Source organism: Salmo salar, chromosome ssa11 (genome assembly GCF_905237065.1).
Source record: "Salmo salar chromosome ssa11, Ssal_v3.1, whole genome shotgun sequence".
Taxonomy (NCBI): domain Eukaryota; kingdom Metazoa; phylum Chordata; class Actinopteri; order Salmoniformes; family Salmonidae; genus Salmo; species Salmo salar.
In genome coordinates this window covers 8,237,018-8,381,196 of record NC_059452.1, presented here as the reverse complement: position 1 = coordinate 8,381,196, position 144,179 = coordinate 8,237,018, and the positions used below count along the sequence as shown (strand labels likewise).

At 43.1% G+C, this 144,179-nt stretch overlaps 2 protein-coding genes and 1 long non-coding RNA gene across 6 annotated transcripts in view; 1 reads left to right on the top strand and 2 right to left on the bottom strand.

Moving 5' to 3' along the window:
* The window catches only part of LOC106561926 (DNA damage-binding protein 1), a 31,794-nt gene extending 22,194 nt beyond the window's left edge, over positions 1-9,600 (top strand). For both annotated transcript variants that reach the window (XM_014126329.2, XM_014126330.2), the window contains exons 15-26: positions 132-339; positions 639-734; positions 2,498-2,609; positions 3,164-3,287; positions 3,478-3,642; positions 4,133-4,227; positions 4,695-4,865; positions 5,195-5,304; positions 5,917-6,086; positions 6,887-6,989; positions 8,790-8,913; positions 9,129-9,600. In XM_014126329.2, coding sequence (XP_013981804.1) covers positions 132-339; positions 639-734; positions 2,498-2,609; positions 3,164-3,287; positions 3,478-3,642; positions 4,133-4,227; positions 4,695-4,865; positions 5,195-5,304; positions 5,917-6,086; positions 6,887-6,989; positions 8,790-8,913; positions 9,129-9,212 — 1,562 coding nt within the window. In that variant the 3' untranslated portion in view covers positions 9,213-9,600. The remainder of the gene's footprint in view (positions 1-131; positions 340-638; positions 735-2,497; positions 2,610-3,163; positions 3,288-3,477; positions 3,643-4,132; positions 4,228-4,694; positions 4,866-5,194; positions 5,305-5,916; positions 6,087-6,886; positions 6,990-8,789; positions 8,914-9,128) is intronic.
* An 18,015-nt stretch (positions 9,601-27,615) lies between these two features.
* LOC106561924 (tetraspanin-4) lies at positions 27,616-140,308 on the bottom strand. 3 transcript variants are annotated; one of them, XM_014126328.2, is made up of 8 exons: positions 139,972-140,305; positions 112,740-112,819; positions 67,323-67,514; positions 58,541-58,615; positions 40,205-40,306; positions 34,422-34,553; positions 31,771-31,854; positions 27,616-28,119 (listed from the first exon to the last, which is right to left on the bottom strand). In XM_014126328.2, the coding sequence occupies exons 2-8, from the start codon at positions 112,800-112,802 to the stop codon at positions 28,051-28,053; spliced, it is 717 nt and encodes a 238-aa protein (XP_013981803.1). In that variant the 5' UTR covers positions 112,803-112,819; positions 139,972-140,305; the 3' UTR covers positions 27,616-28,050. The 3 variants fall into 3 exon arrangements, with proteins under 3 accessions (XP_013981803.1, XP_045544929.1, XP_045544928.1); XM_045688973.1 differs by lacking the exon at positions 58,541-58,615 and having other exon boundaries at positions 139,972-140,308; XM_045688972.1 differs by lacking the exon at positions 112,740-112,819 and having other exon boundaries at positions 139,972-140,306.
* On the bottom strand, positions 100,910-105,014 carry LOC106561925 (uncharacterized). The gene is made up of 2 exons (XR_001318935.2): positions 104,555-105,014; positions 100,910-101,710 (listed from the first exon to the last, which is right to left on the bottom strand). It is a non-coding gene; the product is annotated as an uncharacterized lncRNA (long non-coding RNA).
* Positions 140,309-144,179: the final 3,871 nt, after the last annotated feature.

Here is a 144,179-nt window from a genome sequence, read left to right as displayed (position 1 = left end):
AATGGAAAGGGTTTTGGATTGGAATTCCCGCTTATCTCCTGAATAGACTGAATTGAAAGTGCACTTAACCCTGGCAGGTTTGCAAACATATTGTTAAACTGTTGGCATTGACCCTGTTGTGTTGCCAACAGGCGTGCTGAGCGAGCGTAAGAAGGTGACTTTGGGCACCCAGCCCACGGTGCTGAGGACCTTCCGCTCCCTGTCCACCTCCAACGTGTTTGCCTGCTCCGACCGGCCCACCGTCATCTACTCCTCCAACCACAAGCTGGTCTTCTCCAATGTCAACCTCAAGGAGGTCAACTACATGTGTCCGCTCAACTCCGAGGGCTACCCCGACAGGTTAGTCAGTCACGCGCGTCTCAGTAGTCCAAAGCGGCATCCTTAGCACTTGTTCTCCATTTGGACTGATGTGGGACGAATTCAACAGGTTTAAACGGAAACCTTTTTTTCCCCTGTCATCGGTCCTGTGTTTTCAGACCAGTGCACGTGGTGGAGAGGAGACGGAGTTCTGCGTTGATTATTTTTCTCATTCAACGACTCTAAAGAAAGAACAGGAATGATTGCAAAGCTAGAAATAAATATGTAACTTATCTGTTGTTGGTGTGTGGTTGTAACCTGCGTTTCTGTGTCTTTGGCAGTCTGGCTCTGGCCAACAACAGCACTCTCACCATCGGGACCATCGACGAGATCCAGAAGCTCCACATTCGCACGGTTCCCCTCTACGAGTCTCCCAGGTAAGAGGGAGCAACACCAGTAGAAATAGTTACAGAGTAGAAGTACAGTGGGGAAAAAGTATTTGATCCCCTGCTGATTTTGTACGTTTGCCCACTTACAAAGAAATGATCAGTCTATAATTTTAATGGTAGGTTTATTTGAACAGTGAGAGACAGAATAACAACAAAAATCCAGAAAAATGCATGTAAAAAATGTTATAAAATGGTTTGCATTTTAATGAGGGAAATAAGTATTTGACCCCCTCTGCAAAACATGACTTAGTACTTGGTGGCAAAACCCATGTTGGCAATCAGAGGTCAGATGTTTCTTGTAGTTGGCCACCAGGTTTACACACATCTCAGGAGGGATTTTGTCCCACTCCTCTTTGCAGATCTTCTCCAAGTCATTAAGGTTTCGAGGCTGACGTTTGGCAACTCGAACCTTCAGCTCCCTCCACAGATTTTCTATGGGATTAAGGTCTGAAGACTGGCTAGGCCACTCCAGGACCTTAATGTGCTTCTTCTTAAGCCACTCCTTTGTTGCCTTGGCCGTGTGTTTTGGGTCATTGTTATGCTGGAATACCCATCCATGACCCATTTTCAATGCCCTGGCTGAGGGAAGGAGGTTCTCACCCAAGATTTGACGCTACATGGCCCCGTCCATTGTCCCTTTGATGCGGTGAAGTTGTCCTGTCCCCTTAGCAGAAAAACACCCCCAAAGCATAATGTTTCCACCTCCATGTTTGACGGTGGAGATGGTGTTCTTGGGGTCATAGGCAGCATTCCTCCTCCTCCAAACACGGCGAGTTTAGTTGATGCCAAAGAACTCCATTTTGGTCTTATCTGACCACAACACTTTCACCAGTTGTCCTCTGAGTCATTCAGATGTTCATTGGCTAACTTCAGACGGGCATGTATATGTATTCTTGAGCAGGGGGACCTTGCGGGCGCTGCAGGATTTCAGTCCTTCACGGCGTAGTGTGTTAACAATTGTTTTCTTGGTGACTATGGTCCCAGCTGCCTTGAGATCATTGACAAGATCCTCCCGTGTAGTTCTGGGCGGATTTCTCACTGTTCTCATGATCATTGCAACTCCACGAGGTGAGATCTTGCATGGAGCCCCAGGCTGAGGGATATTGACAGTTCTTTTGTGTTTCTTCCATTTGCGAATAATCGCACCAACTATTGTCACCTTCTCACCAAGCAGCTTGGCGATGGTCTTGTAGCCCATTCCAGCCTTGTGTAGGTCTACAATCTTGTCCCTGACATCCTTGGAGAGCTCTTTGGTCTTGGCCATGGTGGAGAGTTTGGAATCTGATTGATTGATTGCTTCTGTGGACAGGTGTCTTTTTTACAGGTAACAAGCTGCGGTTAGGAGCACTCCCAATCTCAGCTCGTTACCTGTATAAAAGACACCTGGGAGTCAGAAATCTTTCTGATTGAGAGGGGGTGAAATACTTATTTCCCTCATTAAAATGCTAATCAATTTATAAAATGTTTGACATGCGTTTTTCTGGATTTTTTGGTTGTTATTCTGTCTCTCACTGTTCAAATAAACCTACCATTAAAATTATAGACTGATCCTTTCTTTGTCGGTGGGCAAACGTACAAAAGCAGCAGGGGATCAAATACCTTTTTCCCCCACTGTATATCCGATGGATTTACCCTCAGGTATATCGAGAGTGAAATATTTACTTCAGTTTCTTTTTACTCTTTCCTTTCGCTCTGTCACTCACTCCCCCCTTCTATCTCTCCACTTTATTCTCGCTCCCTCCCTCTCTCAGGAGGATCTGTTACCAGGAAGTATCTCAGTGTTTTGGGGTGCTATCCAGCCGCGTGGAGATGCAGGACGCCAGCGGGACCACGGCAGCAGTGCGCCCCAGCGCTAGCACTCAGGTAGCTGCACACCATCTGGTATTTCAGTGTACCACTGCCAAGATCTCCTGTTCTGGGCCTGTAGTCATAAATAATCTCAGAGTTGGAGTGCTGATCAAGGATTAAGACCTTTTGAATATGGGACATGAGCCTTGTTTCCCGTATTCAACAGTGTTTTCATGATGCATCGTGACTTAAGTGCAATTGCGTGTTTTGTAGAAGAACAGTCCGGAAATATCTGTTAACTTCGCTCTATATGAACTGAAGCATCAGAGTTACTGTATTTTATTTAGACGTTTTAGTGCAATTATGTTTTTGGGGGGGGGGAATGCCTTGAATGGTAGTGGTGCACATCGCTTGGCTGACAATGTGTCCAGATGATTTAGTTTAGTCTAGGTTTATTGCACAAAAAATAAGAAAAGAGAAGAAAAAAAAACATTATTTACAAGAACTTGTAGGTGAGGAAGAACCTACTCCCTTTTTCCCATTGCCTTGTGGGTGTGCATAGTCTGGGTTTTCATATTTTCCCACTTTCTCTACCTTTCATATCTCCTCTCTTCTCTACCTATCCCCAGGCTCTGTCTAGCAGTGTGAGCTCCAGTAAGCTGTTCCCCAGCAGCACCTCCCCACATGAGACCTCCTTCGGGGAGGAGGTGGAGGTGCACAGCCTCCTGGTGGTCGACCAACACACCTTCGAAGGTAAGTTCCCCCCTTAAAAACGTCTTGATTAAAGAGAACATTTGAAGTGAGTTAATGTGATCTGTTACTGGTAGTTATGCTGGTGATGGATAAGCTGGTGATTGTACTCTTGAGGAGCACACAAAATTCTCGCCTTTTTGTGGCGATTTGTCCTCAATAGCGTGATTTTCACGTGTGTTCGTCCTCCCAGTGCTCCACGCCCACCAGTTCCTCCAGAGTGAGTACGCCCTTAGCATGGTGTCCTGCCGTCTGGGCAGGGACCTCTCGGTCTACTTTATCGTTGGCACGGCAATGGTCTACCCAGAGGAGGCGGAGCCCAAGCAAGGCCGCATCATCGTCTTCCACTACACTGATGGTGAGGGCTAACCTTTTTCTTTCTTCCATTCTCATTGTTCTCGCTCTCTCGTTCCCATCATTCTTCTGTTATTCTCTCACCCCCTCATGTTTTTTTTGCTCGCGCTCTCACACGTTCTTCTACAGTCTTTCTTCCCCTCGTCTTTTCTTCACTCGTTCTCTCACCTTTTCCTCACTCGTTCCATGCCTCTTCCTCCCCTTGACAGTGCCTGATAGCACCTTCCTATCGCTAATCATCTCAGTCATGAAGACGAATCACTCCGAGTGAACAGATGCTGTGAAATACTGTGTCAGAGAGCCTGAAAACCAAACTGATGTGCTGCTTTTCACCATTTGTTTAAAAGAATTGCCTGGAATCCAAACCATTTATGCTCAGTTTCACCGTTCTTTCACAGTGAAACAAATGGTTGAACAAAACATATCAGTTTGGATTTCAGGCTACTGTGACACCAGCCCTGACCCGGACTGTTATTTCTCCTTCTTCTGTGCAGGTAAGCTGCAGACGGTTGCAGAGAAGGAGGTGAAGGGAGCCGTCTACTCCATGATGGAGTTCAATGGCAAACTGCTGGCCAGCATCAACAGCACAGTGAGCATTTCACTTTTGATGGTTTGAAAGTAGATGTTTTTAAGGCCAGCTCCTATTTTACAGGCTGCGGTTGTAGATACTCACATGGAGGTGAAATGTTTACGTCCACTTAAATTAAAACTTTCACGGTGTCTCTCATTGCCATTGATGCATCACTAAGTGAATATTTGATTTAAGTGAAAGTTAGGATTCGCCCCATGGTACTTGGCATAAAAAAAAACTCCGAAAAGGGTGTTAGGGATAATATAAGTCCATCCAGTAGTATTCATTCCAATGGAACGTTGGAATCTAAAGGAATGTTGAAGGGGGTATTTCTTGTAATTGTATGATATACATGTCTCCTACAAAAACAACCGTGGTGCTTTCGAGTCCTCGTTACTCCGAAACTGCACTGCAGCGTCCACACTCTACTCCTCGACAATTGTGCATGTCAATATCAACGCATCATCAATGTGCGCCCGCCCCAGGTGCGTCTGTACGAGTGGACCGCTGAGAAGGAGCTGAGGACAGAGTGTAACCACTACAACAACATCATGGCTCTCTACCTAAAGACCAAAGGAGACTTCATCCTGGTGGGAGACCTGATGAGGTCTGTGCTGCTGCTGGCCTATAAACCCATGGAGGGCAACTTTGAGGAGGTAAGGAATGATCCTAAGAGAGAATTGGAACAGGCTTTATAAGGTCTAAATGACGATTTGTTTTGATTTTGCTCATATACAGGTTTTTTCCCCTTGGAATACAGCATTCTCCAAAATATAGATTTGAATGCTTTTATTTTGTCGCCCTCATTTCTCATGGGCTTTATTAGGATTCAACACCAAACACTTGCGATGAATAAGAACTTGAGTGATGAGTTGGAACCGTTGTTTATCAATAATTGCACCTCTTGGATGAATAAAGTTTATTGAATGGAATTGAATTGAGGCACTGGTGATACGCCTGCTTTTTCACCTGTCACTCTTCTCAGATCGCCCGTGACTTCAATCCCAACTGGATGAGTGCTGTGGAGATCCTGGACGATGACAACTTCCTGGGGGCGGAGAATGCCTTCAACCTCTTTGTGTGTCAAAAAGACAGGTGAGGTGGAGTCTTGACCTCTTTCTGGAATCCTCTCGCCTCAGAAGGAAGAGACCTCTAATACGGTTTAGGAGGGAAATAAGTAGCATGTGTAGTATCGCAAAAAGACTAATTGAGATGGAGCCCGGCCTAGACATGTCCTCACACTCTCACCGCCCATCATCCATAAGCCGTCATGTTAATCATCCATGATCACTGAATTCCATTGACCTTTATCTTTGTCGTCAAATTTGCATTCTGTTTGTCACCATCTTATTTCTTACTACCTCTTCCCTCACGCGCTCGTTATTTTTCTTACTCATTGCCGCTCATCTACATCTGTTGCCATTGCTTTTCCCCATTTCAATTTTTCTGCCTGCCTCTGTATCGTTCGCTTTCTCTCTTTCTCTCATCACTTTCTCTCAATTATAATAATTCACTGCTACTTTATTGGTATGAAAGAAATGGGTACACATTGCCAAAGCAGAAATGTATAAATAAATGGGTCTCACACACACACACACACACACACACACACAGCTTCGTTTTAGAATGAAATGAATGGGTACACATTGCCAACGCATGAAATAATTAGGACCAAAATAGAAGTTGCGCTCTCTCTCCCTTTGGCAGCGCGGCCACGACAGACGAGGAGCGACAACATCTGCAGGAGGTGGGAGTGTTCCACCTGGGGGAGTTTGTCAATGTCTTCTCCCATGGGTCACTGGTGCTGCAGAACCTGGGCGAGAGCTCCACCCCCACGCAGGGCTCCGTGCTCTTCGGCACCGTCAACGGCATGATCGGTAATGCCCCCCGGATGAAACCGGGAGGGCCTAACCTGAATTTGTACAATAAGAAACACTTGGTTTTTTTTTCCATTGCAAAACATTTAGCTGTGGTTTGTTAGTTTGCCGTAATGAATACACCCCAGGGTCGTAGAGCATGCATTAGCACGAAACATTTTGAGACCGCAAGAGAGACATCTGTGTTCTTATTGGACATGTTTCTGTAGCAGCGCTTGGGTTTCAAAATGTTGTTTTCCTGGTGCCTACTGAACCAGTACTGATGCCCATTTCAAGGTCCCCAATTCCCTCTGGTCTTTTTTTTTTTTTAGGCTATGTACTGTTATAGTGAAGTGGTCCGCTCTACAGATTTTCCTCAACTACGTCAGCACCCATCTTAAGGATGAGAGGTGGGAAGCAGTGTAGAGGGGACGCATCTGCTAGTCATTTCCAAGTGACTTCCAAAATCAAAGTCAAATCTACTTTCTCAATTTCTTTCATAGCTGTGATATTAAAGAAAGAGGAATGATGAGTGGAGTGTTCACTGAAGTTCTGCAATGACTATTCCCCCGCAAAAAGCTGCACAACACGTTTGTGTTTGTGGACGACAACATGTTCAGTAGGCACAAATTGGAGAGAGAAAAAATGTCACTTTCCCTCAGTCAGACAACCCAGACTCAAATTCCCTCTCATCTTCCATCTTTTCTCCTTCACTAGGTATGAGTGGCGAGCACCACGAGCGTACGGATCTGCACACATCTATTTCGGTTCTCCTTTTATTTTGTCCCATAAATGACAAGCCACCTGTCTTATCTCTCTAGGTCTTGTGACCTCTCTGTCCGAGGGCTGGTACAGCCTGCTGCTGGACCTGCAGAACCGACTCAACAAGGTCATCAAGAGCGTGGGCAAGATCGAGCACAGCTTATATCCTTTCCTTCTGGTGTGTGTGTGGACCCTGCCCCTGTGTATCACATTGAAAGTGCCTTTTCAGAACCGGTGAGCAGTACTGTCATGGTTGGCAGAACTTGGTACCACCAACCTTGACGTGCGCTGTCATTATGGTAATGGTTGTCATAACATGCCTAGCCCGTGAATGAATGAATGAATGAATGAATGAATGAATGAATGAATGAATGAATGAATGAATGAATGACAAGGCCCCGTGTTTACTGTGTCATGCGTGAATGAAGCGGCGGCCTGAAGTTGACAAGTAGCCGTGTGTATGTGATACGGGGAAGTAACAATAGGGTTGACGGCCTTGGAATTTTGGATAACGGTAATTGGCCAGCCAATCACTGTAATAACCAAATCGAATAGCCACTCCTTCGCTCCTGACTGCATGTGCTGCCATAAAAATAGAACGGGCGTCCAAATTCAAGTCAATGATAGTATAATGGGTGGACTGGTGGCCATTGTGAGGCGCAAAGCAGGAAGTGTAGCCATCAATATGTGCTGTGATTTGTTGATTTTAAACTCAGCTGACATTACAAAAATGACATTTTATTCCATGAGCCACATCAGTTAACATCATTTGAATCAACATTCTACATTACCATGGAAATGATTGCATCACAATACCAGTGAGTGGCGCAGCGGTCAAAAGCACTGCATCGCAGTGCTGAGGTGCCAATACAGCCGGGGGTTCGATCCCGTGACCGGGAGCCCCATAGGACAGTGCGCAATTGACTCAGCTGTCCAGGGTAGGGGAAGGTTTTGCCGGAGGGCCTTCCTTGGCTCATCGCGCTCTAGTGACTCCTTGTGGCAGGGCCGGGCACCTGCAAGCCGACTTCAGTCGTCAGTCAAACGGTGTTCCTCCGAAACATCGGTGCAGCTGACCTCAGGTCAGTGTGATAAGTAGTGGTGCGGCCAGGCAGGTCATGTTTTGGAAGATGCATGACTCAACCTTCGCCTCTCCCGAGCTCATTTGGGAGTTGCAGCGATGAGCCAAAGGCTGTAATTCGGAGTGAAAATGGAGTAAAAAAAAAAATGCTTTGGCCATACCACCCTGAACACACCTGATCTCAGTAGCTAAGCAGGGTCAGGCCTGGTTTGAACTTGGATGGGAGACCAACTGGGAATACCAGGTGCTCTAAGCTCAAAAAGAAAATGAAAAAAATACCAGGCAGCCATTGCATGTACCCATCATTTTACCAGTCAAATTGCAAGGGTTAGAGCTTCCAAGCCTGTTATTTTGACTTCTGTTCACTATTTCTGTGCTGCTGCTGTTGCAGGGAGGGGCTGTTGCCTAGGCAACCAAAGACTTGTTTACTACAACACTTGCTTGTTTCAGCAAGGAGCAACAAAGTTCCATCATGTTTGGTGTCCATGTTACCACAGAAACGGACTCAACCGCACAAATTCCCGGCTGTCCCGTCTTCAGTCAGCTGTTCGTTCTTATGACTGTTGTTTTATTTTCAAGACAGTCTTCATCCATAACCGTCAGTTTCACGGTAATTTCACACGTTTGAGAGAATCTTATAGTGGTCTAAAATCACTTACACTGTACTTTCCTTTGAAAAAGGTGCCAGTTCACATTTTAGGGGCTGCTACTCATTTAAATTATTCCGTACAGGTGCTCATATTTTAGAGTGAACATTCTATGAGTACTCAAACCCCCAAAAATGCAGGTTATGGTACTCAAAAGGACAGAGTTCCTAGTAAGAGGAGTGGCTTTGCTGTAGGGGTGTGTGTGTGTGTGTTATTTGTCTTCCTTGACTCTGGCACCTGGAGGTCCTTCCATACGGAGCGTAAGACTGAGCAGGCCACGGGCTTCATCGACGGGGACCTCATCGAGAGCTTCCTGGACCTGGGCCGCGCCAAGATGCAGGAGGTGGTCAGCACGCTACAGGTTCGGACACGCATACACACTTTCCCACAGACACACACACACACTCGTTCACACTCTCTCTCTCACACACACAAACGAGCTCGCTCGCTCACACTTCTTGGACTGCAGTGACGCTTGATAAAGGTATCACTTAGATGCATGTGTCCCATAGCCGTGCGGGTTAATGCAAACTACTGGGACAGTGAGCTGACATAACACCCTCTTCTGCATTTCAGATTGATGACGGCAGCGGCATGAAGCGCGAGGCCACCGTGGACGAGGTCATAAAGATTGTGGAGGAGCTGACAAGGATCCACTAGCCCCTCCCACTCAGACTCCGGCCATTACGGAGGGGAGTGGGGTGGAGGGAACCGGGAGGAGGGGGGGCTAGGGCTCTGTAAATACTTATAAATAAATAAAAAGGTGTTTGCATGACCGTCCTCCGGACTTCAAATTAATTGACAATGTTTTTTTTAAATCCGATCCCACATCAATACTTCACAAATGCCTGGATAAACAAAATGGCCTGTCGACCATAACGATGACAAGCAAAGGGACTGGTTAAATCACTGCAGTGCGAGGACGAGGAAAGATGGCTCATGGATTTGACAGGGATCCACAAAAGTAGGATAACGATACCTTCTTCGCTATTTTGTCATTGGCGTTTCTCCATGTTTCTTTTAATAAAGGTTGCTTTAGTACTGTGTACCTCTTGAGTTCAGGTCTCCGATCTTTCCACAGAATGACGATATTCATTTCATTTTCACTTCTGAGCATTAACTTAAGTCGGTTTCAAATCGTGTCCAAAGTCCTACACCACAGTATAATTTCAAAAGCAATTCATAGAAGCGCACATGCCAACCAACAATGACATATCCTATTATCGAATATGCATGCACTCACTATTGTAAATAGCTCTGCGTCACTGCGTGACTTAAACGATGTCACTGAGTGCAGTAATGGTCATTTGTGCTAAATTACCACTACAATGCACTATATGAACTTGTTGTTGTTGCATTGTCTCCTATAGTTGAATTCTTCTCTTAACTCTGTTTTGACTAAGTATGTCACAAGGCATAAGAAAAGGGTGAAAGATTTATTAGCAAAGTCAGAGTAGAAGTAGTTAGTCATGGTGCATATTGTGACAGTGTGCAAGAGACCTCAGGGTTCCAACGGAACCAGAATGAGCTGTGCTCAGTCAATGAGATAAGTACTTAGCTATAATTATTACATGACAGTTATCTACAGAGTTTCTGGGCTACCAGGTGGTAACTCTGGTCAATCCAATGATTAATTAACTGCCAGGGAGAAGGCTGGAATTGAATAGCACTAGCACTGGGCCCGTATTCATATAGCATTTTGGCTAATCAATTTTTGATGTGGTCTAAAAGGAAAAACTGATCCTAAATCAGCACTCCGACGCTTGATTACATACGGTCCCTGATGTAGGCTAGACCCTTGCCGGAATTACATCTAGAAAGATGGTGGTGCCAGACTGCCAGCAACCAACTGATGCCATAGAGCAGAGACGCACTACTGCCAACACGACAGGAAACTGGACCACATGTCCGCTGTGGCTGCACAGAGGTACTTAAGTGTATATGTAGTTATAGGAAACCCCGGAGAGGCATTATCTGCCGATGTCAGCTGTACACCAGAACATCCGTAACATCCTCCGCCAGGACCAAACCAATTTTGTTAAATCAAACAGCATCCCTAATTTATGTTCTCTCTAGGCAGGTTCTCCCTTGTCTGTCGGTGCTTCGTTTTGATGACGAGCATGCTTTACATGTTACATGCGGAGTGGGTGATCCTAGCCTTGTTGCGTCTATCATCCGATGAAAGCAATCGGAACTGATCCATTTTGATGGAGGTTTTGCAGCCCTTTGGCTTTGAAATAATAGCGACTATGAGGTTAAAGTGCATACTGTCATCTTTAATTTGAGGGTATTTTCATCCATATCGGGTGGCAATGGTTAAGAGCGTTGGGTCAGTAACTGAAATGTTCGAATCACCCGAAACGACGTCTGTTGACGTGCCCTTGAGCAAAGTACTTAACCTGAATTGCTCCTATAAATCGCTCTGGAATAACGCATCTGCTAAATGACTAAAACGTAGAAATTACAGAACTTTTTGTACATTTGATGCGGGGTCTTGCTTCCATTCAGCCTCGAGCATTAGTGACGTCGGGCACTGATGTTGGACGATTAGGCCTGGCTCGGAGTCGGCGTTCCAATTCATCTCGAAGGTGTTCGATGCGGTTGAGGTCAGGGCTCTGCAGGCCAGTGAAATTCTTCCACACCGATCTCACAAACCATTCATATAGCGACCTCGCTTCGTGCATAGGGGCATTGTCATGCTGAAACAGGAAAGGGCTTTCCCAAACGTTGAAAGCACAGAATAGTCTAGAATGTCATTGTATGCTATAGTATTAAGATTTCCCTTCCCAGGAACTAAGGGGCCTAGCCCAAACCATTATTCCTCCTCCACCAAACTTTACAGTTGGCACAATCCGGCAGGTAGTGATTTTCTGGCATCCGCCAAAACCAGATTCGTCACTCCAGAGAATGCGTTTCCACTGCTCCAGAGTCCAATGGCGGCGAGCTTTACAAGACTCCAGCCGACGCTTAGCATTGCGCATGGTGATCTTAGGCTTGTGTGCGGCTGCTTGGCCATGGAAACCCATTTCATGAAGCTACCGACGAACAGTTCTTGTGCTGACGTTGCTTCCAGAGGTGTGTGTTGCAGTGTTGCAACTGAGGACAGACAATTTTTACGCACTTCAGCACTCGGTGGTCACACAAGCTCACATAACGGGGCCTACCACCTTGCGGCTGAGCCGTTGTTGCTCCTAGACATTTCCACTTCACAATAACAGCACTTATAGTTGACCGGAGAAGCTCTAGAAGGGCAGACATTTTATGAACTGACTTCATAAAAGGTGGCATCCTATGACGGTGCCACGTTGAAAGTCACTGATCTCTTCAGTAAGGCCATTCTGCTGCTAATGTTTGTCTATGGAGATTGCATGGCTGTGTCAATTTGATACACCTGTCAGCAATGGGTGTGGCTGAAATAGCTGAATCCACTGATTTGAAAGGGGTGTCCACATACTTTTGTATATATAGTGTATATTTTCTGGGTGATTTTAAATATTGACTGGCTTTCATCAAGCTCACTCAATAAAAACCTTCAAACTGGTTCAGGTTATCAGTCAATATAACCAGGAAAGTTACAAACAGCACAGGAATGCAATTCACATGTATTTAGCACATCTTTACTAATGCTGCAGGAATTTGCTTTAAAGCAGTATCCAAATCCATCAGATGTATTGACCACAATCTAGCAACCACAAAGTTCTGTGGTGTGAAATGAGGAGCAACCAGATGCTGCTCTTGACACATTCATGAAATTGCTTATTCCAGTTACTAATAAGCATGCACCCATAAAGAAAATGACTGTAAAAACTGTTAAACCCCCGTGGATTGATGAGGAAAAATTGTATGGTTCAGAGGGATGAGGTAGAAGAAATGGCAAATAAGTTTGGCTGCACAACCGATTGGCAAATGTACTGCAAATTGAGTATCATGTGACTAAACTGAATAAAAAGAAGAAATTATATTATGAAACAAAAATAAATAAAAAAAGACAAAACTCAGCTCCATCATTCATTGAATCAGATGGCTCATCACAAAACCTATATAAAATGATATTGCCAATTACTTTAATGATTTTTGCATTGGCGAGATTAGAAAACAAACGCTAACACTACACATCCAAGTATAACTGATCAAATTATGAAAGACAAGCACTGTCATTTTGAATTACGTAAAGCGAGTGGAAAATGTGAAAATATTGTCTATTAACAATAACAAGCCACTGGGGTCTGACAACTTGGATGGAAAATGACTGAGGATAATAGTGGACGATGTTGCCATTACTATTTGCCAAATCTTCAATCTAAGCCTGCTAGGAAGTGTGTGCCCTCAGGCCTGGAAGGAAGCAAAAGTAATTCCGTCATCCAAGAATAGTAAAGCCCCCTTTACTGGCTCAAATAGCTGACCAATCAGCCTGTTACCAACCCTTAGTAAACTTTTGGAAAAAATGGTGTTTGAACAGATACAGTGCTATTTTACTGTAAAGAAATTGACAACAGACTTTCAGCACGCTTATAGGGAAGGACATTCAACAAGAACGGCACTTCCACAAATGACTGATGATTGGCTGAGAGAAATTGATAATAAAATGATTGTGGGGGCTGTCTTGTTAGACTTCAGTGCAGCTTTTGACATTATTGATCATAGTCTGCTGCTGGAAAAACGTGTGTGTTATGGCTTTACACCACCTGCAATTATTTTGTACATTTTTTTTGGGGGGGGTTGTTGAAATTTGACCACCTTTTTCTCCACAATTTCATGATATCCAATTGCGATCCAATCTTGTCTCATCGCTGCAACTCCCCAACGGGCCCGGGAGAGGCGAAGGTTGCGTCCTCCGAAACATGACCCGCCAAGCTGCGCTGCTTCTTAACACCTGCTCGCTTAACCTGGAAGCCAGCTGCACCAATGTGTCGAAGAAAACACTGTTCAACTGACGACTGAGGTCAGCTTGCAGGTGCCCGGCCTGCCACAAAGAGTCGCTAGAATGCGATGAGCCAAGGAAAGCCACCGGCCAGACCCTCCTCTAACCCAGACGACACTGGGCCAAATGTGCGCCACCCTATGGTACTCCCGGTCATGGCTGGCTGTGACACAGCCTGGGATCAGGCTGTAGTGACGCCTCAACACTGTAATGCAGTGCCTTGTGCCACTCGGGAGGCCTACCCCTGCTATATTATGGATAAAGAGTTACCTGTCTAACAGAACACAGAGGGTGTTCTTTAATGAAAGCCTCCCCAACATAATCCGGGTACAATCAGGAATTCCCCAGAGCAGCTGTCTAGGCCCCTTACTTGTTTCAATCTTTACTAATGACTCAACACTATACAAGTCAGCTACTACAGTGAGTGAAGAGCTGCAGTTAGTTTCAGAATCGGTGGCAAGGAACAAGTTAGTCCTAAATATTTCAAACTAAAGTATTGTTTTTGGGCCAAATTATTCCCTAAACCTCAACTAAATCTTGTAATAAATAATATGGAAATTGAGCAAGTTGAGGTGACTAAACTGCTTGGAGTAACGCTGGATTGTAAACTGTCATGGTCAAAACATGTTGATACAACATGAGCTAAGATGGGGAGAAGTCTGTCCATAATAAAATGTTGCTCTGCATTCTTAACAACATTAACAACAAAGCAGGTTCTACAGGCCCTAGTTTTGTCGCACCTGGACTACTGTTCAGTCATGTGGTCAGGTGCCACAAATTACAATTGGCTCAGAACAGGGCAGCATGGCTGGCCCTGAAATGTACACAGAGCTGACATTAATAATATGCATGTCAATCTCTCATGGCTCAAAGTGGAGGAGAGATTGACTTCATCACTACTTGTTTTTGTAAGAAGTGTTGACATGCTGAATGCACCGAGGTGTCTGTTTAAACTACTAGCACACCGCTCGGACACTCATGCATACCACAATCCCGAAGTCAAGAACATACTACATAGAGCCATGGCTATATGGAACTCTGTTCCACATCAGATAACTGATGCAAGAAGTAGAATCAGATTTTTTTTGGTGAAGAGATGCACACACACAAGAACAGACACACGCATACAATACGCACACACAAGCTAGCACACCCACTCTACACACACGTACATTGTAATATTGTTGTATGGTGGTATTATACATTTTGTATTGTAGATATTTAGTGGCGTAATAATGTTATGTGATGTACTGTTTTTATCTTTTGTTTTATGTGTGATGTAAGTGCCTTAATGTGTTTGGACCCCAGAAAGAGTAGCAGATAATGGGGATCGCTAATAAATACAAATATTCACAGTTCTTGTTTATCCGTAATCATGGTAGCAGAAAATAATCTGAAACACAACCAAAACAAACTGCAAAAGCATCAAACAAGTTTGTAGAGTCACAAGCATGATGTATGTAGTCATTGCGTGCGAGGACTATGAGACAAAATACTAAACGTTTGACTACTTTAATACACATAAGTGAATTTCTCCAAATACTTTGGGTTGCCTAAAATGGGGGAACGACGACTATGTACAAAAAGTGCTGTAATTTCTAAACGGTTCACCCGATATCGATGAAAATTCTATCATTTCAAATGCTTTTGGACCTCACTGTATAATAGGCATATTTTCAGAATTTACCACGCTTGTATCAAGTTTCTTTTTAAACATCCTCAATGACACCCATAATTTTAGAGTTTGATTATGATCTATCGAATCTATTTGATGTAGGGTTTTTTCAGCTTTGTGCACAAGATTTCTGACCCCCCCCCAACATCAAACTATCCATAATGATATAGAGATTTGAGAGATATTATTATGGGAATTCTGGTGCAATCCCAGAAAGGTTGGGGGAAGGCTACTAAAACATTTCTGCAGCATTGAAGGTCCCCAAGAACACAGTGGCCTCCATCATTCTTAAATGGAAGAAGTTTGGAACCAAACTGAGCAATCGGGGGAGAAGAGCCTTGGTCAGGGATGTGAACAAGAACCCGATGGTCACTCTGAAAGAGCTCCAGAGTTCCTCTGTAGAGATGGGAGAACCTTCCAGAAGGACAACCATCTCTGCAGCACTCCACCAAAACAGGCCTTTATGGTAGAGTGGCCAGACAGAAGCCACTCCTCAGTAAAAAGGCACATGTCAGCCCGCTTGGAGTTTGCCAAAAGGCACCTAAAGGCTCTCAGACCTAGAGAAACAAGATTCTCTGGTCTGGTGAAATCAAGATCAAGATGCTGTGGGGATGTTTTTCAGCGGCAAGGACTGGGAGGCTAGTGTCGTGTCTTTGGCTATGCCGGATTAAGTGATATGACATGCTATTCTATAAAATCCTTTCTCTGTAATTAATATTACCTGATTGAGCTAATCATGTAAATGTAATTAACTAGAAAGTCAGGGCACCACGAAAGAGTGTTTATAGAGCTGTTATCTTCCGAATAAACTCTGAAAGACCTAGTAATATTTTACATCAATAGCAGTCAATATTAATCGTCACCTTATTTCAGTCTCATCTGAAAGTTGTAAATTCTTGGTTATCTTCACGAACTCTGGCTAACAAGTTGAATCAGCAATACAAAATTGGGTTTAATTATTTATTTCCTAAATACCTAACTAATCACACAGAATTACATATACACAGAATGCAAATTATGTCATACTGAAAACGTCCCTGGTAGACGGAACCTGTATGATGGCTTGTTACACAAAGAGAGGGGGTTGGGCTTGAATGAAAGAGCGGGAAGACTGAGGAACAAAGGGAGAAGCTAATCTTTTGTAAATACAGAATCTTATGCATTCTAAATTACCGCCCATTTGGAAAAGGAAAATGCAATAAATATTTACTCTGAGCTGCGCTTCGGTTGGTTGGTCGTAGATGCTGGTCGTGTTGCCCAACAGAGATCTTGCTGTCCTCGGAAGAATGTCTCTGGTAGTAAATTGGATACGTTGTAGTATCTTCGTTATGTGTTAGATTGGTTACGTCGTCCGTCCTTTCCTAGCCCACGTTTACAGCTGCTGTTGCTAACTCAACGGCTAGGATGTCTCACTTCTTTAGTGAATAAGAGTTCAAAGCTCATACCATTCACAACCAAAGCTCACGTTGAGGTTGGCTTGGTTCTGTAGTTGACATGTTAGTCCTTTTTAACGTATGGACCGTCGTCCTATCGTCCTCGGAACAGGAGGTTACATTTTCGTCAAGGGCTTATATAGTGGAGGGAGAGAAGGGTGTGTTTCATAGTTTATAACCAATGTCTCTTCACAGGGGCGGGCCACTGATTGAGCAGGGCTCTAACCTTATGAAAACCCAATTCTCTCATTTGGAAGCTAAGATTACATTTAATCTTATCACAAATAGTTTCATATTCAAACATTTAATTTGCACAACAATTCCATGTGAATCTGATAACTAGAATGTGTAGACTTTCCCAGATACAGTTTATGTCGTCCTGTCATCAGTCATAATGTCTCAGATGACAACCGAACAGACATCCTATTCACTAAGTACCAACGCATATTTTCAACTGGTTCTATTACCGAAATATGGTTCCTTTCCCCCCACTTGTTTGATGTTCCCAGACTCTCTATGTTTAACAAAGGCTATTCAAGAGTCCTTCAGTAGAGTCAGAGAGAGAGGGAAGGGAGAAAGGTATTTATGGGGGGGATCATAAACCTTACCCACAGGCCAACGTCATGACACTAGTCAGGATCGAGGGAAAGATGAACAGAGCAAAGTACAGAGAGATCCTTGATGAAAACCTGCTCCAGAGCGCTCAGGACCTCAGACTGGGGCGAAGGTTCACCTTCCAACAGGACAACGACCCTAAGCTCACAGCCAAGACAACGCAGGAGTGGCTACGGGACAAGTCTCTGAATGTCCTTGAGTGGCCCAGCCAGAGCCCGGATTTGAACCCGATCTAACCTCTCTGGAGAGAACTGAAAATAGCTGTGCAGCGACGCTCCCACTCAGACCTGACAGAGCTTGAGAGGATCTGCAGAGAAGAATGGTAGAAACTCCCCAAATACAGGTGTGCCAAGCTTGTAGCATCATAGCCAAGAAGACTCGAGGCTGTAATTGCTGCCTAAGGTGCTTCAACAAAGTACTGAGTAAAGGGTCTGAATACTTATGTAATTTTTTTTCTTTGTCATTATGGGGTATTGTGTGTAGATTGATAATACATTTTACAATATGTTACGTTACAATAAGGCTGTAACGTAACAAAATGTGGAAAAATCAAGGGGTCTGAATACTTTCACAATATACTGTAAATATTACCTTATATTCAACAATGTGAGCTGAGGTGAGGCACATCTCTTTAGTTGAGATCTTTAGTTCTAAGAAATTAACTCTATGTTAATCAGGACTGTGTTGTGTAGTTCAGCTTCCAGTAGATGACTAAGGGTTAATGTTTTGGGGCAGCAGGTAGCCTAGTAACCGTTGGGCCAGTAACCGAAAGGTTGCTAGATCGAATCCCCAAGCTGACATGGTAAAAATCTGTCGTTCTGCCCATGTTAACCCACTGTTCCTAGGCTGTCATTGTGAATAAAAATTTGTTCTTAACTGACTTGCCTAGTTAAATAAAAATGTTTGTGAATATTACATGTACTGTTCTGAGAGTTGAGGTCCATATAGCAAATATCAAATTTGACTACAAGTCATTGTCATAATTGGCATGGATGTTTTGTGAATACCCACATTAAATATTCAGTGACGGCCTGCTTTGTCAATTGCTGTAAATATGAAATTTGGCGGCACGAGGGAGGACTACTGATGGAATAAGCTTGTCCTAATAGTCAGGCTGAGTTTTATGGTCTGATAGTTATTCCACATAACCATAAAACAAAAAGTGGATGGAATATCCATTTATATGTAAATGATACAGTCTTATGCTCAGCTGGCCCCTCCCCGGATTTTGTGTTAAACGCTCTACACAAAGCTTTCTTAATGTCCAACAAGCTTTCTCTGCCCCGAACACCTCCAAAACAAAGGTAATGTGGTTTGGTAAGAAGAATGCCCCTCTCCACCTTAGGTGTGATTACTACCTCTGAGGGTTTAGAGCTTGAGGTAGTCACCTCATACAAGTACTTGGGAGTATGGCTAGACGGTACACTGTCCTTCTCTCAGTGCATATCAAACCTGCAGGCTAAAGTTAAATCTAGACTTGGTTTCCTCTATCGTAATCGCTCCTCTTTCACCCAAGCTGTCAAACTAACCCTGATTCGGATGACCATCCTACCCATGGTAGATTACGGAGAAGTAATTTATAGATCGGTAGGTAAGGGTGCTCTCGAACGGCAAGATGTTAGTTACCTTTCGGCCATCAGATTTGCCACAAATGCTCCTTATAGGACACATCACTGCACTCTATACTCCTCTGTAAACTGGTCATCTCTGTATACCCATTGCAAGACCCACTGGTTGATGCTTATTTATAAAACCTTCTAAGGCCTCACTCCCCCTATCGGAGATATCGACTGCAGCCCTCATCCTCCACATACAACACCCGTTCTGCCAGTCACATTCTGTTAAAAGGTCCCCAAAGCACACACATCCCTGGGTTGCTAGTCTTTTCAGTTCGCTGCAGCTAGCGACTGGAACGAGCTGCAACAAACACCCAAACTGGACAGTTTTATCTCAATCTCTTCATTCAAAGACTCAGTCATGGACACTTACTGGCAGTTGTGGCTGCTTTGCGTGATGTATTATTGTGCCTACCTTCTTGCCCGTTGTGCTGTTGTCTGTGCCCAATGATGTTTGTACCACGTTTTGTGCTGCTACCATGTTGTGCTGCTGTCATGTTGTGTTGTCATGTGTTGCTGCCTTGCTATGTTGTTGGCTTAGGTCTCTCTTTATGTAGCGTTGTGTTGTCTCTCATGTCGTGAAGTGTGTTTTGTCCTAGATATATATATTTTTTTATCCCAGCCCCCGTCCCGGCTGGAGGCCTTTGGCCTTTCGGTAGGCCGTCATTGTAAATAAGAATTTGTTCTTAACTGGCTTGCCTAGTTAAATAAATAAATAAAATAAATATGTAACCTTGATAACTTTGAAGCATAATTAATGCACTCACTAACTACTGTTCTAAGCAATACACTGAGATAGAAACACTCACCAGCCCAAATGGCAGATGTGACCACAGATGGGTTTCAGCAGCTACAGTTGAAGTCTGAAGTTTACATACACTTAGGTTGGAGTCATTAAAAATTGTTTTTCAACCACTCCACAAATTTCTTGTTAACAAACTATAGTTTTGGCAAGTCGGTTAGGACATCTACTTTGTGCATGACACAAGTCATTTTTCCAACAATTGTTTACAGACAGATTATTTCACTTATAATTCACTGTATCACAATTTCAGTGGGTCAGAAGTTTACATACACTAAATTGACTGTGCCGTTAAACAGCTTGGAAAATTCCAGAAAATGATGTCATGGCTTTAGAAGCTTCTGATAGGCTAATTGACATCATTTGTGTCAATTGGAGGTGTACCTGTGGATGTATTTCAAGGCCTACCTTCAAACTCAGTGCCTCTTTGCTTGACTTCATGTGAAACTCAAAAGAAATCCGCCAAGACCTCAGAAAACAAATTGTAGACCTCCACAAGTCTGGTTCATCCTTGGGTGCAATTTCCAAATGCCTGAAGATACCACGTTCATCTGTACAAACAATAGTACGCAAGTATAAACACCATGGGACCACGCAGCCGTCAAGCCGTCATACCGCTCAGGAAGGAAACGTGTTCTGTCTCCTAGAGATGAACGTACTTTGGTGTGAAAAGTGCAAATCAATCCCAGAACAACAGCAAAGGACCTTGTGAAGATGCTGGAGGAAACTGGTAAAAAAGTATCTATATCCACAGTAAAACGAGTCCTATATCGACATAACCTGAAAGGCCGCTCAGCAAGGAAGAAGCCACTACTCCAAAACTGCCATAAAAAAGCCAGACTACAGTTTGCAACTGCACATGGGGACAAAGATCATACTTTTTGGAGAAATGTCCTCTGGTCTGATGAAACAAAAATACAACTGTATGGCCATAATGACCATCGTTATGTTTGGAGGAAAAAGGGGGAGGCTTGCAAGCCGAAGAACACCATCCCAACTGTGAACCAGGGGGGTGGCAGCATCATGTTGTGGGGTGCTTTGCTGCAGGAGGGACTGGTGCACTTCACAAAATAGATGGCCACACGAGGTAGGAAAATTCTGTGGATATATTGAAGTAACATTTCAAGACATCAGTCAGGAAGTTAAAGCTTGGTCGCAAATGGGTCTTCCAAATGGACAATGACCCCAAGCATACTTCCAAAGTTGTGGCAAAATGGCGTAAGGACAACAAAGTCAAGGTATTGGAGTGGCCATCACAAAGCCCTGACCTGAATCCTATAGAACATTTGTGGGCAGAACTGAAAAAGCGTGTGCGAGAAAGGAGGCCTGCAAACCTGACTCAGTTACACCAGCTCTGTCAGGAGGAAGGCTACTCGAAACGTTTGACCCAAGTTAAACAATTTAAAGGCAATGCTACCAAATACACTCAGTAAGTATGTAAACTTCTGACACACTAGGAATGTGATGAGAGAAATAAAAGCTGAAATAAATCATTCTCTCTACTATTATTCTGACATTTCACATTCTTAAAATAAAGTGGTGATCCTAACTGACCTAAGACGGAATTTTTACAAGGATTGAATGTCAGGAATTGTGAAAAACTGAGTTTAAATGTATTTGGCTAAGGTGTATGTAAACTTCCGACTTCAACTGTATGTGTTACAATAGCAGCTTTCTGTGGGCTATTTTAATCCTCACAAGCTGGCATATCAACTGTAAGTAGATTTTTATTAAACTTAAAGTCCCTATATTCTCCTAGGTGAAAAACACATTTTTGTTGTTAACAGCTTTTGATTATTATAATTTTAACACCCCTTCCCTGTGGGCCTGAAAGCAAAGAAAGTAAAACAGTATATACAGTGTCTTCAGAATGTGTTCATATCCCTTGACTTATTAGTAAAAGGGGTGTAAATACTTTCTTCAGTCACTATATACAGTAACCGTCAAAAGTTTGGACACACCTAGTCATTCAAGGTTTTATTTTTACTATTTTCTACATTGTAGAATAATAGTGAAGACATCAACACTATGAAATAACACATATGGAATCATGTAGTAACCAAAAAAGTTTTAAACAAATCAAAATACATTTTATATTTGAGATTCTTCAAAGTAGCCACCCTTTGCCTTGATGACAGCTTTGCACACTCTTGGCATTCTCTCAACCAGCTTCATGAGGTAGTCACCTGGAATGCATTTCAATTAACAGGTGTGCCTTGTTAAAAGTTAAATAGTGGAATTTATTTCCTTAATGCGTTTGAGCCAATCAGTTGTGTTGTGACAAGGTAGGGGGGTATACAGAAGATGCTAAGATAAATGAAAGAATACAAATATTCCAAAACATGCAACAAGGCACTAAAGTACAAAAAAATTGGGGCAAAGCCAACACAACACATCACTGAGCACCACTCTTCATATTTTAAAGCATGGTGGTGGCGCCATCATGTTATGGGTATGTTTTTTTGTTTGTTGATAAAAAGAAATAAAATAGAGCTAAGCACAGGCAAAATCCTAGAGGAAAATCTGGTTCAGTCTGCTTTCCAACAGACACTAGGAGACAAATTCATCTTTCAGCAGGACAATAACAAGGCCATATATACACTGGAGTTGGTTACCAAGACAACCTTGAATGTTCCTTAGTGGCCTAGATACAGTTTAAATCGGCTTGAAAATCTATGGAAAGACTTAAAAATGTCTGTCTAGCAATGACGATTACCAACTTGACAGAGCTTAAAGAATTTAAAAAATAATGTGTCAATTTTGTACAATACAGGTGTGCAAATCTCTTAGAGACATATCCAGAAAGACGTCTGTAATCGCTGCTAAAGGTGATTCTAACATGTATTGACCCAGTGGTGTGAATACTTATGTAAATTAGATATTTCTGCATTTCATTTTCAATAAATTTACAAAAATGTCAAAACACGTTTTCGCTTTGTCATTATGTGTTATTGTGTGTAGATGGGAGAGAAATCTATTTTGATTTACATTTACATTACATTTTAGTCATTTAGCAGACGCTCTTATCCAGAGCGACTTACAGTAGTGAATGCATTCAGTTCATACAACTCAGTCCGGCTTTTAACTTACTCTTGAAAGTTGTAATAGTAGAATGCACAAATTGGGAAGTGCATCATCAGTTTTTTTCTCGTCATGTCAGTCATTGCATACCTTTCCCCAATCCTGGAAGGGGGGCCTGAGTGAAAAAGTTTGGGAACACTTGACCCATTGTACAACATCAGGTCTTACCAACACAAGCCCCAGGATCTCTTTACACCATGATCACTCACTTTTCAAAACAAATGCCAGATGCACACGTCTCAACTTTTCATTGAGAGGATTTTAGCATCTCAATTTTGTCTTTTCTTTAATGAAATTCCTGTACGGTTAAAATGTGTTTTGTACAGGAATCCTTATAGAATCCATTATGTTATTTTCTTCTCATGTTTTCTTAATATAGTGTTATCCTGTTAGGTTGGCTCTGCATTCATAAACAAAATGTCATTGTTTGCTGTATATGTCATTGTTGAGTATTCAATCTTGTTCAAAGTAAATAGCCTACTTCCTGACCTTAAATAGAAACATTTTATAGAGAAGCCTAGACTTAACTATATCCTTTTAATACCAACAACCATGACATGACTGTGCTAAGCACAGAAAGAAAAGTTAGACGCATAGAATGTGGGATTAGGGACATGATTGCAGTGGCGACCCGTCATTCAGGGCAGCTGAGGCTAAACCCCACCTGTTCCGAGACACCTGTTTAGCAAAAAATATATATACAGTACCAGTCAAAAGTTTGGACACATCTTATCATTCAAGGGTTTTTCTTTATTTTTTACTATTTTCTACAATGTAGAATAATAGTGAAGACATCTAAACTATGAAATAACACATATGGAATCATGTTGTAACCCAAAAGTGTTAAACAAATCAAAATATATATATATTTTAGATTCTTCAAAGGAGCCACCCTTTGCCTTGATGACAGCTTTGCACACTCTTGGCATTCTCTCAACCAGCTTCATGAGGAATGCTTTTCCAACGCATATGCTGAGCACTTGTTGTCTACTTTTCCTTCACTCCGCGGTCCAACTCATCCAAAACCATCTCAATTGGGTTGAGTTCGGGTGATTGGGGAGGCCAGGTCATCTGATGCAGCACTCCATCACTCTCCTTAAGGGTTAAATAACCCTTAAACAGCCTGGAAGTGTGTTTTGGGTCATTGTACTGTTGAAAAACAAGTGATAGTCCCACTAAGCACAAACCAGATTGGATGGCGTATCGCTGAAGAATGCTGTGGTAGCCATGCTGTTGTCCTTAAGCCATTTTACCACAACTTTGGAAGTATGCTTGGGGTCATTGTCCATTTGGAAGACCCATTTGCGACCAAGCTTTAACTTCCTGACTGATGTCTTGAGATGTTGCTTCAATATATCCACATAATTTTCCTGCCTCATGATGCCATCTATTTTGTGATGTGCACCAGTCCCTTCTGCAGCAAAGCACCCACACAACATGATGCTGCCACCCCCGTGCTTCACGGTTGGGATTGTGTTCTTCGGCTTGCAAGCAGTTTTATTTTTGTTTCATCAGACCAGAGGACATTTCTCCAAAAAATACGATATTTGTCCCCATGTGCAGTTGCAAACCGTAGTCTGGCTTTTTTATGGCGGTTTCGGAGCAGTGGCTTCTTCCTTGCTGAGTGGCCTTTCAGGTTATGTCGATATAGGACTCATTTTACTGTGAATATAGATACTTTTGTACTTGTTTCCTCCAGCATCTTCACCAGGTCCTTTGCTGTTGTTCTTGGATTGATTTGCACTTTTTGCACAAAAGTACTTTCATCTCTAGGAGACAGAACGCGTCTCCTTCCTGAGCGGTATGACGGCTGCGTGGTCCCATGGTGTTTATACTTGCGTACTATTGTTTGTACAGATGAACGTGGTACCTTCAGGCGTTTGGAAATTGCCCCCAAGGATGAACCAGACTTGTTCTGAGGTCTTGGCTAATTTCTTTTGATTTTCCCATGATGTCAAGCAAAGAGGCACTGAGTTTGAAGGTAGGCCTTGAAATATACTGCTCAAAAAAATAAAGGGAACACTTAAACAACACATCCTAGATCTGAATGAAAGAAATAATCTTATTAAATACTTTTTTCTTTACATAGTTGAATGTGCTGACAACAAAATCACACAAAAATTATCAATGGAAATCCAATTTATCAACCCATGGAGGTCTGGATTTGGAGTCACACTCAAAATTAAAGTGGAAAACCACACTACAGGCTGATCCAACTTTGATGTAATGTCCTTAAAACAAGTCAAAATGAGTCTCAGTAGTGTGTGTGGCCTCCACGTGCCTGTATGACCTCCCTACAACGCCTGGGCATGCTCCTGATGAGGTGGCAGATGGTCTCCAGAGGGATCTCCTCCCAGACCTGGACTAAAGCATCCGCCAACTCCTGGACAGTCTGTGGTGCAATGTGGCGTTGGTGGATGGAGCGAGACATGATGTCCCAGATGTGCTCAATTGGATTCAGGTCTGGGGAACGGGCTGGCCAGTCCATAGCATCAATGCCTTCCTCTTGCAGGAACTGCTGACACACTCCAGCCACATGAGGTCTAGCATTGTCTTGCATTAGGAGGAACCCAGGGCCAACCGCACCAGCATATGGTCTCACAAGGGGTCTGAGGATCTCATCACGGTACCTAATGGCAGTCAGGCTACCTTTGGCGAGCACATGGAGGGCTGTGCGGCCCCCCAAAGAAATGCCATCCCACACCATGACTGACCCACCGCCAAACCGGTCATGCTGGAGGATGTTGCAGGCAGCAGAACGTTTTCCACGGCGTCTCCAGACTCTGTCACGTGCTCAGTGTGAACCTGCTTTCATCTGTGAAGAGCCAGTGGCGAATTTGCCAATCTTGGTGTTCTCTGGCAAATGCCAAACGTCCTGCACGGTGTTGGGCTGTAAGCACAACCCCCACCTGTTGACGTCGGGCCCTCATACCACCCTCATGGAGTCTGTTTCTGACCGTTTGAGCAGACACATGCACATTTGTGGCCTGCTGGAGGTCATTTTGCAGGGCTCTGGCAGTGCTTCTCCTGCTCCTCCTTGCACAAAGGTGGAGGTAGCGGTCCTGCTGCTGGGTTGTTGCCCTCCTACGGCCTCCTCCACGTCTCCTGATGTACTGGCCTGTTTCCTGGTAGCGCCTCCATGCTCTGGACACTACGCTGACAGACACAGCAAACCTTCTTGCCACAGCTCGCATTGATGTGCCATCCTGGATGAGCTGCACTACCTGAGCCACTTGTGTGGGTTGTAGACTCCGTCTCATGCTACCACTAGAGTGAAAGCACCGCCAGCATTCAAAAGTGACCAAAACATCAGCCAGGAAGCAGGAACTGAGAAGTGGTCTGTGGTCCCCACTTGCAGAACCACTCCTTTATTGGGGGTGTCTTGCTAATTGCCTATAATTTCCACCTGTTGTCTATTCCATTTGCACAACAGCATGTGAAATTTATTGTCAATCAGTGTTGCTTCCTAAGTGGGCAGTTTGATTTCACAGAAGTGTGATTGACTTGGAGTTACATTGTGTTGTTTAAGTGTTCCCTTTATTTTCCTGAGCAGTGTACATCCACAGGTACACCTCCAATTGACTCAAATGATGTCAATTAGCCTCTCAGAAGCCTCTTTAGCCATAACATCATTTTCTGGAATTTTCCGAGCTGTTTAAAGGCTCAGTCAACTTAGTGCACATTAACCTCTGACCCTCTGAAATTGTGATCCATGAATTATAAGTGAAATAATCTGTCTGTAAACAATTGTTGGAAAAATTACTTGTCATGCACAAAGTAGATGTCCTAACCGACTTGCCAAAATTATAGTTTGTTAACAAGAAATTTGTGGAGTGGTTGAAAAATGAGTTTTATTGACTCCAACCTAAGTGTATGTAAACTTTCGACTTCAACTGTATCTACCGTAGCTTTGATTTGACTGTTCATGTCAACATCATACTTTTCAGGCTGTAATACTAGTACTCCGGGATGCTGGCCTTCTAGGCAGAGTTGCAAAGAAAAAGCCGTATCTCAGACTGGCCAATAAAAATAAAAGATTAACACAGACACTGACGGGACAGAGAAAATCTGCCTAGAAGGCCAGCATCCCGGAGTCGCCTCTTCACTGTTGACGATGAGACTGGTGTTTTGCGGGTACTATTTAATGAAGCTGCCAGTTGAGGACTTGTGAGGAGTCTGATTCTCAAACTAGACACTAATGTACTGCCTGCTTAACCCGGAAGCCAGCTGCACCAATGTGTCAGAGGAAACATTGTTCAACTGATGACCGAGGTCAGCCTGCAGGCGCCCGGCCCATCGCTAGAGCGCTATGAGCCAAGTATAGCCCCCCCCAGCCAAACCCTCACCTACTCAGATGACGCTAGGTCAATTGTCCCGATCACAGCCGGTTGTGACCACAAACACATTTCTAATCAAATGTTGTTTTGGAGTTCTGATGTTCTCATGCATTTGGTACGGAAGACTGATCTACCAAGCTAGAAATAGCTAAACGACTGTAGACATGGGGGTAAAAAAAGGAATGGTTATTCATGGGGTCACACAGATGTTGGGTGAATGTGAATGTAATAACATTGATGAGAACTGTGAGAAAGAAATGCCCCTAGGCCATAGCAGGGAGACGTTGTCGAGGATCTTGACAGATTGTGACAGCGAGATCGAGACATTTAGTAGCCTACGATGACTCGTTGATCTGTGCAAAACACTCGAGATGGGCCTAGGGACCATTGTCTATTTTCATGGGTTTTGTGAACATCCAGACATTCTTCGTATTGAAGTTGCTATACTTCTATTCATTTATATGTAATAAATCCCTCCAGATTAACTAGTTCATTAAATAAATTATGAAATCACTGTTAACAATGGATTCTAATTTACTGTATTTCTTGATGGTGGAAGAAAAAAAACTCGAGGATAAATCGATTTGGACAAGCCAAACATTTTATTAAACACCATCATAAGAACCACGCACTTTTAGTACTCGCATGGCCTGTTTTACTAAATGCCCTCTTGACCTGCATTCCTTAGCTCTCCTCTCATTTCAAAACACTTAGATTATAGAATGATTCAAAATCATTTAAAACATATTTAAAAAAGGATTACAGCTCAATGTGTATTTCTATATATTACATGTATGTGTTGAGCACAAAATGAGCGAATAACATTTTATTGAGCAAAAACCATCCATCGTCTCCCGATATGACATTGGGGGTTGTTTAACAGTACAGGTTGTTGTGAAGAGGTTACATGAGGATTGGTCTGCGAGGGTGTCGCTGAGAAAGAGTGGAGGGAGAGGGTCTGTGGGAGGGGAGGGGTGTGTGTGTGCCTCCCTCATTCCCAGAGTCCTTTGGGGCAAAGCTAGGCGTAGAAGGTCTCCACTTTGACTGCATGGCAGAACATCGTCATAGAGAACACCAAACCCAGAATCTACACAAAGGGAACACATACACAATCAAAATCAATGTGACACAACTACATCATCAATAAAAGTGGCCGTGTCCGAATACCCATACTTGCGTCCTAAATAGTAGGCCGTTTGAGTACGCAAATGTTTTGACATTTTATAGCAGAAAATCTAGTTTACTTTAAATGCCCGGATGTCATACTCATTTCGGCTTTGACAACAGCTGATAATCAAGATATGGGGATTTGCTACAGAAATGAACCAATCACACAAAACAATGCAATCGCATAAGACGCATTCTCAGTATGCGGAAATAGAAAGTTTTATAGTTTATACACTACCGCTCAAAGGTTTTAGAACACCTACTTCCTTCTACATTGTAGAATAATAGTGAAGACATCAAAACTATGCAATAACACATGGAATCATGTAGTAACTGGAAAAGTGTTCAACAAATCAAAATATATTTAAGATTTTTCAAATAGCCACCCTTCGCCTTGATGACAGCTTTGCACACTCTTGGCATTTTCTCAACCAGCTTCATGAGGTAGTCACCTGGAATGCATTTCAATTAACAGGTGTGTCTTAAGTTAATTTGTGGAATTTCTTTCCTTCTTAATGCGTTTGAGCCAATCAGTTGTGTTGTGACAAGGTAGGGGTGGTATACAGAAGATAGCCGTATTTGGTAAAAGACCAAGTCCATATTATGGCAAGAATAGCTCAAATAAGCAAAGAGAAACAACAGTTCATCATTACTTTAAGACATGGTCTGTCAATATGGAAAATGTCAAGAACTTTGAAAGTTTCTTCAAGTGCAGTTGTAAAAACCATCAAGCGCTATGATGAAACTGTCTCTCATGAGGACTGCCACAGGAATGGAAGACCCCGAGTTACCTCTACTGTAGAGGATAAGTTCATTAGAGTTACCAGCCTCAAAAATTGCAGCCAAAATAAATGCTTCAGAGCTCAAGTAACAGACACATCAACATCAACTGTTCAGAGGAGACTGTGTGAAGCAGGCCTTCATGGTCGAATTGCTGCAAAGAAACCACTACTAAAGGACACCAATAAGAAGAAGAGACTTGCTTGGGCCAAGAAACACGAGAAATGGACATTAGACCGGTGGACATTTGATTTTTGGTTCCAACCGCCATGTCTTTGTGAGATGCGGAGTGGGTGAACGGATGATCTCCGCATGTGTATTTCCCACTGGGAAGCATTAAGGAGGTGTGATGGTGTGGGGGTGCTTTGTTGGTGACACTCTGTAATTTATTTAGAATTCAAGGCACACTTAATCAGCATGGCTACCACAGCATTCTGCAGCGTTACGCCATCCCATCTGGTTTGCTCTTAGTGGGACTATCATTTGTTTTTCAACAGGACAATGACCCAACACACCTCCAGGCTGTGTAAGGGCTATTTGACCAAGAAGGAGAGTGATGGAGTGCTGCATCAGATGACCTGGCCTCCACAATCCCCCAACCTTAACCAAATTGAGTGAAGCAAAAGCAGCCAGCAAGTGCTCAGCATATGTTGGAACTCCTTCAAGACTGTTGGAAAAGCATTCCAGATGAAGCTGGTTGAGAGAATGCCAAGAGTGTGCAAAGCTGTCAAGGCAAAGGGTGGATATTTGAAGAATCTTAAATATAAATTATTCTGATTTGTTTAACAGTTTTTTTGGTTACTACATGATTCCATGTGTGTTATTTCATAGCTTTGATGTCTTCACTATTATTCTACAATGTAAAAAATAGTACAAATAAAGAAAAACCCTGGAATGAGTAGGTGTTCAAAAACTTGCGAGTATTGCATCGTAGGCTGCATCTTTTTTTATTTTATTTTTTTACCCAAAGTGGATTTCTGTTTTCTCATAAAGTGTTTATTGTTCTCTTGGCCTTCATCAGAGCTTTTAAACTAAATACTAAAACATCTTGATTTATTGAATGTGTCGGCACCGGGGACTCGGGATGTAGCTGCGTTATTGATGTCATGTAATCAGGCTTTTTGTTTTTAACATATGGATTGTTTTAGTTTTGTAGGCTACCTGTTTAATTATTTAATGTATGGATCAAGCCTTAACTCCTTCCCAATGATCAGTGCTTTAGATTATTATGTTGCTGTCCAGCGGTTCTGAATTTGCCATGCACCCAACTGTCCACATTTTTCTGTGCAATAGCCTTTTGATTTGAAAAGGTTTGGTGTGTGTACTAGGCTAATGTATATGATTCAGTTGGTTTCACTAACAAATATGTTGAAATGGGACCAAATTATTTGTTTCTGTCTTCAGTCCTTTTTAAATAGGATAGAAGGGCTATATGGGCAACGGTATAGGTCGAATGTGATAGTCTGCCTATAACCAGCCTGAGTAGGCCTATAGCTCCATTCAGAGTGTAGACACATTAATCTAATTGGAAGTTAGCCATTATCAGGCTGGTTAACAGTGGCTTGTATTCATGAATGCCAAGGTAAACTAGCTTGGATTTTGGCATCACTGCTATCAAATCCCATTGAGAACTTGAATTGTTGCATATCATTGTGTTGTTGTCCTCCGGGTGGCTAGATAGCCAGCTAGCTAAAATTGTCCCTTTCCTAAATTAGCCATGGATGGAAATAGGGATTTGGACTTGTGATTTTGCTTAATTCTCAGTACTGGCCAATGATTATAATGGGGATTCTGATCCAACCATTAATTCATACATTGTTGTGCCCCTGGCCTGAGAGGATGGAAGTTCAATAGGTAGCTAGATGTAAAAGGCTAATGTTAACTTGCTAACGTTGCCCATGAATGGAAGTTAGGCTAGCGAGCAAGCATTTCAGCCAGGTAGCCTAGGACAACAAAAAATAAAAGCGTGTACTTTATGACAGAGTGGTAGACTGTTCGTCAACATGAAAGAGAGGAGGATGACATTGGCGTTTCTCTACAAGTAGGGTGAGTCAACACGTTTTTCTATTTGCACGAACGCACACAGAAATCAGAACTATGGGTCCACAGTTATTTTACCCACGCACCACTACCGTTGGATAATGCGATGCAAGAAAAATTCACCTGCACTCAGCCCCGCCCCACGTACTCAGCCAGTCAGGATCCACTACTACGTTGTGGTCGCGGCATACTGTATACTTTTTACTATGCTGCGTGCTAAATAGTATGCAGTTTAAGTATGTAGTAAGCTAGTATGGGTATTTAGACACGACCAGTCTCCATGAATTTGAATTCACTGTAATAGTTAACAATAGTGGCTTACTTTCAAATCATCTAATTTCTTATCAATTATTAGTGATATTAGCCTGGTTCCAGATCTGTACAATATGTGCTTTAACCAACTCCTCTGACTTTTGTCGTCATGCCATTCAGTCTGACCCCAATGCAATGCAAGCTACCGTAAAACGTTCATATGTGCAGATATTTGGAATGTATAGCAATGACAATGATCAAAGTTGGAAAAGCAAAATGCCGATCTTCTGGTGCCAAGCTAAGATGCTGTGGTTCCCTGTCAATAGACATCACTATAACACGCTACCCACTGAAACATAAGCATTCAAAAAGACTTTTAATGTGCACTTCAAAATCGACTAAATAAAATGTATTGGTCACATCCACGTGTTTAGTAGATGTTACTGGGGGTGTAGCGAAATGCTTGTAAACCGTACAATGGTGCCACCAGTGTCTGTACCTGTGTGAGTGCCGTACACAGGGCAAAGATCCACAATGCCACCAAATTTTCTTGTAGCCAATCCTTCACCCGTTCGTAGCATGGCTGTGGAGACACACAAGAATGGAAAGAAATATTTTAAAGCACATTATACAAAACCCCCTCATTTATAGCATAAGGTGCCCGAAGTGTAGCCTACAGCAGGGTTGGGATCAATTCCATTTCATTTCAGTCAATAGAACAGCCATGGAAAAAGTGATTTTATTTGAAAGGTTAGAGAAAACAAAAACTAACATTTAATGCGTTTCCTCATTCACTCCATCTGGTGCTAGTCTTGGTGGACTTACAAGAGTATTGGCCCACAGACCCTTTTCTACACCGCCCACATCCCATACATGCCTTTTACTCTGCAAATCAGCTCCTTGTCATGTTAGCTAAGTGGGTCCCATATGGATGCCTTCCACATTTCGCCCACCTCTGCTCTTTTGAACCAATGTTCCCTGCGATAGCTAACATCCCTATCTAGCGAAATGGGCAGAAGGATGGGAGTGACTTGCAGATACCGTCGCTCTGTGCTGGGACAACATTTAAACAAGCGAGTAGGCTGAATTTTTCATGGCCAACACGAACAGGATATACACTTAGTGTATAAAGTTTCTCCAACTCTCCCTTTTCAACATTCATTACGTGTAACACAGTGAAAAGGATGATGTACTACAAGTCTTTATGTAAAAATAATTGTGAATAGTTTGTATATCCTCAAAGTGGTTGTTTTAATAATTAAAGAGAGTGGCATAGACAATAGCAGACAGTGATGGGACTGGCACAGAGTGTATGAGCCTGGCATGGTACACGGCAGAAAGAATTTATGCCTTACATGAAACCCAAACCGGCTGCACGCGTGCGCCATCGTGCATAAATGTATTTTGGCCCCCTACACCAAACACGATCACGACACGCAGGTTAAAATATCAAAGCAAACTCTGAACCAATTATATTAATTTGGGGACAGGTCGAAAAGCATTAAACATTTATGGCAATTTAGCTAGTTAGCGTGTACTTGCTAGCTAATTTGTCCTATTTAGCTAGCTTGCTGTTGCTAGCTAATTTGTCCTGGGATATAAACATTGAGTTGTTATTTTACCTGAAATGCACAAGGTCCTCTACTCCGCCAATTAATCCACACATAAAACGTTCAACCAAATCATTTCTAGTCATCTCTCCTCCTTCCAGGCTTTTTCTTCTCTTGACTTTATATTGCGATTGGCAACTTTCCTAAATTAGGTGCATTACCGCCACTGACCTCGTTCGTCTTTCAGTCACCCACGTGGGTATAACCAATGAGATGGCACGTGGGTACCTGCTTCTATAAACCAATGAGGAGATGGGAGAGGCAGGACTTGCAGCGCGATCTGCGTCACAAATAGAACTGATTTCTATTTTAGCCCTTGGCAACGCAGACACTCGTTGGCGCGCTCAATAATTGAATAACATAGATTTCTATTTATTTAGCAACGCGCACGCGACGCAAGCGGTGTAGTCAGCCTGTTAGTCTATAACACTGCTGGTTTTCAGTCTTCCCTAGAATCAGGGATTTAGACCTGGGACACCAGTTGAGTGGATTCTCTCGCCCAACACGGGTATTAATCAAGTAATTATATATTAACTAACTACCAGGGGCGAAAGAAAATCAGCACTGCTGCTGCAGACCTCAAAGCCTAGATTTAAAAACCCCATAGAGTTGATTAACATAAACAAATCTCCACCAAAATCGGTCTAAACTAGAGATATATCTGTGGAAAGTGGCGGAGATACTACTCTGTTTGTCAGACGAGGAGGCATCCCGACTATGGTGTTCTCCATTTTTTTCCTACGACTCCCACAAGTGTCACGGGACTAGTCTAAAGGTAACCCGGTACCAGTTTAAAAAAATGAATGAAAGTATGGAAGTAGTTTTGTGCCCCCAAAAAAGGGGTTAAACGTGTCCCAAAAAAATACACAATTATTCCTGAGCTTTTTCCTAGATCTAAACCTTATTCTTTATGATGCATTTTCTGACTGTCTGTTTTGCCATTTAAGAATGTGTCACCTTCCGGAGACACCTGAAACCCCACCTCTTTAAGGAATACCTAGGATAGGATATAGTAATCCTTCTAACTCCCCCCTTAAAAGATTTAGATGGACTATTGTAAGTGGTTGTTCCACTGGATATCATAAGGTGAATCCACCAATTTGTAAGTCGCTCTGGATAAGAGCGTCTGCTAAATGACTTAAATGTAATGTAAATGCAGTAAAGCTCCCCCCCCACTTTTAGGGATTAAATACCCCTTATATTTCAATATGCCTTGTACCACAGGTATAAGGAATATGAAAACAGGTCGTTCTCCTCAGCACAGCAGAGCAGTGTTTCCCAAAGCGTGGGTAGGGTTTTAGCAAAAGCTCAGTGGACTGTGTGGATTGTCGGAGATTTTTCACAGTATAATGTTTTGTTTACCTGGTTGGTCACAAGGGAGGCTTTTGAACAAAAAAGAAAATTACATTTGGGCACCAAAAACAACAAAATAACATTTGGGAACAACTAGTGTGCATGCGTGTGCGTATTCATGTCAGAGAGAGTGTGTGTGTGCGCATATGTGTTTGTGTTCGTGCATGTGTGATTCTGTGCATCTTACCGCAGTCCACCAGGTCCCTGGGTTCTCGAGGCCACAGTTGTCGCTGTACTCCAGACAGCAGGAGTCAGGCACACGGCTGGCGTTGTACACGTCAAACCAGTCCGTGTGGTTGGTCACGCCACAGCAGCGGAACTACACCAGACAAGGACACTGCACGTCAATGACAGAACAGAGAGGAAAAGCGAACACGGAACACACTAAAACCATTCTGCATGATTCATAAACAGAGATCATTCTCAGGCACTGACATGTTAAACATATCTGTCACATCTTTTATTTAGATAGTTCTCCCTCATCACTCCAAAGTGGCCATTACTGAATTGAAAATAGATTAGCATTTTGCTGTGTGGTAATGTATTCAGTGAGGTGTGGAGAGGGTAAGCATGGTTTTATGGAATGAGAACTTTTCTTGCTGCGGTTTTGACATTTGACTCAATCTAGAATTTCACGTTGAACCCATGGTACACACACACACACACACACACACACACACACACACACACACACACACACACGTGCTGTCAGTCACACACACGTGCTGTCAGTCACACAACTAATGCCCACTACAAACAACCAAACTGGACTCTATAATGTAAAAGTGGCCCCTTCTGTGATAAACAGCCCAAAGTCTGATATCTTGTATCAGGTATCTTTTGATGTCTATCGGCAGCTTTCACCAGCAGTGCCTGCAGCATTTTTACGAGCTCCTTTTATTCAATCTTTCCTCTACTATCTTTCCTCACCTTGTGTTTCCTACTTTCCTTTGCCCATGACTTGAGCTGTGGATTTTGGTCATGAATAATACAAAGCCAAGCACATCAAAGTGAGTGTGGAAACAAACAGTGTTGTTCTTCGGGGAGCCGTGCGGTCCAATTTGCATTCGTCTTACTGATTGACAGCCTATTTAAAGAATCGAAGGCTATTCTTATTGGTTGGAATCAGGTTTGATTGCGTAATCCCTTGTCCCTATGAAGTGGTACATATGATAATGTAATTAGCCTGCAGTACTGTATTTCTCCAAGCTTGAACTGCCTGGCCCCAGATCTGATTGTGCTGTCTTGCAAACTCCTATGGTCATTGTCATTCCGTGTCATAAACCGATCTAGGACCAGACTCATTTAAGACGACTGTACTGTTCTACTGTTGACCACCAGGGGGCAGTCTAAGCAGGACAAGCTGACTTACATTTTAGTCACTTAGACGCTTTGGATGACTTACAGGAGCAATTAGGGTTTTGTGCCTTGCATCAAATAAAATAACATTTTATTGGTCACATACACATGGTTAGCAGATGTTATTGCGAGTGTAACGAAATGCTTATGCTACTAGATCCGACAGTGTAGCAGTATCTAACAGGTAATATCGAACAATTCCACAACAAAACCTAATATCTAACAAATTACACAACAAAACATACTACACACAATCTAGTAAAGGAATGGGATAAGTATAAAATATATGTATGAGCAGTGACAGAGCGGTTAAGATGCAATAGATAGTGAAGGATACAGTGTACACAATTGAAGTCGTAAATTTACATACACCTTAGACAAATACGTTTAAACTCAGTTTCACAACTCCTGACATTTAATCCTAGTAAAAATGCCCCGTCTTAGGTCAGTTAGGATCACAACTTTATTTTAAGAATGTGAAACGTCAGAATAGTAGAGTGATTTATTTCATCGCATTCCCAGTGGGTCAGAAGTTTACATACACTCAATTAGTATTTGGTAGCATTGCCTTTAAATTGTTCAACTTGGGTCAAACATTTTGGGTAGCCTTCCACAAGCTTCCCACAATAAGTTGGGTGAATTTTAGCTCATTCCTCCTGACAGAGCTGGTGTAACTGAGTCAGGTTTGTAGGCCTCCTTGCTCGCACACGCTTTTTCAGTTCTGCCCACAAATGTTCTATAAGATTGAGGTCAGGGCTTTGTGATGGCCACTCCAATACCTTGACTTTGTTGTCCTTAAGACATTTTGCCACAACTTTGGAAGTATGCTTGGGGTCATTGTCCATTTGGAAGACCCATTTGCAAGCTTTAACTTCCTGTCTGATGTCTTGAGATGTTGCTTTAATATATCCACATAATTTTCCTACCTCATGATGCCATCTATTTTGTGAAGTGCACCAGTCCCTCCTGCAGCAAAGCACCCCCACAACATGATGTTGCCACCCCTGTGCTTCACGGTTGGGATGGTGTTCTTCGGCTTGCAAGCCTCCCCCTTTTTCTTCCAAACATAACGATGGTCATTATGGGCAAACAGTTCTATTTTTGTTTCATCAGACCAGTGGACATTTCTCCAAAAACTATGATCTTTGTCCCCATGTGCAGTTGCAAACCATAGTCTTGCTTTATGGTGGTTTTGGAGCAGTGGTTTCTTCCTTGCTGAGCGGCCTTTCAGGATATGTCGATTTTAAAGGACTCGTTTTACTGTGGATATATATACACTTTTGTACCCGTTTCCTCCAGCATCTTCACAAGGTCCTTTGCTGTTGTTCTGGGATTGATTTGCACTTCTCACACCAAAGTACGTTCATTTCTAGGAGACAGAATGCATCTCTTTCCTGAGCAGTATGACGGCTGCGTGGCTCCATGGTGTTTATACCTGCGTACTATTGTTTGTACAGATGAATGTGGTACCTTCAGCCGTTTGGAAATTGCTCCCAAGGATGAACAAGACTTGTGAAGGTCTACAATTTTTTGGCTGATTTCTTTTGATTTTCCCATGATGTCAAGCAAAGAGGCACTGAGTTTGAAGGTAGGCCTTGAAATGCATCCACAGGTACACCTCCAATTGACTCAAATGATGTCAATTAGCCATCAGACGCTTCTAAAGCCATGACATCATTTTACGGAATTTTCAAGCTGTTTAAAGGCACAGTCAACTTTGTGTTTGTAAACTTCTGACCCACTGGAATTGTGATACAGTGAATTATAAGTGAAATAATCTGACTGTAAACAATTGTTGGAAAAATGACTTTGTGTCATGCACAAAGTAGGTGTCCTAACCAACTTGCCAAAACTACTTCAACTGTACATATAAGATGAGTAATGCTGTTGCACAGGGCAGGGTCGAGACCCAGAGTCTCAAGCTTAATGATGTGTTTGGAGTGTACTATGGTGTTGAATTCTGAACTGTAGTCAATGAACAGCATTCTTACATCGGTATTCATCTTGTACAGATGGGATAGGGCAGTGTGCAGTGTTATGGCGATTGCATCGTCTGTGGACCTATTGGGGCGGTTAGCAAATTGGAGTGGGTCTAGGGCATGGGTCGGCAACCCAAAATGTTGAAAGAGCCATATTGGACCATAACAACAAATCTGTCTGGAGCTGTAAAAAATGAAAAGCCTTATATAAGCCTTATAATGAAGGCAACACATGCTGTAAGTGTCTATATTAGCTATATTAGCCTAATATCAAAATGATAAGTAGGCTACAAATACATAATGAGCATTCATGATTAAACGTTTATTTTACCTGCAGCGCATCCCGGAGAGAATGACGCACCACGTGACTACTCTGCTGTACGATGGTGCTTTAAGTTTAACTTCCATTATAATATTAATGTATTATGTTTCGTTGCATTGATGAAATTATAGAAATACAATACAGAGATCAGATTTTTGATGTCATTTTTATTTTAGGATTCGAAAAAACAACAACAAACTGTGCAACGTGCATAATAGGCCTCCTGTAATTTCAGACCTCCCCATGGAAATAAAATGCTTTTCAATCCTCAGTAATACCATACAATCCTCTTCTCTTTTCCCCATTATCTGGGCAACAGACAGACTGCAATAAAACAGCAGCCTTTTGAAAAGGTAAAGTATATCAAATTAAAATGATACAGTTTAAGTTCGATTTCTGTGCATTATCCTCTTCTCTTTAGTTTTCTGCAAATGTGCAAGGGTAAAATGCAGCAGCACCCTCTTCTCTTTTGACACGCACAATACAATGCAGCCATCCTCGGACCTGAGCAACAAAACACAATAATATCCCTATGTGTCATTCCAAATATATACTGACAAAAATCAGAAATCACTTTATAAAAACAGCCACTTTGTTACTAAATATGTGCCTATCACAGGATTGTGTTCTTACCCGTTTAATGTGACTTCTGTTTTCGGACATCACTGGACAGCTTCTCAACATCGGGCATGTAAGATGTAACTTTAATCTTCACGCAGGACTGCAAGCTCTCATCTGTGAGGCGGGTACGGTATTTGGATTTTATGTAGTTCATGTTTGAGAATATCTGCTCGCACAGGTATGTTGATCCAAAGATGGATAATACTCCAAATGCATATTTCTTCATGTTCCTATAACTGTCAGGAAGAATGGAAATGTCTTTCCACATTACTCTTATTGTTATTCGACAACTTCTCATTACAAAGCAAACATACAGGCAATCCTTCCGCATTGGCAATGAAAGCAAATGATTCGGTCCAAGAACTGTGGAATCCTCTGTTCTCCTCAGCTATCTTTCTCTTTTTCCCTTTGGGATCCATGGCCCATGACACACCCGCCGGTTTGTTTGCAACAGCCACCTGTCTGGCACTACGAGGAGCTGAAAGAAACGTGTGTCGCAGGCTATGACGTAAATCTTCGTTTACAGAAATGTTGAAATTAAATATTTATTATACACATTTTTACAGCATTGGATAATAAATTATATTAAAACCAAAAATATATTCACACCATCTTTTTCCATTTTCATATTTTTGAAAAAGCTCCAGGGAGCCACTAGGGCGGCGCTAAAGAGCCGCATGCGGCTCTAGAGCCGCGGGTTGCCGACCCCCGGTCTAGGGTGACAGGTAGGGTGGAGGTGATTATGGTCCTTGTCTAGTCTCTCAAAACACTTCATGATGACAGAAGTGAGTGCTACGGGGCGATAGTCATTTCGTTCAGTTACCTTAGCTTTCTTGGGAACAGGAACAATGGTGGCCATCTTGAAGCATGAAGGGACAGCAGACTAGGATAGGGATTGATTGAATATGTCTGTAAACACACCAGCCAGCTGGTCTGCGCATGCATTGAGGACGCGGCTAGGGATGCCGTCTGGGCCGGCAGCCTTGCAAGGGTTAACACGTTTAAATGTTTTACTCACGTCGGCCACGGAGAAGGAGAGCCCAAGGTCTTTGGTAGCGGACTGCGTCGGTGGCACTGTATTGTACTCAAAGTACGCAAAGAAGTTGTTTAATTTGTCTGGAAGCAAGACGTCGATGTCCTTGACGGGGCTGGTTTTCTTTTTGTAATCCGTGATTGTCTGTAGACCCTGCCACATACGTCTCGTGTTTGAGCCATTGAATTGCGACTCCACTTTGTCTATACTGACGCTTTGCTTGTTTGATTACCTTACGGAGGGAATAACTACATTGTTTGTATTCGGCCATGTTTCCAGTCACGTTGCCATGATTAAATGCGGTGGTATGTGCTTTCAGTTTTGCGTGAATGCTGCCATCCAATCCACGGTTTCTGGTTAGGGAAGGTTTTAATAGTCACAGTGGGTACAACATCTCCTATACACTTCCTTATAAACTCGCTCACTGAGTCAGCATGTACATCAATGTTATTCTCAGAGGCTACCCGGAACATATCCCAGTCTACGTGATCGAAGCGTGAAAACTGAAAGTTTTCTGGGCTAACAATGTAAGAAATAATACATAAAAAAACTAAATACTGCCCAGTTTCCTAAGGACTAGAAGCGACGCTGCCATCTCTATCGGCACCATCTTGTGAACACACACACAAACACAATCACTCTGCTTAAGGACTTACATCCGTTTGTACGATCATCCAGGCGTTGGTCAAGCCTACGTTGCCCTCGGTGCCAAAGAGCTGGAGTCCCCTCTTCAAATCCCTCTGGGCATAGTGATCAATCTGGATACAAGACACAAAGACATCAAGGTGAAGACATAAATCTCCTTACTCATGCAAAACACACACACACACACTCTCTGTCTCCGAAACACGACTTATCCTTATTTACACATTCAGACAGTCAACAGACAAGATATCAATCTGATTGATCGCCATTGCTCTCTCAAGAACTGTGCCAGTAGGGTAATGTAGTCTTTTGGCATGTTTGTGTAGAGGGCTACAGGCTGACACCATCAGTGGTCTGTTCAAGCCACTGTCAAAAGGGTTCTCCCACTCGACTAAATCACATCTGTTTACATCTGTTTCAACACAGCTGCAATGTAGCATGAATAATAGACTCTATACCTGATATTTGTCTGAGCAATATAATATACTTGTACAATGTAGAACACAAAGGTAACACAAAGGATAAAACAGCATGAGTAAGGCCTTCAGGGGAAGTTACTAAAATTACAATTTCATGATTTTAGCTTTGTTGTCTTGTATTCCCTTCTGAAAATAACAGGAGCAACTTAACTCTGACTTTTGCGTCATTCATTGACGTTAATGGGAGACAAATTTGAGTTTAGTGCTATCTCAAGTCAGAATATGGCCCTGAAGCAGATACTGTCTCAGACTTCCAATCATGCCTCTGCTGACACTGCTGTAACTTAAAAAATGCATGATCAAATATGTCTGGCGAAAGACTAATCGAATCTGATATTTTTTTTTACTTCTACTCAAAGTTGGACTTTTCAAGCTGAGCCTAATAGGCTCTCATTAGTAGGGAGTGTGATACTGTTAGCTCAGTATCGATGTTGACCTTCGGACTGCCGTTCCCTCCTTGACTACACCAGGCAAGGTAAGGAGGGTAAGGAGGTAGGCATCAATTACTTAGGAGGAGAGAGAGAGTGTAGGTGAAGGGCAGAGAGAGCAAGAGAATGGGAGAAGGAGAGAATGGGATAGAGAAAAAGGGGAGAGAGAGCAGGAAATAAATTAATAGCAGAGGCAGCATAAGACAAGGTACACAAAAAATCCCCAAAACCAATACGGAAGACCATCATTTACTGCTTTTGCAGCTGCGACCTGAAAGTAAACATAAACAAAGTTGGCATTATGTGGGTAAAAAAACGCATTGTCGTAGGCGGGGTAAATTCCATTTCAATAAAACAAAATGCTCAATGGAGACATTCATGGCATCGGGTCAACAGGAGAGAACTTGTGGAAAAAGTATCTTTCCAGTGAAACCAGCCCTACAGACAAACAAACATTTTCTCTCAAGTCAGGAAGAAACATAGAAAGTGAGAGATAGTGAAGGAAAAGGGGCTTTAAATACAGTAGGGGGAGAGACATTAGCATATGCCCTGTGTATTGCCTTGGAACACACTGACTCATAATATGCCGGGTCACCACAAGACAGCTAAACCTGCCATATAAGATTAGAGATTCAAGGAAGGATTTTTAATCATTTTTCAGCAACTGGCAACCGCAGCGGCCTCACAGTCTGAAAGTCATTGGTTTGAGTGATTCTAATCAACTTGGTGCTGCTTATAGGAAGCTACTGTTGTTTTATACACACCGTTATGGATTAGCCTGAATCATGTTGTAATCAAATGGGCGATGTAGAAACACCTCTCTCTTCCCAAAGCAGCTCATTATACAGCAGTAGAGCTATTAAAATATTTCTCCAGGCCTCAAGGTTTGCTGTTTAGTCATGTTTATTTTCTTCCTGGTAGTTAATTATGGATTAAGGCTAAACTAGAGTCCACTCACCTGGTGTCCCAGGTCTGAATCCAGCCCTTGCTCTTTCTCATTGTCTAAAAATCTGTCCTCTCCTTAGTCCTCGCCTCTGCTCCTTCATCTGCACTGATCTGACAGAATGTACCTGGTGAAAGCCACACAAATGACGAGCTTCCACCATATTTTTTCCCCCCTTTTTCCAGTCAGTGCAGTGAAGGGAGAGAAGAAAACAAAGTTTTATTTCAGACATTACAATCGGAAAGTATTCACACCCCTTGACTTTTTCCATATTCTGTTACGTAACAGCCTTTTTATAAAATTGATTTAATAGTTTTTTCCCTTCTCAATCTACACAGAATACCCGGTAAAGAAAAAACAGGTTGTCAGAAATAAAAAATAAACGTATTACACATTTACATAAGTATTCAGACCCTTTACTCAGTACTTTGTTGAAGCACCTTTGGCAAAAATTACAGCCTAGAGTCTTCTTGGGTATGACGTTACAAGCTTGGCACACCTGTATTTGGGGAGTTTCTACCATTCTTCTCTGCAGATCCTCTCAAGCTCTGTCAGGTTGGATGGGGAGCATCGCTGCACAGCTATTTTCAGGTCTCTCCAGAGATGTTCGATCGGGTTCAAGTCCGGGCTCTGGCTGGGCCACTCAAGGACAGGCCATTGTCCTGTTGGAAGGTGAACCTTCACCCCAGTCTGAGGCCCTGAGCTCGCTGGAGCAGGTTTTCATCAAGGATATCTCTGTACTTTGCTCCGTTCATATTTCCCTCGATCCTGACTAGTCTCCCAGTCCCTGCAGCTGAAAAACATCCCCACAGCATGATGCTGCCACCACCATTTATTTATTTTACCTTTATTTAACTAGGCAAGTCAGTTAAGAACAAATTCTTATTTTAAATGATGGCCGAGGAAGAGTGGGTTAACTGCCTTGTTCAGGGGCAGAAAGACAGATTTTTACCGTGTCAGCTCAGGGATTTGATCTTGCAACCTTTCAGTTACTAGTCCAACGCTCTAACCACTAGGCTACCTGCCGCACCATGCTTCACCGTATGGATGGTGCCTGGTTTCCTCCAGACGTGACGCTTGGCATTCAGGCCCAAGAGTTCAATCTTGGTTTCATCAGACCAGAGAATTGTGTTTCTCATGGTCTGAGAGTCCTTTAGGTGTCTTTTGGCAAACTCCAAGCGGGCTGTTGTGTGCCGTTTACTGACGAGTGGCTTCCGTCTGGCCACTCTACCATAAACACGTGATTGGTGGAGTGCTGCAGAGATAGCTGTCCTTCTGGAAGGTTCTCCCATCCCCAAAGAGGGACTCTGGAGCTCTGTCAGAGTGACCATCGGGTTCTTGGTCACCTCCCTGACCAAGGCCCTTCTCTCCCAAATGCTGAGTTTGGCCAGGCGGCCCGCTCTAGGAAGAGTCTTGGTGGTTCCAAACGTCTTCCATTTAAGAATGATGGAGGCAACTGTGTTCTTGGGGACCTTCAATGCTGCAGACATTTTTTGGTACACTTCCCCAGATCTGTGCTTTGACACAATTCTGTCTTGGAGCTCTACGGACAATTCCTTTGACCTCATGGCTTGGTTTTTACTCTGACATGCACTGTCAACTGTGGGACCTTATATAGACAGGTGTGTGCCTTTCCAAATCATGTCCAATCAATTGAATTTACCCCAGGTGGACTCCAATCAAGTTGTAGAAACATCTGTTAGGGGGAGTGATGAGCTCTACAGCAGAGTCTCACAACTCAATCGCTGGTTGAAAACTGTTTTCTGCCTCTCCCAAAAGATAGAATTTGTAGATAATTGGCACTCTTTCTGGGACTCACCCACAAACAGGACCAAGCCTGGCCTGTTGAGGAGTGACGGACTCCATCCTAGCTGGAGGGGTGCTCTCATCTTATCTACGAACATATACAGGGCTCTAACTCCCCTAGCTCCACAATGAAATAGGGTGCAGGCCAGGCAGCAGGCTGTTAGTGGAGTCTGCCACTAGCACAGTCAGTGTAGTCAGCTCAGCTATCCCCATTGAGACCGTGTCTGTGCCTCGATCTAGATTGGGCAAAATTAAAGATGGCGGTGTTCGCTTTAGCAATCTCACTAGAATAAAGACCTCCTCCATTCCTGCCATTATTGAAAGAGATCGTGATACCTCACATCTCAAAATAGGGCTACTTAATGTTAGATAACTCACTTCAAAGGCAGTTATAGTCAATGAACTAATCACTGATCATAATCTTGATGTGATTGGCCTGACTGAAACATGGCTTAAGCCTGATGAATTTACTGTGTTAAATGAGGCCTCACCTTCTGGTTACACTAGTGACCATATCCCCCGTGCATCCCGCAAAGGCGTGTGTTGCTAACATTTACGATAGCAAATTTCAATTTACAAAAAAAAAAACGACGTTTTCCTCTTTTGAGCTTCTAGTCATGAACTCTATGCAGACTACTCAATCACTTTTTATAGCTACTGTTTACAGGCCTCCTGGACCATATACAGCGTTCCTCACTAAGTTCCTATCGGACATTGTAGTCACAGCAGATAATATTCAAATTTTTGGTGACTTTAATATTCACATGGAAAAGTCCACAGACCCACTCCAAAAGGCTTTCGGAGCCATCATCGACTCAGTGGGTTTTGTCCAACATGTCTCTGGACCTACTCACTGCCACAGTCATACTCTGGACCTAGTTTTGTCCCGTGGATAAATATTGTGGATCTTAATGTTTTTCCTCATAATCCTGGACTATCGGACCACCATTTTATTACGTTTGCAATCACAACAAATAATCTGCTCAGACCCCAACCAAGGAGCATTAAAAGTCGTGCTAGAAATTCTCAGACAACCCAAGGATTCCTTGATGACCTTCCAGACTCCCTCTGCCTACCCAAGGACATCAGAGGACAAAAATCAGTTAACCACCTAACTGAGGAACTCAATTTAACTTTGCACAATACCCTAGATGCAGTTGCACCCCTAAAAACATTTGTCATAAGAAACTAGCTCCCTCGTTGTCACGTAGAGTAGGCCAGAAAGCTAAACTGGAAAACCTAACGTCTATCAAAATAAAAAGATGGCGGAGCCGCAAATGTTCTTCTGTGCAAGGGTGTTTATTTACATAGTGATTCCGGAACAAAAACAGTACTGCCATCAAACATATACCTTATGGGACCGCTAAAAACAATGCTGCCTCATCCACAGCTCAATCCAAAATGCCTCTCGATGAACAGAAAGAGAGGCTCCTTTTGTAGGGGTAGCCCCTCCCCTCAGAACAATTAACAGTAATTAATTAACCTGTCTGGGCTAGGGGGCAGTATTTTCACGGCTGGATGAAAAACGTACCCAATTTAAACAGGTTACTACTCTGGCCCAGAAACTAGAATATGCATATTATTAGTAGATTTGGATAGAAAACACTCTGAAGTTTCTAAAACGGTTTGAATGGTGTCTGTGAGTATAACAGAACTCATATGGCAGGCAAAAACCTGAGAAAAAGTCAACCAGGAAGTGGAGGATCTGAGAATTGTAGTTCTTCTTTCTAGTCCCTTTCGAAACTACAGTATCTGTGGGGTTACGTTGGACTTCCTAAGGCTTCCATTGTTGTTTCAGCATTCTCCTGTCACTGGGCAGAGTATAGGAGCTCAGTTACTGAGTGGACAAAGGGATTGGATATGCTCGATCCCGCGAGCGCGCTGTTCTTTCTTTTTCTCCTTGAATGAATACGCTATTGTCCGGTTGGAATATTATCGCAATTTTACGTTAAAAATACCATAAAGATTGATTTTAAACAGTGTTTGACATGCTTCTAAGTACGGTAATGGAACATTTTGACTTTGACTTTGTCAAAATGGAGGTATTTGGACATAAATATGGATTATTTCGAACAAAAACAACATTTCTTGTGGAAGTAGCAGTCCTGGGAGTGCATTTTGACGAAGATCAGCAAAGGTAAGAGAGTATTTCTAATACTAATTCTGAGTTTAGGTGGCCCGAACTTGGCGGGTGTCTGTATAGCTCGCTGTGATGGCTGAGCTATGTACTCAGAATATTGAAAAATGTGCTTTCTCCGTAAAGCCATTTTAAAATCTGACACAGCGGTTGCATCCAGGAGTAGTCCATTTATAATTTTTTGTCAACGTTTATGATGAGTATTTTTGTAAATTGATGTGCACATTCACCGGAAGTTTTGGTGGGAATACATTTTCTGAACATCATGCGCCAATGTAAAATGCTATTTTTGGTTATAAATATGAACTTTATCGAACAAAACATACATATATTGTGTAACATAATGTCCTAGGAGTGTCATCTGATGAAGATCGTCAAAGGTTAGTGCTTCATTTAGCTGTGTTTTGGGTTTTATTGACACATGTCCTTGCTTGGAAAATGGCTGTATGATTATTTTTGTCTATGTACTCTCCTAACATAATCTAATGTTTTGCTTTCGCTGTAAAGCCTTTTTGAAATCAGACAATATGGTTACATCAAGGAGAAGTGTATGTTTGAGAAAGTTGAATTATGACATTTAGTTGTTTTTGAATTTGCCGCCCTGATATTTCACTGGCTGTGTCCCGCAAGTTAAGCAATTACCTATTCAAACCTACATTTTCCATTCAACTAAACATACTCATTGCAACACGTTTTATGAAACAATATCACAATATAACATTTACAAAATTACATCACAACTGACAGTGTCTTTCAATATGCCCATTTACATTAATGAGCCATTCCGGACAGACACTACAAAGTAAGGCCAATTCCCTTAGCTCCGGTCCTTATCCAGCATACCCGGAAGCTACAGAGATGGAGAGAGAGAGGAACAAAACAAACAAAGCGCTCATCCATAACATCTAAGTATAATAAATGTTGCTTATATTAAATATGAACACTTGTCTGTTTATTTCTTTATACCATAACCGGTTACTGACGTAAGTGTGAAATGCATGTACTAAGATAGAGAAGTTAAGTTAACAATGTGGGTCAACACACAAGTTATCTGATAATGGAGCAGGGAGGAGTGATGAATGTGTGCATGCGTTAAAGTACCAAATTCTGCCCACGGCCAGTGACGAACTTCTACGTCACACTGGTATACAGAAAATACACAAGCTCTGAAGCAAGCTTCCAGAAAATTGGAACGGAAATGGCGCCACACCAAACTGGAAGTCTTCCGACTAGCTTGGAAAGACAGTACCGTGCAGTATCGAAGAGCCCTCACTGCTGCTCGATCGTCCTATTTTTCCAACTTAACTGAGGAAAATAAGAACAATCCTAAATTTATTTTTGATACTGTTGCAAAGCTAACTAAAAAGCAGCATTCCCCAAGAGAGGATGGCTTTCACTTCAGCAGTAATAAATTCATTAACTTCTTTGAGGAAAAGATCAAGATCATTAGAAAGCAAATTACGAACTCCTCTTTAAATCTGCGTATTCCTCCAAAGCTCCGTTGTCCTGAGTCTGCACAACTCTGCCAGGTCCTAGGATCAAGGGAGACACTAAAGTGTTTTAGTACTATATCTCTTGACACAATGATGAAAATAATCATGGCCTCTAAACCTTCAAGCTGCATACTGGACCCTATTCCAACTAATCTACTGAAAGAGCTGCTTCCTGTGCTTGGGGCTCTCTATCCACCGGATGTGTACCAAACTCACTAAAAGTGGCAGTAATAAAGCCTCTCTTGAAAAAGCCAAACCTTGACCCAGAAAATATAAAAAAGTACCGGCCTATATCGAATCTTCCATTCCTCTCAAACATTTTAGAAAAAGCTGTTGCGCAGCAACTCACTGCCTTCCTGAAGACAATGTATACGAAACGCTTCAGTCTGGTTTTAGACCCCATCATAGCACTGAGACTGCACTTGTGAAGGTGGTAAATTACCTTTTAATGGTGTCAGACCGAGGCTCTGCATCTGTCCTCGTGCTCCTAGAGCTTAGTGCTGCTTTTGATACCATCGATCACCACATTCTTTTGGAGAGATTGGAAACCCAAATTGGTCTACACGGACAAGTTCTGGCCTGGTTTAGATCTTATCTGTCGGAAAGATATCAGTTTGTCTCTGTGAATGGTTTGTTCTCTGACAAATCAACTGTAGATTTCGGTGTTCCTCAAGGTTCCGTTTTAGGACCACTATTGTTTCACTATATATTGTACCTCTTGGGGATGTCATTCGAAAACATAATGTTAAATTTCACTGCTATGCGGATGACACACAGCTGTACATTTCAATGAAACATGGTGAAGCCCCAAAATTGCCCTCGCTAGAAGCCTGTGTTTCAGACATAAGGAAGTGGATGGCTGCAAACTTTCTACTTTTAAACTCGGACAAAACAGAGATGCTTGTTCTAGGTCCCAAGAAACAAAGATCTTCTGTTAAATCTGACATTTAATCTTGATGGTTGTACAGTCGTCTCAAATAAAACTGTGAAGGACCTCGGCGTTACTCTGGACCCTGATCTCTCTTTTGAAGAACATATCAAGACTGTTTCAACGACAGCTTTTTTCCATCTACGTAACATTGCAAAAATCAGAAACTTTCTGTCCAAAAATGATGCAGAAAAATGTATCCATGCTTTTGTTACTTCTAGGTTGGACTACTGCAATGCTCTACTTTCCGGCTACCCGGATAAGGCACTAAATAAACTTCAGTTAGTGCTAAATACAGCTGCTAGAATCCTGACTAGAACCCAAAAAATGTATCATATTACTCCAGTGCTAGCCTCCCTACACTGGCTTCCTGTTAAGGCAACGGCTGATTTCAAGGTTTTACTGCTAACCTACAAAGCATTACATGGGCTTGCTCCTACCTATCTTTCCGATTTGGTCCTGCCGTACATACCTACATGTACACTATGGTCACAAGACGCAGGCCTCCTAATTGTCCCTAGAATTTCTAAGCAAACAGCTGGAGGCAGGGCTTTCTCCTATAGAGCTCCATTTTTATGGAATGGTCTGCCTACCCATGTGAGAGATGCAGACTCGGTCTCAACCTTTAAGTCTTTACTGAAGGCTCATCTCTTCAGTGGGTCCTATGATTGAGTGTAGTCTGGCCCAGGAGTGTGAAGGTGAACAGAAAGGCTCTGGAACAACGAACCGCCCTTGCTGTCTCTGCCTGGCCGGTTCCCCTCTCTCCACTGGGATTCTCTGCCTCTAACCCTATTACAGGGGCTGAGTCACTGGCTTATTGGTGTTCTTCCATGCCGTCCCTAGGAGGGGTGCGTCACTTGAGTGGGTTGAGTCACTGACGTGGTCTTCCTGTCTGGGTTGGCGCCCCCCCCCTTGGGTTGTGCCATGGCGGAGATCTTTGTGGGCTATACTCAGCCTTGTCTCAGGATGGTAAGTTGAAGTTATCCCTCTAGTGGTGTGGGGGCTGTGCTTTGGCAAAGTGGGTGGGGTTATATCCTTCCTGTTTGGCCCTGTCTGGGGTATCATCAGATGGGGCCACAGTGTCTCCTGACCTCTCCTGTCTCAGCCTCCAGTATTTATGCTGCAGTAGTTTATGTGTTGGGGGGCTAGGGTCAGTCTGTTATATCTGGAGTATTTCTCCTGTCTTATCCGGTGTCCTGTGTGAATTTAAGTATGCTCTCTCTAATTCTCTCTTTCTTTCTCTCTCTCAGAGGACCTGAGCCCTAGGACCATGCCTCAGGACTACCTGGCATGATGACTCCTTGCCGTCCCCAGTCCACCTGGCCGTGCTGCTGCTCCAGTTTCAACTGTTCTGCCTGGGGCTATGGAACCCTGAACTGTTCACCGGACGTGCTACCTTTCCCAGACCTGCTGTTTTCAACTCTCTAGAGACAGCAGGAGCGGTAGAGATACTCTCAAAGATCGGCTATGAAAAGCCAACTGACATTTACTCTTGAGGTGCTGACTTGTTGCACCCTCGACAACTACTGTGATTATTATTATTTGACCATGCTGGTCATTTATGAACATTTGAACATCTTGGCAATGTTCTGTTATAATCTCCACCCGGCACAGCCAGAAGAGGACTGGCCACCCCTCATAGCCTGGTTCCTCTAGGTTTCTTCCTAGGTTTTGGCCTTTCTTGGGAGTTTTTCCTAGCCACCGTGCTTCTACATCTGCATTGCTTGCTGTTTGGGGTTTTAGGCTGGGTTTCTGTACAGCACTTTGAGATATCAGCTGATGTAAGAAGGGCTATATAAATACATTTGATTTGATGATCAATGGAAACAGGATGCACCTGAGCTCAATTTCGAGTCTCATAGCAAAGGGTCTTAATACTTATGTAAATAAGGTATTTATGTTTTTTATTTTAATAAATTAGCTAACATTTCTAAACCCGTTTTCTCTTTGTCATTATGGGGTATTGTGGGTAGATTGATGGGCGGAAAAAACGATTTAATAGATTTTAGAATAAGGCTGTAATGTAACAAAATGTGGAAAAAGTCAAGGAGTCTGAATACTTTCCGAAGGCACTGTACTTCCGACATTGTACTGTGTGACATATTTATTGGACAAGGAATCAGGAAATATAAAGAGAAAGGGAAGGCTCTGTGCATCGTTCCAAAATGGCAAACTGCTTATCTATGCTCGTCTGTGATAGCCCCCTACAAGGGGTGAATAGTGTCAAAATGGGGCCTTTTTGTGGTTCTATTCTCTCTGGAGTCATTCCCCTTAATTTTGTATGTTCATTCATATGTATTCATAGGAAAACATTGACAGAAGCTGTTCACGTTTTGTTATCCACAGCCTATTTTCCTCAACGCTGCTTTGCTCCTTTCTAGTTCTTGTATTATGGTTTTATTACATTTACATTTACATTTAAGTCATTTAGCAGACGCTCTTATCCAGAGCGACTTACAAAATGGTGCATTCACCTTATGATATCCAGTGGAACAACCACTTTACAATAGTGCATCTAAATCTTTTAAGGGGGGGGGTTAGAAGGATTACTTTATCCTATCCTAGGTATTCCTTAAAGAGGTGGGGTTTCAGGTGTCTCCGGAAGGTGGTGATTGACTCCGCTGTCCTGGCGTCGTGAGGGAGCTTGTTCCACCATTGGGGTGCCAGAGCAGCGAACAGTTTTGACTGGGCTAAGCGGGAACTGTGCTTCCTCAGAGGTAGGGGGGCCAGCAGGCCCGTGGTGGATGAACGCAGTGCCCTTGTTTGGGTGTAGGGCCTGATCAGAGCCTGAAGGTATGGAGGTGCCGTTCCCTTCACAGCTCCGTAGGCAATCACCATGGTCTTGTAGCGGATGCGAGCTTCAACTGGAAGCCAGTGGAGAGAGCGGAGGAGCGGGGTGACGTGAGAGAACTTGGGAAGGTTGAACACCAGACGGGCTGCGGCGTTCTGGATGAGTTGTAGGGGTTTAATGGCACAGGCAGGGAGCCCAGCCAACAGCGAGTTGCAGTAATCCAGACGGGAGATGACAAGTGCCTGGATTAGGACTTGATTTTATCTCAACCTGATTGCAATATTGAATTAGACTGTTACCTAAAATCCCTGTGTTCCTAGCCGACGGTTTGTACACGACCCTCATTCTGGCTTATGGGGCTCCCGAGTGATTGGGAGTCCCGTAGGGTGGTGCACAATTGACCCAGCGTTGTCCAGGTTTGGCTGGTGTAGGCCGTCATTGTAAATAAGAATTTGTTCTTAACTGACTTGCCTAGTAAAATAAAAAAACTATTATGCCTATGAAGTTTGAATCAACAGTTACTTTTACCAGATGTGGGTTCAAATAGGCTAGTATTTGTACTTTGCGCGTTTGGTTGAACCTGCCTGCCAGTTAATCCTGCCTGGAGTGCCAGAAGTCCAGCTAAAGCTTTTGAAACAAAACAAATACCATTTGAACCCAGGTGTGTTTTTTTTTTTTTTTTTTTACTGTCAACGCCACTACAGGATTTCACCAATTGGTTTCTCCTTTTCACATAAAGAGCTGAACATTTGACATGTTTTGTGGGTAGTCCAATTAATTAGTCATTTCATGTTTCCATTAATTTAATGGGTGAATCAATGTGATTAGTGGTGCGTTTTACCAATGAAACATTTCTCTCAGCGTGAAATGAAACTTTTCCATGCTTGAAATTCATTCAGGCAGTGGTTACATGACTCAATTTCAAATTGCTACATTGAACCTCAGAAGTCCCATGTTGCCGAGGTAAAATGCGCACCTTGTTTATCTAAGAAATATGATTCATACTAAGATTAAATACAACAAACTGAGTTGTGCCAACGTCAGTTCTAAAAGAAACAGTGACTGAAGAAAACATCACTGTCTTTCATTTAAGTCACATTCTGATGTTGCCATCATTTAAGCTTTTACAAATATTCATTCATTAAATCATATTGTAAAAAATATATATGATAATAATATTGGCAGGTGTCTCAGTGAATTGAGAAATTTAATTTATAATTTATTTATTTTATAATGTGTAAACTAACTGAAAATGACTGACAACTTCCATTGATGTGAGTCTGTCCTATTTAAAAAAAAAAATAACTTAACCTTTATTTAACCAGGTAAAACCCATTGAGGTTAAAAACCTATTTTGCCAGGGTGACCTGGCAAGAAGGCAAAACAGGGAAATAGCAGCGTGTCCATAAAACATTACAGAAAATACAGAATACACACAAGAGACAAAGTGTCACAAGTTAAAGCTACAATTGGAGATTAGAAACAACTGCAGTTATCACAAACAGTGTTGTCGATCAGTCTTAAAAACAGGCAAAGACACTACCTCCCGTAACTTTAAAATCTTCTGAAGCATGTTCCAGGATGAAGGGGCATTATGGGAAAAAGAAAATAAAAAAAGAATTGGTTCTAGCCTTAGGAACAGACCAGGTCAGCAGCGACTGTGAACGAAGACTATATTGTGAGACTGATCTGGCCAGTAAAGAACAAGAGATACAAAGGGAGTTGTCCCATTAATGCTTTGTACACAAAAGTGTATCAGTGCTTTCGCCTCCTGGTGGAGAGAGAGGTCCATTGCACCATAGCATACAGATCACAGTGATGGGTGAGTGATCTAGCATTTGTAATAGATCTTAAAGCACCATGATAGACAATATCACCATAATCCAGCACTGATAAAAAAAAAGGTGCTTTGAACAAGATATTTTCTGACTAACATTGAAAAGCAAGATTTGTTCCCGTAATAGAAACCACATTTCATCTTCAGTTTCTTGGTCAAGGTATCAATGTGCTGTTTAAAATTCAACTTTACATCTAACCAATTCCAAAGATACTTATAGGAGGTGACCCTATCAATTTGCTGGCTTGTTATACTTAAAATCTGCAAGTGACTCCATCTGTTTACTTTCAGGGAAGAGGAAACCATCATCTTTGTATTCCTTTCATTAAGCACAAGTTTCAATTGGAAAAGTTGCCTTTGAATAACATCAAAGGCCAACTGTAAGTCCTGAAAAGCCTTCTCAATATTAGATGCGCTAGAATAAATAATTGTGTCATCAGCATAAAGATGGAGATTTGCAGAGTCAACAGTCTTCCCTATATCATTTATATACAGTGTAAAAAGGATCAAACCTAAAATTGAGCCCTGGGGAACTCCTTTTGTAAGTCTTCGAAACTCAGATTTCATACCCTCCTGAGCTACACACTTTGTTCTGTCAGAAAGGTCATTTTGGAACCAATCCAATGCATCAACACTTAAACCAACCTTTTTAGTCTATACAACAGCACGGCATGGTCAACAGTGTCGAAGACCTTCGATAAGTCAAGAGAAAGTGAAAGTTTTTCTTGTCCTGAGCTAGAATATCACCTACAATCTTACTTACAGCAGTAATTGTACTATGCTTGGCTCTAAATCCCAGCTGGAATTGAGATAAAACTGAGTTATTATAAAAGAAAGTCTTTGAACTGTGAGTCCACCAGGTTTTCCAAAACTTTTGCCAGTGCAGACAGTTTAGATATGGGACGATAGTTATCCAACTGGGACGGATCTCCACCTTTATGTGAAGGCGTGACATAGGCTGCTTTCCAGACTTTTGGAATGGTATTACTCACCAATGAAAGATTTAATATATATGAGGGAGAAGGGCAGCAATAATCTCTCCACCAATTCATCCAGGCCAGCTGCTTTCTTCATATCATTAGATTTGAGTTCCTTTACAACTTCTGAAAGCTCAGTCTCGGTAAAATGAAATAAATGAACCGTAGGCCGGCATGTGGCAGTTTCATTCACAACCTCATTTGAGATGTTTGGAAGGAGTTCATTATCAAATAAATGCCCAGCTTTAGCAAAATGCTCATTAAACGTGTCAAGCAGTTTATTCTTGTTAGTCACATCCATTGAATTTGAGGTCAATTTCAGCAGAAGACCAGTGGAGTTTGTGTTAACATTCATGGATTTAATGGTTTTCCATAATTTTGTCGGGTTATTGAGGTTTTCCTTGGTAGATTCGTAATAGAAGCTAGATTTGCATTTTCGTATTAACAAGGTGCACTTATTTCTCAGTGCCCTGAATAACTGCCATTCAGCCTGGGAATTACCCTTTCTGGCTTTGGCCCATTGTGTATTTCGTTTATGGATCAAATCAGATAATTCCCCTGTAAACCAGGGATTGTCTCTACCTCTTACCCGGTACTTTTTGAGAGGGGCGTGTTTATCACAGATATTAGAAAACATAGAATGAAAATAGGAGAATGCCTCTTCGATATCTGGAATAAGCGCAATCCTGTCCCAGTTGTATGCATAAAGTTCATGCAGGAATGCATGCTTACAGAACTGTGTAAAATGTTGTTTGACTATGAACCGAGAGGGCACTTTGGGGATTTTGGTGTCTCTAATGCAAGAAACTGCACAATGATCACTTAAATCGTTAGCAAAAATACCAACGGCCGAGTATTTATGCGGATTGTTTCTTAGAATAACATCAATAAGTGTTGATTTAGAGATGTCTTTGGGATTGAGTCTTGTAACCGCATTTATAGTTTGAGTAAAATGTAATGTATTGCCAGTCCTCTTATGGCCTCAGAGTTTGGAGATAACCAATCCCAATTTAAATCGGCCATAAGGACCATTTCATTTTCCCCCCAACCACGCATCAGTTCAGCCAGAGAATCCAGGGATTCGACTTTTGCAGATGGAGGTGTATAACATCCTATCAAATCTAAGTTCACAGCTTTTGATAACTGCAGCTTCAATGCTAAAAACTCAAACTGTTTTGGTTTAGATAAAGACCTTAGTTCAGTAACCACATTATCTGTCTTTAATATAGATGGCTATACCTCCCCCCTTACTTTGTCGGTCACATTGATAAATATTATAACCATCCAAGCCTATAGACTGATTTAGAATAGATTTCTTAAGCCAGGTCTCGGACAGTACTAAGACATCTGGGTCAGCAGTGTGAACCCAGACTTTTATCATGTCCAATTTCGGCATCAAACTCCTCACATTAATATGCACCAGTCCCAACCCTGATCTAGTTTTAAATCATTTGGAGTGGGAAGTTCATCCATAGCCAATGAGACTGGGTTTGGGTGAATGTTTCCTGATCCATAGCCAATGAGCCTGGGTGAATGTTTCCTGACACCACAAGAATAATAAAACAGCTCGATTTGTTTCTTCCTAAAATCTCTCTGCACTTAGATGATTTAAAATAATCCAAACTACAGTCATCTGATACAGCAAACAGTTTCTAGCCAAACCAAACCCTGTAGATGAGAACGTTTTATGTGCATGTCACAGTAGGAGTCAAATGGTAACACAATCTGATAACTCTAAAAGATAAAAGCTGCTATACTATCAGTCAAAGTAGGGTTTAGCGGTATCTCTGGGTTAGGGAGATGAGGTTTGTTTTTGATAATTTAGACTATGCCATAACCCATTTAGCCATAACCCATGTAGGCAGCAATTAAAACCATTTGTACAAAAATACCAATTTTTAACCACTGAATCCAACAGTTCACTAAAACAAAATTAAAATATACTGAGTCAATCTTTTGAAACCTTAAAATTCCCCAGAAATGTCTAGGTCTACTAGAGTTAGAAAGCAAGTGTGCCCGAGCATTGTTGCCTTAGTTAGAGCAGTCAGCGCGTTCAACAACCGGTGCAGGAATGTACTGACAGGGATTTTGCCCAGTGTGTGGGTCTGGTCAGTCACCTTGCAGTAGGCTACCACACAGTGAGGCCAGTAGACCGGCCAATCACTGGTGGCCAGTCCACCCGGCAGGGGTATCCTGGGCTAGTAAGCCCAGCGCACCAACCTCCGGCTTCCACCGCACAGCGGTGCAGGAGAGGAGTCAGGAGACTCTGGTAGAATGGCGAAACAGATAAAAACCTGACCGTCGAAGAGTATCCAAGGCTAGTCGGCTCAACGTGTCTAGACCGTCAGTCACGGCACAGATGTATCCTCTCTCGGCTTTCAGGGAGGGCACCACACCGGCTTTATCTCTTCATGTAGAAACCAGCAGATGTCAATTTAATGCTTTAATTGCTTTGATCCTGTAGGATTTGAGATTTCGCCTGTTGTTTAATGCAGCCTATAATGGTTTTGCTAAGAAATAAAAACTTGTAACACTTGAAACAAACAGTGTGACACAACACGCTCAGCAAAGCTGCCCTGCCGCCATCTTGAACTAGTGTCTAGTTTGAGAAACAGAGGCGTTTATGGACACCGGACGTCAACATTTTTTTTTGACTGACAAGGTTTCCTAGTTGGAAAGGAACCCCTGCCTGGCTGCCGTAACTTTTTTTAGGTACCCTATTTGATTAGGTGGTTATGTGACTAGCTGGTGATGAGACTAGGTCAGCGTTTCTCAATCCTGGGCTTGGGGACCTCGAGGGGTGCACATTTGAGTTTTTTTCCATAGCTAGCACTACACACCTGATTAAAATAATTAAATGTTTGATGATAAGTTGATTATTTGAATCAGGTGTGTAATGCTAGGGCAAAAATAAAAATATACACCCCATGTGGTCCCCGGGACCAGGATTGGGAAACACAGGTGTTACTGGCATGACTGCCTGGAGTTACAGGGATTAAAGTCAGTCAAAGATGGCAAGGTTGGCAGCTGTAGGCTGGCATTAGGTGGCACGGGCTGATGCGGTGATGAGACAGCTGGGAGTGTTCCAGGCCATCAGTGGAGCAGCAGAGTTGTGGGAATGAGACCCGGCAACAGAATACTGATGAAGGATCAGGGAATCGGCTCTCTGGGAAAAGTTTCCTCGTTATTTCGTACTTTCTCAATCATGTTGAATCAATGTTGCTGGTAGGTTGAATATTTCTGAAAAAGGCAACAACGTACTGTACACTGTTTTTGTAACAGATTTGCAGTGGGAACTGATGCATTTGGCTATAACGCAAGTCGACATAACCGTTAACGTCACGTACCAACTCATCTGATCACCAAGACCGTGCTTAATCATGTGTGTTAGTGCTGCCATAAAAGCCAGCACACACATCTCCCTTCCATTCCCCAGAATGGAAAACACTGTTTTAAAAAAATAATAACATAGCCTTCCCAACAATATCATTAACATATAGCTCTCTTATGTACATGTGGAGTGACTCCCTGCTGGTCAAGAACATCGTAGACTCCATTTAAAATAGCCACCAGAGGACCATTCCCCTTTTGTCTTCCTTCCTAACAGGTCTTACAGTACATCTACAGTACGCCTGACTCTTACAGTGTTCCGCTCTTTTACTCGGTTTCTCGTTGCACTGCTTCGTGTAGAACAGTTAAGAACTGAAACAAAATAATTCAGACACGGAATGGAGGATAGGGAAACAGGGGAATGTTAGACATAGGGACTAGGGTGGGGACTGAGGTAAGTTAACATTCATAACGGATGGGATATATTGGCTGAGAGCCCAGGAAGATGCTACCAATCCAGGAACTCTTCTAGAATTACACAGCGAGTGAGACAAACCAAAGGATTATAATGGCTGTGGGGCAGAGGATTCACATTTAACAGAGCCTGTATAGGTTTTATTACATAACCACAGATAAAAGGCTATACACAGTACGAGAGTGGGAAAAATGTAATACACTCAATGGAAATAAAGAGGTTGGAGAAAAATATCAAAGGGTAGGATCATTATTTACTAAAAGGTACAGACAGAGACTGTAGACACCAACGGCCTTGGCCCTGGCCCCTGGGGTAGCGAGGACGCCACAAGTCATGCATAATGGAGTGGCGTGGTCGATAAATTGGAGGGTGTCCCGTCATTGGAGCAACGCTTGTTTAGACGGATTGAATTTGGAATGCTGTGAATTGTATTATTGTGTCTGTGCGTGCCAGCGTATGCGTGCGTATGTAGGAGCAGGATGTGTGTGCGAATTGTATTATTAATCCCTTCCCAAGTTGGAAATGCTCTGATGTGTAGAGATTTATTTATGTTGAAAAGCCATTGCTCCTCTGCTTTTCAAATCAGACTTGCTTATTGTACAGGGGGAAAAGCATTTTTGGATTAGTTTAAATCAATATATATTATATTATTATTCTGTGATACTTAAAAACTGTACCGGAATCAACCACAATAAAATAAATAAGAGCGAGACGTCGCCTTACCTGGTCTTGGTAAACAAAGAAGAGCGTGATGGACAGAATCTCCAAGAAGAAGATCAGAAGAAGGAGGATGAAGAACTGTGGAGAGAGAGAGAGGAGAGATAGATGGAGAGAGCGTGCATTAGAACTTTAACTTGAGAAACAAAGAGCGGTAGAGACAAAGTGTCAGGAAGAGTGAGTTGAAGAGACATGGGAGATCGAACGCCTTTGGATCATTCCGCCTTATATATATATATATATTTTTTTTTAATGACTGACAGAGAAGGAGAGGAGTGGGACAGTAATACTCAGAGAGACAGGTTGGGCCGTGATACAGGGAGATCCAAAAGTATTGGGACAGTGACACATTTATTATTGTTTTGTCTCCGTATTTCAGCACTTTCAATTGATACAAAGACTATGAGGTTAAAGCGCAGACTGTTAGCTTTAATTTGAGGGAATTTTCATCCATATCAGGTGAACAGTTTAGAAATTAGAGCACTTTTTGTACATAGTCCCCCCCGTTTTAGGGGACCACAAGTATTGGTACAAATTCACTTATATGTGTACTAAAGTAGTAAAACGTTAAGTATTTGGTCCCATATTCATAATACGCAATGACTACATCATGTGACTCTACAAATATCATACCCCCCCCAATAATGCTAACTTCCCCTGTTATTGTAAAGGTGAGAGGTTAACATGTCTTGGGTGTATATTTGTGCATCTGCAACTTTCCCACTCATCATTATTCACGATTCATTTAGGATTATCCGTAATCATGGTAGCATCCACATTAATGTAGAAGTGTTTAGATACCTTTATTGTAAATTAGAATAGAATATGTGACTACAAAATGACAGAATACATTATTTACCATTCATTTCTATTGGGCACAAAATAATCTAAATCACAACCAAAACAGCAAATGCATCCAACAAATTTGTAGAGTCACAAGCTCGACGTAGTCATTGCGCGCTATGAATATGGGACCAAATACTTAACTTTTTACTACTTTAATACACATAAATACATTTGTCATTGCTTTTGGTCCCCTAAAATGAAGGGACTATGTGCAAAAAGTGGTGTAATTTCTAAACGGTTCACTCGATATGGATGAAAATACCCTCACATTAAAGATTCCAGTCTGCACTTTAACCTCATAGTCATTGGGAGATAGTTTCTGAGTAATACGTTTCCCCCCTACGGGCCTCACGTGAGCGCTCGAAAAAGTTACCACCCGATACATCCTACCCCCGCAAAGCAATCGTTCCGTCCCTCTCGCAGAAAAATACTTGACTAATCTCAAACGGAGGGAACATGGGAGGGTGATGGAATGACAGCGAGTTTTAGAATGTAAAGGAAGTGAAAGTGTGAGTTTAAGAGTGCGACTAAGTCTGTGAAGACAGACTTTGGTTTACTGCAGTCTTGGTGTATGGTGCATTTATCTTTTTTAATTGTTAAAGCGTAACTTTCAGGCCTTTCTAAATGTGAAAATCTAGTTAGAGTGGTTCTCAGAGTCCTCGTCAGGTTTGGGCGGATGTTGCCTTCAAGGACTGCTTGGCAGAGCTTGTTTGAATGGGAGATCAAAGCAGGGAGGATTAAAAAAAAATCTATACTATAAAAGAATGGCTGACTTAGTTAAGACCTTACCTCTGCTCTCTCCTCGACTCAACCAGGAAGAAGCTGTTCTATGAGCTTGTCCTTTGTTTCCAGATACACAGGCCGCGTGTGCCGGCTTGATTAATGCATTACTCCAGTGTTTCCCAAACTCAGTCCTCGGGCCCGTTTAGTTTTTTTGTCCTAGCACTACACAGCTGATTCAAATAATCAACTAATCATCAAGCTTTGATTATTTGAATCAGCTGTGTAGTAGTAGGGCAAAAATCTAAACGTGCACCCATTGGGGTTCCCAGGACAGAGTTTGGGAAATGCTCCATTACCGTTATGCAACCGTGTGGGAAAACAATCATTTTAAAAACACAAGGCTGAAGGGGTCATAGAGAGAAAGAAAAATGGAGCGGCAGGCAGCCTAGCTGATTGAGAGAATGCCAAGAGTGTGCAAAGCTGTCATCAAGGCAAAGGGTGGATACTTTGAAGAATCTCAAATATATTTTGATTTGTTTAACCCTTTTCAGGTTACTACATGATTCCATGTGTGTTATTTCATAGTTTGATGTCTTCACTATTCGTCTACAATGTAGAAAACAGTCAAAATAAAGAAAAACCCTGAAATGAGTAGCTGTGTCAACTTTTGACTGGTACTGTGTGCACATTGACGTGTAGCTGTGAGGGAAGCCCCCACTACAGTAGCCAAACCAGCCCTGTTATTTATGTTAAGACTTGTTTCTCCTCTCGTCAGGCTTTGCTGATATCCCAGTTTAGTGGAGATCAATGCCTTGTCAGGGAGAGCGATGAGGAGAACTATAATCAAACTGCTGGTCTGCCATTGATCTCGGAGGGGGGGGTTATCGACTCTCTGTGATTCCCATTCAGCATGAAAGCTACCGAGGCTCTTTGTTGATAGACGGACAAGGGAGAAACTGAAGGCGTGCCACTGTTAGACGGTGCCTCCCAAATCAATACCTTGAGGAATTCAGCTGCGTCGGACCGGTAACTAACTAACTCGGGGTGGCGGGGAGGTTACAGCTGTGCTAGGTCCCAAATTACTCTTGAATGGCGGCCCCTTTGCTTTGTTGTGTAACCACTGATCTGAAAGGACTGGCTAGGTCGAAAGCAATGCGGTGGTGTTTTTAAAGATTGGGCCGGAATCTGGCCTTGGTGCACTAACTAAAAGCCAACCTCCAGCTCATCATCTTTGATCTAGGGCCAGTCTTGCACGTCGCATTTTACACCCATAGAGATTTAGTAGAGATTTAACTCCTGGACTGTGACTTAATGCAGTGAGTCTGCGGTAGAAGCTTCCAGAGAGGCTGTTTTTAGCTGCAGGCAGGGCTGTAAAGTGCGACCAATTTGTTCGCATATGCAACCAAATATTGTTCTGTGCGACCGGGAGTTTTATTTTGGGAGAACCGTGGACCTAGGAAAAAATCTCCCAGATAAGGCGAGTGCAAATTCGATAGCATCGTGGTTGCACCATTACTACAGCGAAAACGGCTTGCTTATAGCCCAATTAGGTCAAAAGATCCGACCCATATTACCGGCACAATATTTTTATCTACCTATAGTGGATCGCAGGGACCACATTTTACATTCCTAAGCCATGTCTTGGGCATTTCTAAAAACCCACGCGTCGTTTACACTTTATTCAGTCATTTCATCTCATTGGCTAGCTAGCTAACAACCTGGTAACATTACCAGTATCTCCAACCATTTGGGGGCAAAGAAAGAAAGGAAAAGGTCATAGCAATGAATAAATGACAGATCTCTTGCATCTCTTCGTCACCAATATGACGTTTTTAAAGAGACCGTGTACAATTGTCAATGTAATGCAATAGGAAAACAGTGCTTTTACACAATGCAGAAACCTAATATTCCACAAACGACTTTGTAATATCAATGACAGGTATTCGTATCAACATTTGAGCTTTTATAATAAACAAATGCTTTTACAGTGTCACATATTACCCACTGGGCACAGACCTCAATTCAACGTCTATTCCACGTAAAATCATTGAAATGACGTGGAAACAATGTTGATTCAACCAGTGTGCCCAGTGGATAGTTTCTTCTTTCTAGGGAACAACATGTGCTTAAAGTAGCTAGAATTCATATAGACTGTATCTCAATCAATTAAAGAAATCTAATATTCTGGTGCTACCTATCATAACACCATACAGGAACTCAAGTCCTTTTGTTCACCTGACCTAGAATTCCTTACAATCGAATGCCGACCGCATTATCTACCAAGAGAATTCTCTTCGATCATAATCACAGTCGTGTATATCCCCCAAAAGCAGACACATCAACGTCCCTGAAAGAACTGCATTGAACTCTATGTAAACTGGAAACCACATATCCTGAGGCTGCATTTATTGTAGCTGGGGATTTTAACAAGGCTAATCTGAAAACAAGGCTCCCTAAATTTTATCAGCATATCGAATGCGCGACCCGGGCTGGCAAAACACTGGATCATTGTTATTCTAACTTCCGCGACGCATACAAAGCCCTCCCCCGCCCTCCTTTCGGAAAATTTGACCATGACTCCATTTTGTTGCTCCAAGCCTATAGACAGAAACTAAAACAGGAAACGCCCGTGCGCAGGTCTGTTCAATGCTGGTCCGACCAATCGGATTCCATGCTTCAAGATTGCTTCGATCACGTGGACTGGGATATGTTCGTATAGCGTCAGACAATAACATTGATGAATACGCTGATTCGGTGTGCGAGTTTATTAGCAAGTGCATTGGTGATGTTGTACCCACAGCGTCTATTAAAACCTTCCCCAACCAGAAACCATGGATTGATGGCAGCATTCAAGCAAAACTGAAAGCGCGAACCACTGCTTTTAATCAGGGCAAGGCAACCGGAAACATGACCGAATACAAACAATGTAGCTATTCCCTCCGCAAGGCAATCAAACAAGCTAAGCGTCAGTATAGAGACAAAGTAGAGTCACAATTCAATGGCTCAGACACGAGAGGTATGTGGCAGGGTCTACAGTCAATCACGGACTACAAAAAGAAAACCATCCCCGTCGGGGACCACGATGTCTTGCTCCCAGACAAACTAAACAATTTCTTTGCTCGCTTTGAGGACAATACAGTGCCCCGAAACGGCCCGCTACCAAAACCTGCGGGCTCTCCTTCACTGCAGCCAACGTGAGTAAAACATTTAAACGTGTTAACCTTCGCAAGACTGCCAGCCCAGACAGCATCCCTAGCCACGTCCTCAGAGCATGCGCAGACCGGCTGGCTGGTGTGTTTACGGAAATATTCAATCAATCCTTATCCCAGTCTGCTGTGCCCACATGCTTCAAGATGGCCACCATTGTTCCTGTTCCCAAGAAAGCTAAGGTAACTGAGCTAAATGACTATCGCCCCGTAGCACTCACTTCCGTCATCATGAAGTGCTTTGAGAGACTAGTCAAGGACCATATCACCTCCACCCTACCTGACACCCTAGACCCACTCCAATTTGCTTACTGCCCCAATAGGTCCACAGACGACGCAATCACACTGCCCTAACCCATCTGGACAAGAGGAATACCTATGTAAGAATGCTGTTCATCAACTACAGCTCAGCATTTAACACCATAGTATCCTCCAAACTCGTCATTAAGCTCGAGACCCTGGGTCTCGACCCCGCCCTGTGCAACTGGGTCCTGGACTTCCTGACGGCCGCCCCCAGGTGGTGAGGGTAGGAAACAACATCTCCACCCCGCTGATCCTCAACACTGGGGCCCCACAAGGGTGCGTTCCCAGCCCTCTCCTGTACTCCCTGTTCCCCCATGACTGCGTGGCCATGCACGCCTCCAACTCAATCATCAAGTTTGCAGACGACACTACAGTGGTAGGCTTGATTACCAACAACGACGAGACAGCCTATAGGGAGGAGGTGAGGGCCCTCGGAGTGTGTTGTTAGGAAAATAACATCACACTCAATGTCAACAAAACAAAGGAGATGATTGTGGACTTCAGGAAACAGCAGAGGGAGCAGCCCCCTATCCACATCGATGGGACAGTAGTGGAGAAGGTGGAAAGTTTTAAATTCCTCGGCGTACACATCACGGACAAACTGAAATGGTCCACCCACACAGACAGCGTGGTGAAGAAGGCGCAGCAGCGCCTCTTCAACCTCAGGAGGCTGAAGAAATTTGGCTTGTCACCAAAAACACTCACACACTTTTACAGATGCACAATTGAGAGCATCCTGTCGGGCTGTATCACTGCCTGGTACGGCAACTGCTCCACCCACAACCGTAAAGCTCTCCAGAGGGTAATGAGATCTGCACAACACATCACCGGGGGCAAACTACCTGCCCTCCAGGACACCTACACCACCCGATGTCACAGGAAGGCCAAAAAGATCATCAAGGACAACAACCACCCGAGCCACTGCCTGTTCACCCCACTATCATCCAGAAGGCGAGGTCAGTACAGGTACATCAAAGCGGGGGCCTAGAGACTGAAAAACAGCTTCTATCTCAAGGCCATCAGACTGTTAAACAGCCATCACTAACATTGAGTGGCTGCTGCCAACATATTGACTCATCTCTAGCCACTTTAATAATTCAAAATTGGATGTAATAAATGGATCACTAGCCACTTTATATAATGTTTACATACCCTACATTACTCATCTCATATGTATATACTGTACTCTATACCATCTACTGCATCTTGCCTATGCCGTTCGGCCATCGCTCATCCATATATTTTTATGTACATATTCTTATTCATTCCTTTACACTTGTGTGTATAAAGTAGTTGTTGTGAAGTTGTTAGATTATTTGTTAGATATTACTGCATGGTGGGAACTAGAAGCACAAGCATTTCGCTACACTTGCATTAACATCTGCTAACCATGTGTATGTGACAAATAAAATTTGATTTGATCTAGGGAATTTGCCATTTGCGATACGACCTCAGTGCCGTAATCCTTTCAAGAGTTTATTTGCTGAGAAAAAGAAAACTCTCCAAGGCTCTAGTCTATTCATTGTGAAGCCAGACTGCCATCCCTTTCAATAGATGAGTATAATTCAATGTGTTGGTTATACTCGAGCACTTACTTTTGTTAAATTGGTCTGCTGACGGTGTTATGCTGTGTCTGACATCCTTGTGGTAAAATTTAAACTAACAAAAGTAACAAAAAATGTAACTATCAAAAGTAAACGATGGCAGTTCTATATCTTTTTCCAAACAATGTCAATGTAGCCTACAATCTTTTAAATTGAAAAGCACATGCTTGACAGAAAGTATAATGATGAAACCATTATGACATATTTTTGTGATATGCTAGTGTGGCTATTGGAAAAAAGCTTTGTATTCTCCAATGAATCTCATGGAGATAATGGAATAAAACATGAAAACATAACCTCACTAATAGACTTACAAGACATTTAGTACACAACTGTTGTAAAATGCCACCCACAACAAGTTATTGCCATGTTACAAATTACCACTCAACCTTATTACTTTGAATCACAACACATCAGGCACGAAACACCACAGCAATTAGCACTGTCAAATCTTCATCTATTTCCCCCTCAATGATCAGTTTGGTTATCAAATCTCTAATTGCTTTTTTTTTACCCTGTTTTCTCCCCAATTTCATGGTTTCCAATTGGTAGCTACAGTCTTGTCTCATCGCTGTAACTCCCGTACGGATCCGGAAGAGGCGAAGGTCGAGAGCCGTGCGTCCTCCGAAATACAACCCAACCCAAGCCAAGCTGCACTGCTTCTTGACACAATGCCCACTTAACCCGGAAGTCGCACCAACGTGTCGGAGGAAACACTGTGCACCTGGCTACCAACTCAGCGTGCACTGCACCCGGTCCGCCACAGGAGTCGCTAGTGCGCGATGGAACAAGGACATCCCTGCCTGCCAAACCCTCCCCTAACCCGGACAACGCTGGACCAATTGTGCGCTGCCCCATTGGTCTCTCCTGGACTCGACAGAGCCTGGACTCGAACCCAGAATGTCTAGTGGCACAGCTAGCACTGCGATGTAGTGCCTTAGACCACTGCGCCACTCGGGAGGCCCCTAATTGCTTTTGTAATGAAAGCAGAGGGTTAGAGCTGTCTCTTTTGAAATCGATGTGAAGGCTCAAGATGATTCGTCAGTCGCTACGAAAAAGCCTTTGCGAACATCGTCTTCCAATCACATCGACACAGTGGTCCAACCGGCTAGGCGTTCTGGTAGAATGTCAAGGCTGATACTAATGATGGGCTTTAGCTCTGCGATACGTTTGATGGTCGGTCCCATGGGGCCAGTAATTGAGCCACCTGCTGCGCTGGTGTCATAAACTTTATTTAAAAGCTAGGTTTAAAGGCTAAATGAACAGACTGTTAGTCGTTTGAAGTAAATGAAATGATATGGTTTGTTATACGATGTGAGACTTGTTCTTATCAACCAGAGACAATTTTGACTTGAAATAGTGTTTTTAAATGGGAAGATGGAGTTTGGAGTTATGAATGTGTGGCTCCAATGACTGGTTTGAAGCATGGTGCTGGCAGCATGGTGCTGGTTGTGGGTTTGATTCCCGCATGGGCCGCATATACTGAATATTGTCATCCCCTTATCTGTTTCACCCGTCTTTGTGCTCATCTCCACCCCCCACCAGGTATCTCCCCTCATTATCCACAGTGTATTTATACCTGTGTTCTCTATTTGTCTGTTGCAATTTCGTTTTGTGTCGGCAAGCGTTTTTCCCATGCTCCTGTCTTTCTCTAGTTCCTGTTTTCTAGCTTTCCCGGCTTTTGACCATTCTGCCTGCCCTGACCCTGAGCCTGCCTGTCGTTCTGTACCTTTTGGATTCTGATCTGGATTACTGACCTCTGCCTGCCCTGACCCTGAGCCTGCCTGCCGTTCTGTACCTTTTGGACTCTGCTCTGGATTACTGACCTCTGCCTGCTCTTGACCTGTCATTTGCCTGCCCCCCTGTTTTTGTAATAAAATGTTGTTACTTCAAAACTGTCTGCATCTGGGTCTTCTCCTGAGACTTGACAAATATACATAATGTGTCACTGTCTGTTGATGTTGTCATTTGTATGTTGCTTTGGATAAAAGCATCTGCTAAATTTTAAAAGTATGAATATAAGATGATGCTTACAGCAGAAATGTGAATGTTTATAAATACTAATTATCAAGGGTATTTTTGTCATCAAGAGTGGCAGATACTCACGCTCAGCAACAGCGGACGACTTTCTTTGACAGCTCCGACACAGCCGAGGCAACCAATCACCATGATGATGGTCCCTACCGCAATGAGTAGATTGGCTGCTGAGAGGGATGGGAGGGATGAGGAGAGTGTGGCAAAGTTGCCCTGGGTCACTGACAGCCATACCCCCACGCCCAGTATTCCACAACCCCCCAACTGTCAGAGAAAAAAGGAGATAGACAAAGGAAGAAGGAAAGAAAAATAGAAAAGTGAGTAACATATAAAAAAAACACACAACATAAAATACTTTGGGATTATTTGGTGCACACATATACATTTACACACAACACAACACACACAAATCCCAAGGCGATGCCAGGAAATGCATTGCCCGGCATGCTCAACCAAGACTCGATTTGCGTGGTTAAATATGTGATTATTGTTTTTCTCCCTAACTTCTATCCCAACTGTAGAACCACACCAGTTCTGTTTTAATCAGCTCTTGAGGTCAAAGTAGGGAAGGTCATGAATAAAACTGCTCTGAAGCATTGTGTGCTGCCGCTCCAATCACTTAGACAGGTTGGTGCAAGTCATCCATCACCCTCCACCATGATCAGAATACTAGAACAGCTGGAAATTAGAGGATATTATACGGCTGTCTCTCCTCATACAAGCCTATCATCATACCCCTGAGAGAGAAGTCAGAAGGGAATCATAGTCAGAGAGAGGGAGAGAGAGAGAGAAAGGAGAGAGAGAGGAAAGAAAAGACAAAGAAATTGATAGACACAGAGACAGACAGACAAGGGTACTGCAGTAATGTACATGAAATAACAATGACAAGGTAAAACAGATATGATACATGCTCCAAGGCCCTATGTTATCGACACATAGCGCTTTACATACGTACATACCACATGCTCTGTGCCTCAGTTAGTACAACATCTCCATGACATGCTGTTGCTGAGAGGGCCTCAGACTGACATCTACAGTATGTGGGCTGCCCTCTAACCCTGAACGGTGATGGAGAGACTAGAGAGATGTACAGATCAGAACGCCTGACAGCGCCAGAGGGATGATAGGGAAATTATCTTGGGAGCCTTCAAAGAACTCCCGTCTGCCCTCCTTATGAGACTACACTTCCCTCTTTTCATGGTTCATGAATCCATGGGTGTTCTATGTGAGACGCGTCTTGCGTCCCAAATGGCACCCTATTCCCTATATAGTGCGCTACTTTTGACCAGAGCTCTACGTGACCAGGTCAAAAGTAGTGCACTACATAGGGAATAGGGTGCCATTTGCGATGCGACCTCAGTGCCGTAATCCTTTCAAGAGTTTATTTGCTGAGAAAAAGAAAACTCTCCAAGGCTCTAGTCTATTCATTGTGAAGCCAGACTGCCATCCCTTTCAATAGATGAGTATAATTCAGTGTGTTGGTTATACTCGAGCACTTACTTTTGTTAAATTGGTCTGCTGACGGTGTTATGCTGTGTCTGACGTCCTTGTGGTAAAATTAAAACTAACAAAAGCAACAAAAAATGTAACTATCAAAAGTAAACGATGGCAGTTCTATATCTATTTCCAAAGAATGTCAATGTAGCCTACAATCTTTTAAATTGAAAAGCACATGCTTGAGAGAAAGAATAATGATGAAACCTTCATTATGACATATTTTAGCCAGCAGATGAGCTGTGCACACTCAAGTTTTGATAAGGGCATGGCATCATGAACACACCATAAAATTACTTTCAACTGGTGTTTCATTGCTTGGAATATAATCTGCCAGTCTATGTCTTAGTGGTGTAGAAATTGTCACACCCTGATCTGTTTCACCTGTCTTTGTGCTTGTCTCCACCCCCCACCAGGTGTCTCCCATCTCCCCTCATTATCCCCAGTGTATTTATACTAGTGTTCTCTGTTTGTCTGTTGTCAGTTTGTTTTGTTTGTCAAGCCTACCAGTGGTTTTCTGCTGCCTCCTGTCTTTTCTATAGTTCCTGTTTTCGACAATTCTACCTGCCATCCTGTACCTTGCCCCACCACACCACACTGCATTACTGACCTCTGCCTGCCCTGACCCTGAGACTGCCTGCCGTTCTGTACCTTTTGGACTCTGATCTGGATTACTGCCCTCTGCCTGCCCTTGACCTGTCATTTCGCCTGCCCCCTGTTCTAGTAATACACTTTTTTTTGCATCTGGGTCTTCCCGAAAACATTATTTTATTTCACCTTTATTTAACCAGGTAGGCAAGTTGAGAACAAGTTCTCATTTACAATTGCGACATGGCCAAGATAAAGCAAAGCAGTTCGACACATACAACAACACAGAGTTACACATGGAGTAAAACAAACATACAGTCAATAATACAGTAGAAAAATAAGTCTATATACAATGTGAGCAAATGAGGTGAGATAAGGGAGGTAAAGGCAAAAAAAGCCATGGTGGCAAAGTAAATACAATATAGCAAGTAAAACACTGGAATGGTAGATTTGTAGTAGAAGAAAGTGCAAAGTAGAAATAGAAATAAATAGAAACATCTCAAGACAAAGTCAGGTATTGGAGTGGCCCTCACAAAGCCCTGACCTGAATCCAATAGAACATTTGTGGGCAGAACTTAAAAAGGGTGTGCGAGAAAGGAGGCCTGCAAACCTGACTCAGTTACACCAGCTCTGTCAGGAGGAATGGGCCAAAATTCACCCAACTTATTGTGGGAAGCTTGTGGAAGGCTATCCGAAACGTTTGACCCAAGTTAAACAATTAAATGGCAATGCTACCAAATACTAATTGAGTTCATGTAAACTTATGACCCACTGGGAATGTGATGAAAGAAATAAAAGCTGAAATAATCATTCTCTCAGCTATTATTCTGACATTTCACATTCTTAAAATAAAAGTGGTGATCCTAACTGACCTAAGACAGGGAATTTTTACTAGGATTAAATGTCAGCAATTGTGAAAAACTGAGTTTAAATGTATTGTGACTAAGGTGTATGTAAACTTCCGACTTCAACTGTATGTCCCTCACTAACTTTAAGCGTCAGCTGTCAGAACAGCTTACTGATCGCTGCAGCTGTAGACAGCCCATCTGTAAATAGCCCATCCAACTACCTACCTCTTCCCCGTATTTGTTTTAGTTTTTCTGCTCTTTTGCACACCAGTATTTCTACTTGCATATCCTCATCTGCACATATCTCACTCCAGTGTAAATTGCTAAATTGTAATTACTTCGCCTCTATTGGCCTATTTATTGGCTTACCTCCTTACTTCATTTGCACACACTGTATACAGATTTTTCTATTGTGTTATTGATTGTATGTTTATTTTTCCCATGTGTAACTCTGTGTTGCTTTTGTCGCACTGCTTTGCTTTATCTTGGCCAGGTCGCAGTTGTAAATGAGAACTTGTTCTCAACTGGCCTACCTGGTTAAATAAAGGTGAAATAAAAACATTTAATAAAAAAAAATGTTGCTTCAATATATCCACATAATTTTCCAGCCTCATGATGCCATCTATTTTGTGAAGTCCACCAGTCCCTCCTGCAGCAAAGCACCCCCACAACATGATAATGCCACTCCCGTGCTTCATGGTTGGGATGGTGTTCTTTGGCTTGCAAGCCTCGCCCTTTTTCCTCCAAACATAACGATGGTCATTATGGCCAAACAGTTCTATTTTTGTTTCAGCAGACCAGTGGACATTTGTCCAAAATGTACAAACTTTGTCCCCATGTGCTGTTGCAAACCGTAGTCTGGCTTTTTTATTGCGGTTTTGGAGCACTGGCTTCTTCCTTGCTGAGCGGCCTTTCAGGTTATGTCGATATAGGACTCATTTTACTGTGGATATAGATACTTTTGTACTCGTTTCCTCCAGCATATTCACAAGGTCCTTTGCTGTTGTTCTGGGATTGATTTGCACTTTTCGCACCAAAGTACGTTCATCTCTAGGAAACAGAATGCATCTCTTTCCTGAGCGGTATGACGGCTGCGTGGTCCCATGGTGTTTATACTTGCGTATTATTGTTTGTACAGATGAAAGTGGTACTTTCAGGCGTTTGGAAATTGCTCCCAAGGATGAACCAGACTTGTGGAGGTCTACAATTTTTTGGGCAGATTTCTATTGATTTTCCCATGATGTCAACCAAAGAGGCACTGAGTTTGAAGGTGGGCCTTGAAATACATCCACAGGTACACCTCCAATTGACTCAAATGATGTCAATTAGCCTATCAGAAGCCATGACATCATTTTCTAGAATTTTCCAAGCTGTTTAAAGGCACAGTCAACTTAGTGTATGTAAACTTCTGACCCACTGAAATTGTGATACAGTGAATTATAAGTGAAATAATCTGTCTGTAAACAAAAATTACTTGTGTCATGCGCAAAGTAGATGTCCTAACCGATTTGCCAAAACTATAGTTTGTTAACAAGAAATTTGTGGAGTGCTTGAAAAACAAGTTTTAATGACTCCAACCTAAGTGTATGTAAACTTCCAACTTCAACTGTAAATCAATGAGATTTTTATTTTCACTGAATCTCCGTTTGGGTATTGGTTAGACTACAATTAGGATGTGGAAATGTTAGGATTATTTTGCTCTTAGTACTGTAGCCTACTCCCGACCGGTCACGTTGTACAGCGCCATATTTTCCTAACGGAAACCCCTTTTTCTTGGAATAGAAACACCATAATATTGATTAAATGAATTAAGCTAAATTCTAGATAGCAAGGACAGTTTAAAAATGTTGATATACTTTCATAATTTGCCAGAGCTTAAAAAATATCAGCTCCAACATGTCTCCTTCCTTCCCTCATGGTGTACCATCTCGCTCTCTCTATCGGCAATTAACTACATCATATCCCATGGCAAATGTATGTAATTAAACGTCCCAATTGGCAAGACAACTTAATTCCAGACATTTGCATAAATATGGCACTATTAAAACACTGGCCCACTTTTCTACTCACATTGGCATGACAAAAATGTTTGAGGGGAGAAATACTAGTAATGGGTCATTTGTGAACTAAAGGCTCTTTTTGCTGAACTTTGGGAACCGAATCGCATCCATGAAAGAGCCGTTTCATGTGGCTCCCTGATTTACTTACTGCTACTACTGCCTTTTGAGCTTCAAACAACGATTATCTGCAAATAAGTTACAAAATCATTATCTGAAGTAAATTCTCACTGCAGAAACCATAAATAGTGAGAGAACAAGTCATTCTGGTCCACGCTTATGTGTAAAAACACATTTAAAAATCAAATACATTTGTCCAGGTAAAAATGTACTTGAACGTGCATATCACAATCTGACATAATGGTAGCCTACTTTTTGAGCTTTACATGACAGATTTTCCAGAATTTTGAATCACGAGCCGGTTGGGAGCCTAATGATGTGGCTCTTTTACGTGAACAGAGCCAAATGATGCGGCTCTTCGAAAAGACTCGGAATGCCCATCACTAAGAAATATGGGTGGATTTTCAGTTCAATTTCAGTAGGGAGTTTTTGTTGTTTACATAACATCACAGAGGCGTTGTGGCAAGTGAACGAGCTGCATATCAAAAGGGTCTCAGCACTGAAATGTGGCCCTATTCATATCTAAACAATTAGTATTTTTACAGAGGGGTATTATGCATCATGCGCCCGAGTGGCGCACTGCATCTCAGTGCAAGAGGTGTCACTACAGTCCCTGGTTCAAATCCAGGCTGTATCACATCCGGCCGTGATTGGGAGTCCCATAGGGCGGCGCACAATTGGCCCAGCGTCATCTGGGTTTGGCCGGGGTAGGCCGTCATTGTAAATAAACATTTGTTCTTAACTGACTTGCCTAGTTAAATAAAGGTTAAATAAAAAATAAAATAAATTAATTGGATAATAGCCTGTTTTACAGCCCAATGCGAGATGAAATCAAGGTTTTTATTGACTATTCAATTCGGGACAGGTTGGGTCCCACATCATCAGGCTCAATCTGAACTTGATGAAACGTCGAAGTTGTTGATCACCGGAAGTCGTTTCTTGTCAGCAGCTAAGAACAATTCACCATACTTAAAGACTATAGGCTACATCTCAGCAGTTCTGTAACTTCAACAGAAACATAGTACACTTATAATCAGATTTAGATGTGTATTAAAACTAATTGTTTATTCCATTTTCGGCATGGAAAATATTGCAAAGGTGTTCAGTAATTATGGAGAACTTCTGCACAATTACCGGTGATTAATTGGACAAATGTATCAACTCAGTAAGGGACTCGTCCTTTTGAATCTCTCACCAGCAGCGAGTTGGTTCAACAACAAACTAAGACAACTGATTAGTGAGTCTAAGCAGATTGTTAATTATTTGTTAAGTGGGTTGGAAGAGGGCGCTGAATCGCCCCGAGGCCTTCTGGTGTCTATAGCTAAGACTTGGGCCAAACAACTGTAACGGTTTTCTTAGAGAAGTGGAGGAGTCAGGCGCAGGACACAGGGATAAAGGTAAACAAACGTGTTTACTAAAATTATCAATAAATCTTCTCATCGAAAAATACATAGTTTGGAGAAAACACCAACTACACAAAACAGACAAACAATCACCGACAAGACAAACAGGAAATGCAGATGTTAAATAATGAACATGATTAGCGAAATGAAAAACAGGTGTACACAATAAAGACAAAACCAAACGAACAGTGAAACATCGATCGGTGGCAACTAGTAAGCCGGTGACGTCGACCGCCGAACGCCGCCCGAACAAGGAGAGGGGCCCACTTCGGCGGGAGTCGTGACAACAACTGTTTTTTAAGCCTCTTCCTAGATCTGTTTGTTTGGTCTTGCCAACTCCTATATGACAATTACCATAGGAGTTGGCAAGACTGCACAATCACATCTGGGACCAGGCTACTGATTTGTATCTTCTTACATATCAGTAATCATAACATCATCTCTATCCTCCAGATGTTGTGTTAGAGATCTCTATCCAGGAGTCCCCACAGTAATGCTCTATTATCTGCCAAATGTTGCCCTCCGCTCTGTGACATCTCCCACAATCGGTTTGTATATGTGGGAGTTAGAATAGATAAAGGGAAAATGCTTTCAAGTATGCATTTATGGTTTGTTGTGCTAATGGGTAAATCACTCATTTAAATCCAGGTCTCAGATATTGGAATTTAGACACTCCTATTCTCAAGCAACGTAAGAAAGCACCGAAGGAGCACGTGTTTCAGGATGTGATTTGGTGTCGTCATACAAAAAAAAAGTGTGGTGGTAATTTATGCCAGAAGAAAGCAAAGCCAGTAAAGCTCTCTCAGCATTTTAATGTTTTAAACAAAAAACAATGACTATACGGACTCTGCAGTTGTTGCAAAGTAATATACAGTAACTCCCTGTAGAGTAGAGCCAACGTTCAGAAATAATAATACTCTATAATAATCATACCCCCCCCCCAAAAAAAATGGAGGCACACCGGAGATCATCTGAAGAATACACAGCCTGAGAACCAATGGAGCTCTTGAACATTTCCTGGTAGTGCTGGTGAGCTTGCTTACATCCCCCTACTACTGTCTTGAAAAGCTAAAGGGTCTTGAATATTAAGATGCTCTCATCCCCAGTATTATAACGTTTCCCCTTCATGGTGAATAGAGAGCTCTCAGCTGGTAGCTAGCCTCTTCATCACCATATTCCAGTGGGTGCTACACATTGGCGGTGGATGGGGTAATTTACCTTTACATACAATGTAAAGCGTTTTGAGACCTTGGTCGAACGTAAAATGCAATTTATCACTCAGGTCGGCGGTTCGTTCAAGACTGTGGTCCCAATTCAATCTAAATCTAAACGCTTGTCTTTAACAAGAGCGCAATTCAGGAGAAGAAGGATGCAGTGCATCTTGAGACCATTGCGTCTTGAGACCATAGCTTTTTCAGAGTATAGCCAAGTGGGGGTTTGAAACTGATTCAGAGGGTTTGACAGTCACAGGGTGGCAGGGTGTAATTGCAGCAGACAGAGAGAATCTTAGGCTTCGAGCTCCAACATGCAGGACTAGTGAAATAAAATAATGAAAATGGTCACAAACAACAATAGAAATAGCACTATATACACATAACAGTAACTGTGGCAGTGATGAATAAATACAGTTGAAGTCGGAAGTTTACATACACCTCAGCCAAATACGTTTAAATTCAGTTTTTCACAATTCCTGACATTTAATCCTAGTCTTAGGTCAGTTAGGATCACCACTTTATTTTAAGAATGTGAAATGTCAGAATAATACTACAGGGAATGATTATTTCAGCTTTAATTTCTTTCATCACATTCCTAGTGGGTCAGAAGTATACATACACTCAATCAGTATTTGGTAGGATTGCCTTTAAATTGTTTAACTTATGTTTCGGGTAGCCTTCCACAAGCTTCCCACAATAAATTGGGTGAATTTTGGCCCATTTCTCCTGACAGAGCTGGTGTAACTGAGTCAGGTTTGTAGGCCTCCTTGCTCGCACACGTTTTTTCAGTTCTGCCCACAAATTTTCTATAGGGTTGAGGTCAGGGCTTTGTGTTGGCCACTCCAATACCTTGACTTTGTTGTCCTTAAGCCATTTTGCCACAACTTTGGAAGTATGCTTGGGGTCATTGTCCAGTTGGAAGACCCATTTGCGACCAAGATTTAACTACCTGACTGATGTCTTGAGATGTTGCTTCAATATATCCACATAATTTTCCAGCCTCATGATGCCATCTATTTTGTGACGTGCACCAGTCCCTCCTGCAGCAAAGCACCCCCACAATATGATAATGCCACTCCCGCGCTTCATGGTTGGGATGGTTGGGATGGTGTTCTTTGGCTTGCAAGCCTCCCCATTTTCCTTCCAAACATAACGATGGTCATTATGATGGTTACACTAGTGACAGTAACTGTGGTTACACTAGTGACCATACCCCCCGTGCATCCGGCAAAGGCGGAGGTGTTGCTAACATTTACGATAGCAAATTTCAATTGTAAACAATTCACTGGAATTGTGATACAGTGAATTAGAAGTGAAATAATCTGACTGTAAACAATTGAGGGGGGGGGGGGGATGTCCATAGCGGGAGTAGTGGGTAAGGTAAGTGAGAATTGAGGGTGTGTGTGGGGGGTGATGTCCATTGGGGGGAATGTCCATAGGGGGAGTAGCAGGGGGAGGGTAGCTGACTATTCAGCAGCCTGATGGTCTGAGGATAGAATAAAAAAATATATAATGTAACCTTTATTTAACTAGGCAAGTCAATGAAGAACAAATTCTTATTTGCAGTGACGGCCTTCCCCGGCCAAACCCGGACGACGCTGGGCCAATTGTGCGCCGCCCTATGGGACTCCCAATCACGGCCGGATGTGATAAACTATTGGCCAGTCTTTCAGTTTTTGCCATGATGCTCTTGTACTGTGTGCGTCTGAGTGATTGAAGCAGGGAGAACAGGTCATGGCTTAGGTGGCTGGGGTCCTCGTATCACCCTGTGAAGAGCCTTGCGGTCCGCGGCGGTGGAGTTGCCATACCAGGCTCCGGTGCAGCCCGATAGTATGCCCTTGATGGTGCTCCTGTAGAACACTGTGATGGCCCTAGGCGACAGGCCACATTTCTTCAGCATCCTGAGGTTGAAGAGTCTGTGTCGTGCCTTCTTCACTACGGTGTACATGTGGCTAGACCATTTCAGGTTCTGTGAACACAAGTATACAACGGTGGTACATAATATGTGTCAAGCCTCTGGTGAAATTCCACCGAGTTCTACAGCTTCTTTGCGTTGATGCAGTGGTTGGTTGTAGGCCTATTCGAGAAGAAAGCTCATCTCTTTACACTGATGCTGTGATCTCGGCACATGGGAAGAGCTCCAGCAAGCATGGTTTACAGAAGGCGGGGTACGATTGTCTCTTTGGAGCACAGCACCAAACAAAATAACACAGCCCCTGCAAAACCCTATAAATAAACTGTGGCTGTTAGAAAGAGGGAGCGAGGACGAAAGAGAGATTGAGAGGAAGAAAGATGGAGAGAGAGATGGGAAGAGAAGGAAAGAGAGCGAGGGAGGGAGGGAAAGAAGGAAAGAGAGGGGAGGGAGAGAAAGAGAGAAGCATGCAAATGGTAATCAATAATGCTCTCATCTCTAGGGGATTCTCCCTTGTTCCTCCTCCTCCTACTCCTACTCCCTTGTTCCAATAGCAGGTACCATACACAAACACACATGGCTCACACATTCACAATCACGGCTCACACACACACACACAATAGCATGTACTGTACACATGGCAAAAGCCACACACACACACACACACACACACACACACACACACACACACACACACACACACACACACACACACAGGTACCCCAGAGTCTAGGCTCATTATATCGACTCTGCTTGGAGAGAACAGTGATTTGTTGTTGTAGCTGCCAAGTTCGTCAGTCCTTGTCACACTCCCCCTTAACAGCAATCAACTCTGTTCACAGTCATGTCACTCAGCAAAGGCCCGGGTCTCTGGCATTAATATGCTAGGTTAATTTAGCTAACGTTGTGTTTAAGCTAGCTCGTAAACCATTGGAAGTACACTGAAAAAGAATATAAACGCAAAATGCAACAATTTCAAAGATTTTACTGAGTTACAGGTGAGCATTTGCCCACTGAAGTCGGTTACGATGCCAAACTGCAGTCCAGTCAAGACCCTGGTGAGGACAATGAGCACCCAGGTGAGCTTCCCTGACACAGAATTTCTGCACAAACCCACAGTTTTATCAGCTGTCCTGGTGGCTGGTCTCAGAAGAAGCCGGATGTGGAGGTCCTGGGCTGCGTGGTTACATGTGGTCTGCAGTTGTGAGGCCGGTTGGACGTACTACCAAATTCTCTAAAACAATGTTGGAGGCGGCTTATGGTAGAGAAATGAACATTCAATTTCTCTGGCAAAAGCTCTGGTGGCCCTTCCTGATGTCAAATCAAACCAAAATGTAGTCGTCACATGCGCCGAATACAAAAGGTGTAGACCTTACAGTGAAATGCTTACTTACAAGCACTTATCCAACAATGCATTAAGAAGTTAAGAAAAAAATAAGTGATAAGTAAAAATTTAAAATAAAAGTAACAAATAATTAAACAGCAGCAGTAAAATAACAATAGTGAGGCTATATACAAGGGGTACTGGTAGAGAGGCAATGTGCGGAGGCACCGGTTAGTCGAGATAATTGAGGTAATATGTACATGTAGGTAGAGTTAAAGTGACAATGCATAGATAATAAACAGAGAGTAGCAGCAGCGTAAAAAAGGGGTCTGGATAGCCCTTTGACCAGCTGTTCAGGAGTCTTATGGCTTGGGGGTAGAAGCTGTTAAGAAGCCTTTCGGACCTAGACTTGCCGCTCCGGTTCCGCTTGCCGTGCGGTAGCAGAGAGAACAGTCTATGACTAGGGTGTCTGGAGTCTTTGACAATTTTTAGGGCCTTCCTCTGTCACCGCCTGGTATAGAGGTCCTGGATGGCGGGAAGCTTGGCCCAAGTGATGTACTGGGCCGTATGCACTACCCTCTGTAGTGCCTTGCAGTCGGAGGCCGAGCAGTTGCCATATCAGGCAGTGATGCAACCAATCAGGATGCTTTCGATGGTGCAGCTGTAGAACCTTTTGAGGATCTGAGGACCCATGCCGAATCTTTTCAGTCTCCTGAGGGGGGATAGGTTTTGTCGTGCCTTCTTCACGACTGTCTTAGTGTGTTTAGATCATGATAGTTTGTTGGTGATGTGGACACCAAGGAACTTGAAGCTCTCAACCTGCTCCACTACAGCCCTGTCGACAAGAATGGAGGCGTCCTTTTCCTGTAGTCCATTATCATCTCCTTTGTCTTGATCACCTTGAGGGAGAGGTTGTTGTCCTGGCACCACATTGCCAGGTCTCTGACCTCCGCCTTATAGGCTGTCTCATCGTTGTCAGTGTTGTGTCATCAGCAAACTTGATGATGGTGTTAGAGTCGTGCCTGGACATGCAGTCATGAGTGAACAGGGAGTACAGGAGGGGCCCCCGTGTTGAGGATCAGCATGGCGGATGTGTTGTTACTTACCCTTACCACCTGGGGGCGGCCGTCAGGAAGTCCAGGATCCAGTTGCAGAGGGAGGTGTTTAGTCCTTAGCTTAGCGATTAGCTTTGAGGGCACTATGGTGTTGAACGCTGAGCTGTAGTCAATGAATAGCATTCTCACATGTGTTCCTTTTGTCCAGGTGGGAAAGGGCAGTGTTGAGTGCAATAGAGATTGCATCATATGCGCATCTGTTGGGGTGGCATGCAAATTGGAATGGGTCAACATGCCAATTGCACGCTCCCTCAAAACTTGAGACATCTGTGGCATTGTGTTGTGTGACAAAACACATTTTAGAGTGGCCTTTTATTGTCCCCAGCACAAGGTGCACCCGTGTAATGATCATGCTGTTTAATCAGCTTCTTGATATGCCACACCTGTCAGGTGGATGGATTATCTTGGCAAAGGAGAAATACTCAATAACAGGGAAGTAAAGACATTTGTGCACAAAATTTGAGAGAAATAAGCTTTTTGTGCGTATGGAACATTTGTCGGGTCTTTTATTTCAGCTCATGAAACATGGGTCCAACACTTTACATGTGCTTATATTTTTGTTGAGTATACCGTACATGAGCGCTACATATACACAAACAACTCAGCAGCCGCAAGTAACCAACGGTGCTATGTCGAACATTTTTCATAGGCATGCTAGGCTAGTCCATTTCGACAACTTGTCACAGAGCTGTTATTTCCCATTTGACTGGTGTTTAGGTATGTATGATGAATGCCTGGGAAACCGTTGATGTACATGTATAGCGTCACAGTTCACTTTACAGCAGTCTGCAATGTCAAGGTTTTTAGACGTTTCGTATGATATTTTCCCACCAAGAATGGAAGAATGTCTACAATAGTCTACCACACAACCTTAAAAAAAAAAAAATCATACAAAAAAAACCCAGCAACACTGAATAAAACCCCAAACAAAAGTAACATCAGAAGCTATTTTACTGTGCTTGCCAATCAATTTCTAACACAAATGCGACACTCTTTCTTTCCATATTTCTTTCATCCTCTTGGATAATGGTTCCATATAGCCCAGACTCAGACGTACTCTCTGTGTGCTTGAGAGATAAAGACATCATGGATGACACACATTAGTGACATGACGGGGGGGGGGGATGCGATTTTCTCAGGGTTGAGCCAACAATGACAGTATGAGATCAAACAGCAGGGGAAGAGAGAGGGGATAGAGAGGTGGGAGAGGAAGGAGGAGGCAGGAAAGTGAGGAGGAGGGGAAAGAAAGAAAGAAAGAAAGAAAGAAAGAAAGAAAGAAAGAAAGAAAGAAAGAAAGAAAGAAAGAAGTAACAGCACAGATAGAACAATGAGTCAAGATATTTCCCCGGATGTTTAAATGTGAATCATCTGGTTTCCGTTTCCACTCACTACCAAATATGGTGGTGAGAGGAACCCCAGTGGCTGGAAGTGGGAGATGATGGACCGAGATGGATTTTGGCCGACATTCTGCAAATTTTCTCAACGATTAAACATTTTGGACTCAATACAGTTTTCTGTTTACAAAACTTGAATCTGTTACAGAGTGGATGAAGTTTTGTAGACTTTACCCTTTGCCAAAGTTTCAAAGAATTGCATTGTTTAGAAGGAGTGCAAGATGCGCAACTTCACAGAGTAGACGTTCCCTAACGGAAATATGCAAATACCAATGCGCTCTTGCTAGCTCATGCTTGGCTCTGCCCACCTCCTTGCTTGGCTCTGCCCACCTCCTTGCTTGGCTCTGCCCACCTCCTTGCTTGGCTCTGCCCACCTCCTTGCTTGGCTCTGCCCACCTGTGCTCTGCCCACCTCCTTGCTTGGCTCTGCCCACCTCCTTGCTTGGCTCTGCCCACCTCCTTGCTTGGCTCTGCCCACCTCCTTGCTTGGCTCTGCCCACCTCCTTGCTTGGCTCTGCCCACTGTGATTCATTTGCTCCCATTGGACACGTCAGGCTGTTAGTTAGAAAAAAATTTGCTAACAATGACCAATGAGCAGTAGCGGTACATGGGAAAATCATTGGGAAAGCCAGGAAGGGAAAAAAGCCATATTAAAATAATTGCGTTGTTTGCCCTATCGTGATGTGGGCAGGGGTGAAGGTAAGGCGGTCCAGTGATGTGGTTCATCGAAAACACAGAAAAAAGGCAGAGATGAGTGGCTGACACCGAGACGCTCGCAGACAGCAGTGGACGCATACATTCTGGCCTAATGACTACACGAAACACCCAAAAGTGTAACAGATGTCTCTTTCCATTGACCGCTGTTTGGAGACTGGAAATATTTTGCGAGTGCATGAACGTGCATGGGCAGCCAAGTAAAGGATCCCTTTGAAGTGATTGTTTGACATGACTGTTTGTGTTTATGACACAATATATATTTTAAAAGTTTAGTGACAAATCTTTATGACTAGGCCCACAGAGATCCTATTGAATTAATAGGGGTTCTACACTATATGTAATCGCACCGGGAATAAATTCAACCACACCTGTGTTTCATCCCAAAACCGGAGAGCAACATCTGTCCGGTGAAGTCCACAAAGCATATTGCAAGTAACAAACAGCTGCATGGCCTACAGAATGGTCAAGCAAGTTAATGTTTCCAACATTTTGATTTAGAACCACGGAGAGTTACCGCAGGTCGCAAAGAAAACAGGAGCTGCCCCCTCTATTCCAGCACCATTTCACCTTCAACATTTCAACATCATCAGATCACCTCTGCTTGGTCTGATACAGTGACAACTAAAAGATACAAAAAACAATTTAGTCCAATCAACGTAAGCTAAATATGATGTGGTTGTCCATGGTAGCCTACATCTTGCTACATATTGACCTTCCATCCTCTCAGGCCAGGGGCACAGCAATGTATGAATTAATGGTTGGATCAGAATCGCCGTTATAACCATTGGCTAGTATGGAAAATTAAGTAAAACCACAAGTCCAAATCCCTATCTCCATCCATGGCTAATTTAGGACATGGACAATTTTAGTTAGCTAGCTAGCCACTGCAGGACAACAACACAACGAGATGCAACAATTCACATTTTCTTCTGTCAATGGCTTTTTGCTTTTGATGTGATGTAATTGGTGTGAAGCCAAATCCAAATTGGTTTCCCTTGACACTTTTTTTGGGTGCACAAGGACCCAAAACTCACAGGAAAATTATGAAACACAGAGACTAAATCAAATAATTGGATGTTATTTTTCTTGGTAAATGTTTTGTGGGAGCCTGGCTTCCCTTGACATCGATGAATACACGCCACTGCCAATGAGAAGTGTACTGCAGAATGGCAGTTGCATAACACATTAATAATGGAGGGAGGAAGAAGAGAACGAGAGAGAGCAAAGAGACATAGAAGCAAACAGTGACCCATGAGAACTATTCAACAGCCTGGCTGTAGCAGCATAGCAAATCTGTGCGAGGAAGGGAAGGAGGGAGGAAGAAGATTAAGAGAGAGCAGGTGCAACACAGAAGGAACAGGGGAAGAAAAATAGGTTCAAATAGAGGAAGCTAGAGAGCGAGTTAAGGCAGGAGGAAAAATGGACTCAGCGAATCTGAAGAGCACACATTGGAGTTTCATTAGGCTGGTGACTATCCTGAAATGGGTCAATTTTCCTACATTTACAGTTAATGGATGCACTCCCCCAAGGGCCCCTTCCATGGAGGCACTAAATCTCTGCGCCTAAGAAAATCAAATGTCAAAATGTGTTCCAACTCATAAGCTAGCAATCAAACACCCCCACCACGACACCTCACTGTGTGTGTGCCTGTTTCTGTGCGTGCAGACAGCTAATATTCCCTTGTTCAATCTTGGGAGTGTGTGTGTGTGCGTTAACGCTCAATTTGAGTGAGACTGGACATAATTCCCTTGTCCTTCCTTCCTCCTCCTGTTCCCCTCTCTCTCTCTCTTTCTCTCCATTCCTCCCTCTCTCTTTCCCTCGCTCCCTCTCCCTCCCTCCCTCTCCCTCTGCCACCCTATGGTAGTCCATCTTTCCCACTGCAGCCTTAATCATCCCACGTTCACAAATTTTTTCTCCCAAATGGCAAATCTGCCCTGGGTGAATAGCTTATAAAGTAGCAGGGGCAGCTCCACCAGCCAATGCCGCTCTGAAGAGAGTGGCATGGGAAGTGTACATTTGAGGATTACTATAGAAGGGGTTTCAGGATAGTGGGAGGTTAGTTAGTGTTGAACATTTCAACAGGGTTCAGCATCAAAACGGAATGAGGTGGGAGCAAAATGGCAAGGGAGGGGTTGCATTCCACTTGATCAAACAACTTTGTGTCTGCTAAGGAACAAAACCAGCGCATCGGAAGATGTGACTTGATCAAACGCACTCCGTTCCTGTCCGTCAGTGATCATACACACAAGCGGTAGGTGGCTCTTGGCGGAACTGAGCAAGACACTGCAGATGAACTGTAATGACAGAATTTGTCCAAACGTCTTAATATTCATTTAAAATATAACATTTGATCAATAACCATGATAACACTTCACTTATAGCCACTGTCGTAAGAGCTATACTAGGGCTATCATGATATAGCTAATAACTAGTCATTATTAAAGCGGAATGGCAGGTGGTTGGCTTAGCTAGCATAATTCACGAGCTGATCTAAACAGCACGAAACAATCAACATTGTCACGGTCACAGCTTAAGGATGTCACGATGACACATCATTGGCTACCCCGCGGACGAGTATGAGACTGCATAGGGGACGTGCGCAGCTAGAGTCTGACTTACAAATCACTTTCCATGGCCTGCTTACTTTGCTAAGCATTTAGAAAAGCCATACATAATTAACAGTCCAATCACCAGCTGCTGCATCAACTAGCTAGCTAGCCACGGGGGAGCCAGTACATTTCAAATCAAATCAAACACTGCAGTTCAAGAAGAAGAAAATATTTACCAAGTAGACTAAAATAAAAAGTCATAATAAAAAGTAACACAATAAGAATACCAATTGCAAGGCTATATACAGGGGGCACCGGTATCGAGTCTGTGTGCGGGGGTACAGGCTAGTTGAGGTAATCTGTACATGTAGGTGGGGGCGAAGTGACTATGCATAGGTAACAAACAAACAGCGAGTAGCAGCAGTGTACAAAAGGGAGGGGGGAGGGTCAATGTAAATTGTCCAGTGGCGATTTTATGAATTGTTCAGCAGGCTTATGGCTTGGGGGTAGAAGCATGTTTTGGAGTCTTTTGGTCCTACACTTGGCGCTCCGTTACGGGTTGCCATGCGGTAGCAGAGAGAACAGTCTATAACTTGGGTGACTGGAGTCTCTGACTATTTTATGTGCCTTCCTCTGACACCACCTATTATATAGGTCCTGGGTGGCAGGAAGCTTGGCCCCCGTGATGTACTGGGCAGTTCGCATTACCCACTGTAACGCCTGACGGGCAGATGCCATTTGCAGTGGGAGGTGTCCAGTCCCAGAGTCCTTAGCTTAGTGATGAGCTTCGTGGGCACTATGGTGTTGAACGCTGAGCTGTAGTCGATGAACAGCGTTTTCACATAGGTGTTCCTTTTGTCCAGGTGGGAAAGGGCAGTGTGGAGTGCGATTGAGATTGCGTAATCTGTGGATCTGTTGTGACGATACGCGAATTAGAGTGGGTCTAGGGTATCCGGGTGGATGCTGTTGATGTGAGCCATGACCAGCCTTTCAAAAGCACTTCATGGCTACCGACGTCAGTGGCACGGGGCGGTAATCATTTAGGCAGGTTACCGTCGCTTTCTTGGGGACAGGGACTATGGTGGTCTGCTTGAAACATGTTGGTATTACAGACTCGGTCAGGGAGAGGTTGAAAATATCAGTGAAGACACTTGACAGTTGGTCCGCGCATGCTTCGAGTACATGTCATTTGACTGGCAGTAAAAGGCTGAGGGAATATACTTGGCAGTATCCTCTCTGCTAGTGTATGCCAGCGACTCGCTAACCAAACAACATTAGCCATGTCATTGCTAGCAAATATTTTGAAGTGAGAAAAGGAAGGCACTAGTGAGTTCTTTACATTTTATTCTCTATTTAAAAACACACAAAAACAAGGCCTAGGCTAGAGGTTAGACCAGAGTCGGAGGGTTTCCAGTTGAATCTCAGGCCTGGCAACAGTGGGAATGAGACATGAACTGGCAAGCTGATGGTTGCTGTTACCATGTACAGTACAGTACATCTGTTGCCCTAAGGCAAGGCACTTAACACCTAAATTGCTTATGTGGCACTGCACTGTTGCTGACCCTGTGATTCCAACCAATACATGGGTGTCTTTCAAGCCCGGACTGGGGTTGGGAAAAAGCAAAAGACTACAAATATCAGAATCAGAATCTTAGAAAGCCTACCGTCTACTGCCCTGCTGCCATTAGGCACTTAACACCTAAATGACTTAGGCTAACAGCTACAGTTGAATTCAGAAGTTTACGTACACTTAGGTTGGAGTCATTCAAACTTGTTTTTCAACCACTCCACAAATTTCTTGTTAACAAACTATAGTTTTGGCAAGTCGGTTTGGACATCTACTTTGTGCATGACACAAGTCATTTTTCCAACAATTGTTTACAGATATTCTTTCACTTATAAATCACTGTATCAAAATTCCAGTGGGTCAGAAGTTTACATACACTAAGTTGACTGACTTTAAACAGCTTGGAAAATTCCAGAAAATGATGAAACTTCTGACCCACTGGGAATGTGATCAAATAAATAGAAGCTGAAATACATCATTCTCTCTACTATTATTCTGACATTTCACATTCTTAAAATAAAGTGGTGATCCTAACTGACCTAAATCAGGGAATTTTTACTAGGATTAAATGTCAGGAATTGTGAAAAACTGAGTTTAAATGTATTTTGCTAAGGTGTATGTAAACTTCCGACTTCCACTGTACATCGCTCCAAAGCTGCTGCATTGTGGCTGACCCTGTAATTATCTCTCTCTGGTGCAGACTCTTGAAAAATGGGCAGTTGTATTCTTCTTTGTGTTCCTCAACAAAAATATTATTTTGGAAAAGAGGCAATACTCGACTGTTTCATTGTGATAACCACAAAGGAGGTGTATTTTGAGTTGTGACTCAAGCATCCTGAAATCATTATAGAATCTCAAAAGAATGTGTTATGATTAAATCGACCAGTCTCCTTGAAAAACATGTTTCTTTATCTCCAGCATTGAAGCACATTATTGTAAGGCCAGACAGAGCCCCATCCATCTAAGCAGAAACAGACAGATTGAGAGAAAGGGAGGCTTCCCAATGAGTAGAAAGATACACTGCATAACTTAGGAGGGGACCACTAAATATTAGAAGCCTTCCCTATGTGGCAGCCAGCAAGGTCATGTTAAGTGTTTACTGCATGCTGTTAGTGTGTATAACCCCAGAATGTATAATTGTATCAATATATCATGGGTTTAATTAATAATAAATCAGACCAAAATACTTGTCTATTATTTCATACCTGCGCTACTAGATATACTGATCAATAGACGCATCAACTAATTATGAATAACACAGCGCTTCGGCTATTAGGATGGGCTGGTGCGAACTCCTACAGAAATCTGTATCCATATTGAGTCTGCTTCCATTTATTACAGCATGGAGCTCATTTTCAATTAACAATCTCATTCCGGTCCTAACATGATCATCAAGGTGGTTTATGAATCAGTTGGCCTGGCCCGTTCCATAATTTCCCCCTCCCCCTACGCCTCCTGCTGTTACTCCACCTGTTCCCTCGACCCACCGATATGCATCCCTACATCCTTCTCTCATCCCTCGTCTCCTCCCTCTTCTTTCCCTTCTTCCTGAGGCAGCCGGCCCTGTATTCCGCTCACAGGTCCCGCAGTGTTTACAGATTTGCTCTTTCTATATCGATGCCATTAGGACTCCCTGCTGAACCTAATGCATTATCGTTATATAGCTTGGGTCGTCCTAATTCATTTATGCCACTGTGTGCTTAGTGTTTGTCTTTCTAATACGGGTCACCTTTCTCCCACGGGCTGGGCTGTCTGTCTCAGTGTTTACTGCTCAGGCAGTAAGGCAAGGCAGCTTTCTGTGGACTTCTGCTCTGCAGAACCAGGCTGGCTCAATTACTGAACAAGGGCATTAGGGACGAAAACCAGGCTTCGTCTCTCTCTCGAGGGCAGGAGAATCACAGAGCTGAAAGCCCACTCCACGCTGAGCCACTTCCCAACTACATCCCTGATCCCCTGCTCTTTCTTTACAATTTTCCCCCTGCTTGGAATAAAACTTTAATGCCTACTTGCTTCCCCTCTCCCTCCACTCCAGCTTCCTCTCTCTTTGTGTTTTCCCCTCTCCCTGCCCCTCTTATTTCTTTACGGAAACACTCTCTAGCTCTCAATTTCCTTTGTCGAGAAGAAGATGGAATTTTTATCTGTGTTAATAAACCCTTTATTTTTATAGCCTGGCTGGGGAGTAGGGTCCATGTCTTCTGCTAGTGTGTTTGTGTGTGTGTGTGTGCGCGAGTTTTGAGAAAGTGAGAGACAAAATAAAGCAAGAGGGGGAAAAGGAAGGCAACATACACAAATATCTACAGTACCAGTCAAAGTCTGGACACACCTACTCATTCCAGGGTTTTTCATAACTTAAAAAATGTTCTACACTGTAGAATAAGAGTGAAGACATCAAAACTATGAAATAACACATATGGAATCATGTAGAAACCCAAAAAAGTGATAAACAAATCAAAATATATTTTATATCAAGTATCCACCCTTTGCCTCGATGAAACCTTTGCACATTCTTGGCATTCTCTCAACCAGCTTCATGAGGTAGTCACCTGGAATGCATTTCAATTAACAGGTGTGCATGGTTAAAAGTTAATTTGTGGAATTTCTTTCCTTCTTAATGTGTTGGAGCCAATCAGTTGTGTTGTGACAAAGTAGGGATGGTATACAGAAGATAGTCTTTTACCAAATAGGGCTAAGTTCATATTATGGCAAGAACAGCTCAAATAAGAAAAGAGAAATGACAGTCCATTGTTACTTTAAGACATGAAGGTCAGTCAATCCAGAACATTTCAAGAACTTTGAAAGTTTCTTCAAGTGCAGTCGCAAAAACCATCAAGTGCTATTATGAAACTGGCTCTCATGAGGACCGCCACAGAAATGGAAGACCCAGAGTTACCTCTGCTGCAGAGGATAAGGTCATTAGAGTTTCCAGCCTCAGAAATTGCAGCCCAAATAAATGCTTCACAGAGTTCAAGTAACAGACACATCTAAACATCAACTGTTCAGAGAACACTGCGTGAATCAGGCCTTCATGGTCGAATTGCTGCAAAGAAACCACTACTAAAGGACAGCAATAATAAGAAGAGACTTGCTTGGGCCAAGAATCACAGACTGTTGGAAATCTGTTCTTTGGACTGATGAGTCCAAATTTGAGATTTCTGGTTCCAACTGCTGTGTCTTTTGAGACGCAGAGTCACCCGAACTCAACCCAATGGAGATGGTTTGGGATGAGTTGGACTGCAGAGTGAAGGAAAAGCAGGCAACAAGTGCTCAGCATATGTCGGAACTCCTTCAGGACTGTTGGAAAGGCATTCCATGTGAAGCTGGTTAAGAGAATGTCAAGAGTGTACAAAGCTGTCATCAATGCAAAGGGTGGCTACTTTGATGAATCTAAAGTATATTTTGATTTGTTTAACACTTTTTGGGTTACTACATGATTCCATATGTGTTATTTCATAGTTTTGATGTCTTCATTATTATTCTACAATGTAGAAAATAGTAAAAATAGAGAAAAACCCTTGAATGAGTAGGTGTCCAAACTATTGACTGGTACTGTACCGTATGTTCCAAAGCTCAGCAGACGATCCTACTCCCTGCTTGATTAGAAGCCTGATTCTTCACTACGCTCTGACAACTCTAAGCTGCTCAAATATATGCTCTATCCTACAACCAAGCCACTAGCAGTCTTTGCCTCATGCTCAACATATGTCATCACCTGGTTGACATCTGTTAAACCCAGTAAGGTAATCAAACATGTTCGAGAGGGTATGCCTGAGCAAGACACTTGGCAGACTATCTGATCTACAAACCACAATGCATTCCAAAACGACTACCCATTAAGTTTGGGGTATCCAAACTTTTTCCACTCAGGCCCCATTCCAGCATTGGGGAACATCCTGCAACACCCTGCACGCCACAACCATTTCTATGGGCACAAACACTGTTCATGACACAAACTGTTCACACCCCTCTTGTTGGTGGAGAGAACATTTTTGCAGGTTTCCTGCAATTCTACACATTTTGTCATGGGCTGCAGAGAAAATGTTGCAGTTTTAAAGCTAATTTTCTTGCAATTCTATACATTTTGTCATGGGGTGTAGAGAAAATGTTGCAGTTTTAAAGCTAATTTTCTTGCAATTCTATACATTTTGCCAGGTCTAATGTTTATTCATGTGATATTTGAGTGACTCAAACATTACAACAAAATCTATGGGCAAAGAAATAGCTCTCTAAGGTGACAAGAGGAAAACTGATTATGCACTACCCAATTTCTGTAACGCCCTGGCCATAGAGAGGGTTTTTTGTTCTCTATTTTTAGTTAGGCCAGGGTGTGACATGGGTGGGCGTTCTAGGTTTTTTTTTCTATGTTGGTGGTTTTCTTTGTTTCGGCAGTGTATGGCTCTCAATCAGGAACAGGTGTAGATCGTTGTTGCTGATTGAGAGTCATACATAGGCAGCCTGTTTTGCCTTTGGGGTTTGTGGGTGAATGTTTTCTGTTTAGTTTGTTTCCTGACAGAACTGTGGCTGGTCGTTTTTTGGTTTCGTTTTGTATAGTGTTCTTTCGGTCATTAAACCTTACAAGATGAACACATCCTCCGCTGCACCTTGGTCTCATTTCAACGACGGCCGTTACAGATTCACCCACCAACAACGGACCAAGCAGCGTGAGAGGAAGGAGCAGAAGGTTCAGGATTCTTGGCAGTGGGAGGAATTACTGGACGGAAAGGGACCATGGGCTCAAGCTGGGGAGTATCGCTGCCCGCAGTGGGAGATCGAGGCAGCGAAAGCTGCGAGGCGGTGGTATGAGGCAAGGGAGCGCAACAGGCACGAGAGGCAGCCCCCCCAAACATTTTTGGGGGGCACACGGGGAGTGTGGCAGAGCCAGGATCGAATTCTGGGCCAACTTCCGGTGCTTACCGGAAGCAGCGTGGTACTGGTCAGGCACCGTGTTATGCTGTGAAGCGCACGGTGTCTCCAGTGTGCGCTCAGAGCCCGGTGCGCTATAGACCAGCCCCCCACAAGTGCCATGCGAGAGTGGGCATCGAGCCAGGTCGGAGTGTTCCAGCTCAGCGCATCTGGTCTCCGGTGCGCTGTCTCGGTCCAGGCTATCCTGCACCGGCGCTGCGCACTGTGTCTCTGGGGCGCTGGGTCGATTCAGTTCATCCTATGCCTGCGCTCCACCCGTGCCGGGCAAGAGTGGGCATTCAGCCTGGAGTATGGGTGGCAAGCCTACGCACCAGAACTCCAGTGCTCCCCCACAGCCCGGTTTATCCTGTGCCTCCTCCTCGGACCAGGCCTCCAGTGGGTCTCTCCAGCCTGGTCTATCCTGTGCCTCCTCCCAGGACCAGGCCTCCAGTGGGTCTCCCCACCCTGGTACATCCTGTGCCTCCTCCTCGGACCAGGCCTCCTGTGGGTCTCCCCAGCCTGGTGAATCCTGGGCCAGAGCCGCCAGGGTCGCCCGCCTGTCCGGAGCCGCCAGGGTCGCCCGCCTGTCCGGAGCCGCCAGGGTCGCCCGGCAGCCAGGGACGCCACCTAAGTGGGCTAAGCCGAGGGTGGAGCGGGGTCCACGTCCCGCACCAGAGCCGCCGCCGTAGGAAGGCCCACCCGGACCCTCCCCTTTAGAGTCAGGTTTTGCGGCCGGAGTCCGCACCTTTGGGGGGTACTGTAACGCCCTGGCCATAGAGAAGGTTTTTTGTTCTCTATTTTTGGTTAGGCCAGGGTGTGACATGGGTGGGCGTTCTAGGTTTATTTTTCTATGTTGGTGGTTCTTTGTTTCGGCCGTGTCTGGCTCTCAATCAGGAACAGGTGTAAATCGTTGTTGCTGATTGAGAGTCATACATAGGCAGCCTGTTTTGCCTTTGGGGTTTGTGGGTGAATGTTTTCTGTTTAGTTTGTTTCCTGACAGAACTGTGGCTGGTCGTTTTTTGGTTTCGTTTTGTATAGTGTTCTTTCGGTCATTAAACCTTACAAGATGAACCCATCCTCCGCTGCACCTTGGTCTCATTTCAACGACGGCCGTTACAATTTCTACTATTACAACTTTCAAGAGTAAGTTGAAAGCCGGACTGAGTTCCTTCAAGAAATATATCATTCTTGCTGGGCAGTCATTATATAAAAAAATTTCTCTCCATAGGGCCTTAAAAAGTAGAAAGTTAGGCACTGCATCCCAGTTCAATCACTTTCAGGAGTAGTCTTTTTGCCTATACATTCCATTATGACTCCAAAGCACTGCGATTCTGGAGCGACACGAGAATAGCTCAACCGTGGCAGGTGCTGGATGGATGTAATCATGAGGTGAATGTCGTTGGCATAATTCAATCACGGTTGACGTATTTTCGTGACAACGGTGAAGGTTTGTTCAGAAACCGACGGTGACAAAGAACCTTTCTCAGGTTGTAAATGTGTGATTAACATTAGCAAATCAAACCATAGTACTTATTCAGCAGAGTGGAACGATATAGAAAGATCAGATAGAGATGTATTGTATAGATCAGCCATGATTCTCTGTTGTGTAGAATGGAGATTTGCATCCACTCTATCCATTTACCTTTCTATGTGAAACATTGAAACCAAACCCACTGAATTAGCCCTAAACCACAACTTCCAGAGTCCAGATGTATTTACAATGGGAGACTGACCAAAAGTGGTAGGTCTGTGCATGGTAGGTCTGTGTATGTACTATGAATATACCGTATTATTGATAATCATGTGATGGACATGTGCTGACAATCAAATTGTTATTTTTCCAATTATATTTATTCTGCCTTATGCTTGAACATATAATAAACAATTGATCCCCCCCCCCCAAAAAAAATGAATGGGATACTCAATTTCTCTACAGCGGTAATGACAACCGACAAAGGGCGAGAAATTTCAATATAAAACGTGTCTGCCTTTACACGTCCAGAGATGAACGAGTGTGCTGCAACAGCCACCCCATTTATCAAAGAGAATCCATTTATCTTCAAATTGACATTACTTTTACTCTATGGCTTGTTCGTTTGGAACAGCTCTCTCTTTTTACTCTCACGGTCGCTCTTGCTCTTGTTTAGTATTGTGTGTACTATACCTCTATCTGTAAACCCTAGTGATGTAATTTTGTTGTAGGATTATTAAGGGGACCAGTACCTTTACCACTGGCTCCCAGTAGCAATGGTATGTCTGTAGCTTTACCATGTGTAATCCAAGGCCACAGACCCCTAACATGTCTCATTGTTTATTTAATTTAACCTTTATTTAACTAGGCAAGTCAGTTAAGAACAAATTCTTATTTACAATGACGGCCTACACCGGCCAAACCTGGATGACGCTGGGCCAATTGTGCGCTGCTCTATGGGACTACCAATCACGGCCGGTTGTGATAAACGCCTGGATTCGAACCAGAGTGTCTGTAGTGATGCCTCTACATTTACATTACATTTAAGTCATTTAGCAGACGCTCTTATCCAGAGCGACTTACAAATTGGTGCATTCACCTTATGATATCCAGTGGAACAACCACTTTACAATAGTGCATCTAAATCTTTTAAGGGGAGGGGGGTTAGAAGGATTACTTTATCCTATCCTAGGTATTCCTTAAAGAGGTGGGGTTTCAGGTGTCTCCGGAAGGTGGTGATTGACTCCGCTGTCCTGGCGTCGTGAGGGAGCTTGTTCCACCATTGGGGTGCCAGAGCAGCGAACAGTTTTGACTGGGCTGAGCGGGAACTGTGCTTCCTCAGAGGTAAGGGGCCAGCAGGCCAGAGGTGGATGAACGCAGTGCCCTTATTTGGGTGTAGGGCCTGATCAGAGCCTGAAGGTATGGAGGTGCCGTTCCCTTCACAGCTCCGTAGGCAATCACCATGGTCTTGTAGCGGATGCGAGCTTCAACTGGAAGCCAGTGGAGAGAGCGGAGGAGCGGGGTGACGTGAGAGAACTTGGGAAGGTTGAACACCAGACGGGCTGCGGCGTTCTGGATGAGTTGTAGGGGTTTAATGGCACAGGCAGGGAGCCCAGCCAACAGCGAGTTGCAGTAATCCAGACGGGAGATGACAAGTGCCTGGATTAGGACCTGCGCCGCTTCCTGTGTGAGGCAGGGTCGTACTCTGCGAATGTTGTAGAGCATGAACCTACAGGATCGGGTCACCGCCTTGATGTTAGTGGAGAACGACAGGGTGTTGTCCAGGATCACGCCAAGGTTCTTAGCACTCTGGGAGGAGGACACAAGGGAGTTGTCAACCGTGATGGCGAGATCATGGAACGGGCAGTCCTTCCCCGGGAGGAAGAGCAGCTCCGTCTTGCCGAGGTTCAGCTTGAGGTGGTGATCCGTCATCCACACTGATATGTCTGACAGACATGCAGAGATGCGATTCGCCGCCTGGTTATCAGAAGGGGGAAAGGAGAAGATTAATTGTGTGTCGTCTGCATAGCAATGATAGGAGAGACCATGTGAGGATATGACAGAGCCAAGTGACTTCGTGTATAGCGAGAATAGGAGAGGGCCTAGAACAGAGCCCTGGGGGACACCAGTGGTGAGAGCATGTGGTGCGGAGACAGATTTCGCCACGCCACCTGGTAGGAGTGACTTGTCAGGTAGGACGCAATCCAAGCGTGGGCCGCGCCGGAGATGCCCAACTCGGAGAGGGTGGAGAGGAGGATCTGATGGTTCACAGTATCAAAGGCAGTAGATAGGTCTAGAAGGATGAGAGCAGAGGAGAGAGAGTTAGCTTTAGCAGTGCGGAGAGCCTCCGTGACACAGAGAAGAGCAGTCTCAGTTGAATGCCCAGTCTTGAAACCTGACTGATTAGGATCAAGAAGGTCATTCTGAGAGAGATAGCAGGAGAGCTGGCCAAGGACGGCACGTTCAAGAGTTTTGGAGAGAAAAGAAAGAAGGGATACTGGTCTGTAGTTGTTGACATCGGAGGGATCGAGTGTAGGTTTTTTCAGAAGGGGTGCAACTCTCGCTCTCTTGAAGACGGAAGGGACGTAGCCAGCGGTCAAGGATGAGTTGATGAGCGAGGTGAGGAAGGGGAGAAGGTCTCCGGAAATGGTCTGGAGAAGAGAGGAGGGGATAGGGTCAAGTGGGCAGGTTGTTGGGCGGCCGGCCGTCACAAGACGCGAGATTTCATCTGGAGAGAGAGGGGAGAAAGAGCACTGAGCACTCTAGCACTGAGATACAGTGCCTTAGACCGCTGCTCCACTCGGGAGCCCAGTGTGAAGAGATGCTTGTGTCTCCTCCCTAACAATGTCAACAGAGCAGAACGGCGGGCTGTCAAGCTCCCACTTATTCCTCTCTTTGGATTAGTGGATACATCTCATTATTTGAATACCTTTTTGAATATTCGATGAGGGGTGTCGATGTCAAATGCCTGTATAGATAACACCTTTTTTTTCCAAAGAGTGTAGACGGTCACGAATTTCAACAGCGACAACTCCGATATAAAATGCTTCTTCTCAAAGTTGCCGGGATGTCACAATGCATCACGCTTACACTGAGTGTACAAAACATTAAGAATACCTGCTCTTTCCATGACATAGACTGACCAGATGAAAGCTTTGATCCCTTATTGATGTCACTTGATAAATCCACTTCAATCAGTGTAGATAAAGGGGAGGAGACAGGTTAAAGAAGGATTTCTAAGCCGTGAGACAATTGAGACATGGATTGTGTGTGTTCCATTCAGAGGGTTAACTGCAACGCTGCTGGGTTTTTCACGCTCAACAGTTTCCCGTGTGTATTGAGAATGGTCCCCCACCCAATGGACATCCAGCCAACTTGACACAACTGTGGGAAGCATTGGAGTCAACATGGACCAGCATCCCTGTGTAATGCTTTCGACACCTTGTTGAGAACATGCCCCGACAAATTGAGGCTGTTCTGAGGGAAATGTTTTGTATACTCAGTGTATCAGTACACCCGTAACAACTTATGAATACAGTTCTATTAGATCAAATAAGCCTCATGTATCAAAATAGCAAATCATTTTCATCATGACTAAATTCGACACACTCTCATTGCCCCCCATACAAAAACTCCTCACTTGCTTAATAATTAATGATCTGCTTAATGTAGACAGATTTTGGGTGGAGTAAACCCCCTTGCTCACCAAGAGTGGTAGGTCTGTGCATGGTAAATCTGTGCATGTACTATGAATATACCGCATTATGGATTATGATGTGATCTCGTGTTGGACGTCCGCTGACAGGCCAACTGATATTTGTCCAATTATGTTTATTCTGCCTATTGCTTGAACATATAATAAAACAATTGATCTAAAAAAAAAAATTTAAGAATGTGAGACACAATTTCTCTACCAGCGGTAATGGAAAGCGACAAGGGGTGAGAAATGTCAATATAAAACGAGTCTGCCTTTACGCGTCCAAAGATAAACGAGTGTGCTGGAACAGCTGTCTAATTTCTCTTCAAATTGACATAACTTTTACTCCATGGCTTGTTTGTTTGGACATCCAGAGATTCGTACGGTGCAGTACAATCAGTCCCCTTCAATGGTTTGATGATGAGTTGATTTGTGGGATTAGGTAGGTAATGCTAGAGGGGGAAACAAAAATGTGCATCCTTTTGGGACCCAGGTCCAGGACCACACTGTTCTAAGTAAACAGGAGGAAACTTGAGGTTTGACATAATGTTGCCTGACATAACATCCTGACAGAATTAAGGCAATCAATCCTAAAGACTAGTTTTTGTTAGCGAGTTGTACCGTACGGCATATACATATCCCATCTGATTCAGATCTAGACTGAACAAAAATATAAACGCAACGTGAAACATGGAACCAACACTTTACATGAGCTGAAATAAAAGATCCCAGAAATTGTCAATATGCACAAAAAGCTTATTTCTCTTAAATGTTGTACACAAATGTTTTTACATCCCTGTTAGTGAGCATTTCTCCTTTGCCAAGATAATCCATCCACCTGACAGGTGTGGTATATCAAGAAGCTGATTAAGCAGCATGATCATTACACAGGTGCACCTTGTGCTGGGAATAATAAAAGTACTTAAAAAAAATTGCCGTTTTGTCACACAACACAATGCCACAGATGTCTCAAGTTTTGAGGGAGCATAAAATTGGTATGCTGACTGCAGGAATGTCCACCAGAGCTGTTGCCAGAAAATGTAATGTTAATTTCTCTACCATAAGCCGCCTCCAACGGCATTTTAGAAAATTTGGCAGTATGTCCAACCAGCCTCACAACCGAAGACCACGTGTAACCACGCCAACCCAGGACCTCTACATCCGGCTTCTTCACCTGCGGGATCGTCTATACGACCAGCCACCTGGACAGCTGATGAAACTGAGGGTTTGTACAACCGAAGAATTTCTGCAAAAACTGTCAGAAACTGTCTCAGAGATACCGTGACCAGATCCTGAGGCCCAGGGTCGTGCCCTTTATCCACTGCCATCACCTCATGTTTCACCATGATAATGCACTGCCCCGTGTCGCAAGGATCTTTACACAATTCCTGGGAGCTGAAAATGTCCCAGTTATTTCATGGCCTACATACTCACTCAATGTTACCCATTGAGCATGTTTGGGATGCTCTGGATCGACATTGTACCATAGCGTGTTCCAGTTCCCGCCAATAACAAGCATTTCGCTACACTCACAATAACATCTGCTAACCATGTGTATGTGACCAATAAAATTTGAATTGATATCCAGCAACTTCGCACAGCAATTGAGAAGGAGTGGGACAACATTCCACAGCTCACAATCAACAGCCTGATCAACTCTATGTGAAGGAGATGAAGGTATCTGTGACCAAGAGATGCATATCTGTATTCCCAGTCATGTGAAATCCATACATTAGGGCATCATTTATTTTAATTGAGAGTTCCATATATGAACTGTAATCCAGTAAAATCGTAGAAATTGTTGCATGTTGCGTAATTTTTTTCTGTGTAGTAACATTTGGTACTCTTGATCTGTGCAAAAAACTGATTCTGGTACCTGCCAGAGTGGTCGAGTGGTAGTCCAGTATCCAAGACCATACTATCAACTGTATTGTGATGCGGCAGCACGAGTCAAAGACATTATTGCCTGCTGTAAACAATCTAGCATTTCATGTAATGTAGAATGTGCAAATACCCTGTTATTTACAGTTCTCATGCACTAGGGAACCACACCTGGTATACCATGTGAGTGTGCATGTTAACAAATTTAAAAGTAGACTAGGGACAGGAAGACCAGGTATGCCAATAGCATAAGTGATACATGAAAATGTCAAATCAGCCACAGCTGCAACATGCACTCAATGGGGGGGGGGTCATTGACACCACAGCGCTGCAACAATCATCTCTACATATTTTTTACATTTCCACTTTACAAATGCAACCCAGGAGATGTCTTTCTTCTCATGAGATTGGCTTAAAACGCATACAGATGCAGATGCATACATCAAACATACCAACCTCCACCAAAGCAGCAAACTGCGGTCTATAAAAGCCTGAAGCTACAACGCAAGGTACTGTACGTTCCTACTGAATATGATCGATGTCCTGGAGGAGGCGAGGGGAAATTCCCATTGATTTGACTAAATCAAGGAAGACAGAGTGGAGCAGAGAACTATCAGAACTCCAGGAATTGGGAGCCTATGGATCCTGTAGACTGCTGGGTTCTGACCTACATAACACAGGAAAAAAACAACTTTTGAGTACTAGGAACTTCAATCCCTCTCTTTGGTTTTCCCTTCTCCATTTCTCCCTTTCTCTCCGTGTGGGTCTCACCAGGCCCGGCAGCAGGATAAACTCGGCAAGGGCGCATCAGAAATGACTAAGGGGGGCACAACTATTTTCGCTTGCTGATAACACAGGATGGATAATAATCGAAAGTACAATTACACACAATGTATTTGCAGCCATGCTGTCTTGTCGCAAGAATACTGCACCGCTTTACAAACATACAAAAATGCATAACTGTCTCGAGAAATTGCAAGTTATGACAACGTTACATGCACAATACCCATCAATGCAATGCAAAACAGTTGCTAATTACCGCAATAACACTTCCACATGCCAATACAATGCATTTCCAATGTACAATGCACTGCCACGATTTATCAGTACAATGGAGCTTGGACACAGCTACCAAGCTGTCCTCCCACAAGAGTGCCGTACTATGCAGCATATGATAAGATAAATGTGTATTCCATAGCAACGAGTTGTTTATAGCAACACTATAGCTACACTGTTACTCAACCATTGGTCAAGGTCTGCCTACACCTCATCTATGTAATGCAGAGCACCTCTTCTACTATATAAAACATTAAAAACAATCCGATTATATTATAAACCAAACATTTACAATCCTATCACAGAAATCAAGCAGTAGACCTGCCAATAAAGAAAATCACGTCTACACCTATTTCTGACATTTGCCACACTTTTCCAAAAGCTAGCAAATTACAAGATAATACTAGGCCAGCCAGGCTGCCTGTTCTTACCCAGATTCAAAATATTTGCAGCCTCCTTGACGCTGTGTTCAACCTCCTCAGAAGTCTCTCGTTCCACTCCCCACGGAATTTGCTTGTAAGATCCCTCTCAAATGCCAGCTGAATCAGCATGTGCTTTCCTCCTGTGCAACATGCTCTGTTTGTGCTCACTGAATACATTTTTCAATGTTGAAAAAGAGTTCTCGCAAATTGCTGTGGATGCTCCAAATGTTAATCCCAGCTTCAATGCCATCATCACAGTAGGCATAGCTGTTAGAGGCCCGGAGTATCTATCCAAAATGCTCTGCATAAGGTTAGTCCAATTTTCTTCTCCAGATCGGGCTATTTCAGTCTGTAGAAACTGGCGTGCGACAGTAAACTCAATTTCCACAAAATCTCCAGAGATGAAGTCCAGCAGTGGTTTCACCTTTTCCACATCCATAAAAGGTTTCATTCTCTGGGTGCAAGGCACACAGGGCCTCAACAAATTGGCTGTTTCGTTCGTTAAATCTTGCTGACATTTCTCCCAGTACAGCATCCAGAGTGCTGATAAACAGTATTTTGCACTCCCTCTCATGATCCTCTTCTTGCTGGCCCATTGTTGTTTCGACCACATGTTCTTTCAGATTACTACTCCCTACTCTTTGCCATTTGCTTGGAGCGGGGTTGTCCGTGTGCTTGTATTTCCTTGCAGGAATATTCCAGCCACTCTGCCTTTAAACCACGCGCTACAAAATGCCAGTTTTCTCCCACAGTATAGGCGGGTTGGGTATCTTGGAGGCTGCAAGCCCCTCCTCGGGTTGGTTACCTCCTATGTCACCAGGCTGCAAGACGGTTGTGCAGGTGCCTTTGCTGCTGGGCTCGACGGCCTTGGCCTAGGCGATTAGCGTCGGCTCAGCGGCCTTGGCCTCTGTGGCAGGCTTCTCCTCCTCCCCGCCGCTTTGATCCGATGCTGCCGTCGTGCTTTCTAATATCCATCACGCTATCAGCTACCTAACTATCTGTTAACATTAGCTAAATTCCATCCAGCTGTGCGGTGAAACTGTTTTGTTGTTGTTGGTAGTAAGTAACTTTGAAAGTAAACCTAAACAGTCAAATTGACCCCGCCCTTCTACTGTGAAAGCCAATTGTTTTTTTCAACCGGTAAAATGTGTATGACGTACGTATGATGCATGCAAGGGAGTTGCATGAATGAAGCATACACAACACATCAGTTGTGCATGACGGAGGGGGCATATTGTGGGACAGAATAGGGATACAAAACTGAGGGGGCACAATATTCCAACTTTTTGCACCCTCGTGGCGCCAGGCCTGGGTCGCAGTATGAGTACACCAAGTCAAGACTAACGAGATGTATTACATAGTGACGGTAATTAAGTGACTTATTGGGGACTTTTCTGCTACTGTACGTGTGTGTGTGTGTGTGTGTGTGTGTGTGTGTGTGTGCCCTTTGTGGCTCAAGTGCGCTGAGGCTGCCGAAAGCTATATGATTAGCGCCGTGCAGCCTGGCGTATTTTGGGAGGCCCACTGTTATTGTAATTCTTCTGTGAAGTCATTTTGGCAACATTTGGGGGCTCGTCGCTTTTTTTCCTGTCTTTTCTACAGCTTGTCTGGGAAGGACTGATATACCCCTTGCGCCTCGCTGCAGTTCAGAAGACACTAATTGTCCAGGGTAGAATGAGAATGTATTAAGCTTATTTCAGACAGTTAAGGTAATGGAGAAAATTAACATAAGGATAACTGAATTTAGCCCCGGAGTAAGTGACTTCTTATTGGATTTCAATTTGAATGGAGTGTCTTAGTGCCAGAAAGGCCATACACACACAAAGTCTCTCTTATACACTTCCTCTTCGACACACACCTGACACAATCCCCTTTTCAACATGCTTTCAACGTCAAAAGGACAAAAATCTCTGCTGTTACCAAGGTTATTAGAGTGGTAGCAGTTGAGGTTATTCTTTAATAACAAAGACGGTTGATGAATCGTAGGATATCCCCTATCACGTAACCGTCGGATTTTAGCAGACAAACATCAGGCAATAGCACACTTGATAACCTGGATGAGGATAAGAAAAATAAACACAACTCCCACTATTGGAAGTATCATGCTCACCAAAAAACTTCCCCATGTTCCAAATGTGGAAGACAACCACATGACTGAACCTAAATCATCTGGATTGTAATCATGATATTTAGCGACCTCAGTCCTGATCTTTTGGATTAGGTCAGTTATTTCCTCAGAATGATCAGGAATGTAAGTACAGCATTCGGCACCAATAACAGCACATGTACCCCATGTTTGTCTGCGGCATAGTGTAGAGAAAGAGCTAGAAACGTACTGACGCCCGAGTGTCCCTCATCCTGCTGATGCATCTCTGTGTTCGAATTGGAAACACCACACACATCCTGTATTAGAAGGAAACTCACAAGGAAAATCATTTCAAACATCTTTCCCTTATCTGCAAGACAATAATATTCAATTGTCCTATTGTCAAGGTAATCATTCACATAGTCCTTTAAAAGTGACCAGCTCTTCCACACTGGTATCAGTCCCACATAGATAACTATTAGAAATTATATTCTGACGGTCTGCCGGTAGTGAGGAATTCTTCTTCCGTTCCACTGGTTGATGAGGACGTCTCCAATGAACACTTCACCAGTGATCTTGTATCGTTTCAAGTACAGTCCTTGGGTTAAGGGATATTGCTTCAGCTTCAGACGGTAGATTCTCATAATCTATAAACGAAGGAAACAAAAAAGTGAAAGTAACATGTCCGGGTTTCAAGAGAAATTGATATTTCACATAGATTTCCCTAATATGCTGACCTCGTTATGAGCAAAACTTGATAAGGACCTTCCCATTTTGGCCCTAATGTGTGTTACATATTTTTTTAACCATCATGGGTAACATCGAAAGCATACGTTGAGTCTGTGTTGATATTAGCTGTTTTTCCTTCAGCCTGTTTGCATGCTTCTGTCAAAGCCACCAATTCCACCACCTGTGCTGATGTTCCTGCAGGTAACGTGCCTGTCACTATCACATTGTCCATTGTAGTAACTGCCCAGCCTGTCTTCTTCACACCCCCCTCACAATGCTTGAACAGTCTGTGTTTAAGATAAACTCAGGGTTTTCCGACGGATGACAATCAGAGAGCCCATTATTAAACCCATCAGAGAGCTGATCCTAAACCAACTCACAACAGTCGTGTTCAAGTAATGTGGTGTCTGGAAGAAGCATCAGAGTAGCTGGATTACATGGTGTGCCACGTTGTATGATGATGTTAGGAGCCTCCAACACAATTGACCATTTGTTACAACGAGCAGCTGTGACCTGTGCAGCTCGATTCATTGTCAAAGAGTGTGAACAGCATGTGGTCACTTGATGGTAAGATGTTGGTCGAGAACAAGCGATGCCACCATCGACACAGAGACGTAAGTAGCCTGCATAGCTCTGAGACAGGGACCCCATCCCAAACACACATCATCCAGTTTCTTCGAATAGTAGCCTACAGGATTCTGACAATCACCGTGGTCTTGTGTCAGCACTGAGGTCATGTAGCCATCTTTTTCAGGAACAAAGAGGGTGAACGGTTGGCCTGAGTCCGGAATGCCCAAAACCGGCACTGATGACAGAGCTAGTTTAAACTTGCCAAAAACCTTTTTCTGTTCTTCCGTGAAGGCTACAGAGTCTTTTGAATCAGGGGTTGTGCAATTTCGGCGAAGGGGTCCACCCAGCATCTGTTATAGTTGCACAAGCCCTTGAAGGAGCGAAGTTCTTTAATAGTAGTGGGCTCCTTGGCAGCTTGTATGGCAGCCATACGACTTTGTGTCATCTCTCTCTTTCCCTGTGAGACCAGTTGGCCAAGGTAGACAACCTGTGATTGTATGAGTTGGGCCTTCTTAGGGCGAGAGGGGGTCTGTTAGTTTACCTCCATGGCATCCAGCAAACTCTACTGCTGAGCCGGAGAGAGCTTCTTATATTTCTGCATCAGCATTGTGTCGTTTGGGCTGTTGTCCTGTTTCCATTTTCCCTTAAATGGACCCTGCTTCTCCTGTCCATTCCTCATAAGGACACGTTTCCTTTCCTGACAATCTCGTTGCCAGTGACCAGAAATCCCACAATAATGACATACACCAGGTTTCTCTTTGGCTGAACGAATAATGTTTTTGATTTCACTCGGAACCTGCACAACTCTGATGACAGCTGGTTTATTATGTTGATTGATGTCCCTGTCCAGTCGTGACAACCTGTCGATGATGTTTCCGTAGTTTTGTCTCTTCCAGCTGATGGGTGATTGCCCCATTTTTGGAGGAATTGAGTGCATCTTCATCTTCCATGTCTAACCACCTCAGCTCTATAAACCTTTTCTTCAAGTACACCATGTTCACGGGCTGTTCAAAACAAAGGCTAATAACTGTAACCCATCAAAAGGATATAGATTGTAGAGTTTCTTATATCGCTTCAAATGCCACGTCTTCATACCGACGTCTCCTGGATGCTTCAGTCTTTGACCATTCATCCAACTGTTTTGGAGATGCTGATTTATGTGTGATTACTGTCACTGGGGGGTTTGCCTTTAGTACCTTTTACAGCCTGTGTTCTGGTTGGCCTAAGACATGGTTCGTCACCGCTGTCAGAATCTGTTGACTCAAAGACAGGTAGTGCTGACCAGATGCTTGAAACCTGATCCGCCTTGTGTGAGGGTAGATGGAGGGAACAGAGAGCCCACAGGTGGGGGTCAAGTCTTACTTTTTCACCCGTGTCTCCTCCTGCAATAGTTGAATTTCTCCTTTTAAGGTTTTTATCTGTTCACCAAGAGCCCTCAAACTCTCTATATCTCTCTGCAATGTCAATGAGTTAGATATTCTCTGTATTTCTCCCAAGCTTTTTATAGATCAGACATATTCCATCTTTGTCAACAATGACAGAATATTAATTTATTATATCTTGCCTACTCTCCTCTACTTTGAAATGGTTCTTTATATCACTAGACAGTGAATTCAAAATCTCTTTTATATTCACATCCGTATCAGCCGTTCCGCCCTTCTCCAGAGTGGATTTCTCACTTAAAAATGGCATTACATTAACTTCAAAAGTTGTATAATATATATCTTATAGATTTATTTAACCCCAACATACATACATACATACATACATACATACATACATACATACATACATTACATATATTACATATATTACATACAACCCCTTGAGGACTCTAACCTCTTATCTTCTAGAACACTAATTGTTTCTGTAGGGCCTGGTTAACCATAAAAACTTGTGTTCACTTCAAAAGCTTGTACAATGCTCACAAGGCTTACATTTCCCACACATGTAAAAATTGCTACTCAAATAGCAACTCACTTCTATGCAACAGGAAGGTTTCACACCCTTAATCAATTATGGCTTATTTAACTGATAGGGCTTTAACAAAAGGACTCAAACCTTCCATAGAGAAAAGGACTAACCTTTAATAGAGGACTCAAACCCCTATACATCACAGATACGTATCCCTCATTTCATGCACTAATTTTAACCTGCTTTGGTTCTTTTAAATTACATAGGTCTAGACTCACCCAGGAATATGATATGTCAACAATCAGGAGATTAAGAGTTGACTCCCGTGGTGGGTTTCAGCCCTCTCTCTTTCCCCAGGATCAACACACAGTTCATGAGTTGTTCCTTGTTGTTGGTCACGACCAATTCATCCGGGTCACGGCACCATGTGTTAGCAGTTGATGTTATTCTTCAATAACACAGACCCCAAAGCAAATCAGGGGGAGAAATATAGGTTTATTCAAAGAGAACAAATCATAGATGTTATGCTGGGAAGTAGATGTTCATTCTTCCCTGTCCTCAGTGATTCTCAACAGAACAAAGCGACATTATACAATTTATAACCCCCAACCCTAGCCTGTGGTTGACCAATTAGAATTCCATGCAGTAAAATTGGGCCAATGGCCAAATAACATGTATCCTGTTTCAGGGTCAATGTATAGACCATTCGAACCAATGAAAACTTGCCACATGTAGCTATGAGTCCAGGACTGAAACTCCTACACCGATTCTAAACAGATGTTGAACTGAAAAACAACTATTTCCATTGATTATTCATTCCCTATTGACCTCTAGTCCTCTGTGTTGTGTATTATCTTAAAATATTTTTACAATAGTAAACTAAAACTAATTATGAAAAAAATATTTAGTACACTGAAATAAAATAATTAACAATCCTGTTTGAAAAACTAAAACTATACTGAAACTATAATCTTTGACTCCAAAAGTAACAAAAAATAAATGAAAACCACCATAAATTCTGTTCAGTTTAAGTTTTTGGGGGGGACAAAAACCTAATGGGTTTAGCGGGGTTTTCAAGCTTCTGAATCTGGTGGGTCACATTGAGTTTGGGGGCGTTGAAGTTGGTGACCGCCTTTAAAAGTGTGTTGCATCGTGGGTAAGAAAATTGTCCGACTTGCACCTCATGTCGACTGAATGTACAAAACTCATGTGATCAAAGGTCATAAAGTTGTGCTAACACTATGCTATACTCATTCACTGCCACTGAAGTGCTGGTTGTAGCGTGTCGAAGTAGGGAGAATGCGCATTTTACGGCTTATAAAGGTGTTGAACAAAGTGTTGACAGTGCTGAATAACAACTTAAACATGAATTTACACATAAAACATACGCTTTTTACTCTCTAGTCATGGTTTTAAAAGTTTCGAAATCTTACAGTATCAACTTCGCTGTGCGTTTGAGGCTTCTTTTTGCAGTCTATGGCTAAAGAAAACTGTGCAGACATGAGCTATCTGATTGGCCAGCGGTATGCCTATAGGTGCACTTGATTTGCTCTCTGGGCCTACCGGGTGGGCGGAGTTCTACCTTCAGACACATGAAATGGTTCAAATTGGGAACATTTTGCCTTCCCGGTGCTAGGGCTGTTGAATCAAGTGCACCTACCACGAACAGCGCAAAACTAATGTAAAAAATAATTGGAACGCAAGACTTTATCGTTGTTTGTTTTACAGAAATGTTTGGTGATCAACTAGGAATGCCTTGGAGGTCGATCAGTCGATCGTGATCGACCCGTTGGTGACCACTGCTGTAGATAGTTCAACTCTCCAGTAGGAGGTGCTGCCCTGCCTATATTTTCTTATAGTGGATATTACATTGAAGACCTGACGTTTTTTCAAAGGTAGAAATTCAACATACATGTAACCCTCAAAACTACATTGATGACTTTTTATAAATCCAATGTAATTTCCAGCATAGATTCCACATCACAATACGTTGACAAATTACGTCAAAACAACATTGACTCAACCAGTTTGTGCCCAGTCGGGTTGATTTCACAGTCACACAGAGTATCTGCACATGTACACAGGTGTGCTTCATTCTGCTACAACGTGGTAGCTACGGGACCAAAACAGCGGAGAAGTTTAGAGGCGCGCTTCAACGCTCCTGGTTGTTGCGGAAATTGAACCACTACCACTGTTTACTTCGTACATTACATCACCTCACTGAATCTACCTTTGGGGCAGCAGGTAGCCTAGTGGTTAGAGCGTCGGGCCAGTAACCGAAAGGTTGCTGGATTGAATCACCGAGCTGACAAGGTTAAAATCTGTCATTCTGCCCCTGAACAAGGCAATTAACCCATTGTTCCCTAGTAGGCTGTCATTGTAAATAAGAATTAGTACTAAACTGACTCGAAATGTACATTTGTTTTTATAAAACGAAATAGAAACTAGTAAAGTGGCTCTGAAAGGCAAGCCAGTAAACAGGTTAAATAAAAAAATAAAAAACCTTTAAAAACTTAACCTAACCTATGACCTGACCCATCACTTTATGTATTACTTCCCCAACGTGGCAAGAAGTGACATCCCAAAAGCCTCCCAAAATACATCCCAAATCCTCCCAGGCATAGGTTACTTTCTGTCCCTAACACGAAAACTAAAACTGAAACTAAATAATATAAAATCGAAATATACATTTGTTTTTATAAAACTTAAACTAAATAGGAACTAGTAAAGAGGCTCTGAAATCTAATTGAAACTAAACAGAATTTCAAATAAAACTCTTAAAACTATTAGAAATAAAAACAAATACAAAAACCCCAAACTATAATAACCTTGGCTGTGACTTTTTTTTTATTGTCTGTGTATGAGGAAAATATGTTTCATAAGAATGTATTAGGTGCAGCGTGTGTTTATATGAGAGAGAGAGAGCAAGCATGTGTGCGTGTTTGAGTTTCTGTCTGCTGGTAATGAGCATGCTTTTTGTCTGTGAAAGTGTGTTTATAGTGTTGACAGTTGTAATAAACAAACAGCCATGCGTTAAAGGTGAAGTTCACCACAAAACACTTACGGGCCCTTTATAAAACACTTGCCTTGCTGTTTGTCAGTACCCCAGACAGTCTCTAGTTCCATTGTTTCATTATTTAGAGTTCTGTATTTTTATATCAAAATGCTGAATTTCCTGAAATTAACTAAAATGCATAAAAAATGATGTGTATTTAATAATGTTACATAAACAATGACTGGTGTCTCGGCATCGAATTGCCAAATAAAGAGACGAGAGAGAACGCAAGGAGTATGCAATTGAGATCTTCCCACAGAATTCTACACGCTCGGGCCAGATTAATCTAATCCCCTCATTGAATAGAACGGTGATCCCATTCAAGACAACAATGGCATAATGGGTGGACTGCCGGCTATTGCAAATGTACCCATAGGAGCAGTGTGGTAAGGAAAAGCAGGAAGTGCACCCATCAATCTGTGCTGTGGGTTGTTTAATCAACTCAACTGACATTACAGAAAATATATTCCATTGCATGAGCCACATCAGTTAGCATCATTTGAATAAACATTCCACATTACCATGGAAATTATTGCATCATGCACAGCAAGCGGTACTGATGCACCAAGTCTGGAACCAACAGGACACTGAACAGCTTCTGCCCTCAAGCCATAAGACTGCTAAATACAGTTGAAGTCGGAAGTTTACATACACCTTAGCCAAATACATTTAAAATCAGTTTTTCACAATTCCTGACATTTAATCCTAGTAAAAATTCCCTGTTTTAGGTCAGTTAGGATCACCACTTTATTTTAAGAATGTGAAATGTCAGAATAATAGTAGAGAGAATGATTTATTTCAGCTTTTATTTCTTTCATCACATTCCCAGTGGGTCAGAAGTTTTCATACACTCAATTAGTATTTGGTAGAATTGCCTTAAATGTTTAAAACTTGCGTCAAACGTTTCGGGTAGCCTTCCACAAGCTTCCCACAATAAGTTGGGTGAATTTTGGCCCATTCCTCCTGACAGAGCTGGTGTAACCGAGTCAGGTTTGTAGGCCTCCTTGCTCGCACACGATTTTTCAGTTCTGCCCACAAATTTTCTAAAGAATTGAGGTCAGGGCTTTGTGATGGGCACTCCAATACCTTGACTTTGTTGTCCTTAAGCCATTTTGCCACAACTTTGGAAGTATGCTTGGGGTCATTGTCCATTTGGAAGACCCATTTGCGACCAAGCTTTAACTTCCTGACTGATGTCTTGAGATGTTGCTTCAATATATCCTCATCAATTTCCTGCCTCATGATGCCATCTATTTTGTGAAGTGCACCAGTCCCTCCTGCAGCAAAGCACCCCCACAACATGATGCTGCCACCCCATGATCTTTGTCCCCATGTGCAGTTGCAAACCATAGTCTGGCTTTTTTATGGTGGTTTTGGAGCAGTGGCTTCTTCCTTGCTGAGCGTCCCTTCAGTTTATATCAATATAGGACTCGTTTTACTGTGGATATAGATACTTTTGTACCTGTTTCCTCCAGCATCTTCACAAGGTCCTTTGCTGTTGTTCTGGGATTGAGTTGCACTTTTCACACCAAAGTACGTTCATCTCTAGGAGAACGCGGCTCCTTCCTGAGCAGTATGACGGTTGCGTGGTCCCATGGTGTTTATACTTGCGTACTATTGTTTGTACAGATAAACGTGGTACCTTCAGGCGTTTGGAAATTGCTCCCAAGGATGAACCAGACTTGTGGAGGTCTACCATGTTTTCTGAGGTCTTGACTGATTTGTTTAGATTTTCCCATGATGTCAAGCAAAGAGGCACTGAGTTTGAAGGTAGGCCTTGAAATACATCCAAATGATGTCAATTAGCCTTTCAGAAGCTTCTAAAGCCATGACATCATTTTGTGGAATTTTCAATGATTGCATGACATGTTACTGATGGCGTTCCACAATAGTACCCAGCCATCATTAGGCTAGCTAAAGTTAGGCTGAAAGGTTTTGCCACCAGCTCCTCCTTGGTTGGTTTTTCAACCGTGGCGATGTTGGGAGGTTGGTTTGGTGTGTCAACTTTGTATATGACCTGTTAATCTTCCTGCCACTTGACAGCCTGCGGGACCAATCGGGTTCTGAAGTTGAACGTCTTCAGTTCAGACACTCTTCTCTACCCAGTCCTTAGCGTTATGTTATCCTTTCCTACTGCGTATCCTGTCAATCTGCATATGGCGGCTGATTGACGAGGGCATCATTTTCAGAGCTAAACTGACCAAGACGCACCTCGAACAACACATAAAACCTCACATAATTTTGCCTAAAAACAATGACAATTTCTCTCAACCAGTGGCAAATGGACTTTTTAGGTGAGCGCTGATGCTGCCCTGTGATAAGCATTGCCCACTTTGTCAAAGGCAGGGGTGCAAAATATTTTGCTTCTCCACTCCCAGCACTCCTCTCAAAGGTGCTGTTGGAGAGATGCATCGCTGCGGCTCTCCATCAACGTTCCGTCAAAAATAATATCTATAATAAATCATGTAGCAGATATGGGATATGGTAGAAAGAGTATGTGGCCTTTTCTGTAGCCTACATAAAATGTATGACAATGTAATGAGACGGACACTTTGAACATCATGCTTCTCCGATCAAATAGCCTAATCTAAATGGCACGCAATCAAATAAAAAATGCGCTGTCATGTTAACAAACAACATATCCTAACAACAGGACAGGTCAAAGTAAAATGGCCAGTATAGAATAGACAATCACAGCTGTTGTCCAGGAGTTTCATCCCATTGTCATTATCAGTGGTTTCAAGTTTGTATCCGACAATTTTTGACAAGTTGATCATAGCGTTAAATAGCCAAATTGACTAGTCACAGGAATCTGGACAAAGAAAAGCCAATGCAACAGCCTGTTTAACAAAATGGCGGCCCTACCACATGGATAGGCATCAGTGGAGGCTCCTCTGAGGAGGAAGGGGAGGACCATCCTCTTCAGTGAATTTCAGAAAATAAATGGGCCTAGGTCTATAAAACATCAAATATTACAGGCTAAGGGATAATTAGCCGTATTGATGATGGCACAATATATTTACATTTACGTAATTTAGCAGACGTTCTTATCCAGAGCGACTAACAGGAGCAGTTAAGATTAAGAGCAATACTCATGGGCACATAGACAGATTTTTCATCTTGTCGGCTCGGGATTTCGAACCAACAACCTTTTGGTTGATGGCTCTCTTGGTCTTGTATACTTGAAGAATGTATAGCCAACTCATTGCTCAAAGGGTGTTAGTGGTCAAGTGTGAGGCTGTTTTTCTTCCTCTTGTGTGTGGGTTTACAGGTTCATTAGGATATTATTGGTATAAAAGCTAGACTGGCAATTGCAAGCAACATGTTCTCCTCTACTACCACTATTGACTTTATACTTCGTACACTGTTTCGTAATATATATTCAAGTTTACGTAGACCCAGATTCTGAAGTGCGTGTCCCATACATTATTTTTCTATGGTGCACATCCGCTCGTTGTAGACACTGTTTACCTAGCCAGCATGTCATCATTGTCAGACAAACTTGAAGGGGACTACAGTATGCAGTTACATTATGGGGTGTAGGCAGGATACTCGAAAATACAGCTATTTATTTTAATCTTAAGAGAGTAATATAAATATATCCTGTGAGTAATATTGGCCAAAACACTTACGGTTCAGAGAGCTTCCCATTTGGACCGTGAAGTGTGGCACGGCATTTCCAGGTGATCCTGGGCATTCTGAAGAAAGTCTCCAACACACCAGGATTGATGCGAGACAAGAAATCGTAGTAGTTTAGTTACGTACACATACGCCATCTTCAGCTGGATCGTCAGTCTGATGTTCTATTTCCTCCAATATCGGAAAAGGCTGGTCCCATTCTCGACAGCCGAGACATTCACGGTCTGTTGGTATGTCCAGCAACTGCACCACCAGTCACCGTGCATTCTGGGAAGAGCCTGTGTTTCCTCAACATGTGCTCGCTCCTGTATCTCTCTTTCTTTCGGTCAGCCCGCAAACGGAACAACTCAGCCTTAGTATACTCCGGGCTCAAACCGATATGGCACTACAGTACCATTCTGAAAATAAGGCAGGTCTCCAATTTCCTCTTGGTTCTCGATCTGACATTCTTCACTCTAATAAAATTGGACGAGGGCAGCAAATACTGTGAGGGAGTGAGAACAGAAAATTATTGCTTACATCCTTCAGCCACGCCGACCTAGGTCCCGACTCGCATGAATCCACTTCTTGGATTTCAATACGAAAATAACAAAATACATTAATAAAATGTGCCTACCGAATTAAGTTATCTGAACAATTGGGCCGAGAAAGTCATTACAAAGACTGCTGCGGTCATGGGAGGCCAGAGCGGTGTGTTTGGGAGGCATTTATGATGGACTTTGACGTTGCATGGGATTTCTATGGGGAAGGAGGGGTAGAATCAGCTTATTACCTACATCTAAATACTCAAGCAATGGGCCTAATAACTGTCTGGGTACTGACAAAGGACCAGGCAAGTGACTTTCCAGACTTTTAAAAGGCCAACCATTTCCAGTTGAAAAGCTCTGCCAGTTTCATCTTATTAGGAGCATAAATACCTTAAGGCTGTCTGAAGAGGTAAAAAGCATACCCCATGACAAGACCTCTGTCACATGTAAGTGATACTCTCCCACACACACACACTGACACACACACACGCCAGCTGCTAATCACAAATACATTGACCCCTTTCTGGCGGAAGGCTAAAGCTGATAGAAAAAGGGTCTGGAGGTCACAGGAGGGAGTGGGCCTTGGCAGTGATTGCATTCCAATGTACAAGGCCTCATTTTATTACCAAAGAGGACAGGCACGTTTAGTTAGTCAAAGGGGACCATAGAATCAGCACATTGTAGAGACCCAAATTCCCAGAACATGCAGAGAAAAGGATAAAGGAAGGTCATCAAGGGCGAGTATAGAGAGAATGCTAAAGAAGAGATAGACATCTGTGAATTTGAAGCATAATGGACACATTTGACAGCTGTGCAGGCGTCAAAAAGGAGTGAGGGGACGGATGTTATCGCCGTGAGACTGACACGATCAAACAGACACAGACAGTCGAGAGCCCCCAAGTGTAAAAAGATAAGATTGTGTAGTAGAAGGACCGAATTCACAGCAGCCACTTTTGCAAAAGAGTAAGATAGATGTGATAACGAATTAGAGTGTGACTATTTCAATAAAGTGATATGCGCGATACAAACAGGTTTCCGCATGCATATTCTGAACACAAACAGGCAGAAATATACCCACATAGAAATACAAAAACTAAACTTAATGAAGCACACCCACACAATCACTCATATAACACCTATACAGACAGACAGACACAGTAGCAGAACAGTCAGACAGACACACACACATTGAAAAACACCCCCACCACACACACACTCCAAATACCAAAAAGCTTGACTCACCCAGAAGAGGAGGTTGAAGAAGACCATGCCATAACGCAGGCCCCTCATGCAGCCCTCGGCCATCCTGCAGCGCCGCAGCTCTAGGAGGAAGATGAAGGAGAGGTCCAGGTAAAACACCACATACTTCTTCCCCTGCGAGGTGGTGTAACGGCCTTTAGCCGCCTGCGGACCCGGCGCCGTGTGGAAGCCAAACGCAAAGGGCGGACGTTTATACTCGTACTCGCCACTGTAGCTGTGGAAGCCCGAGGTGAAGGGCGGCGTCTCGGGCTTGCTGTCCAGTGAGGGACTGCGCCGGTACGGCGTCTCGTCCGTGCTCGAGCGCCTCATGGACTAACTGGGGGTGAGACGCTAGCAACAGCTGAAGTTTTAATTCAATCCGTTCCTTCAAGAGATCTTTGAGAGCCCACCACAAAAAAAGTCACTTAAGACCTGAACAGAGACACAAAGTCCAAATAACGTGTCCTCAGGGGACAAATGTGCAGAGCTGTGGTGCCAGTAATGTGGAATAGCAACTGTTCCCAATAGTTTCTAAGCTAACCAGCCTACAGTGTTTTCACCACAGAAACTGAAGCGCGATCAGGCATGTAGTCCAACTGTGCCCCTGCAGTGATAGACCAGCTAAGATTAAAACACATCACCTCAAATTTTTTACGTTGCTTAATCCTACAACACCTGTATATTCCGGTTTCCCTTTGCTTAATCCTACAATACCTGTTCGTTATATGTTCCTTTCCTGAATCCCACAGCTACTGTACAGCTGTCTATCACTTGAAAAAATAAGCTCTAGTTTTTACAATTCCTGCTAATCTTAGATCAATCGGACGCACATAATCGCAGGAGCGCTTGGCACTACCCGAACTGCTATAATCTGGTCGGTCGGCTGAGTGATATGTCACACCTGGTTCCATTAGAAATTCCGTAGCAGGTGCGCTCTGGCAGAGAAAACAGCCACTGTTGACGACGACAGTGTTTTAGCCAATCAGTATCTTTTACACCAGAACCAGAAAAGTTAAAAAGAGAGAAGATGTGCAGACCAAGAGACAACACTGAGGTGAATGTGTGGGGATGAGTGAAGGGAAAAGATGCACGAGAAAAGGATAGGTAACTGAAATGAAGAGAGCATTCTTTGGTTTCCATTAGGTGAGCGCTCTACCACTTTCCTTGTCTGGGTTTTCCTGTTCGTCCTGGTTCGTTCTTTTTCCTCCTCTCTAACTCCCCCTCTCTGCTTTTCCTCTGTTCCCCCTTCCCGCAGCTGCTGTTTCGCAGGTCTACCTGCTACTTGTCTCACTGCCTCTCTCCTTCTTCACCTCGGTCTCCCTCCCTTTCTGTCTATCAGTTCTGATGTAGACACATTTCCTTAATTTTCACAGTCCAGCCAGCGTTGTATTATGGCAAGGTTCCCTCTCCTCCTCTTTTCTCCCTCCCTTCTGTGCGCCTCTTGGTTTGTTTTCTCCTCTTTCTCTATAGGTGGGTAACGAGAGTAAAGTATCCGCCAGGGTCATGGCCAGAAGAAGAAGAAGAAGAGAGACACATTCCTTGGAGGAAAAAAAAAGACTGCAGTGTCATAGCAACCGTCCAGCCTGCCTAGAGCTCTCTCTCTCTCCCTCCCTCTCTCTCTCTCTCTCTCTCTCTCTCTCTCTCTCCCTCCCTCCCTCTCTCACTTACTGTCTCTCATTCACTCACACTATTTCAGCACTCCCCTTCTACTCCTTGATAACTGTCCCCAAATCCTGACAGTGAGATGGGTTGGAGCAGTCATTCACAGCCTATAGCCACACCCTACTACAGAGCTGAGCCAATCCGCTTCCTGCATTCCATCCTCCCTCTATCCCTCTCCCTCTCTCTGACACACACAAACACGTGAGCATTAACCCCACACAAAAGAGGACCTGCTCCTTGGTTAACATACCAGCAAGAAGCTAGTGCTCCCTCTCTCTCTTCATCTCATTCCACATTCTATGGTCCTTCTCTCACTCAAACCTGCACTCTATATACACTTGACTACAGTCATGTTTTCTACCTCTATCCCCCGACAGGACCAAACATACCCACACAGTGCAGCTAGAATCCCATGCTGCAAGCAACTCTCCCTAGATATGCATATGCATTAATATAGAGGGAAACACACTGCCTCACACTGCTGCACCTGACAGACGATCAGACAAAACAACACCACGCTCCACAACTCCGTGACCATCTGGGTCAAAACAATAAATTGTGATGAAGGCTTGGTTTTTAATAACAAAAAGGTCAATTATGATTGAACTTGTATTTTTGTCACCAAGATGCCAGTAGCGGAATATTGAACTTTCAGTTTGTTCTTAGATGCATGCACATGTTAGACTGCAAGGCAGCGAGTTACCGATAAGCCTATAATTGTTTATCGCTTGCTATTGATGTTTGGTAATTGTGTGGATCATCTAAAAATAGAGTTTGTGTTGATATAAAGCTCTATCCTATACTGTATAATATACCTATTCAAAATGATTTTCCATAATCCTCACATATTGCTGAACATACAAAATAAGGAAGGCATAAACGTCCTGGAATGTAGCACAGTTCCCTGTAGATATGCCTATCAGGCCATCAGGTTTACAGCATATTCTCTCTTCTACAGGCTTAGAGAACCATGCCTGGTAGCACCATCTCAAATACAAAAGCAAGCAATGATAAACTACATTAACACAATTGAATGATACATTAAAATAGCAGTGGAGGCTGGTCCAGGTGAGAAGGGGCAAACTGACCTCTTTTGTACATTTGGGAAAAATACATAAAACATATTCAGACAACCATATGGATAATTTAACGTAAATACTATACACATACAGACACATTAATGTCCTACCTCTATAACCTTGCTATTGTAGGCTTGGCTTTATTTCAGACCCACAGAGAATGAATGAGTACCAGCCTATTATACATGTGGCTTAGTCGGTCAGTTGGCTCGTTTACAGTTTACAGTGAAACTCCGAGGCTCAGCAGTTGGTTAAATACATTAGAAGCCACCTTCAATAAACAGACTGAATGACCAGGAAATACAATATTCTTAAAGTAGGGGAAAAGACTGAGGCTACATTCTTATGTAGTCATCATAGACTAGCAGACCCCCTACGTCCTAGACAAGGACTCTTAATAGAGGAGGAGTAGTCTATACCGCTGGGACGTGGAGTTATTATTTTGTGAAGTGAACTAATGATAATGGTTGTGGAGTGACATCAATACTTTCATGCTGAGGCCAAGTCAACGGCATGCAAGATCAATGTTAATGATCAACGCTTGAATATTGAGAGCAGGACTGTCTCAATAGGATATAGATTAGTGGTCCCAAACTGTGGGTCGGAGACCCAGTGGTGGATCATGACTGGAGTACAGGTTGGTTGGAGGATAAAAAAAAAAGGAAATACGACGATGTAGTTAATTCCTTCAAACTGGCCAAAATATGTCCTTAAAATGTCCAAATTTTCCATCAAAGATTAATTTATTTTACTACATATTATTTTTTCCATTGCCTCTGTTTTTCAGCTGCACAAAAAAAATATGGTGAGTCCCATGTAGTGGAAAAGGTTAATTGGACGAAGATCCAAGGGTTTTATTTTGGAAGGAGACAGGGGAAAATGTTGACTTTCCACACAGCGGAGATCAGTACAATTACCAGATACCAAACGATGTGCGAACCCAGTAAAAGAAACCAAGAGAAAAACAACGGTTGACATCTATATTTGTGCCCCTCTGAAGAGCAATGGTAGATTACCTCTCCTAGTGTGAAACGACAAAAGGAAATGAAACTTTAATAATTCATCAAATCTACCACAAAGGCTCCACACACAAGGCCTCCATAGAATTTATTTGTATTTGCTTTGCAGTCATACCAGGCAGTGTGTATCTAAACACAGTTCCACACAGTCCACACTTACAGTTGAAGTCGGAAGTTTACCAAATACATTTAAAATCAGTTTTTCACAATTCCTGTAACGCCCTGCCCATAGAGAGGGGTTTTTAGTTCTCTATTTTGGTTAGGCCAGGGTGTTACATGGGTGGGCGTTCTATGTTTATTTTTCTATGTTGGTTTGTTTCTTTGGTTAGCCGTGTGTGGCTCTCAATCAGGAACAGCTGTAGTTCGTTGTTGCTGATTGGGAGTCATACATAGGCAGCCTGTTTTTCCTTTGGGGTTTGTGGGTGATTGTTTTCTGTTTAGTGTGTAACCGGACAGAACTGTTGCTGGTCGTTTTGTTTATTTTGTAGTGTTCATGCTATTCATTAAATCCTTTATGATGAACACATCCTCCGCTGCACCTTGGTCTCTTTCTGACAACGGCCGTTACAGAATCACCCACCAAAAACGGACCAAGCAGCGGAGGAAGGAGAAGCACCAGGAGAGGGGCAGTATGGACTCGTGGACATGGGAGGAGATACTGGACGGTAAAGGACCATGGGCTCAAGCTGGGGAGTATCGCCGCCTGCAGTGGGAGATCGAGGCAGCGAGAGCGGAGAGGCACTGGTATGAGGCAAGGGAGCGCAACAGGCACGAGAGGCAAAATTGGGGGGGGGGCACACGGGGAATGTGGCAGAGCCAGGATGGAATTGCTTACCGGAAGCAGCGTGGTACTGATCAGGCACCGTGTTATGCTGTGAAGCGCACGGTGTCTCCAGTGCGCATTCATAGCCCGGTGCGCCATAGGCCAGCCCCCCGCAAGTGCCATGCGAGAGTGGGCATCGAGCCAGGTCGGAGTGTTCCAGCTCAGCGCATCTGGTCTCCGGTGCGCTGTCTCGGTCCAGGCTATCCTGCACCGGCGCTACGCACTGTGTCTCCGGGGCGCTGGGAGGGCTCAGTTCGGCCTATGCCTGCGCTCCGCCTGTGCCGGGCAAAAGTGGGCATTCAGCCTGGAGTATGGGTGGCAAGCCTACGTACCAGAACTCCAGTGCTCCCCCACAGCCCGGTTTATCCTGTGCCTCCTCCTCGGACCAGGCCTCCAGTGGGTCTTTCCAGCCTGGTTTATCTTGTGCCTCCTCCCAGGACCAGGCCTCCAGGGGGTCTCTCCAGCCTGGTCTATCCTGTGCCTCCTCCCAGGACCAGGCCTCCTGTGGGTCTCCCCAGCCTGGTGAATCCTGGGCCAGAGCCGCCTGCCAGTCCGGAGCCGCCCGCCAGTCCGGAGCCGCCCGCCAGTCCGGAGCCGCCAGAGCCGCCCGCCAGTCCGGATCCGCCAGAGCCGCCCGCCAGTCCAAAGCCACCAGAGCCGCCCGCCAGTCTGGAGCCGCCAGAGCCGCCGCCTGTCCGGAGCCGCCAGAGTCGCCCGCCGGCCGGGCGCGGCCGGGCGCAGCCAGGGTCGCCCGCCAGTCCTCCGGCGCAGCCAGGGGCGCCACCTAAGTGGGCTAAGCCGAGGGTGGAGCGGGGTCCACGGCCCGCACCTGAGCCGCCGCCGTAGGAAGGCCCACCCGGACCCTCGCCTTTAGTGTCAGGTTTTGCGGCCGGAGTCCGCACCTTTGGGGGGGGGTACTGTAATGCACTGGCCATAGAGAGGATTTTTAGTTCTCTATTTTGGTTAGGCCAGGGTGTTACATGGGTGGGCGTTCTATGTTTATTTTTCTATGTTGGTTTGTTTCTTTGGTTGGCCGTGTGTGGCTCTCAATCAGGAACAGCTGTAGTTCGTTGTTGCTGATTGGGAGTCATACATAGGCAGCCTGTTTTTCCTTTGGGGTTTGTGGGTGATTGTTTTCTGTTTAGTGTGTAACCGGACAGAACTGTTGCTGGTCGTTTTGTTTATTTTGTAGTGTTCATGCGATTCATTAAATCCTTTATGATGAACACATCCTCCGCTGCACCTTGGTCTCTTTCTGACGACGGCCGTTACAATTCCTGACATTTAGGATCACCACTTTATTTTAAGAATGTGAAATGTCAGAATAATAGTAGAGAGAATTATTTATTTCAGCTTTTATTTCTTTCATCACATTCCCAGTGGGTCAGAAGTTTACATACACTCAATTAGTATTTGGTAGCATTGCCTTTAAATTCATTGTTTAACTTGGGTCAAACGTTTTGGGTAGCCTTCCACAAGCTTCCCACAATAAGTTAGGAGGAATGTGCCAAAATTCACCCGACAGTGCTGGTGTAACTGAGTCAGGTTTCTAGGCCTCCTTGCTCACACACACTTTTTCAGTTCTGCCCACACATTTTCTATAGGATTGAGGTCAAGGGCTTTGTGATGGCCACTCCAATACAATGACTTTGGTGTCCTTAAGCCATTTTGCCACAACTTCGGAAGTATGCTTAGGGTCATTATCCATTTGGAAGACCCATTTGCGACCAAGCATCCTGACTCATGTCTTGAAATGTTACTTCAATATATCCACATAATTTTCCTTCCTCATGGAGCCATCAATTTTGTGAAGTGCACCAGTCTCTCCTGCAGCAAAGCACCCCCACAACATGATTCTGCCACCCCCGTGCTTCACGGTTGGGATGGTGCTCATCGGCTTGCAAGCCTCCCCCATTTTCCTCCAAACATAACGATGGTCATTATGGCCCAACAGTTCTATTTTTGTTTCATCAGACCAGAGGACATTTCTCCACAAAGTGCGAGCTTTGTCCCCATAGTCTGGCTTTGTTATGATGGTTTTGGAGCAGTGGCTTCTTCCTTGCTGAGCGGCCTTTCAGGTTATGTAGATATAGGACTCATTTTACTGTGGATATAGATACTTTTCTACCTGTTTCCTCCAGTATCTTCACAAGGTCCTTTGCTGTTGTTCTGGGATTGATTTGCACTTTTCACACCAAAGTACGTTCATCTCTAGGAGACAGAATGTGTCTCCTTCCTGAGCGGTATGGCGGCTGCGTGGTCCCTTGGAGTTTATACTTGCGTACTATTGTTTGTACAGATGAACATGGTACCTTCAGGCGTTTGGAAATTGCTCTCAAGGATGAACCAGACTTGTAGACGTCTACAATTGTTTTTCTGAGGTCTTGACTGATTTATTTTGATTTTCCCATGATGTCAAGCAAAGAGAACCTGAGTTTGAAGGTAGGCCTTGAAATACATCCACAGGTACACCTCCAATTGACTCAAATAATGTCAATTAGCCTGTCAGAAGCTTCTAAAGCCATGACATCATTTTCTGGAATTTTCCAAGCTGTTTAAAGCACAGTCAACTTAGTGTATGTAAACTTCTGACCCACTGGAATTGTGATACAGTGAATTAGAAGTGAAATAATCTGTCTGCAAACAATTGTTGGAAAGATTACTTGTGTCATGCACAAAGTACATGTCCTTACCGACTTGCCAAAACTATAGTTTGTTAACAAGAAATTTGTGGAGTTGTTGAAAAACGAGTTTTAATGACTCCAACCTAAGTCTATGTAAACTTCCAACTTCAACTGTATATCAACACTGTGTGGTATTCAATCAAACTCACACCGCAGGAAACCATGCACTGCACTAAATTTTACAAACGTGGATCCAGCACCCAACTTTTTTTAAAGAATAATTTGTAAGTGAGCACATTGTCTATTATCTCATCTTAATTACAGCTAATAGTGAAACAAACATCAAAACAGAACATCGGTCTCGGCCCTAAATAAACTATAGTGATATGTGAGAGGGCACCTGCCATCCATCCATCACACTTCCCAGCTCGGGGACAGTGTCAAAAGCTGCCAGCCTGATGCTGATCTCGTCACACCTAACAGCCCCTGTGAAAACCTCTTCACCCGCCATAATCAGGATGTATGCATATCTGTCAGATCTCTCAGTGATGTTATGAGCCTAATCCATATTCACCAACATTAGATTTATTTCCCTGTTATAGGATAATAATCTTCTCCACTCAATTTCTATGCAGAGTCGAGGAATGCTTTCTTTATGCATCCGCACATGCAGATTACGAACATTATTGAGAATGAGTGAGTTTGTAATGAATGGGTGTTGAGACGGGGTAGAGGTGTATGTGAGACTGACACAGAGACACAAAACTGGGGTTTGGGGAGGTGTTGGCTCATCGCAAGTCTAATCCTGCAGCCATTGTCTCCAGAGGAATTAGATGAGATTAGGGGAGAAAATCCCTTTTGAGGACAGGGTGTAAGGATTGCAGCACATAATCCATCTAGCACACATACACACACTCATAGATCCTTCCCCCCCACACACACATGCACACAGACAGACACCTGAACACACACACACACACACACACACACACACACACACACACACACACACACACACACTTATACTGCTTTTACATAGGATTTATGGTATTTTGCCTATAAAAAAAATTGGGCAATGTTTATATGACCCCCTTACAAACAGGCCCATTTTTACTACATTCTTGCCTGCATACGCCTTTTATACCTCCCGTGTGTATGCCTGTGACAAGTGGTAGTAGTGGTGAGCAGATGTGGGTGGGTGTTCATTGTAATAAATCCATTATTAATTTGTTTAGGTGGGTCCTAGGAAACATTACAAGACTAATAAAATGTATTTTTAAAACAATAGCATAGTATATTTTGAATTGAATTATGTTACGTTCAAATGAATGAAATCAATAGTTCATTATTTTGTTCATTAAAACAGACAAGGCACACCTACCTCGATCACAGAACACACATATTTTGTAGTAAGAATGTAATGGAACATAACAGAATAAAATACAACTTGTGTCACGGGAAGGTGTGGAACAGCTTTCATATTAATAAAAGTGATAAAAAGCCCATGTCTCATCTTTTTCCTACCCACTTTGTTAGGGAGCAGGCGTATGGTCTTACATTGAGAGTATCTTCATCATGATACTGATAGAAAATAATAGCAATCCTATTTTCAAAAGCATGGGACTCTGGCGTTAATATTTCAACCTCCGCGGGCTTGTGTAGTTGCCTATGTGCGATCGAGCAAAATAAAAGGCCTAAACTTGATTTGGGCTACATTATTGCATGCTGAAAGTCTCTGAGCAGTGATAGATGAACAAACGAATAGATGAGCTATACCACCTCCACTTTTAAAAAAAAAATTTATTTAACCTTTATTTAACTAGGCAAGTCAGTTAAGAACAAATTCTTATTTACAATGACGGCCTACCCCGGCCAAACCCTAACCCGGACGACAGTGGGCCAATTGTTCGTCGCCCTATGGGACTCCCAATCACAGCCGGTTGTGATACAGCCTGGAATCAAACCAGGGTCTGTAGTGATGCCTCTAGCACTGAGATGCAGTGCCTCAGACCGCTGCGCCACTCGGGAGCCCAACCAGAAACCATTTTTTGCCCAGCCAGAAACCAATGAACCAAATAGCCTATACAGACAGAGATTCAGTGAAACAAACTCACATTGATTGAGACAAGTCAGTGGTCTCAGGCTTTTGGTCAGGAGTAGGCCTAGGCTACTAAGCGCCTGAAGAGTAAAATAATCCACTTGTTAAACTACATAACATGCTGGCAAAATGTTCAAGTAGATGAGCCAACTAGACAAGATGATCATGAGCAGCACTCACCTCAACTTAGCTAGCATTTCCCCAGCGTAACTGTAGCCTAACCAACATGAAAATGGAGATTCAGTCCCCATGCTTGTCTCAAAGCAGCACGATGGATCTGTCCCAATCAAAACGGTGCTGAAATCATCATCTAGTTGACCACACTATTGCTTGGATGACTTCGGGAGGTTCAGTAAGCAACAATTTGATACATGCCTTGAATTTCAATAGCCTACTTTATTCCAATATTTTTGCCATTCGGTGATATTTATTCCCACTGTAATTCTTTATGGATCCATCCAGTTGGGGTTAAGAAAACAGTGCATGCTTAGTGGTGGGCTATGCGGTGAGACATGACATGCTTGACAAAGTTTAGAACTGGCAGGAGGATGGTTAACTGGTGCTGCGTAGCAACCATCAAGAGAGAACCATTTAAGAGCATAGTGCGTGCCAATGCCACCTCAGCATTAAGGCTACGTTTCATACTAAAGGCGTCAGCATGTATTCGGTTCAGCTGGCGCCTAGCAAGTGTGCTCGCAAACTCCCTTAAAAAGATATTTGCTTGAAAAAATTCAATATAAAAATAAATAAAATCGGCAATAGTTCTGTTTGTCTATCTTGAGACGCCGTGGCCAGAATAGTCAGAATTCATCTAAGATAACTCAAGATATCTGTCATTAATTTTGACGTTTTTGCCAAGGAGATTTTAGTCGCGTAATTTTACATCTAACTAAAATGTTTGGTGAATAATCCCTACTGTTGACCAATCACCAACGAATGGACGTACCTACTTCGGCTTGCCGCGAGAAAAAATTGTGTGCGCCCGAACAGCCCGAAAATCCTTGTTGCAGACCAAAACGTCACATAAAGGCCGTCAATCAATATATGCACAAACTTTTTCTAATTGTTTCAGATGGGAAGTATTCGGACGCCTTAAGCAGGAGTTTACTGAAATGATTATTACTAGGTTGTTTGGTCGAAATAAAAGTTTCAGCTTTGATCCTGGCAATACCTTTCAGATATAAGGAAAAGTTGGCGGTATGGTAAAGTTGGCAGAAAAAAACATCTTAGTATGAAAGGGATCTTACACAAATGCAGAAAGCCAATTCAGAACGCACCTAGCACACATCTAAGCATGCATACAGCCCCACACACCTACACAAGCCACTGGGCTCACTTACATCATGGCGTTAACAGAGTATAGCAGGTGAATAACGGTGAAGGGACTGAAATCGCAGTATGAGTAATCTCGTCACTAGCTTTCTCTGACAGGTGTAGGCGACAGCCAGGGAACTTGATTAAGAGGGAAGCAAGGAAAGTGGGAAAGTGACACTGGTGAAAGAGAGTGGTAAATGCAGATTAAGACAGAGAGTATTGGGGGCACATGTCGGGTCAGGTCAGCGGGCAGTTGTGTGTGTGTGTGTGCACGGTGCATATCAGTTACGTGCGTTGCTTCGTCTTTGATTATAACCAAAGCCATTTCTTTCCAAAGGATCATTCCTCATTACCCTCTCCACGTTAGATTGCACTAGATAGTTCAGCAGACGCAAACACATTACTGCCTCATATCTGTCTTGCATTCACGTGTAATGGATTCCCGGTTCCCAAGGGTACATAATCATCCACTTAACATGGCAGTATAAAGAATGAGAACCAATATGCTGTTGTTTGATTACGGTAGCTACTAGCTTAGAAAGCCTTTCCTGATGCAGACAGTGTTGCTGGTGAGCTAAGGCCAAACAACATGGCCAATGGCATAGGGCTACACTCTCAGAATATAGGAGAACCCTTTTTGCTTCTCTTGGTTCATTTGTGAAAAGGGTTCTACTTGGAACCAAAAATGGGTTCTTCAAAGGGTTCTTCTATTGGGACAGCCAAAGAACCCATTAGGTTGTCGAGAGCCCCTTTCTTTATCTAAGAGTGTAGAATTCAATCAAACTCTCACTGCAGGTGTAGCTCAACTGTGGTAAAGCTGGCCTCATCATAATCAGTGCAAGCTTAGAGACATTGAGTTAAAACTGTTAAGTGGGAAATGCAGAGTTCCTCTGAGGTTCTCACCATATAGAATTAATAATCGTAGAAATATAATTAGTCATGTGGGAACATTTTATGTTCCCCGCTGTGGGAACATAAAAGAGTTCTGGTGCCGTAACCCGGACGATCGTGTTTACTAGTTGAAACACACCGGCTGGTAAGTAATTCATGTTTTAAAATGTATGAATTATATTATAGTTCTCTGCATACGCTCCCCCACATTTCCTAACAGACTGACTGGTCGAAACACACCATGTTTGTTTCGCAGTAGTGGTCTGATAGAATCCAGCCCTAATTATGTTCACTTCAGTTAGCGAGTGTTTGCAATTTAGCTCGCTTAAAAAAATATATAACAAAATAGACTAACTCAAAGGAGTCCGAAAAAGTTACTCACAGAAGACAATCAAATACACTTCCCACTGGGCAAAAAAAAAGGTTGAATTAAAGTGTGTCCCCCCCCCAAAAAAGATAAATTAATGTGATCATGTTCAATCAACATGGAAAACTGATTGGATTTGAAAAAAAGTCATCAACATAAGGGCATTTTTTATTTTTTTCATGTAACTTTCAGTAATATAGAGAGATAAGCACTCCAACAGACTGTGGGCCACTCCTTCACACATCTTTTCCAATAAACATATAGTACCATTTCAGTCATGCTGTCTTTACCCGTAAAAAATTATGCACGTATGAATGTACGTCGCTTTGGATAAAAGCATCTGCTAAATGGCATATATTTTTATATGATATAAAAGAGTACGATTCAGTTTGAAATAATACAAAAAAGTGGTGAGTCCAACATTGATCTTACCTCTGCACAACTTGAGTTGCATTAAAAACCCTCTCTTTTTTCAATTTTCGCCTAAAATGACATACCCAAATCTAACTGCCTGTAGCTCAGAACCTGAAGCAAGGATATGCATATTATTGATACCATTTGAAAGGAAACACTTTGAAGTTTGTGGAAATGTGAAATTAATGTAGGAGAATATAACACATTAGATCTGGAAAAAGATAATAAACTCAGCAAAAAAAGAAACGTCCCTTTCTCAGGACCCTGTCTTTCAAAGATAATTCGTAAAAATCCAAATAACTTCACAGATCTTCATTGTAAAGGGTTTTAACACTGTTTCTCATGCTTGTTCAATTAACCATAAACTATGAATGAACATGCACCTGAGGAAAGGTCGTTAAGGACACTAACAGCTTACAGACGGTAGGCAATTAAGGTCACAGTTATGAAAACTTAGGACACTAAAGAGGCCTTTCTACTGATTCTTAAAAACACCAAAAGAAAGATGCCCAGGGTCCCTGCTCATCTGCGTGAACATGCCTTAGGCATGCTGCAAGGAGGCATGAGGACCACAGATGTAGCCAGGGCAATAAAGTGCAATGTCCATACTGTGAGACGCCTAATACCCTGACTACACCGCTCGCATTGCGTGCGCGAGCGTTGCAAAACACATTTTGAAATCTATGTTATTCAATTATTGCACCCACACTGCTCGCGCGAGCCAACGAGCGTCTGCATTGCCAAGGGCTAAAATAGAAGTCAGTTCTATTTGTGACGCAGATCGCGCTGCAAGTCCTGCATCTCCCATCTCCTCATTGGTTTATAGAAGCAGGTACCCACGTGCCATCTCCTCATTGGTTATACCCACGTGGGTGACTGAAAGACGAATGAGGTCGGTGGCGGTAATGCACCTAATTTATGAAAGTCCAGAGAAGAAAAAGCCTGGAAGGAGGAGAGATGACTAGAAACGATTCAGTTGACCGTTTTGTGTGTGGATTAATTGTCGGAGTAGAGGACCTTGTGCATTTCAGGTAAAATAACAACTCAATGTTTATATCCCAGGACAATTAGCTAGCAACAGCAAGCTAGCTAAATAGGCCAAATTAGCTAGCAAGTGCAAGCTAGCTAGCTAGCTAAATTGCCATAAATGTTTAATGCTTTTCGACCTGTCCCCAAATTAATGTAATTGGTTCAGAGTTTGTTTTGATATTTTAACCTGCGTGTCGTGGAACGCGTTTGGTGTGGGGGGACAAAATCCATTTATGCACAATGGCGCGCAGCCGGTTTGGGTTCCGTGTAAGACAGCGCTACAGGGAGACAGGACGGACAGCTGATCGTCCTCGCAGTGGCAGACCAAGTGTAACAACACCTGCACAGGATCAGTACATCCAAACATCACACCTGCGGGACAGGTACAGGATGGCAACAACAACTGCCCGAATTACAACAGGAACGCACAATCCTTCCATCAGTACTCAGAAGGTCCGCAATAGGCTGAGGGAGGCTGGACTGAGGGCTTGTAGGCCTGTTGTAAGGCAGGTGCTCACCAGATATCACCGGCAACGTCGCCTATGGGCACAAACCCACCATCACTGGACCAGACAGGGCTGGCAAAAAGTGCTCTTCACTGACGAGTCGCGGTTTTGTCTCACCAGGGGTGATGGTCGGATTCACGTTTATTGTCGAAAGGAATGAGCGTTACACCGAGGCCTGTACTCTGGGGCGGGATCGATTTGGAGGTGGAGGGTCCATCATGGTCTGAGGCAGTGTGTCACAGCATCATCGGACTGAGCTTGTTGTCATTGCAGACAATCTCAATGCTGTGCGTTACAGGGAAGACATCCTCCCCCCTCATGTGGTACCCTTCCTGCAGGCTCATCCTGACATGACCCTCCAGCATGACAATGACACCAGCCATACTGCTCGTTCTGTGCATAATTTCCTGCAAAACAGGAATGTCAGTGTTCTGCCATGGCCAGCGAAGAGCCCGGATCATAATCCCATTTAGCACGTCTGGGACCTGTTGGACCGGAGGGTGAGGGCTAGGTCCATTCCCCCCCAGAAATGTCCGGGAACTTGCAGGTGCCTTGGTGGAAGAGTGGGGTAACATCTCACAGCAAGAACTGGCAAATCTGGTGCAGTCCATGAGGAGGAGATGCACTGCAGTACGTAATGCAGCTGGTGGCCACACCAGATACTGACTGTTACTTTTGATTTTGACCCCCCCATTGTTCAGGGACACATTATTCAATTTCTGTTAGTCACATGCCTTTGGAACTTGTTCAGTTTATGTCTCAGTTGTTGAATCTTGTTATGTTCATTCAAATATGTTAAGTTTGCTGAAAATAAACGCAGTTGACAGTGAGAGGACGTTTCTTTTTTTGCTGAGTTTACAAAGAAAAAAAAAGTTTTTTGGGGGTGTTTTTTTTCTTTGAAATGCAAGAGAAAGGCCAAAATTTAATTTTCCAGGTTAGGCGCAATTTAGATTTAGTCCACTAGATGGCAGCAGTGTATGTGCACAGTTTAAGACTGATCCAATGAACCATTGCATTTCTGTTCAAAATGTTGTATATAGACTGCCCAAATGTGCCTAATTGGTTTATTAATACATTTTCAAGTTCATAACTGTGCACTCTCCTCAAATAACAGCATGGTATTATTTCACTGCAATAGCTACTGTAAATTGGACAGTGCAGTTAGATTAACAAGAATTTAAGCTTTCTGCCCATATCAGATATGTCTATGTCCTGGGAAATGTTCTTGTTACTTAAAACCGCGCGGGACGGTTGAGCCAACATAGGCTAATGTGATTAGCATGAGGTTGTAAGTAACAAGAACATTTCCCAGGACATAGCTGTCCAACATGACTCAAAACCAAAGATGTTAAACAGTAGGCCTACACAACAGTGGTGGCTGGGAGAGGTGGGGAGGATGGACAACTTATTTAAATTGGCATACAGTTTGCTACAACAGAATATTGATAGTCATAATACGTCCCAATTGGCTTATTTGTCTCAGGTCGGTCTATTTTTTTCTTTTTTCTGCATATCTATCTGACTTATGCTAATGTTCTGGTGACTGGTGAAAATAAATAGCAGGAAAGAAAACTGGAGCACATATGGAAATGAAAGTAGGCGAGAAAAGAGGGGGAGTGTAGTGTAGAACACCTATTTATGTTTGAGGAATGAGATCGACAGAGGGTAATTGTGGGACGAGGGAACCAACTCCAGTAGTTGATGTAATGATAAAAAGGGCAAAACACTAAATAACTACCAAACATACAATCCCTCAGACTAGTTCATTCACACACACTACCATGATGTTTCTTGACAATGTTTAGATGAGGCGAGACACACTTCTGTTTGACTATCTTTCCCACTGGTGGTCAATTTAAACACCGCACGTTCACAGAAATGGTACACTATATCCCAACAGTGTCAAACCTGCTGATGCAGTAAGTCCTTTGTGGCCTCATTCAGCTTTTAAATCAAAGTAGCCATAACACCACTGTCACCCAGGAAGTAAACAATGCCAGAGTGAGCACAAAATATATGTGTCTGTTTCATAAATAACGTCCCCTGCCTCCCTCTCCTAGCATAGGAACGCTTGACAGCCAGCATGTCATTATCCCTAATTGCATCTTCACTCTCTCCAAAAGACACCAGGAAGAGTAATTCAACTGCACAACAAAAAAAACAATGAGAGTCAGTCAACTACTGCAGATTAACAATATCAAATCAGGCTAATGTATTAAATGTTCGGAAAACAAGTGAGAACACATATACTGTATAACACATAGCAGAGAGAGAGAGGGAGAGAGAGAACGGTAGACAGAGAGAGCAGGAGAGGTACTGAGAGTAAGCGGTAGACAGAGGTAGATAGATAGAGAGAGTCAGAGTAGGAGAGAGAGAACAAGGAGGAATGAGAGACTGTGCCCTGGGACTCTGATCAGGCTCACAATTTTTTCAAAAACAGAGGGAATACTTGATCTAGGAAAATCTATGGCTGTGTGAACCGTGTCGCAAACTTTACCCGGAATGTATTTTTGAAAGAAAGCAGAGATAAGGGAAGCTTCAGCATCAACACACTCTTCCCGATTTCCAACAGATTAGTTGCCACGGCAACTAAACCCGGGCTGAGCAAGTTAAACAGCACCTTGTGAACTTCTCAATGAGAGAGCGAGTCACTGTAGACTGTGGTGTGGCGGACCATGCATGCTAATGATATAATGGAAGACCTTGTTAGGGGTGAAACTAATAGAAGCAAATACATTTACATAAGTTTCCATTTGGTTGATTGATTTGTTGTGTTAGTGTGCTTATTTGTTCAACCATGGATCTCTATTTACCTCTCTGAAGACAGCAAATCACCATCTAGCAACTTCGCAAGATGAAACACCAATCCATGACGGGTGATCTGCATGTAGCCTACATGGAGTCTGGTGTGGCTCAGTTGGAAAAGCATGGCACTTGCTAAGTTATGATTGTGGGTTTGATTCCCACTGGGGCCACCCATATGAAAATGTACTGTAGACGCACACTACTAAGTCACTTTGGATAAAAATGTCTGGTAATTGGCATATACTGTATTTCACTTTCAATACATTTGCAAAAATGTCTAAAAACATGTTTTCACATTGTCATTATGGGATTTTGTGTGTAGATAGATGAGAAAAAATCTATTTAATAAATGTTGTATTGAGGCTGTAAAACAACAGCGTGGAATAAGTCAAGGGGTATGAATACTTTCTGAAAGCACTGTATACCTCACATGCGACCTACGAGCTGACAAGGTAAAAAAAATATGTCGTTCTGCCTCTGAACAAGGCAGTTAACCCACTGTTCCTAGGCCGTCATTGTCAATTACAATTTGTTCTTAACTGACTTGCCTAGTTAAAATAAAGGTAAAATAAAAAAATTAAATGATAAGACTATGTAACGTGTATGTCAACAAAGTCTATTAAACAGAATAGCTGACCAAATTTAACATTCTAGAAAAACCATGTGTAATCAAGTATAATGCGTTTAGCTGACTAAGATCAAGGAATGGTCATGAGAAACGAATATCAAAGCAAGTATACTGCTCAAAAAAATAAAGGGAACACTTGAACAACACATCCTACATCTGAATGAAAGAAATAATCGTATTAAATACTTTTTTCTTTACATAGTTGAATGTGCTGACAACAAAATCACACAAAAATAAATCAATGGAAATCCAATTTATCAACCCATGGAGGTCTGGATTTGGAGTCACACTCAAAATTAAAGTGGAAAACCACACTACAGGCTGATCCAACTTTGATGTAATGTCCTTAAAACAAGTCAAAATGAGGCTCAGTAGTGTGTGTGGCCTCCACGTGCCTGTATGACCTCCCTACAACACCTGGGCATGCCCCTGATGAGGTGGCGGATGGTCTCCTGAGGGATCTCCTCCCAGACCTGGACTAAAGCATCCACCAACTCCTGGACAGTCTGTGGTGCAACGTGGCGTTGGTGGATGGAGCGGGACATGATGTCCCAGATGTGCTCAATTGGATTCAGGTCTGGGGAATGGGCGGGCCAGTCCATAGCACCAATGCCTTCCTCTTGCAGGAACTGCTGACACACTCCAGCCACATGAGGTCTAGCATTGTCTTGCATTAGGAGGAACCCAGGGCCAACCGCACCAGCATATGGTCTCACAAGGGGTCTGAGGATCTCATCTCGGTACCTAATGGCAGTCAGGCTACCTCTGGCGAGCACATGGAGGGCTGTGCGGCCCCCCAAAGAAATGCCACCCCACACCATGACTGACCCACCGCCAAACCGGTCATGCTGGAGGATGTTGCAGGCAGCAGAACGTTCTCCACGGCGTCTCCAGACTCTGTCACGTCTGTCACGTGCTCAGTGTGAACCTGCTTTCATCTGTGAAGAGCACAGGGCGCCAGTGGCGAATTTGCCAATCTTGGTGTTCTCTGGCAAATGCCAAACGTCCTGCACGGTGTTGGGCTGTAAGCACAACCCCCACCTGTGGACGTCGGGCCCTCATACCACCCTCATGGAGTCTGTTTCTGACCGTTTGACACATGCACATTTGTGGCCTGCTGGAGGTCATTTTGCAGGGCTCTGGCAGTGCTTCTCCTGCTCCTCCTTGCACAAAGGCGGAGGTAGCGGTCCTGCTGCTGGGTTGTTGCCCTCCTACGGCCTCCTCCACGTCTCCTGATGTACTGGCCTGTCTCCTGGTAGCGCCTCCATGCTCTGGACACTACGCTGACAGACACAGCAAACCTTCTTGCCACAGCTCGCATTGATGTGCCATCCTGGATGAGCTGCACTACCTGAGCCACTTGTGTGGGTTGTAGACTCCGTCTCATGCTACCACTAGAGTGAAAGCACAGCCAGCATTCAAAAGTGACCAAAACATCAGCCAGGAAGCATAGGAACTGAGAAGTGGTCTGTGGTCCCCACCTGCAGAACCACACCTTTATTGGGGGTGTCTTGCTAATTGCCTATAATTTCCACCTGTTGTCTATTCCATTTGCACAACAGCATGTGACATTTATTGTCAATCAGTGTTGCTTCCTATGTGGACAGTTTGATTTCACAGAAGTGTGATTGACTTGGAGATACATTGTGTTGTTTAAGTGTTCCCTTTATTTTTTTGAGCAGTGTACTTTAACTTTGCAAAAATGAATGGATTCACATACAAAGCTTAAGCTACAAGGCAATACTGACATTAACAAAACATAATTATAGGCATTTACAGTGCATTTGGATAGTATTCAGACCCCTTGACTTTTTCCACATTTTGTTATGCTACAGCCTTATTCTAAAATTGATTAAATTGTTTTTTTCCCCTCATCAATCTACACACAATACCTCATAATGACAAAGCGAAAACAGGTTTGCAGACATTTTTGCAAAATTGTAAAAAGAAAATGCAAATATTATATTACATTTACATAAGTATTCAGACCCTTTACTCAGTACTTTGTTGAAGCACCTTTGGCAGCGATTACAGCCCCGAGTCTTCTTGGGTTTGACGCTAAAAGCTTGGCCCACCTGTATTTGGTGAGTTTCTCCCATTCTTCTCTGTAGATCCTCTTAAGCTCTGTCAGGTTGGATGGGGAGCGTCGCTGCACAGCTATTTCCAGGTCTCTCCAGAGATGTTCGATCGTGTTCAAGTCCGGGCTCTGGCTGGGCCACTCAAGGACATTCAGAGACTTCCCTCCGAAGCCACTCCTGCGTTGTCTTGGCTGTGTGCTTAGGGTAATTGGCCTGTTGGAAGGTGAACCTTTGCCCCAGTCTGAGGTCCTGAGTGATCTGGAACATGTTTTCATCAAGGATCTTTCTGTACTTTGCTTCGTTCATCTTTCCCTCGATTCTGACTAGTCTCCCAGTCCCTGCCGCTGAAAAACATCTCCACAGCATGATGCTGCCACCACCATGCTTCACCGTAGGTATGGTGCCAGGTTTCCTCCAGACGTGAAGCTTGACATTCAGGCAAAAGAGTTCAATCTTGGTTTCATCAGACCAGAGAATCTTGTTTCTCATGGTCTGAGAGTCCTTTAGATGCCTCGTGGCAAACTCCAAGTGGGCTGTCATGTGCCTTTTACTGAGGAGTGGCTTCCGTCTGGCCACTCTACCATAAATGCCTGATTGGTGGAGTGCTGCAGAGCTGGTTGTCCTTCTGGAAGGTTCTCCCATGCACAGAGGAACTCTGGATCTCTGTCAGAGTGACCATCGGGTTCTCGGTCACCTCCCTGACCAAGGCCCTTCTCCCCTAATTGCTCAGTTTGGCCGGGCGGCTAGCTCTAGGAAGAATCTTGCTGGTTCCAAACTTCTTCCATTTAAGAATGATGGAGGCCACTGTGTTCTTGGGAACCTTCAATGCTGCATACATTTTTTGGTACCCTTCCCCAGATCTGTGCCTCGACACAATCCTGTCTCGGAGCTCTATGGAAAAATTCCTTCAACCTCATTCATGGCTTGGTTTTTTCTCTGACATGCACTGTCAACTGTGGGACCATATAGACAGGTGTGTGCCTTTCCAAATCATGTCCAATCAATTGAATTTACCACAGGTGGACTCCAATCATGTTGTAGAAACATCTTAAGGATGATCAATGGAATTAGCATGCACCTGAGCTCAATTTTGAGTCTCATAGCAAAAGGTCTGAATACTTATGTAAATAAGGTATTTATAAAAACCTGTTTTCGCTTTGTCATTATAGGGTACAGTGTGTAGATTGATTCGTTTTTTTTTTATTTAATTGATTTTAGAATAAGGCTGTAACGTAACAACATGTGGAAAAAGTCAAGGGGTCTGAATACTTTCCGAATGCACTGTAGATCCTAAGGTTAACTGACAAGACAAAGCATTAACAAAGAGATCCCCACTAGGCCAGAGGCCTAGGAAATTACAATTGATCATACAACCTTCCTCTGTGGACTAGATATAGTATAAGAGACAGAACAAAGGTGTTTCATTCCATTTATAACATCTGAAGGTCAATCAAAGGATACCAAGTTTACAGTAACCTGAACACCCAGGCCCAATATCCACAGGGTGTCACAGCATATAAAGGCTTGTGTGGCGGGATGAGACCAACGTAAATAAGACAGAATTCCTAAGAAGACAATAAAATCCCTTTGTATAGAGTAATTTAGAGTTCCACCGGTACAGATACAAGTTACCATAGAGATCCTACATCCATATTGGATGGCATAAAAGTTATCCTCAGAGGACAAGTTTAGATAGATACCAGACATGGCTGCTGTAGAATTATTATATCACATTAAATCGGTCCTCTGGATACTGTAGAGAGAGATATATATTTTGGCCCCTTAGAGGGGGATGGGCTGACTGATCCTTGGGAATTGTCCGTTGTATCTTCCTTGAGTGCCTGGGCCATTTGGAATTCAGCCCCAGATGACAGACAGCACATACTGCATTTCATTTACATAAGTATTCACACCCCTTTGCTATGACACTCCAAATTGACCTCAGGTGCATCCAATTTCCTTTGATCATCCTTGAGATGTCACTACAACTTGATAGTAGTCCACTTGTGGCCAATTCAATTGTTTGGACATGATTTAGAAAGAAACACGCCTGTCTATAGGGTGCCACAGTTGACAGTGCACTTTAGAGCAGAAACTATACCACGAAGTCCAAGGAACGGTCAGTAGATCTCTGAGACGAGGCATATATCTGGGGAAGGGTATAAAACAATGTCTAGTGTTGAAAGTTTCCAAGACCACAGTGGTTTCCATCATTGGGCAATGGAAAAAGTATGGATCTACCCAGACTCTGACTAGAGCTGGCCATCCAACCAAACTGAGCAACCAGGCAAGAAGGACCTTGGTCAGGGAGGTGACCAAGAACCCAATGACCACTCTGCCAGAACAACAGAGTTCCTTGGCTGAGATAGAGACTGTTGTCCGTCTGGCAGGTTCTCCACAGCACTTCACTAATCTGGGCTTTATGGGAAAGTGGCCATACGGAAGCCACTCCTGAGAAAAAGACACATGACAGCACACCTAGAGTTTGCAAAAAGGCAAGTGAAAGCATCTGAGCGCATAAGGCAAAAGACTCTGTGGTCTGATAAGACAAAAATGTAACTCTTTGGCCTAAATGCAAAGCGCTATGTCTGTAAAAAACCAGGCACAGCTCATCACCCGTCTAACACCGTCCCTACCATGAAGCATGGTGGTGGCAGCATCATGCTATGGGGAAGCTTTTCAGCGGCAGGGACTGTGAGACTGGTAAGGATAGAGGGAACAATGAATGGTGCCAAATAAAGGCAAATCCTTGATAAGAACCAACAGGACAATGACCCCAAGCATACAGCCAAAGCAATGCTGGAATGGCTTCAAAACAAGAATGTGAAATCCCTTGATTGGCCCAGCCAAAGCCCAGACTTGAATCCCATTGAAAATCTGTGGAAAGACTTGAAGATTGCTGTTCACGGCAGCTCCCCATTTAATTTAACAGATTTTAAGAAAATCTGCATGGAAATATGGGAGAATATCCCCCAATCCAGATGTGCAAAGCTGATACAGACATACCCATAATGACTCAAAACTGTAATCGCCTAAATGGTGCTTCTACAAAAAACAAATTTCGATTGGCTGGGCCTGGCTACCAAGTGGTTGGGCCTATACCCTCCCAGGCCCACCCATGGCTGCGCCCCTGCCCAGTTATGTGAAATCCACAGATTAGGACCTAATGAATTTATTTAAATTGATTGATTTCCTTCTATGAACTCAGTAAAATCTTTGAAATTGTTGCAGGTTGTGTTTATATTTTTGTTCAGTATAATATGCTTATACGCCAACGACGTGCGACAGACACTGGGAGCTAATTGAGGATATAATTACATCAAACACCCTGAACTGGAATGGATATTTGTTCAATGAGGAAGTGTCATATTAGCTGCACTGTGACACTTCAGCTGTATTTATAATATTTGCGAACTGGAGAGCAGCGGGGAGGATGAGGTGAAAAGGGGAGTGGAAAATGAGTCTTTAAAAAGGACTTATTTGCAATAAATAGATAATGCAGCAACCATGTCGCTAAATACAGCACTCTGCGGCCTGCTGACTATCAAGAGCAGGCTCTTCAACAAAGTGCTTGTGGATTGTGCTGACATGCATGAGGTCCCTGGTTCAAGTCCAGCTCCTGGCTCTATCCCTCAAATTCACAACAGCGTGTTAAGCTGTTTTTAGTGTTATAATACTTAATGTCATACAGTAAAGAGCTTTTTGCCCATTAAAGACACTATACAATATAGCATAAGAGCATTATCACAGTATACACAATACCACCTTATCAAACCGATCAGACATACAAGAAATCTCCTCAGTCAGCTGATAACACATTCATGTGTGACAGAGTTTTACCATAGGAGTATTGAGTTGTGGACTGAATGAAGCCGCCATCTTTACAAGCACTCAATCACACTACTATGCCAGATTACAGGGTATCAAGATAAACTCTTGATACCCTGTCACTCTCCAGAGGTCTAAATAGCCCCATGTAAACCATCAACATATTAATGAGCCTTCTATTGCAAAGTGTACTCATTTTGAGGGAACTTCCCACAGAATGGTTGGCAAACCACCATTCATTCATGACATTCTGGACAACAGAGGTCGAAATGCAGTAAAGAGTAAATCAATGTAGTCTCACTGAAATACAAAATAAATATAATTGAAAACGAGAGAGAGAGAGAGAGAGAGAGAGAGAGAGAGAGAGAGAGAGAGAGAGAGAGAGAGAGAGAGAGAGAGAGAGAGAGACTGAACAAGAGACAGATGTTGTTATTGTTGTGTAAAGGGTGTGTTGGTGAGACTGAGAGGGAGGAAGAGTGTGTGGTTGAGGCATTTGGTTTTTCACTCCACTTAACGTCAGCACTCTCCCACACAATAGCAAACAAACAAAAGACACTTCAAAATAGGTCCAACATGGCCTTGATCACATCTGCATCTGATCTCACAACCAGCCTGACAAGAGGCACAATGGTACATTTTGTGAAGTGTATGTATGCAGTACAGTGCCTGTCTAGTGCTAGCTGTACATTTCCCTCTCTCTCTCCCACACCCTTTATATTTTCCATTTGGAAGGCAGCACCTGTATGTACAAATCTTTCCTTCCACTTAAAAGGGCTTCTCTGTGCATTGTCCAGGAATACACACACACTCACTACACAGGCTTTTACCACACACACACACACACACCCACCCACACATGTATGCACACAGACAAACGCTCTACAATCTTCAGCCTAGTGGTTAGAGTGTTGGGCCAGTAACCAAAAGGTTGCTAGTTTGAATCCCCAAGGTGAAACATCTGTCGTTCTACTCTTGAGCAAGGCAGTTAACCCCCCACAACAACAGCTCCCCGGGCGCCCAATGTGGAAGCCCCCCGCACCTCTCCAATTCAGAGGTTGAAAGCAGAAGTCAAGTTTCGGTTGGACCTCGTGTGCAATTGATGATACAAAACATGTATTATTTATTAAGACCTTCTATTTCTCTTTCTCCCTCTCTTTTACACACACACACACACACACACACACACACACACACACACACACACACACACACACACTACAGAGTTGGGTTGGTATGTCCACTCTCAGTGGACCCAGTGTTTGTGATAATTATCCCGACCCGAATGTTGGCACACCAAGAGGGAGCCACAAGTCGCACACAAAACTCTCAGGGACAAAAAAACATCAGCTGCAGGAGTAAAACATAAACACTCCCTCCGCTAAACCTTGGCCTTGTTAGTGAACACAACAGGAAAAACACGGCTAAATATAAAAGCCCAAACTTGGGGTACGCCTGTTCCATTTGCTCTCGGCTTGTGCAAGTCAATGTAAACAGTGGGCTACAGCCAACTGCGAAGTCAGAGTTCATCAGTTCATCCGCATTGGCCTGTTGAAGCGTGGGAGCGCATATGGAGGAGGCTGTGTCTGTGCTCTCACTACGTTTACTAAGCTCGGCATTGGTATAACACCAACACATTCTTAAGCACATTGCTGCAATATACAACATCAACAACAACAATTACATTGATTTGAATGACAAGTCACTTTGATGGTCCTCAGTTGTTTGGTCAAAACATACAGTGCATTCTGAAAGTATTCAGACCCCTTGACTTTTTAGACATTTTGTTACATTACTGACTTATTCTAAAATTGATTAAATAGTTTTTTCCCCCCTCATCAATCTACACACAATACCCCATAATGACAAAGCAAAAAACAGTTTTTAGACATTTTTGTACTTTGTTGGCAATGATTACAGTATTCTTGGGTATGACGCTACAAGCTTGGCACACCTGTAGGTGGGGAGTTTTCCCATTCTTCTCTTCAGATCCTCTCAAGCTCTGTCAGGTTGGATGGGGAGTGTCGCTGCACAGCTATTTTCAGGTCACTCCAGAGATGTTCGATCGGGTTTAAGTCCTGGCTGGGCCACTCAGAGACTTGTCGCGAAGCGGTGTGTTGGCTGTGTGCTTAGGGTCATTGTCCTGTTGGAAGGTGAACCTTCGCCCCAGTCTGAGGTCCTGAGCGCTCTGGAGAAGGTTTTCATCAAGGAACTTTTTGTACTTTCTTTCCCTCAATTCTGCCTAGTCTCCTAGTCCCTGCCGCTGAAAAACATCCCCACAGCATGATGCTGCCACCTCTATGCTTCACCGTAGGGATGGTTACAGGTTTCCTCAAAACGTGATGCTTGGCATTCCAAGCGGGCTGTCACGTGCCTTTTACTGAGGAGTGGCTTCCGTCTGGCCACCATAAAGGCCTGATTGGTGGAGTGCTGCAGAGATGGTTGTCCTTCTGGAAGGTTCTCCCATCGCCACAGAGGAACTCTGGAGCTCTGTCAGAGTGACCATCGGGTTCTTGGTCACCTCCCTGACCAAGAACCCGATGGTCACCTCCTTCTCCCTCGATTGCTCAGTTTGACGGACGGCCAACTCTAGAACGAGTCTTGGTGGTTCCAAACTTCTTCCATTTAAAAATGATGGAGGCCAGTGTTCTTTGGGACCTTCAATGCTGCAGAAATGTTTTGGTACCCATCCCCAGATCTGTGCCTCGACAAAATCCTGTCTCAGAGCTCTATGGACAATTCCTTCAACCTCATGGCTTGGCTTTTGCTCTGACATGCACTGTCAACTGTAGGACCTTATATAAACAGGTGTGTGCCTTTCCAAATCATGGAAAGGGTCACACTAAACAAATCAATCGATTGAATTTACCACCGGTGGACTCCAATCAAGTTGTAGGAACATCTCAAGGAGGATCAATGGAAATAGGATGCACCTGACCTTAATTTAGAGTCTCATAGCAAATGGTCTGAATACTTATATAAATAAGGTATTTCTGTTTTTTTAATACGTTTGAAAACAAATCTAAAAATCTGTTTTCACTTTGTCATTATGGGGTATTGTGTGTAGATTGATGAGGATAGTTTTTTTTTTTTTAATCAATTTTAGAATAAGGCTGTAACGTAACAAGATGTGGAAAAAGTCAAGGGGTCTGAATACTTTCTGAATGCACTGTAGAGATTGAAGTTAACACTTTTGTAATAGAAAAAAATCCTACGTTCCTATACCAGCCTGTAAGACCACATAAAGTATTCTTGTCCTATGATGAAATTATACTGTAGGGCTGATCAGCCTGCCTTTATCTGTGGGTATGAGTTGGGCAGTCAGTGAGGCTCATTGTTCCTCTTCCAAAAGAAGGAAAGCCAATACAAGGGAGGGAACAGCTCCAGGAATGCTTGGGATTCTGAAATGTTATTCTCTAGGGAAAGTTTATTTCTGTCTTTTATCTGGAACCAGGGGAACGTTTCTCTCTGACACCATTCTTGTTCCTCACTCCACAGGTACCCACTGTATATTATATCCTCTTTATTGTTATTTTATTGTGTTTTTTTTGCTAAATATTTTCTTAAAACTGCATTGTTGGTTAAGGGCTTGTAAGTAAGCATTTTACTGTAAGGTCTACACTTGTTGTATTCAGCACATGTGACAAATAACATGTGATTTGATTTTGATTTGAAAAATAAAAAAATACATGAAATAAATTTGAATCATCACGTGGTTGCTATGGAATTGGATAAATATTGACTTAGTAAATTAGTAGCCCTAAGTAGACTATGTGAAGGAAAGATGCCACTATAATGCTAACTCTCCTACGGGATATTGGTGTGATTTTGAAGATGTTGCCATGAGGATAAGAAATTGCTTGTTGCCATGACCATGTATCCAAAACTCTTCCCAAAAAGTATTAAAGCTGCAGTCATAATAATAAATAGTTATTGTATTTGTGTGTGTGTGTCAGAATATATAAAATTAACATAGTTTGCCCAGGACATTAGCATCAATTGGTATGTTAGCTAGGTCTGTAATCTGTAAATTGGCTGAAAATAGCTATATTTCCAGGGAAATGTAGACTTACGTCTATCATTTCACGTCAATAATGGTCCTCACTGTAGGATACTCGGTGAGTAGGCTAACTTTCAGTCTCTCTCTCTCTCTCTCTAGTTGTCTCTCTCGTGCGTGAGGTTCCCGTTGTAAAACTAGAGCCGCTTTAAAATATATCAGTACTGTAGAAATAGTAGCCTGCACATTTGAATTCCCTTTGGGCGAACACGTTTATGGAGCTCCGCAATGGTACATTTCAATCAGTTCACATGCGCTCCTTCTCCAGTACAGAAGGTGTCGGTAACACCATTTCTGTTCCCCTGTTTCACTCTGTGGTTCTCGACGCAGTTCCAGGAAGTGTTGATTACCGTCGTGCTAGCAGCACTAGCTGGATCACCATTAATACTTCCGGTTTTCGGATTTAGCCTCCAAAATAAAAGTACGCTGTAAACGCCATGTGTATGCTATTGCATCCCATTGGTTCCTGTATGAACACACCCGTATCCCCCTTACGCCTCGTATCACACCGACAGGGTTTTGCATTTTGGTTCGACCAGAAATACATTCATTTCTGATGGAACTCTGCGTTTGTCTTGCATCATTGCTTTGCAGAGGCAGTTACATTGCGTTCTCTGTGGTGCGTACGTTGGATTTATCGAACATATGTGTCAAACTGTATGTGAAGACAGAAATGGTAGCAGAAGTTGAATGTTCAACTTTTGTTGCACACATATCCAGATGATGCTGTGTAGCATTTTGTGCAATAAAACTGTAGGTGTGATCATGGCATAATAAAAGCCTACTGGTAAAAAAAATATGCAATTAATTATTTTTTAAATAAATCATTATTTGCATTGTATGATTCGTGTTTATTTACTGGTGCTGTTGTTAAAGGATGCGATTTTGAAATGTAATGTTTATGAAAAGTCTGTATATTTGTTGTATTGCACAAACAAATTGCACTGTACAGGAAAAACAATAGATTGTGTGTCTATAAAACTCGGGTCCAGTCTACTCACTAGAGTCCCTAGAATACAAATCAGATGAGTTTGAACAAAAAAACTAGGTCATAGGAAGTGTTGCTGGGCTTTTACTGTGGTCAAATGAGGTGCCTGGACAGTATATGATACAAATACAGCACTGTACATGAAAAACTATTCTTTGTGCCGATGTAAAAAAGTGGGGTGGGGAATACTCAGTAGGGTTTGTAGACTCTATATATGGTTTCATTTCAATAATAATACGGAGTGTTGCTGGCCTTTTACTCCACCCATTACATTGGCCACAATGCAAATCACCTCAGTGGTGGTCGGTGCCGTTTAAAATGAGGGAGGATGATTTATTTTACATTTTTTATGAGCATGGCCTTATTTCTATTACTGCATGTTGGATGACTGTCATTCATTTGCCCAGCTCAATGTAACATTGATAGGTTTAGGCTACTACATTTTCCCTGTACCCATCATGAGGTTGCTACAACCTAGCCCATGAATGAAAGTTTACAACGTAGGTAGACAGGTCGAAAGAATTTTGAGTAATCAAGGTGGCAGACAGTGACACATTCAATACCACCATTACCAGGGTGCAATCATTAGTCCAACCGTCACAAATGAGAGTTTCTATTGGGCAGTAGAGGTGCGTGGGTAAAATCACTGGGGAAGTGTTGTTTGCTCTATAACCTGTTAATTCATATGCCTTGCGACTGTGATATATAGGCCTACAGCAGAGACAATAAGAAGACACTGTGGCAGAATCAATTCTTATACCACACCTTTGTTTTAGCACAAAACCAGATAGCAACCTCTTTCCAGTGAAGTCCACAAAGCATATTGCACGTACAATAACGAACAGGTACATGACCTACAGAATGGTCAAGCAAGTTTAAGTTTTTGACATTTTCGGACCACTAAACAACTATTGATTTTGAACCACAGAGAGTTACCGCAGGTCGCAAAGAAAACAGGAGCTGCCCCCTCTATTCCAGCACCATTTCACCTTCAACATTTCAACATCATCAGATCACCTCTGCTTAGTCTGATACAGTGACAAGAAGTCTACAGTAATGTGCACGGTTGAATGATACAGTGACAAGAAGTCTACAGTAATGTGCACGGTTGAATGATACAGTGACAAGAAGTCTACAGTAATGTGCACGGTTGAATGATACAGTGACAAGAAGTCTACAGTAATGTGCACGGTTGAATGCTACAGTGACAAGAAGTCTACAGTAATGTGCACGGTTGAATGCTACAGTGACAAGAAGTCTACAGTAATGTGCACGGTTGAATGATACAGTGACAAGAAGTCTACAGTAATGTGCACGGTTGAATGCTACAGCAAATAGAAAAGCACTGCAGTCCAGTGTGCATTTGTCCTAATGAAAACATCTTTATCTCCAACAAAAATATAGAGATAAACAAGCTCTCAAAAATTGATGACCAAAATATGATTTAAAAAAATGCATAAAAAATGTAAATAAAGATTGATTCTCTCATTTTGACAGTGGAAAAGAAAGTTGACCACTTTCAGAGCTTTGCTCTCCATCTTGTTTCTATTTAAGTTGATTGTTCAAGTAGGAAATTCAATGTTCATACAAAAAAGTGAGGGGAAAAAATGTCCAGAAATAAGCTAATAACACTAAATAATGACTGGTCTCCTTTCAAAATTATAATTTTCTTTTTTTCATTCAATTAGTCTTTTCAAAAACAAGACCAGGCATCAAAAGTGAATAGAAGCCCAAGGGAATCTACAAATTATTGAGACTAAGCAGCAGCACTTTTCCTGACAGCACACTTCATTCAATTAGTCTTTTCAAAAACAAGACCAGGCATCAAAAGTGAATAGAAGGCCAAGGGAATCTACAAATTATTGAGACTAAGCCCCAGCACTTTTCCTGACAGCACACCTCTGTGTTGGATTTTAAAACAATATAAAAACAGGTAAGCACGTGGAACCATTCACATTCCCAACTACATGTGGTACTAAATGGACAAGCGTTATTCGACGTTCAACATTAAAACCTATTCAGTCTGTCTACAAACAGGCTCTCAAAGTGCTCGATAGGAAGCCCAATAGCCATCATCACTGTTACATCCTCAGAAAGCATGAGCTCCTGAGTTGGGAAAATCTTGTGCAATACACCGACGCATGTCTTGTATTCAAGATCCTAAATGGCCTAGCTCCTCCTCCACTCAGTATTTTTGTTAAACAGAAACCCCAAACATATGGCAGCAGATCCACAAGGTCTGCCATGAGAGGTGACTGTATAGTTCCCTTAAGGAAAAGCACCTTTAGTAAATCCGCTTTCTCTGTGAGAGCTTCCCATGTCTGGAATACACTGCCATCAGACACACATAACTGCACCACATATCACACTTTCACAAAATGCATGAAGACATGGCTAAAGGTCAATCAGACTTGTGAACATAATCCCTAGCTGTGTATTGCCGCTTTCCATGTTGTCTGTTGTCTGTAGCTTGTGAGGTGTGGAAACACTTTGTTGTTTTTATGGATTTTGTCTTGTTGCTTTTTGTTCTATGTTGCTCTGTCTGTATGCTACATCTTGCTTGTCCTATGTTGCTCTGTCTGTATGCTATGTCTTGCTTGTCCTATGTTACTCTGCGTGTGCTCACTGTTCAATGATTGTCTATATTGTAATTGTTTTTAATAACCTGCCCAGGGACTGCGGTTGAAAATTAGCCGGCTGGCTAAAACCGGCACTTTTACTGAAACGTTGATTAATGTGCACTGTCCCTGTAAAAATAAAATAAACTCAAACTCAAACTCAAACACTTACTTCCACTACGTTTGAACATCATTAGGCTATACAGTAGATCATAAAATAGATATATAATGTAACTATATTAAACTTGCATCTCTTCTTGTCTGAACTCTTGTCTGAGGTTGCATTGCTATTTATCTTTCACCAGTCTGAACACAAAAGCTAAGGTGCTAGAAAGAAAAACATTCATGCACATTTTTTGAAAGAGCTGTCTATGCAATGCCATGTTATTTAATGTTCTGTACTGTGGTTCATTAGTAGTTCATTAGTAGATAAATAAATAACAGACAAATAAAAAAAGACTCATTCGTCCTGTCTGTCATGTCTATTCCTTTACCATTTCCATTCTTCTGCAGGGGTGGCAGTGAGCTTTCTTCTTCCTTTGCCTACACTGTCTGGGATGCTTTCATCATTGACCCAATTTTTGGTTCATCCAAAAAGGACAGCCATTCCCAAGTGTG

Coding starts and splice junctions, on each gene's coding strand:
- LOC106561924 (XM_014126328.2), bottom strand. CDS start 112,802: ATGGCCGAGGGCTGCATGAGGGGCCTGCGTTATGGCATGGTCTTCTTC. Junction 40,307..58,540: donor TCTTTGTTTACCAAGACCAG/GTAAGGCGACGT, acceptor TCTTGTATCCAG/ATTGATCACTATGCCCAGAG. Junction 28,120..31,770: donor TGTGTACGGCACTCACACAG/GTACAGACACTG, acceptor CCCTTTGTGTAG/ATTCTGGGTTTGGTGTTCTC.